Source organism: Salvelinus namaycush, chromosome 5 (assembly GCF_016432855.1).
Source record: "Salvelinus namaycush isolate Seneca chromosome 5, SaNama_1.0, whole genome shotgun sequence".
NCBI lineage: Eukaryota > Metazoa > Chordata > Actinopteri > Salmoniformes > Salmonidae > Salvelinus > Salvelinus namaycush.
In genome coordinates, this window is record NC_052311.1 from 46,035,215 (window position 1) to 46,179,393 (window position 144,179).

General features: G+C 44.6%; 3 protein-coding genes across 3 annotated transcripts in view; 1 reads left to right on the top strand and 2 right to left on the bottom strand.

Moving 5' to 3' along the window:
* Nucleotides 1-7,522: 7,522 nt before the first annotated feature.
* Nucleotides 7,523-66,015, bottom strand: slc9a1a (solute carrier family 9 member A1a). Its single transcript, XM_038992667.1, has 12 exons — nucleotides 65,703-66,015; nucleotides 25,344-25,807; nucleotides 23,172-23,422; nucleotides 16,880-17,097; nucleotides 15,984-16,186; nucleotides 14,060-14,149; nucleotides 12,265-12,335; nucleotides 11,163-11,339; nucleotides 10,840-10,963; nucleotides 10,183-10,284; nucleotides 9,022-9,103; nucleotides 7,523-7,836 (listed from the first exon to the last, which is right to left on the bottom strand). Exons 1-12 carry the CDS (start codon nucleotides 66,013-66,015, stop codon nucleotides 7,523-7,525), a joined length of 2,409 nt encoding a protein of 802 aa, XP_038848595.1.
* Nucleotides 66,016-103,251: 37,236 nt separating this feature from the next.
* On the top strand, nucleotides 103,252-119,836 carry LOC120047563 (protein FAM110B-like). Its single transcript, XM_038993093.1, has 2 exons — nucleotides 103,252-103,425; nucleotides 116,955-119,836. The coding sequence occupies exon 2, from the start codon at nucleotides 117,778-117,780 to the stop codon at nucleotides 119,170-119,172; it is 1,395 nt and encodes a 464-aa protein (XP_038849021.1). The 5' UTR covers nucleotides 103,252-103,425; nucleotides 116,955-117,777; the 3' UTR covers nucleotides 119,173-119,836.
* Nucleotides 119,837-142,983: 23,147 nt separating this feature from the next.
* Nucleotides 142,984-144,179, bottom strand: part of LOC120047131 (uncharacterized protein C1orf232) — a 2,584-nt gene continuing 1,388 nt past the window's right edge. The window contains exons 2-4 of the mRNA XM_038992668.1: nucleotides 143,990-144,067; nucleotides 143,539-143,645; nucleotides 142,984-143,353 (exon numbers count right to left, since the gene is read on the bottom strand). Coding sequence (XP_038848596.1) covers nucleotides 142,984-143,353; nucleotides 143,539-143,645; nucleotides 143,990-144,067 — 555 coding nt within the window. The remainder of the gene's footprint in view (nucleotides 143,354-143,538; nucleotides 143,646-143,989; nucleotides 144,068-144,179) is intronic.

Here is a 144,179-nt window from a genome sequence, read left to right on the forward strand (position 1 = left end):
GGCTCTGGCCCTTAATTCCCAGGTCTCTAAGCAGTCTGGTTGTAGATGTTGCCACAAAACCTCTGCAGCCCACCTCCACTGGTCGGACTTCTGTGTTCCAGCCATGATGCCGTGCTTCGGCAGCTAGATCGGCATAGCGCAGATGTTTTCGCTCATAAGCCTCATCTACTGAGTCCTCCCAGGGTACTGTGAGCTCAATGATGAAGACCTTCTTGAGCGAACGGGACCAGAGCACTATGTCAGGTCTTAGGGTGGTGGTTGCGATCTCCGGAGGAAACACAAGTTGCCGGCCAATGTCAGCTAGCATTTTCCAGTCGCGGGCCAAGCGCAGCTGGTCTCGCTCTAATGGTGTAGAGCCGCTCTTCGGTGGTTTAGCCCCTTCGCGGACAAAAGTCGTCCGTAAGGGGTGTGATGCTGCTGGGGGTGGTAGGGAGTTGGTGGCAGCTCGCTTGTCCTCCAGGGCGGAAGCAAGGTTTTTAAGGACTTGGTTGTGACGCCAAGTGTAGCGTCCTTGGGTGAGGCTTGTTTTACACCCTGTGAGAATGTGCCTGAGGTTGGCTGGCATGGAACAGAGGGCACAGTCCGGATCTTCACCATACCATTGGTGAAGATTAACTGGTGTTGGAAGGACGTCATATGTTGCTCTGATGGAAAAGCTCAACCGCCTCGCTTCCATGGCCCACAGATCCTTCCAGCTGATCTTCCTCTTCTCCACACTGTCCCATCGAGTCCACTGTCCTTGTTTGGCAAGAGAGACTGCCTTGGCCCACCTTGCAGCCTCCTCCTGATGGCGTACTTCCTGCACTACCATCTTCCGCCGCTCTGGTGCAGTGGCCTTACTCCAAGCAGCACGGCTAGTTAGCCCAAGGCCTCCTCTCCCTTGCTGAACATGACCCACAATGTCAGCATGTCTGAGGGCTGCTGTTGCCTCCTGGACTGCTTTTCCTGGCCTCCATTTGCGCCCAGTTGCCAAGGTCGGCGCGTTGTTGCTCACCACTGGGTCTCGAGATTCATTCAGTGTCATCTGGAGCCTGGTTTTTGCACACTTGAATTCCTCTGTTAGACTGGTGAGGGGCAGCTTGAGGACACCATCTCCATAGAGGCCTATGGTGGTAAGGCATCGTGGAACCCCGAGCCACTTCTTTAAGTAGCCTGTGACTCCTCTTTCCATCTTCTCCACTGTTGAGATTGGAACCTCATACACTGCTAGGGGCCACAACACCCGGGGTAGGAGACCAAACTGCAGACACCAGGCCTTTAACTTTCCAGGTAGCTGGGTGTTGTCGATGGACTGTAGGCTACTACTGATGTCTTTGCGCAGCTGTTGCACCTGGTCTTTGTCCTTCAGGCTTGCATCATACCACCTTCCAAGGCTTTTTACCGGCTGCTCAGACACTGTTGGGATTTGGTCATCTCCGATGAAGAATTTCAGGTCAGAGAGTACTCCCTTCACAATCGAGATGCTGCGTGACTTGGATGGTTTAATCTTCATACGGGCCCAGCTGATGTTCTCCTCGAGTTTTCTGAGCAGTCTCCTGGTGCATGGGACAGTGGTGGTCAATGTTGTAATGTCGTCCATGTAGGCTCTGAGTGGAGGGAGGCGGAAACCAGAGTCGACTCGCTGTCCACCAGCAACCCATTTTGAGGATCTGATGATAACCTCCATTGCCATTATGAATGCCAACGGAGAAATGGTACATCCCGCCATTATTCCTACATTCAGGCACTGCCATGAGGTCGTGAACTCTGAGGTGGTGAAGCAGAACTGCAGATCCTGGAAGTACGACTTCACCAGGGTTGTGATGGTGTCCGGTATGTGGAAAAATCTGAAGGCAGACCACAGGAGTTCATGGGGCACAGAGCCAAATGCATTGGCGAGGTCGAGGAAGACTACATGAAGGTCCCTTTTCTCCACCTTGGCCATTTGGATCTGGTGCCAGATCATGCTGGAGTGTTCCAAGCAGCCAGAGAACCCTGATATTCCTGCCTTCTGTACAGATGTATCGACGTACGCATTCCTTTGCAGGTACTCGGACATCCTCTGGGCAATGACCCTAAAGAAGATTTTACCCTCGACATTCAGTAAGGAGATTGGGCGGAATTGGCTGATGTTCACTGCATCCTTCTCCTTAGGGATCAGGACCCCGCCTGCCCTACGCCACACTTTGGGTATTATCTTCTTTTGCCAAGCTGTTCTCATAAGCCTCCAGAGGACCCTCAGGACGTCTGGTGCGTTCTTATACACTTTGTACGGGACTCCATTTGGCCCCGGGGCTGATGCTGTTCTTGCCCGTCGAACTGTGTTTTCCACCTCTTTCCATGTCGGAGGGCTGGTCTCAATATGATGTTCCGGGGGTTCAATGGGTGGGATATCTGATGGGATGGCCAGATGTTCATGTCGCTTTGAGTCAAAGTTTGTTGTTATCAGGTGCTCCTCTAGGTCTTTCTTTGTTGTTTTTAGAGCTCCACTTTTTTCCTTCGTGAAGAGACTTTTAAGGAACTTGAAGGGATCTTTATAGAATCGAGTTCTAGTTTGTTCTTTCTTCCTTCTGCGTTTCCGTAGGTTCTCTGCTCTACGGAGGGATGCCAACCGGGTTTTAATGTCAGCCTGAAGTGCCTCTATGCCCTCCTTTTCCACTTCCGAGGCCTTCTTCCACTGTTTCTTAAGCTGTCTCCTTTCTTGAACGAGGCGCTTGATTTCTTGTTGCCTCCTGGAAACTGGTGGGGTTGGAACCTTTCTCCCGCCTTTTGCCTCTTGCACTCCAAAGCTTTCTGCCCCGTACTCATAGATGATGTCCCCCATCCTCTCCAACTTCTTCTCCACTGTGCCTCGAAGTTTCTCGAGGGTCAAGGTAAGGTCAGTATTCACTGCTTCCCACAACTTCTTGTCACTGGCGCCAGGCCACTTCACATACGGTCTGTGCCCTGGTAGTCTCCTCTCGACTGCAGGTCTGGGAGGCTGGGTGAGTTCCACTCCTGTTGTTGGTTCCACCTCAGGTGTTACTTCGGTGCTTGAGTTTACGTCCTCCATGACAGTGGTACTGATGCACTGCAAACTATGGTTTGCGTCCAGTTGCTGTGCTTCATTCGACTGATTTGATCGCTTTCGCAGAAAGTGATCAATGCGGGGCCTCTGTCTCTCTTTACCCAAACACCCCTTCTTCCCCTGGTGGATCCTCAACCCATGGTGTGATGTAACTTTCCTCCAACCACAGACACATACCTGCATCTGTTTGTGGCCCGCTGTTGCAGCGGAACTTGTGACAGTTGCTGTGGTGTTCTCTTGTGCTGTGCTCTCATTACTCGTAGTCGTTTCCGGTCCAGTCGTTACCATGTTGTCAGCCGATGAGTCATCTTCCGCCCCCGCTCTCGCAGACTCTAGGGGTATTCTCGTATGTTGACTTTCTGTAGCTAAAAGCGGGTGTTTCCAACATACTGCGAAGCATGGGAAACTACAGAAATGGGAAGCTACCCCATGACTGTCCCAGTGGGGTCTATTCCCTCCTGTCAGCCGTCTCTCCGTGCCGCCACAAGGACTTTCCCCTGTTGTCAGCTGATCTTTCTCAGCAGTCACTGGACTAGTCCAGATATTCAGATTCCAAGAACACAGGATGAGATGTTACTATCCTTTGTGCAAGCACTTCCAAGAGTTCATGAACAGTGAGACTGGTGAAATTTGGGGAGCGCATCGTCAGTAGTGTACCTTTGGTTCCTAGGGTGTTTCGGCCTTTCACACTATACACCCTCCCCAAAGGCGGCCAGCGACAGGGTGATCAATCCTACGCTTGCGTCCCATTCCCAATTAGTCAAAGGAGTTGCCTTGTTGTTGATAGCCAACATCCCATGGGACTATGCATGGCAGGGGCGTCTTCCTCCCTGAGTCAAGCATTGTTGACCGCATACCTCCTGGCCCTCTCACTTCGGGGCCCAGCTGGGGTCTTTCCTCTTCATCCAGAGCCATTGACTGCTGCCTTCTGCCACCTCTGATACAGCTTTGATTGCCGAACGCTGGCTCTGGCCCTTAATTCCCAGGTCTCTAAGCAGTCTGGTTGTAGATGTTGCCACAAAACCTCTGCAGCCCACCTCCACTGGTCGGACTTCTGTGTTCCAGCCATGATGCCGTGCTTCGGCAGCTAGATCGGCATAGCGCAGATGTTTTCGCTCATAAGCCTCATCTACTGAGTCCTCCCAGGGTACTGTGAGCTCAATGATGAAGACCTTCTTGAGCGAACGGGACCAGAGCACTATGTCAGGTCTTAGGGTGGTGGTTGCGATCTCCGGAGGAAACACAAGTTGCCGGCCAATGTCAGCTAGCATTTTCCAGTCGCGGGCCAAGCGCAGCTGGTCTCGCTCTAATGGTGTAGAGCCGCTCTTCGGTGGTTTAGCCCCTTCGCGGACAAAAGTCGTCCGTAAGGGGTGTGATGCTGCTGGGGGTGGTAGGGAGTTGGTGGCAGCTCGCTTGTCCTCCAGGGCGGAAGCAAGGTTTTTAAGGACTTGGTTGTGACGCCAAGTGTAGCGTCCTTGGGTGAGGCTTGTTTTACACCCTGTGAGAATGTGCCTGAGGTTGGCTGGCATGGAACAGAGGGCACAGTCCGGATCTTCACCATACCATTGGTGAAGATTAACTGGTGTTGGAAGGACGTCATATGTTGCTCTGATGGAAAAGCTCAACCGCCTCGCTTCCATGGCCCACAGATCCTTCCAGCTGATCTTCCTCTTCTCCACACTGTCCCATCGAGTCCACTGTCCTTGTTTGGCAAGAGAGACTGCCTTGGCCCACCTTGCAGCCTCCTCCTGATGGCGTACTTCCTGCACTACCATACTGTATACATAATACAACCATATACTGTACCTGACAAGGTTTTCATAGTTTTATACAAACCCTAGATTAGCCTTACGCTGTTGTGCGAGCAGAATAGGTGTTGGCTCTTGCGTTCGGATGTGAATTTGCTTACAACTAGTTAGCCCACTGCCCGTGATGGTTATAGACCTCAGTGTTAGTAGAGGAGCGATGACCTCTTCGTTTGCATTGACAAGATTACATCATGGCATTTGCTTTAAAGGGCATCGTTCAATGAAATGGTTATAATCAATATATCGCTATACACATTTTACACCAATATACTGCATTGAATTGCTATTTTTGCCCATGCCTGTATCTCCAGGCCAGCATTATAAATAACATGCAAACCTCATCGGAAAATTGGTGCTCGCGCATGTGACCAAGCGTCTGCGTAGCCAAGCGCTAAAATAGAACTTGGCTCCATTTGTCGCACTGCAAGCCCCTCCTTATTGGATATCAGGAAGATACAAACCCACGCGAAAGCTTGAAAGACAAACGAGGAGAGATGAACTAAAGTTAACGAACTAAAAACTAACTAGGTTTCCTTTTTTACCTGTGGATTAATCGTCGGAGTAGAGAAGCACGATTTTGTATGACTCCAGGTCAAAATTCTACAAAGAACCAGCTAATAATAGGACCGTATGCATGTCAGGTAAAATAACAACCCAATGTCCATCTCCTAGGACAAACTAGCTAGCAAAAGCTAGCTGGCTAAATGTCTATGAATGTTTCATGTGTGTTTCGACATGTCCCAAATTAACATAGTTGGTTTTGATATTTTAACCTGCGTGTCATGATTGTGTCTGTTGTGGATTGACAAAATCAACATACATGTGATGGTGGACGCGTAAATATATATTCTGGGCCATTGAGGTGGTTAGACGATAAAGATCCGTTCAGTCCACCCACACCTCATATCCTTTACAGTGATGCCTAAAACTCCAAATGCCTATGGAACACTAGATTTTCAAAAGGGGAGTGCTAAAAACCAAATGGGGAACGTTAAACTGGCAACTAGGTCTTTTAAAAATGTCAAAATACTTGATGTGTATAAGGTGCAAGAGAGAAAAGAACAATAGATCAGACCCATAAGATGTAAGATGAATTGTAAGATGCGACTACCGACAAGAGAATATGGAGAAAACACCACAAAATGGTTCTGAAATGGCCCATACTAGAGCATTTTCTTAAAGGGAACTTGTAACATATCCTCCTGAGACCCAACAATTCATTTTTGTCCACTCTCTTTGACATGCCACTGTGTTAAGTCCTGTTGTAGAACATTCTGGGTTTTTCAATGATATCATGAGTGGGGGTGTGACCTGGATAACTTTCTCTTTCTGGATTTTCAAAATGGCTGCCAACACAATTAGCATATGTTGTGGTAAGAAGGTAAGTGTGTGTATTTGTGTAATTATAATTTTTGTGAGTTTGATATTCAAATTCCTTCTAGTAAATATCTTAGAAATAATGTGGAGGGTTTTCAGAGCAGTGTAATAATTTTTTCACATTAAATTAGAGCTTGTTTATAAATGCCCTCTGTAGTAGACATCAGGATGTGACAACTATGTTTACCTACTGTACCCATTTAATGTAATATACATGTTTCATATTTACTATCAACTGTTTCTTTAGGTCCACTACAGTGCACATACAAATGTGTCTTTGTAAATTATTTTAACTCAATAGTTTTTTTTGGCTGGGTGTGTCAGGAGGATAACAGTATTTGGTGTGATTTTAGGGATCGGCTTATATAGGGGAGTTAAGTCCATTCAAGATCAACAAATCTCTTGGTGCTGCATCACAATCCTTCTTTTATGTCAATTATCTTATACTGCGCAGCATACACGTCTCAGCGACGCTGCCGATGTATGTTCGATTCAAATAGAGAGGCGACGCTTGAAACGGCGACGCCGGGTTTGCATCTCAACATTTCCAAGTCTGCGCTTGACACATTCCTTAGCCTTAGGGTCTCCATAGGCGAGGTGGTGAAGAAAGAGGTCCATTGAGTTTAGCACAGTGAAAACATTACATTCAGCGTGAAGTACATCCAGTCTACAGCACCGAGTAGAACTCTGACCAACTGAATGACAAACGATGACAAAAGACAACCACATAAACAACAGTCTCATATCAACCCTGAAATTAATAACATGCAGTTAAGAGGTTAATTGTGTGATACAATGCACCTAGTGAAAAGGGGTTTACTCGAAGTGTTTGACAAAAAAAACGAGGCTAACTTTTCTTGAAAGTAGAAGAATGATCGTAAACGTTATGAAAACAAAAAATGTGGAACATTGTCTGTGACTAAACTAGTCCAAACCTTTGGTAACGCATAATTATGTTCCCCCGTCTCTCGGGCTAATTCCCACCAAGCCCAAGATCACCCAAGGTGGCGACTGTCTTCCTATCACTTAAAAAATGAAAAAAGAGCAATGACAACTATTGAAAAAAGATGGCTATTTAGTCTCCTTTTCTATTTTGGTTCATAAATCAAGTTATGTCCTAAGTCCTTTCTTAACAGTTTTGGCTTTATTGGTTCCTCAACCAATGGGATAGCAAACTCAAATGAGGTGGTGGTGGAGTGAGAGGAGGTGGACCTTTCCCCCGCTCAGGGGGAGGAGCTGCTGCAACCAGGCCCCTCCCTATTCCTCACAATGGGAGGAGCTAGTTGTTTTTTTAGGGAAGGAATGGTTCATCCTCCTCGTCCTCATTACTAGGGCCCGGGTCACTCAGACACCTCATCAGCCCTGGGTTCTTGCTGCCCCCCTCTTCCTCTCCCTTCTCCCCTTTCCCGGCCAGCTTCATCATCAGGCCTTGGTCCTCATCCCGGTCGGCCCCCTCCCTCTGACCCAGACCCTGGCCCGTGGCACCCTCCTTAGAGAACTCGTTCAGCATGTTGACAGAGTCCGGGGACTGGGGGGAGGCTAGGTCCACCTGGATGGTGGGGATGCCGTCTGAAGACGCCTTGATGTTGTAGAAGGCGTTGGGGTCTGCTTGGGGCAGGCAAGGAAAGGGTTAGCGCACGGTACATTACTCCAAACAGGGGAGGCCAACCCGAGGGCACGTTGAGTAGGTAAACGTTGTGTAATGTCGCAGATAAATGTCATGAATAGAGCTTACTTGATTCCTATTCTACACGTTAAGTGTGTGTTTGTTCCATATCATATCTTTATTTCTGAACGTTCATGGCATGGCTTGTTTAGTAGAAGCAGGTGTGCTAGTGCTGAGCTGGCCAAGAACAGCAGCTCACACCCTGTGCCTCTCTACGACTAGGGTTGGCCAACCCTGACTAGAACAAATACTTAAACTGTTCCCCGAACAAAAATAGACATACAATACACATTCACAAAAAGAGACTCACATTACATTTTTTTTTTTTTTAAATGCACAATCATGAACAGACAATTACACCACAACTGTGGCGCTGCATCATGCCGTAACCTGATCATGTCAATCACATGAAGAAAAAAATGTACGCTAGAATCATGCGTATTGCATTGACAAATGGAAGCGAGCAACGTTTACATGCATATACAGTAAGGTTGTAGCCGAGGCCATTGGTCGCCACAGCCCATCGCCTTCTACACTCACTAGAACTGTACTACATACCTGGAATGACTTTGGCCCCTCCCTTCTCAGCTCTGAAACCACTGCCTACAATGAAACCAAGCGCAATGCTGCTTTACATGCCAACTTACACATGCAAACATATTTCCAGTCGAAATACAATAAGGTGGAGTAGCCTACTGTATAACAGCGTAATATAATAGTGCATTCTGCAGATAGCGTCATTGACAGCCCTTAAAACAGTAGAAACCGTACAATCTTGCCAAACTAAGTATACTGCGTGTGAAGTAAACGGGTTCCTTTCGACTCAAAACTACATCCAAATGTATTTTTCAAGTGATAAAGTGCAAAGGTGCCCAAAAGGTCTGCGACGGAACAAGTTTGCTTCCATCATCTTTCCTGTTGCTTCAAAAGGAACCCTACAACAACTGTTGATTCACACTACTAAGCCAAGCTAGCCTGGTTACACATCCACCATAGTTGCTGGAACCATGCTGGAAAGGACCATTTGAAAAGAAATATCAGCGCCAGGCCAGGAACGGTAGAGGTTGGCACGATAGTGTAAGAGGGGAGCGTCAGAGTGCGATGTGGGTTTAGGATGGACTCACCTGAGGCCAGTCTGGCTCTGCACATGGTGGGGGAGTCAGGAATTGCGCCAGGGACTGTGAGGTAGTTACTCATCTCTGTCATCTGTTCACAGGCACACACAAGCAACCCTTTCAATATACAAGGGTTGTGGGTTCGATTCCCGCATCAGACACACGTAGTGAATACTGTATGTCGGCGACTGCCAGTCACTTTAGATTAAAGCATAGTGCCATAGTGCCATATTACTTACGATACTTTGTCCATTTTAATGGAAATTATTTTAGTGAGGTCAACTATACAGAAAGAAATGCATTACATCCAAACACTAGATAGGCCTACACCAAATCAATACAACACAATATGACTGCCAATATCATAAAGCCCAACCAAGACACATCTTGAAGACAAAAGTGCCATTAAAGTTTGACAGGTCAGTAAATTGTGTTTACCGGTCTGTCGCGATCAGCGTTTTCCTCAACTCTACAGTGCCCTTTTAAAAGTTCGATTCAATCAAAATGTTACTTCATTTCCAAAATAAACAATTCTGCTAGGATCTGCAGAGTCCTCAGTCTACCGTGTCCTTTTTAAAATCAAACAGTTCTATTTAATCAAGATGTTACTTCCATTTTCATTACATAATTAGAGACTGATTAAATGCAAGTTGGCCGTCGGGCAACAAGGCTGCATAAATGAATCAGGAACTGATTGTGTCAGGCAAATTAATTGAGTGGAGGGGGGGGACACTGACTAAATCCATCATAGTTGGCTAAATTAATGTGATTGTTTTAAAGAAAGTTTACTACTGTGAGTAGTGAGAGAACTTTGTGTCTGGTTGTCTGTTGAAATTCTCTCTATGTCTGGGGGAGTCTTAGCATGGCTACTACAAACTGATTTTGCTACATCGTTTCACCCAGAAGAACAGATGTTTTGACCAGATCGAAAGAGCAGCGTTTGGCCACGTGGGCTTCCATCCTTAATCCACCCTCTTTCAAAGAGCAGGTTGTTTGGACCGGTTACTTTTGGGAGGATTGCATGTATCCGTCTATTTATGTATCGTTTGCCCATGAGGGGATAAATATAGTTCTATTGAATTAGTAGAATTCCAGACTAAGTGAGCACAACAATAGTGACCGCACTGTTCAATCTGGTTTAACCAGGCTAGGAGAGTCTGCAGGTCTTACCTTCTTCTCTAGCTCGATCAACCTCTGCTTCTTCAGGACGAAGTCGTTCCATCCGTCCTCGAAGGGATCGGCCACCAGAGTATGTCTGTTGTAGGAGCGCAGCTGGAGGGGGAGACAACACACACTCAACTCACACTATGGGACAGGAAAGCTATTGAGCCAGGACAACATAATAATAATAATAGACTTTTTAGGCACCAGAGTGGATCTGTTGTAGGAGCGCAGCTGGGAGGAAGGAGACAAAACACATTCATTCAACTCCCACCACGGGACAGGGAGGTCTAGTCTAGGACCACACAGCAACAATGCACACTTGTGTTCATAACGATACAGGCTCACGACTACTTCAGTACTAGAATCTCAAGAGATTTTACGTTTGACAATACTAATGAGGACATGACAAACAAAGCAATGTATTTAAAATGTGTGCAAGCATGACTAAGTCGCTATGGATAAAAGGTTCTGCTAAATGGCATATATTATATCATGTCAAATTGTCTCCTCTTTACTAACAGAGTGAGCATCTGAATTCCTACATTACTAGCTGAGAGCAAACCCCCCCCAAAAAAATGGATCTGAGATCAGCTTTGCAGTTGCCCTCCTAATGTTACCCCTCAGATTAGCAGAGGGTAAATCTGATCCGGGATCAGCGCTCACCCTCTGGCGGGTCTTCTGCAGGTTACTCCTGAGGATCTTCCTGATCTCCTCCTCACGGCCCTTGGTGAACTGAGGCAGGGCCCGCTCTGCTACAGGAGGCGGCAGCTTCTTGGGCTGGATGTTCCTGGGAGAGAGGACGGAGAAAAACAAGAGACACTTCGACTGCGGCTCTACGGATAACCATGGTTCCTGAAGTAATTGATAGTTCAGCCTCTTGACTTTCAAACCTCTCTGGCGCTCGCAGACAATGTGGAAATGGCTATTAAGTGTAGCGCTGGTGAGCTTGAAAGGAGCTGGAGGAGGAACGAGGGCAGAGCACTCACTGCATGGAGACCTGCGAGGGCACGGCGGAGGGCAGCTTGACGCCCCCGCCGCTCTCCACCAGCTCGATGGCCTGCTTGAACTCCATCTTGTGGTAGAAGGCGATGAGCTGCGGCTCCTTGTAGCGCTCGCCCGCTATCAGGCACTTCTTTATGTACTTCTTGTTGAAGCGGTTTAGCCTGAAGGGGAGAGATAGGAGAGATGAGAAAACAAGTCAACCTTCGAGTCCTTTTATCCAATTGCCTCCATGTCTTGTTCCCTCCATATTACACAGCCATTACCAGCCTCATTAAAACCTTATAAAGGTTAATTGATGAAAAGCTCTTGAATAAGAGTAGAGCACACACACACACAACATTGGGAGACCGTGTTGTCACTGGCAGGAACACACTGTGAAAACGGACCGCTGTAGGATGAGCCCAGTGTTTTCATCATAATGCTCTAAAAGGAGGGACTCTACACCAGAGAGATCGATCCAGTTAGACGTCGTGTTGTCGTGACGCTCTAAAGTCTGTCCGGAACTGGATCTGAAGGTGAAATATAGGACAACTGCCGGGTGATAAAAACCGGGTGCTAAAAAATAAAATGTCTGAGCAAATCTTACACATGGTTCTCTTGAGAGAATAACTGCCACATAGAACACCCACGGGCTGCTCAAACGCCATACTGTTTGTGGGTAAATAGTGCATAGGGAAGGAAAACGGACAAAAAGATTCCGGTTCACTCGGTTAGGAATGGCGATGCTTTATGATCGCCATCACATTAATGGATTCGGTAAGGTTTCATTGAAGGAGAAACCCATCTGTTCTGAAAGACAATCCACTTAAGGTGCTAGCTGTTACTGCCAACACCCGAGGGATCGCAGCTTCACCGCCACGTTTACGGAGTTAGCCTTAGGATCTTTGTTGACGTTGTTAAAACTGAAAACACAAGTCAAACCGAAGGAAACAGACAACAGACTGAGATGACTGGACTGTGTGGTAGAAAGGTGTCACGTGAATGATCTTAACCTGAATAAGAGGTCATCAAATCTTTTTATACAGTGAAAATAAAATATACATTGCTTGTCACTGTGACCCTTTAAGTCCATCCTTTACTACCTACTTGTCTTTCCAGTGGTGATGGCCGTAGTGTCCACAGATGTCCTCAATGCCAGTCAGCAGATGGTCCAGGAACTAGTTGGAGAAAACAACGTTTACATCTAAATATTGTATCTACGCTAACCAATAAGGAGGGACAGATATTTGAAATGTTTAAAAAAAAAAGTTTTTAAATGGGAAGTAAAAAGTGGAACCAAGCCTAATCTGTTACTACTTATTCCTGTCTCTTTTACATAGTCCAGAGAGGTATATTTTCACATCATACAGGCCACCATTTTGTCATTTTTTTAAATTATCCCCTAAGTAGCCTTTTCTCCATGGAGATTCTCCCACTTGCAACAGGAATTGGCTACAATCTGGCCAATAGAGAGAGCATTAGGCCTAGATAATGTCCATCACATTCACAGATTGAAGCAGAGAAATAGGCACTGGCAGATGACGTTCAGTTGGTGGTCAATTTTGTTCCTGTATTTTGATTATGGCCACTGCTGTGACAGTTCTGCACAGGGACAGTTTGACATGCAGAGTTGCTATGGGAACAAGCAGTTTTGGTCTTGCCACTGAATTTAAAATTTGCATCGAAATCGACACGCATAGCAATATTCTTCGGGCAGCGAAGGGATTTTCTTGACAGTAGTTTCTGCATCAGTTCTATCTCTGGTCGAAGAAAACGTTCCCATTTCTCACAATAGTACTTTATACTGAAAGCCTCAGGCAAGGTGACACAGTACGTCAGGGTCAGCCCCAGGTGCCAATTAGTCAAGAGATTCTTGAATAAAACAACTGCAGCCTCAAATATCCATTAATCGAACAAACTACTGACCAATTTGTGAGACCACAAACCTAATGGTTCAGACACTAAAACCCTGAGGGACTCCTCCTGGCTCTAAGATGCCCTCATCCACTCCCGGTGCACTCCAGGAGTCCTAAAACAGCTCGGTTGACTTTACATCACTGCCATTTACAGTGGGGAAGAAGCTATAAGCTGGTAACCGGGGCGTCTAGCCTAGAGCGCCGGTGACTCATCGCTCCTCGGTGCACCAGAGAGCCAACAGAGCCCCGTAGAGAGACACTGTGTGCGTGTACAGTGCGTGCCGTGCCATTATTCTGTGGCTATTATTAGCAACAGTAGCTACCGAGAGACGGTGTGCCGTGCTGCTCAGTGGTCACTCGAGGGCAGAGAGAGAATGACCAGTAGCAGAGGAAGCCAGGCCTAAGCAGGGGATTTTACTTGCCAATCTGGCAAACAGGGTGGATGAGTCGGTGGAGACAGTGGAGAATGAGAGGATGGTCCATTGGGAGCCATGGAACAATGCAGGAAGTTTAATTAGTCCGAGTTAAGAGGAAGCAGGGGAATGCTGCTTTCCATTATTAAAACCCCAGCAAGGCAATGTCAGCAAGACAAAATACATTAGCAGAAGATAATTCCATTAAATGGCCAGTACGGGGGAAGCGCAGAGCAATATTTGGCACTCAACATGTAATGACAGTACTGTAGTCTGGACAGATACTGCATTTGAAAGTCAAAATGGACATCCCTCAGATTGAAATAACCAAATCGTTCATTTAACCACAGCCATTAATGCAACAGCCCGTTTTAAAAACGATCTAGGATCAGTTTTGCCATTTAAATCCTAAAATATCAGCACTCTTACCATGAGACGCTTTATGAATACGGGCCCAGAGCTCGTATTTCCCCAGGAGGAAATTAACTTGTCTGATGGGTGGTCCGGCTACAGAGGAGGGGTTAGAGAAGGAGAGGCCAGGATGTGAGGGGGTTGACGGGGGTTAAAGGTCACCTGGGTGTGGATCTCCTCATTGATGGAGCGTTTGGCCTCCTGCTTCTTCTTCACGGCCAACAGGTCCACCAGCGGTTTGATAGTCATGCCCTGAGAGGGGGAGGATGAGAAGAGCGAAAGAGAAGAAAAAGGTACAATTTGAGATCCTAAAGAACAAGTGATAAATGTCCATCTTTAAATACGTGACACCAGCGACCCGAGAGAAGCCTGTAAATGTCCATTTCAATACCTTTCATTCGTGTGCATGTTCGTGTCCTCAGTCACTGCACAGAGAAGCACTGGCTATGGGCAGATGCACACATTCACACTATGAGGCGATTGCGATCTAACGCATATTGATTAGGCCGTACCAAAAAACTAAAACATGCCGCACACACACACACACGTCAGGGTCGCACCGAGCCTTTTTTCTCTTATAGTGTGTCAGGAGTTGCTAAAAACCTTTCCTCTTTACTCGAAGCAGCAGCTCAGGTGGAAATAAAATGCTAAAATGCATCCAATGTCCTCTCAAACAATTTAGCAGTCAAGCGACATTTGCATTTAAATGAGATGTGCTGGGAAACGGTATTATCAGTGCCGGTTAATATACCATTTGGCATACTGGTTCAAGCAATCTCTTGTATCCCGTTCCAGTGTGTGTGTGTGTCTGTCCGTTCCAGTGTGTGTGTGTCTGTTCCAGTGTGTGTGTGTCTGTCCGTTCCAGTGTGTGTGTGTCTGTCCGTCCCAGTGTGTGTGTGTGTCTGTCCGTCCCAGTGTGTGTGTGTGTCTGTCCGTCCCAGTGTGTGCGTCTGTCCTGTCCGTGTGTGTGTGTCTGTCCTGTCCTTGTGTGTCTGTCCTGTCCTTGTGTGTGTCTGTCCGTGTGTGTGTTTGTCCGTGTGTGTGTGTGTGTTTGTGTCTGTCCGTGTGTGTGTTTGTGTCTGTCCGTGTGTGTGTGTGTGTAGGCTTTAGACTTAATCTCCTTATGAGAGAGAACGATACGTTATCTGGTTAACTATTAGACCCCGAGTGGATGACAACAGATTCTTGCCCTTAAATAACACCCCTGCCAGCACCATGCACGCACACACCCAATCCAAACACATGCATAGAAAAACTTATGGACGCTAGCTAGCTAGCTAGCACGCACACACACACTCCAAACACACACATGCATGCACTTACACAGTCTAACACCACTCACACACACCTTCCTACTGCAGCAATCTCACCACTGCAGGTGAAACCCCCACCTAGTCTACAGCTAAGAACATCCCAGACTGTCAGCACTGAGTAAAAAAAATGAATAAGTCATTTACTGAGGACATTTACTTCATAAAAGGCTTATAGAAGGCTTTATTTTAGTAGCTGCCATTTTGGGGATACTCTGCCAGATGACAAGCATCCTAGAACTTCAGCATGCATCAACAGCTTCACTGTAAGATGAGTTTTCTCAGCAGGACTGGGGAATATCTGACACATGGAGCTTCAAACGGACCGTGCGCGTGTGTGTGTGTGTGTGTGCGCTTCAAAGTAGTAGCTGCAGTGACATTTTGTCACACCAGCATAGCAATGGGTTCAAACAAACCATGAAAACCATTGGAACACTTTAGGCCTTAAAATATACTAGGGACAAGAGAGCAACAGCACAATTTAGTAGCAAAGCAACCTATTTTGACCCAAAAGCACTCTGTAATATAGTCAACTTCCTATATTTAGTGTTCACTCAGTGACACATTCGATTTGATAGTCTTTTTAACTTTCCATAATTTCAATCTGAAGATATAAGCAGAATTAGAGGGTTGCTAGCCAGGTACCAGCTCTTTTTGTGCCATCTTGCCAACTCCTATGGTGACTGGCGTGACAACTGTGGTGACTGGCGTGACAAGGTGCCTAGATAGCACGAATCAGATCTGGGACCAGGCTAATGGACTGGCCCATTACCCACCTGTACAAACACGGTGAAGAAGATTTCGGTGATGATGGCGGTGAGGAACATGGTCCTCATGGGGAAGAGGTCCTTGTCTAGAAGGTAGCCCAGGGAGAAGGCGATGGCCCCTCGCAGGCCACCGTAGGCCACAATGAACTGGTCCTTGGTGGTCAGCTTGACGATGCGGAACTTGTTGATGATAAAGGTAAGGCCCACCACGCCTGGGGGAAGGGAGAGAGAGAGAGAGCGCATAGAAGTGAGTCAACCTTCAAGGCCTTTTATCCGATTGACTCCATGTTTGCTCCCTCCTTACACACAGCCAATACCAGCCTCATTAGAACCGAAGAAAGGTTAAGGATCCACTTTCCAAATTGATCAAAAGCTTCTGAGAAAGAGGAGTAGAGGCCACACACTACATTGGAGACATTGGAACACACATTGTGAAACTAGCAGATTATAAGAACCAGAAACTATAGGATGTTTAGTGAGAATAGAGAAACTAGCAAGTCAAGTCAGATGGAGGTCTGCTTTGAATCTATCTAGAACTGCAGAAATGACATAATACTTGGAAGAAATATTAATGCTTCCTTTTATAGGGACGTGTATCTGACGAGTCTGTTGACATCTGGGCTTCCTCGATGTGAGGACCAAGTGGAAGTCACAAGGGGCACTTCCTCTAATAGTTGCCTCATTACTTAACTGAAATGTAGTGACTGGTATTCCAGTCTGGCTCCCTTGTCAACTTGAGAATGTAAAGAAAAATCTGTATCGCATCATCTACTGAAACAACTTGATCAAATTATGACAAACTATGAGAAAGGTAGGCAATGTCACGTCATTTCTCTCACTATCTTTCGGAATCTAATGTAGAGACTGGTGCAGTACTGTGAAGAAGGTATCCGTGTCCGACTCACCAATGACACGTGACACCAGACAGAGGATGACGGTGACGGAGACAAAGGTCCAGTTCCAGGCGTGCGGCCCGGCCACCGTGGCCACGCCCAGGAAGATGAAGATGAGGGTCTCGCTCACGCTGCTCCACATCTTCAGGAAGTACTTGACGGTGGTGTGGGACTTGTGGGATATGTTGGCCTCCACGTAGGGACGCATCACCGCGCCACACGCAATCAGCCTGGTGAGAGAGAGTGAGTGAGTGAGTGAGTGAGTGAGTGAGTGAGTGAGTGAGTGAGTGAGTGAGTGAGTGAGTGAGTGAGTGAGTGAGTGAGTGAGACAGATACATGGGATGATTATAAATGGAGTTCTCTAAGAAACCTATTCTTGTCTGACAACGTCCCATCATTTAATGTCTATTCTGAATTGTAGCATCTTAGAACGAAAACTCCAGACACAGAAGTACGTTTTAGCATTTAATTGGAACTTAATGATTAATTTCCTGGCTGCAACTGCCGTAAGCTACTAGAGGTTCCCTGAGCAAGGAAATATGGCAGACATTTAAAGGGATACGGATATAACGAAGCAAACTACACTGCTCAAAAAAATAAAGGGAACACTTAAACAACACAATGTAACTCCAAGTCAATCACACTTCTGTGAAATCAAACTGTCCACTTAGGAAGCAACACTGATTGACAATAAATTTCACATGCTGTTGTGCAAATGGAATAGACAACAGGTGGAAATTATAGGCAATTAGCAAGACACCCCCAATAAAGGAGTGGTTCTGCTGGTGGTGACCACAGACCACTTCTCAGTTCCTATGCTTCCTGGCTGATGTTTTGGTCACTTTTGAATGCTGGCGGTGCTTTCACTCTAGTGGTAGCATGAGACGGAGTCTACAACCCACACAAGTGGCTCAGGTAGTGCAGCTCATCCAGGATGGCACATCAATGCGAGCTGTGGCAAGAAGGTTTGCTGTGTCTGTCAGCGTAGTGTCCAGAGCATGGAGGCGCTACCAGGAGACAGGCCAGTACATCAGGAGACGTGGAGGAGGCCGTAGGAGAGCAACAACCCAGCAGCAGGACCGCTACCTCCGCCTTTGTGCAAGGAGGAGCAGGAGGAGCACTGCCAGAGCCCTGCAAAATGACCTCCAGCAGGCCACAAATGTGCATGTGTCTGCTCAAACGGTCAGAAACAGACTCCATGAGGGTGGTATGAGGGCCCGACGTCCACAGGTGGGGGTTGTGCTTACAGCCCAACACCGTGCAGGACGTTTGGCATTTGCCAGATAACACCAAGATTGGCAAATTCGCCACTGGCGCCCTGTGCTCTTCACAGATGAAAGCAGGTTCACACTGAGCACATGTGACAGACGTGACAGAGTCTGGACACGCCGTGGAGAACGTTCTGCTGCCTGCAACATCCTCCAGCATGACCGGTTTGGCGGTGGGTCAGTCATGGTGTGCATTTCTAGCATTTCTTTGGGGGGCCGCACAGCCCTCCATGTGCTCGCCAGAGGTAGCCTGACTGCCATTAGGTACCGAGATGAGATCCTCAGACCCCTTGTGAGAACATATGCTGGTGCGGTTGGCCCTGGGTTCCTCCTAATGCAAGACAATGCTAGACCTCATGTGGCTGGAGTGTGTCAGCAGTTCCTGCAAGAGGAAGGCATTGATGCCATGGACTGGCCCGCCCGTTCCCCAGACCTGAATCCAATTGAGCACATCTGGGACATCATGTCTCGCTCCATCCACCACAGACTGTCCAGGAGTTGGCGGATGCTTTAGTCCAGGTCTGGGAGGAGATCCCTCAGGAGACCATCCGCCACCTCATCAGGAGCATGCCCAGGCGTTGTAGGGAGGTCATACAGGCACGTGGAGGCCACACACACTACTGAGCCTCATTTTGACTTGTTTTAAGGACATTACATCAAAGTTGGATCAGCCTGTAGTGTGGTTTTCCACTTTAATTTTGAGTGTGACTCCAAATCCAGACCTCCATTGGTTGATAAATTTGATTTCCATTGATTATTTTTGTGTGATTTTGTTGTCAGCACATTCAACTTTGTAAAGAAAAAAGTATTTAATAAGAATATTTCATTCATTCAGATCTAGGATGTGTTATTTTAGTGTTCCCTTTATTTTTTTGAGCAGTGTATATTGTAACATAAGCATTTTGCTATACCCGCTCGCTATAAGACGTGCTAAAGTGTGTACGTGACCAATACATTTTGATTGGATTTGATATTGATGCAATATAGTGATTGGGGGGGGGGGGGGGGGGGGGTTGTTATAGTTACACATCGCAACATTATTTTTGGACGATATTATATCGATATTTGACTCCAAGTATCGATTTATGTTACTGTAGGTAGCATTAGATGGCGCTAGTCAATTGTACTTGCACCAAATGGTGCGCCAATGTTTGTAGAACTTATATTTCCCTGACTGTTCAAAACTAGTTCTCATGCCCTCTCTTTTTATTTATATTGTTTTATTTAACTAGGCTAGTCAGTTAAGAACAAAATCTTATTTACAATGACTGCCTACCAAAAGGCCTCGTACGGGGACAGGGGCCTGGGATTTCTTTTTAATTATACAAAATAAATATAGGACAAAACACATATCACAACAAGAGAGACAACACAACACTACATAAAGAGAGACCTAAGACAACCTAGCAAGACATGTACCATGTTTTGTGCTGCTACCATGCTGCTGTTATGTTGTATTGCTACCATGCTGTTGTCATCTGCTGCCTTGCTATGTTGTCTTAGGTCTCTCTTTATGTAGTGTTGTGTTGTCTCTCTTGTTGTGATATGTGTTTTGTCCTATATTTATGTCCTATATTTATAATCATCCAACATTATTGGGCACAGACAACAGCACAAAGGGCAAGAAGGTAGATACAGCAATACATCACACAAAGCAGCCACAACTGTCAGTAAGAGTGTCCATGATTGAGTCTTTGAAGGAAGAGATTGAGATAAAACTGTCCAGTTTGAGTGTTTGTTGCAGCTCGTTCCAGTCGCTAGCTGCAGCGAACTGAAAAGAGGAGCGACCCAGGGTTGCGTGTGCTTTGGGGACCTTTAACAGAATGTGACTGGCAGAACGGGTGTTGTATGTGGAGGATGAGGGCTGCAGTAGATATCTCAGATAGGGGAGGAGTGAGGCCTAAGAGGTTTTTTATAAATAAGCATCGACCAGTGGGTCTTGTGACGGGTATACAGAGATGACCAGTCTTGTCTCTCTGCAGCAGACATTTAGTAAGCAATATGTTTGGAACATCCAATTGCCGTATCGAAACGCAATACATATAGAATCGTGAGAATCGCAATACAAATCTTATCGGCACTTAAGTATCGTGATAATATCGTATCGTGAGGTCCCTGGCAATTCCCAGCCCTAATACAATCCTGCCATCTATTGCTAAACATAATACTTAACATAACTATACCAGGGACAACATTTATAAGCATGTTATTATTGATAAATCAGAGCGCTCGTGAATGAGCCCTACAACCCCACCTGGAAAGCGCCCTCCATTCACCTTTTATGGTAACAAAAACACCCTAATGTGCGGTATGATTTGGAAATGTTGGAACTGGGCCATGATAGTTTCTAAAAAGGAAGCGCAATGGCAAATGTGATCACATTTCTGTAGAGGTGTGGGCAGAATGTTTGAATCTTTTGCAGTGAGTGCCAAACCAGTGCCAAACACTGGCCACGCATTCTGCAAGATTGATTGTCCTTTCAAACTACTTAAAAGTAGCCTAAATGCTATAGTCCACACTTCTATGTACAAGACGACTTGATGTTCAATATTTTGTTTATTGATACGTGATTGTGTTTCTATCTCCTGTCTTGGTATAGGCTCAGATTATATAGGCTATGATGTCGCACTCCTATCGCACAGCACTGTAGCCTACACACTGTCAAATAGGCTACCGGTCGATTTACTTTCGAGCACGCTTGGCTATTGAATGAGCAACTGATAAACGGTAGTCTACTATTTGTTGTGTAGCAGGAATAAACCAGTCATGTCAGAAAAGGAGAGACATGTCCTGCCATAGGATAATGACTTAGGCCTATATAATAAAATAAATACGTTAAGACTACACGATGCTATGCGGTCGCCTTACCAACGGCAAATGTATCAGTTTCATCATTAGGCCTACGTTTTACGGTTTTCTACTAGCCTACTATTATTATTATAATTCCTGTGCATCAAACACTTCCTTTTCCTATACAATTAATCAACCACTAGAAGTTGAGCATAAGCATGGTCTGAGCTGTACGTGGAAAACACACACTTTCCCGCAAAGGGAAAACTCTGCGCACAAAAGATTAAGGGTCTTTTTTTGTGCACACACACACTTTTGATAAATGAGGCCCCATGTTACTACATGAATCCAACTACCTACAGTGTAAATATAGGCTACATTACATGCAGGTTAAAGCTAATGACAAAGTTAAAGCCTAGTACTTCATTGACATGGCATAGAAAGTAGTCACATCAATTAAACAGATAAAAAAACAATACAGTATATAAGAGAACAAGTATTTCACGTACAGTAGAGCCATTGCAACAAGGATACAGTTTGTTTTGGAAACTGTGGCGTAAGAGCTTATGAAACAAGGGCTCCATTTCCTCAGCTTGTTCCATGAGTGAACCAATGACTCACTGTGATTGGACGTATGGTTCCCGAGTGTCTAGCGTGAGTCAACCCTCCTCAGTGACTTTAAGGGCAGCCCATCTACCTCATTCCCTTACATAACAACACTGCTGTTTGTCCATCATTTCCGCCCAATTTCACTCCGGGGCGAGATCTCATATACAAGCAGTGGACAAAAAGCACTATATACTAATCCAACTCGTCTTTACGATGGAAGGCACGGACGGAATGCCAACAGGCCTGGGAACAGACTGTCCTACAGTCCTACCATTGCGCCTGTAAAAGCCGCCGACAGGAAACTCAATTCATCAGCAGCACCTATGTTTATGATCCATATTCCACAATTCACCACCTTTTAGAAAAAAGCAGGAGACGAAAGCGGAAAAGAGGAGAGGAAGGGCGATGGGCCAGAGGTGTGACAGGGGGCTGTAAATTGAGCGTTGTGTATCCCTGCTCTGGGCTGCACATCCTTCGGCCTGTCACGACATGTAGGTGAGTTACTGCCGTTTTGATAGAACTCGTAGAACTGTCCTTGGCTGAGACAGGCCCGGTTACATTGTATTTATTTGACCATTTAGGTCATGAACATTGCTAAGAAGCTAAGAATCAAATTCAGTGTACACTTATGTGAGAGATCTTTTTCCAAGGAAATGTAGAAGATAACGCACGAATAAGACATAGTCATACTTTTCCTTGAGCTAAACACAGAATCAATGGTGTTGCTGGACAGGTTCGAAAGGTCACGTATCACAGCCACTCTGTCAATGCATTATAAACACTAAACCTCCACTTAGCCTCAGCCTAACCATAACTCTCACGGAAACCTTTTTTTATTATCAACAATATCTATGATTCATGACAGAGAGAAACTCAAAAAACCTTGGCCGCTAGGAAGATTGTGTGTGTGTGTGTGTGTGTGTGTGTGTGTGTGTGTGTGTGTGTGTGGTGTGTGTCTGTGTGTGTGTGTGTGTGAGAGAGAGAGTGTGCGTCTGTCTGTCTGGCTTGTCTGTGTCTGTGAGTGCGTGCGTACCTGATATGATAGAAATTCATATGATTTATACGTTTAAGGTAATGGTAAGATAATGACTAAATGATTTATATGTTTAAGGTAATGTTAAGATAAGGACTAAAAATATTCCACCCTGAAACCATATAATTGTATGAAATTTATTAGAATCACAAAAAACTATAATCTGATGATGCGTGTAGTTTTAGTCAGAATTAGTATGTAAGCAGGGTGCAAGTGTGAAACAAATGATCAGAGGAGCTATCGACAGACAAGTTGTACTACTGTGTTCCTTACAGGACATCCCTGTTTCCACCCATGGAGGGGAGAAACTGTTAGGCTTGCAGAAAATGATGAAACATGTTGCAGATTAAACAATGCATCAGTGTAGTGGGAAAACACCGACTGTCTGAGCAAGGCGTAGCTTAAGATTTGAACTTGTTTGTGTGTGTTATAAAGACTGTGTTTGTATAATAATAATAATAACGTTTTGACTATTGTAAACTGGGAAATCTGTCTGTTTCATTTAAAACCAGAACCTTACAAACTCTGGGTTGCAGACTGAGTAGATTAATTGACGTTTATGAACATTGATAACGAAATTCTCATAACAGTACCCCTCACTTACGCCATAATTCCAGACAGGTGGAACATCTCAGCCGAGAGGTAAGCCATGTAGCTGTAAACGAACACGAAGAGGGGCTCGATGACGCGGGTGTGCGAGGTGAACCGGGAGGTGAAGGCCGCCAGGATACCGTAGATGGCGCCCACGGCGATGCCGCCCAGCGACACAATCAGGAAGCAGATGACCCCGAGGACCACGTCCATCGGCGTTACCTCACCTGCGCCAGAGTACTCCTCAAACAGGTGGTATAAGACCTAGAGAGGGGGGGGGGGGGGGGGAGAGAGAGAGACCTTCGAGACATGGCTCAAGTGTACAGAGAATAACAGAGCCCACACCCGAGTGCTCCTCAAACAGGTAGTATAAGATCTAGAGAGAATGGAGGGGGTTTGACACTTTAGAGCCTACAATCGAAAATAAACCTGTTTGGATTCCGTTGGTAAAAGCATGGTGCTAGCACCCCAGGATCATGGGTTTGATACCCGCTGGGGCCACAAAATGCATACACTCCCTGTACTGTGGATAAAAGTGTCTGCCGAGTGGCATATAAACCAGTGATATTATGTGGTCTAACGTTCTGGTATAGTCACTACAGGAAAGATAAAAGTTTGCGTAATCTCTCGTGGACAGACGCATGTAATAAATGGTATCATAGCGTGTCAGGCTGTGGGATGCGACAACTAACAGGGAACTTTTTTCCGGGGCCCTGATTTTTCGGCACTGATAATTTGGCCAAACTATTTTAAGTGAACTGGTGCCATCAACAAGACAGCCAGTGTGTGGGTATAAAACAAGACAGCCAGTGTGTGGGTATAAAACAAGACAGCCAGTGTGTGGGTATAAAACAAGACAGCCAGTGTGTGGGTATAAAACAAGACAGCCAGTGTGTGGGTATAAAACAAGACAGCCAGTGTGTGGGTATAAAACAAGACAGCCAGTGTGTGGGTATAAAACAAGACAGCCAGTGTGTGGGTATAAAACAAGACAGCCAGTGTGTGGGTATAAAACAAGACAGCCAGTGTGTGGGTATAAAACAAGACAGCCAGTGTGTGGGTATAAAACAAGACAGCCAGTGTGTGGGTATAAAACAAGACAGCCAGTGTGTGGGTATAAAACAAGACAGCCAGTGTGTGGGTATAAAACAAGACAGCCAGTGTGTGGGTATAAAACAAGACAGCCAGTGTGTGGGTATAAAACAAGACAGCCAGTGTGTGGGTATAAAACAAGACAGCCAGTGTGTGGGTATAAAACAAGACAGCCAGTGTGTGGGTATAAAACAAGACAGCCAGTGTGTGGGTATAAAACAAGACAGCCAGTGTGTGGGTATAAAACAAGACAGCCAGTGTGTGGGTATAAAACAAGACAGCCAGTGTGTGGGTATAATCAGCAGAGCATAAATATAGCAACAGGAACCGTTGTGCCTCATAATATATGCCACACAGCACATGACTTTATCCAAAGCAACTTACAGTAGTGTATTTTTAATAGGCCTATGTGATGCATGCACCATGCAAGGACGCAACCAGCAAAATAAAAAAAAACTCCAAAATGTTTTTTATACTTTATATTTTCAATGACCAACCCATAAGAGAGAGATGGTCCATCTCACAACTGTTTCAACAGAGGAAAGAGAAGGAAGCCGTGAGAGAAGATAATTGAAAATAGATTAGGGCACTGGGGGCCCACTAAACTGGGTCAGCTTTCGTACAAAGGTCACAAATCACCAAAACCTAACCAACCAATCCCTGGTGAGGCGCTAAATGTTAGCTAGAAGGTATGAAGTCAATATCCAGTGACAGAAGTATGGTGGGATTTTCCTAAAAGACTAGGCCTAATTCAAATCGGGCTAATTTGGTACTAGGCCATTCTGATTTCTTGTGCCAGTCCAAACCAATATCCTGTCCACAGAAATAAGAACACAATCACAGGGCAACTAACAACTGAGTCCTCTTCATATGGAGGATGAATGTAGCCTACTTCTGAAAATATAGTTTGGTTTTATTATATTGTACTGCATAGCATAGTGCTGTATAGTATTGTACTGCATGGCATTATCTTTTTTTGTGGGGGGGGGGTGACCCTGACGTGATTATACTGTAATTCATTCATTGATTGTCTAGAATTGCATTGTACTGTATTGCCCTGCATAACATACCACCCCATCCACCACTCACTCACCACAGTGACGGCATCATTGAGCAGCGACTCTCCGAACACCAGAATGTGCAGCAGCTCGTTGATGTGGATCTCCTCAAACACAGCCAGCACGGCCACCGGGTCCACGGCCGAGATGATGCTCCCGAACAGCAGGCAGGGCAGCAGCTCCACCTGGCTCAGGTACGTGCCCTCGATCTGGCACACGGCGTAGAGGAGACCCCCTACGAAGAAGGCGTTCCACAGGGTGCCGACCACGGCGAACATCAGGATGGTGCCGATGTTCTCCATGAAGGGCCGGATGGGCAGGAAGTAGCCCGCATCCAGGATGATCGGGGGGAGGAGGCACAGGAAGAAGAGGTTGGAGTCCAGCACGGGGGGTACCTCCTCGCCCGCCAGCTTGATAAGGCCGCCAACAAGGAGGCCCACCACAATGAGCAGACAGGACTCGGGCACGATGCTGGACAGCCGCGGGATCAGGTGGAATCCTGAGGGAGGGAGAGTGTGATTAGATGCATTGTTCTCGTTCATTGTTCTCGTGGTTTACACTTTCTAGGCGGCATCTCGAATGTACCAGTCACATGAAACTTCAAACTCATTGAAGATAAGAACCAGAAAACAATCCCCAGTGACTCACTGAACCTGTTTGAGTTAAAAGCCCCACCAAATGCATATTCCGTTTCTAAGTGAGCCACCCCATTCATAGTGCTTAATAAGGTCCAGATACTGTCAAATTCTAATGGATGAAATGTATCAACTAGTCGTATTAATTACCTCTGAAAAAAGAAATCAGTATTCAGAATAGGCTTAGTTTATAAGTGGAACAGAAGCTAATTTAATATGGCAGTACTTGATTTCACATATGCAATTTCAACAGTCCAGAATATGACTAGGCCTCGTAGATAATGGCTGGTGGGTGAGAATGCACAGGGGAAACAAACTTGATAGCTGTCCAGAATCTGCAAGTCAAAACAACCCTGGACATAAAACACAGGAAGTGACAACAAACAAAGGGCCAAAGAACCAGGAACAGAACACAAGAAGGGTCTGCTGCATCTTAGCAATGTCACATACCACACACCCACAGAAATTCACATGCATTTCCTCAAAAGTGGAAATGGAATGCAAAACAAATTCCTCACAATATTCATCTCGTGACTCCATTCAAAGAGAAACCATACACAGACAACAGGCCACACCCACAGTGATCATATGACATCACCAAGGAAAACTTGACTGAAAAAGGTTCACTTCAACTTGACATTAACTAGGCCTAAATGTAACAGAAAATTATACAGGATGTGCCAACAGTACTTTTTCTGATGGTTTATTTCCTAATCCCATTTCTTTGGGATTCATTTCAAGTAAACTATCGCAATTAGCTGCCATGGCTCAAGGCAACAGTTTGCTTGTCTCAACATAATGCATGCTCAGGTAGGCTAGCCTAGTCCCAGGGCCCAGTGTTTCAAAACTTTGTATCTTGATGAGAATGAAAAAAAAATCCTAAAACATAATTCAACTTTGGCATTATGGGGTATTGTGTGTAGGCCATTGACACAACCTCAATTGAATCCATTTTAAATTCAGGCTGTAACTCAGCAAAATGTGGAAAAAGTCAAGGAGGTGTGAATCATTTCTGAAGGCACTGTACACTGCAGTCAATTTAACATAATGAACCTTTGGTTTTCAGACGTAAGAATGCTTTCACCTTTCTAAATCCACAGTGAATCCAACCTTCCAGTGGGATCGAGATCATTCTGATGTTCGGCTTCAAAACTACACTCTTAGGGGGGGGAAAAAGTGATTTCTAGAACCTACAATGGTTCCTCGGCTGTCCCCATAAGAGAACCATTTGAAGAACCCATTTTGGTTCCAGATAGGAACCAGGTACGTGCCCTCTTCACGACTGTCGATATATGGTGCATCCCTAATTTCATTAGAAGAAGAATCCCTGATATTAAAGTGTGGGATGGCACGTTGGCAGCACCATCTGGTCAGGCTAGGACAGAGAAAGGAGATGAGAGGCAGGCATGAAGGCAGGTAAACCTCCCTTCAACACTCACGCCTCACACACTGAGCATAGTAAATTAGCATGTCATCATTAGCAAATCAGACAGTTACATAATGATCAGGGTCCTTATCGCTGTCAGAGGTTTTCAAGGATAAGTGGTCAGGAGAGGAATGTGTTAAAAAGAGCAAGCGTTTACGGTGGGAAACAGAAGAGTCTGTGAATGATAAAATAATGAACATTGGCAACGTCTGAGCAGATGATGCCTTCACTTAGCTTGAACGCGCTCAGCAAACTGCAATCTCCTGGGTTTAAAGGGCATCTGATGTTTTTCATCAACTCAGTCAGCTGGAAGGCAACATTTTAAGTTTTTGAACACACACACTTTCACGGGCTAAACAAGGCCATCTCTATGGAGTCCAGAACACTGCCACACAAAGCTGCTGCTTTTAAAGTACTACAGTGCTAGCTCCGAGGAATTCCAGTGACAAATGGCCCAGAGAGGCCTAATCTTCCCATAAAGAGATGCGTGGTGCTTGGGGCACTCTTCTCCTTTCAACTGGCTTCGTAAGGAAACTGGCACCCTTCCACAATTTAGAGGAAGCATCTTCACTATGTGGGCAAAACAAAGGAGTTAAGATAACACTGACTGCTTGTAGGATACTACAAAAGGCTCAGGCTAGATGAGCATCACTCTTTTGAGAGCTCGACGTGTACCATTCTCACTCCGAGACCTGTGTTTAAGCATGATCTTTTGGAGCCAACTAGTGCTCTCAAATCGTATCCTGATGCCAACAGCAGATGGGAGTTGTATTCATAACATTGCTAACTTAGCTAGCTAACATACATTTCAGGAAAAGTTATATTAAGTGACTAACTAGCTTGCTAGCTAGCTAGTGTTAGCAACATTTGGTGTTCAATGAGAGAGAGCTAGTTAACCAGCCGAGCTAATAAGCAATGTAACAAAAGTATAACTTTGGATTTGAAAAATCCTCCATCAACTGGCTCAGCATTTCAGGAATCACAGTAGAAAGTGCTCTTGATGCACCATTCAATTATTAAGCCATTTAAACTATTCATTTTTTAAAAGAAAACTCACTGGCTACCATGTGATTTAAGTGTGAGTTTGTCCGAAGGTGTTGGACTCCGACAGTTGCTATCCATCGGAGCACTGTGATTGGTTGCACAAAATTATGGGATGGGGCTTAGCAAAGGGTCAATTGTACTCCTCTGACAGGCTAATTATTCCACCCACTCAATAGAATAGATTACATAGAACAAGGTTGCCTAGGAGCCCCACAACAGTGATTTATGCCAAACTACTTCTGAGGAGCTGTCAGAATGCCTCAGTCACTTCCAGGCTATTATGGTAATTATTATTATTATTATTATTATGGTAATCAGGCTGTTGTGTCATCATCAAACTTGATGATTGAGTTGGAGACGTGCATGGCCACACAGTCATGGATGAACAGGGTATACAGGAGGGGACTGAGCACGCACCCCTTTGGGGCCGCCATGTTGAGAATAAGCGCAACAGAGGTTTTGTTGCCTGCCGTCAGGAAGTCTACGACCCAGTTACACAAGGAGGGGTTCAGACCCAAGGCCCTGAGCTTAGTGATGAGCTTGAAGGGTAATATTGTGTTAAAAACTCTCTGGAGGTAATGCAGTCGGCATTTGATGGCGAGGTATTCCAGATCGGGAGAACAAAAGGACTTGAGTTCCTGTAAGTTAGCCCAATCATACTCCTCCACCTCTGTGTTTCCCGGAGAGTTCTTTGTTCCTGACCGTGCGATGAAAGGAGAACCCCTCTGGTTGTATGGACAGGGACAATCTATTCAGAGAGAGCCACGATTCCGTAAAACAAAGTATGTTACAGTCCCTTATGTCTCGCTGGAAGGAGATCCTCACCCATGAGCTCATCTATTTGAACAGTGCCCCATGGTGGCAGTGGAGTTATGGTATGGGTAGGCATAAGCTAATGACAGGACAACAAAGACATCTATTGTCCAGGGACTGAACGTTAGCGAGTAATATACTCAGAAGCGGTGGGTGGCATGCCCACCTCCTGAGATTGACTAGGATCACACTTCTCTGGAGGTGACATTTAGGAGCATCACCCGGGATGAATGGGGCTGCCTCAGGCAGTTCAAACAAAGGATCCAGGTTGAATGTCTGGTGAATGACAGTAGGTAATAGTACTAGAAACGTTCTGAGCAAATACTGTAAGAAATAATACCAACAAAAATACCGCCAAGTTGGCTAGGAGCTAGAAACTGGGTGACCATGTCTGTCGGAGCCATCTTGTATCACACCCTTCAACACGTTGAGCAACAACAACCAGCGGGAAAAATCCGGCACTAGTAAATAAGAGCTTGTTGGACGTGTTGCCAGCTGAAAGAGAAGTACAAATAATATTGTAACTTTGGAGTTAGAGCTGACTGACAAGAAGATCTTTGCTATCAACCGAGGCATGCTGGTTACAAATTAGGCCTCTAGGGACTAATGCTCTAGATTTCTGAGGGGAGGAAGGAATAATGCACTTAAGCCTATCACAAACTGTTACGCCTGTTTTAGCATGCTGCCACTGACTGAAATAAACACCCTTTGTGTGTATAAAACACATTCAAACGTCGACATAGCCTAGGGGTCTTTTTGATAGGGGATCCCACAGTGGATGAACATAAATAAACACTATCATACACAGAATGTAGCAAATAGTGTTTAGATGAGCAACATATGTCTCCGGTTTATACAGATTTTTTTTTTTTTTTTGTAATTTCAGAACCAACACTGTCAATAGTCAACAATACTAATTTATGTAAGCAGAACTCAAACTCAAGTTACTTGGCCCCTTAAGAGCTAAACTCTTAGGACTAATATTTAATCCCAGTGCTCATGGCAAAGGTTATTAGTAGTAGATGCATAGCAGGGTTGGAGTCAATTCCACTTAAATTCAGAAAGTACACCAAATTCCTATACTAATTTTTCCTCAATGAAAAGCTAAATTGGAATTTCAGTGTTCTTCCTGATTTTAAATGGAATTGACCCCAACTCTGATACATAGCCTGCAAAACATAGTTGTGTGCCTTCTATTTCCTCTGAGAAGTGACTCTGATCCGGAGGAAAATTAGGTTCCCGGACTCCCAACGATACATAAATAACCTGGCAGCAGCAACAGGTCAAATTCCAGAGATTCAACAGGGAACCGGATACCAAGTTTGTATGTGTGTCAGTGACTATGCATGTGTTTGGAAAGGTCTGAGCTGTCAGCACTAGGTCTGCCGCATCTCCGCAATGCATTTTCGGTTGTCTAAGGTTGTCACTCCATGTTATGACATTTCTCAATGTGTTGGTCATTTCAGTCTCGTGTCAGTCAAAAGACTTCCCTTTCAGTCACTCAACTTCGGTACAACATACGATTTCAGTTTAAGGCTCTAGAATCACGGCTGACAAGGGCCAATTGAAATCTGCGCCTCACAGGAAGCCCCGCCTTCCACAGGTGATAAGCGTGAGGCTCGGATTCATTACTTGAATTATTCCTTCACCTCAGTTTGAACAGGAACGATTCACGCTACTAAAACAAACAATTGGAAAACGAGACTGTCTTACGTTGTGCCAAATAAACTGTTCGTTAGTGGCAGAGCGTGCTCACCCCCTGGACGTTGTGTGCTGAAGTTGGTATGGTTTCCTAATCAGGAAAAATGAGTTATTCCTCTAATTGCTTGGTCTGGCTATAGCAAGAAGTTCAATGGCTAACCCGACCGAAACGACGAAGGCTGACAAGCCGGATTCGTGTTTACGACCATACCCCAATGAATTAAACCCCTAGTCTATTGACGCACCGGTGCATCAATCCACACAAAACAAAAATATAAGTGTAAAATGCAATAACTTCAAAAGGTTTTTCTGAGTTACAGTTAATATAAGGAAATCATTTAATTGAAATAAATAAATTAGACCCTAATCTATTGATGTCTCATGACTGGGAATACAGATATGCCTCTGCTGGTCACATATACCTTTAAAAAAAAAAGTAGGGGCGTGGGAGAAGAAAAAAAACAGTCAGTATCTGGTGTGACCACCATTTGCCTCACGCAGTGCGACATTTTCTAAACAGAGCTGATCAGGCTGTTGATTGTGGCCTGTGGAATGTTGTCCCACTCCTCTTCAATGGCTGTGTGAAGTTGCTGGATATTGGCGGGAGCTGGAGCACGCTTTCGTACATGTCGATCCAGAGCATCCAAACATGCTCAATAGGTGACATGTTTGGTGAGTATACAGGCCATGGAACTGGGACATTTTCACCTTCCAGGGATTGTGTACAGATCCTTGCAACATGGGGCATTACATTATCATGCTGAAACATGAGGTGTTGGCGGCGGATGAATGGCACGACAATGGGCCTCAGGATGTCGTCATTGTATCTGTGCATTCAAATTGCCATCGATAAAACGCAATTGTCTTTGTTGTCCTGTCATTAGGTTATGCCTACCCATACCCTAACTCCACCGCCACCATGGGGCACTGTTCAAAAAGTTGACATCAGCAAACTGCTCACCCTTACGACACCATACACGCCGTCTACCATCTGCCCGGTACAGTTGAAAACAGGATTCATCCGTGAAGAGCCCACTTTTTCAGAGTACAAGTGGCCATCGAAGGTGAGCATTTGCCCACTGAAGACGGTTACAACGCCAAACTGCAGTCAGGTCAAGACCCTGGTAAGGACGACAAGCACACAGATGAGCTTCCCTGTGACGGTTTCTGACAGTTTGTGCAGCAATTCTTTGGTTGTTCAAACACAGTTTCATCAGCTGTCTCAGACGATCCCGCAGGCGAATTAACTAGATGTGGAGGTCCTGTGTTGGCATGGTTACATGTGGTCTGTGGTTACGACGCCGGGTGGACATACAGCCAAATCTCTAAAAAGGAAGTTGGAGGTGGCTTATGGTAGAGAAATGAACATTCAATTCTCTGGCAACAACTCAGGTGGATATTCCTGCAGAAAGCATGCCAAGTGCACGCCTCCTCAAAACACTAAACATTGCTGTGATGACAGTGCTTCTACATTTTGTTACGGCAAACGGGGTACTACATCAGCCATTGCCGTAACCCATAAAGGGGGCCGGGTTTCATGCAGGCTATTCAGTCTAACAGAAGCACAACATGTGTCAGAAGCTTGTCCCATGTTTAATGGCCCTCTGGTACTCTGCGTTCTATGATGTTCATGGGGTATATCACTCTGTCCACAAGGGGGCACCTCTCCCCATGAGTGGCTCATTACTGGGATACATTACTGATTCCTGCCTGTAGTTCACTAGTCCCTATGAGGTGTCTTGTGATACAGGTTATGGGCTCTGAAGGCGATTGGTGGTGGGTAAGAGAGATTAAAGTAGATGTCACGCGTCAAAATTTTGATTGATGACCCTATGTGAACCTATGTGACCGCTATGTGAACCCTATGTCCTGATGACGTGTGCATGTCCCAAGGGCTGCCGGTCAGGCCAGCCTGGTGGTTAGGTGGGGGCTGGGTGGGTGAGTAAGGGTCCAGTTGTCAGGTCAACCGGTAATGATTTATGACCCAAGCCTGATTTATGACCCTATGTAATGATTTATGACCCTATGTCATGTAGAAGGGTGCATGCCAATATTTGGGTTTCAGGTCAGGACATCGTGGTGGTTAGGGGGGTAGTGTTGGGGGGGGGTTGAGTAAGTGACCAGGTGTCAGGTCAACCTGTTTCTCACGGTTTGGGGTGGTTAATGCCCCTTATAAAGCCCCAGAACAATTCCTGTTTAAGAGTGCACAAGATCTTAAGAATAACCATGGATTTTGGGATCGGTGACAAAGAAGTGATGACTGTAACAACTGAAGCAGGCCCTCGGGTTGCCCATAGAGCAAGGGCAAAGTATCAACCCGCAATATATGATGCGCCAAAAAAACGTTTTTTAAATGTGTATAGAACCCAAATACCTCCAGCAAATGCTCTGACAGATCAAGTGTTGATGTCTAATGGTCAGCAGTGGGGGTATCGGTTTGATTACCTGGCCTGTAGAGTGACCCTCTATACGGTAGCTGAAGGAGAAGAATATACAGACCAGACTGTAGGCTTGGAATATGGTGTTGAAGACTGGTCGGTTTTTCGCAAGGTTGTGTGTCCTGAACTGAGCCTTATCACCAAGGGGTATAGTGTGTTCACGGGCCACGAGACCCGTTGGGAAGGTACCCCTGACTCCTCAGGACAAATATTTCACAGGGTGAAAATACAAAGACAGAATGGACGACCGTGCGGCTGCGTGGAGTTCTATATCGGCACCGAGGCAATCCGAAACCACAACATTAGGGGTGGTGGCCTGACTGGGGATACCCGACTGCGTCTGCTTATTCCTTTTAAAAGTTGGGATGTAATGGAATTGAAAATGTTGCAACCGTTGGATGCTCTCTTTGTACAGAGCCAACAGCGGCAGAGCCTTGTTCATTTAAAGAAGTGCATAATATATACGAATCGTAAAGATTACGATGCAAAAGAGCCTCAAGAAGATACAGCGTCAGAAGAAAACTAAGTAAGCGGATGCTTTAACCACGCCCCCCCCAGATACCCAATGGCCTTGTTCTACAATAAAAAGAAAAAAGCAGCCAGTTCTTCATTTCAGCATACACCATGGATCTCCAGACCATCTACGTGGACGCATCTACGTCATGGGGGCCCGACACTAAGGACTCTATGCCACGAAGCCCTACACTCTACGCACCCCTGGCAAGACCCGTGACACCCCCGACATTTACACAGCCTGAGGATGTGTTTGATGGGGTGGCCAGTACTATTTTTGTGGATACCATCAAGGCCTCTGTAGCTACACTTTTAGACGTGGTGATTGGCGAATATATACGAGAAAAATGCATCGGCTGTGAGATCAATCATCCCAGCCAGCGTCGTCATCCTTGCCTCTACGACCCGCCTAGATACTACTTTTTCAATCATTTTGAGGAGCTGGTGAAAAGACTGTGGTCCTGCCGTTTTATACCAGCGCTGGTCCTCGCCCTGGAGTCTATGGGTCTTGTGCCGTCTATCCCTAGAGTTTACGGGGTAACCGAAGCCTTCCTACATGAACTGAAGGAGGCCATCTTCATCCACGAGAAACTCAAAGAAATCCGACACACCCTGGTGGACGACAACAAATACCGGGAAGCTGTGGTGGCTGATGTGATGCTTTTCTGGCTCAATAAATCCCAAGAGACCGAGTGACATTTTGTTATTTAGAGCTATGGGTAACTATGTGTCTACGATGTTTGAGCGAATAAATACCTTTTTTCTTTTGAGAGACCTTACATATGTTATGCATCAGATTATTGAAAATAAAGTGAACAAGGGATCGTTCTACACGACACACAATACCTGGGCTAATGTAGAGCGTTTGCTGAAAATGGAGCAAATCATGAAACAGGTCCGACATACGGGCGAGAGTTTACAATGGACACATATGGTATCAAGGCTTGTTGAGGATTCTGAAGAACTAGAAATAACTTTGGCTAAGATTTTACATTATTTGTTTGAACCACCCTTTAATGTGAATGTGTATCATATTTGTTGTTTATATACTTATATATCAGACGTGTGTGTTTTAAAAATTCAGCGACACAAAACTGTAAATCTAAACCATATATACAGGGTGTTGCATGCTGTGATTGTTGAGAAAACTGGGACTTGTATCTTGCAACAAATCCTGAATTGTCTGTATACGTAATACTTGTTGCATTCTTAAAATAAAAATTCACAAACTGAAATGTTGTCGTTATATGAAAGTGGCTCATTAACGTTATTGTACCTCAGAGAGGCAAGAAGGATGGCTGAGCAGCTGTTGAAAAACATATATTATAATCCCGCTAACCCCGGGTCTTATGGGGGTAAAGAGCGTTTACAGAGAGCTATAGTCGAAGAAACAGGTAGTCTGTTAAGCGATGCTAAAGTGAATGAATGGTTATCCGAGCAAGATGCCTACACTCTACATAAACCTGTAAGAAAACAATTTCCAAGAAATAGAGTTTTTTCTACGCACCCCTTATCCCAATTTCAGGCGGATCTATGTGACATGCAGTCCCTTGCCGATAAAAATGATGGAAAGCGCTACATGCTAACGGTTATAGATATTTTCTCTAAATTAGCCTATGTAAGGGTGTTAAAAAATAAGAGCGGGGCAGAGGTGACCAGGGCCTTTGAATCGATCTTGAAGGCAGGAGGCGCACCCAAGAAAGTGCAGACGGATGGCGGAAAATAATTTTTTAATAAAACATTTCAGAAGCTAATGAATAAGTATAATATAGTACATTTTGCTACAGGCTCTGATTTGAAAGCTTCGGTTGTGGAACGCTTTAATAGGACTTTGAAAGAGCGGATGTGGCGATATTTTACAGCTCACAACACCCACAGATATACAGACATAGTTCAGGATTTAGTAAACGGGTACAACCACAGCTACCATAAGAGTATACGTATGAAGCCCTCTGAGGTCTCTTCGGAAAACTCTTTTCAAGTCTTTAAAAATATGTATGGTTTGTTCCCACTTCGCCGTAAGAAAAAAATGACTTTTAAATTCCTAGTGGGTGACTTGGTGCGTATATCAAAGTTGAGGGGTGTTTTCGACAAAAAATACGAACAAGGCTTTAGCTCGGAGTTGTTTACCGTTACAGAATGTCTGCCACGCATTCCCCCGGTCTACAAATTAAAAGATTATGACGGGGATCTTATAGAGGGATCTTTTTATGAGAAGGAATTACAGAAGGTCCAGTTGGGTAAAGACAAAGTCTTTCACGTGGAGGAGATTCTAGATCAGAAGAGAGAAAAGGGTAAAAAATGGTTGCTGGTCCGCTGGAAAAACTGGCCTCAAAAGTTCAACAGTTGGGTATTGGAGCATGATGTGGTGGAGGCAACGGGGATTAATTTAAACCCCTAGTCATGATAACTAGCGCATCAGTCGCGTGTACACAGTTGGGCATCATGGAACACAGCGGCTTCTACCTGACTCTCCCCAGTAATGCGTCGGCACAGATATATCGTAATAATCAGAGTTCGAATTATACAACCAATTTTCCAAAGCCTATAGAGTTATCAGAGGCTTGGGAAGTAGGTCTCAGCGAGATTACATACCCCCATAGTTGGTATAATATCAAAGCTAAGGACCGTGATTTTTATTGCAAAAGGTTATCGGAACCTGCAAAACTTATTAAGCTTAAAAAAGGTTTCTATAGAACCGTCGACAGGATCGTCTCAGAGTTGAATGAACACCTAACCCTGAACAAGATGGAAATATTCCTATTCTACAATCCAATCCATAAAAGGATACAAATCTCAGGGCCTGCTAACGGAGGTATAAAGACCAGCGGTAATTTAGCCTACATGTTGGGGATGGGTCCCAATAAATGGACGTATGTGAACGATAAATTATTCCCATTCCCTGCGGATATACATGCAGGATTTTACAACATATTTGTGTATACCGACATCATAACCTATCAAAGGGTCGGAGACACCTGTGTGCCCCTCCTGCGAACAGTTCATATAGACGGAAAGGATGGGGACATCGTCACTGTCAATTATGACAAGCCGCACTACGTACATGTCAGCAAGAACTATATTGAAAACATTCTGGTTGAGCTTAAAACGGATCAGAACGAAAACATTGAATTTACTTATGGTAAAACGATTGTAAAACTCCACTTTAGACCCACCAAAACCTCTCTACATATATAATATCTGTATTATATTTATAAACATAATACAAATAAAAGAGTTATGGAGCACCATCAGCTCGACCCTAACCGTTATGTTTCATACTATGTGGATCAAGTTGGTAATGGACTACCAGGATATCATGGAGCACCGACAATGTATGGTGCGGGGATAGGCGGTATATTCCGTAACCTCTTTAGGATGGTTTTACCGTTTATGAAGAGGGGCTTCAGCATAGCCAAACCACATTTAAAATCCGCGGCTAAAAATATAGTAAGTGAGGTTGTAGCCAATGCTATGACCCGAAGGGCGTCACCAGATGTGGAGCATCAAGAAGGCTCGGGGCTTATGATATTGTCTCGAAGACCAAAAAAGAGACCCCCAGGTTTAAGACGCAGGCCGGCACCTAAAAAGCGGCGGTTAACTGTTAAAAGAACCTCAGTAAGTCAAAGACGTGGTAAAGTGAGGAGGTCTGAACCAAAACAGGCTAAAAGAATACTAGGAAGTATTTTCTAAAAGAATAAGTGACATGGCTCTTTTACATCGAATGTCCTCTGAAGCTATAAAGACAGAACTCGATCTTTTCACGGCCCCGTTAACGCAGCATTCAATAGATAGATCCAGTTATGTGGAGATAGCCCCTCTCTCTGCTATTACCGATAACGGGCCTATCGAATTTTTCATACCAGGCCACGGTGACAACTATCTGGACCTCAACAACACCTTGGTGCATTTACGTCTAAAAGTGACCAAAAGAGATGGGTCTAATATTGCAGGCGATGCCAAAGTGAGTCTCATTAATTACCCCTTGGCCACCATTTTCTCCCAAGTTGATGTGACTTTGGGTGAACGCCTAATCAGTCAAAGCAGCGCCACATACCCTTATAGAGCCATCATGGAGTGTTTACTAAACTACTCCGAAGACACTCTCAAAACACAATTTAGCGCCGGGCTGTTTAGCAAGGATACTGCAGGAGCCTCTATGGAATCGACAGACCCTTCCACCGGTGCAAACAAAGGACTAGCGGCACGAGCTCGCTACTGCGCCGAATCTCGAGAGTTTCATTTGCTAGGCCCTATACACTCTGACATTTTCTTTCAAGAACGGTTACTCTTAAATTCGGTTGATTTAAGATTAAAATTAACCAGGGCCAAGGATGATTTTTGCCTGATGTCTCCCCAAGACGGGGATTTTAGTTTGAAAGTGTTGGGGGCCACCCTTTTTATTAAAAAAGTGTCTGTATCTCCGGCCGTACGCCTGGGTCACTCACATGCTTTGATGAAAGGAAATGCCCTTTACCCTCTCCAAAGAATTACCATGAAAACCTTTAGCATACCTGTGGGCAGTAGAATCTGCAGTCAAGAAAACCTATTTCTAGGCCCTTTACCTAGATATGTGGTTATAGGTCTGGTTGATCACGCCTCTAATACGGGGAGTTTAGATAAAAAAAACTTTAATTTTCAACACTTCAATGCAGAGTATGTAGCTCTCTGTCAGGACGGACGTCAGGTTCCGGCGAAGGCTTTCCAACCCCAATTTAATAACAACATATCTGTGCGAGAATTTTACAATCTATTCCTGGCTACAGGGCGACATCTAAAAGATCTCTCTTTACCTATTGACAGAAATGATTTTGCAGAGGGTTACACGTTGTATGCTTTCAATTTATCCCCTGATGATGACACCTCAGGAAATCTGTCTGTGGTGTCCCAAGGTAACCTCAGTCTGGAAATGCGTTTCCGTACACCTTTAGCCTGTACAGTTAGCATGATTGTTTACGCATGCTCTGATTCAATCTTGGAAGTGAATGCCCGAAGACAGGTCTTAGTGGATTATTATTAAGAACCTTTGAGCAAAGACATGAATACCCAAGAGTTGGACGGGCTCATGAGCCGCTTGATTGGAAAACAATTTTGTGGAGTGTTGGCTTGTGATGAATTACCTATTGAGATATGGCCTGAGAGGCCTGCAATGTTTATTGTCAATACCCATCCTAAACACATGCCTGGTGAACATTGGCTAGCTATGACATTAGAACAGGAAGGTGGACGAAAAATCTCAACTTTTTTTGATTCCTATGGCTTTCCCCCCGGTTTTTCACATTTCCCTAAATCTATTAAAGATTTTTTGACCCTAAACGGTACAAAGATCTACTACAGCATCAAACAAGTGCAAGATAACCTTTCCACTACATGCGGTCACCACTGTGTATTTTACCTGTGCCAAAGAGCCCGGGGAGTTTCTTTTGAAGATGTTATGTCTCTTTATAAGGATGATTTAAGAAGTAATGATAACCTTGTATCTTGTTTTGTTAGAAAATATCAAAAGTGTTCAAATGTGTGTCCTTTAAGAACGCGTAATCAAGGCGTATGCTCACGTCATATGTTTCAAGAATGCCACAAATGTTAACTTGCTTATTTTTCAAATAAAAAATTTATTGAATTTAATCATAGTCATTCAAAAGTCATTTTCAAAAGTCTAACCACCCCGAGAGATCGGGATTAGGAAAAGGTCCTGAGACGTTCATGGGAGTAAATGAGTTAGCATCATCGCTTTCATAGGGGGACGGTGTCGTTGGGGCATCTTTAGGGGTGCTGTATCTCGTTGAAGGCTTTTGTTTTAAAGCTTGAATCTGTTGACGAAGCTTATGGTTGGGTACACCGGAGAGGGGGATGTTGAGGATTGCCAGGGCCTTAAGAAACTGACGCCAGCCGGGAGGCCTTCGGTCATCAGCAACCTTGTGGGCAGCCGTGGTACTTTTAAGCAAGTCCAGCATATGTGACCCCCTGACCACAGAGCCCTGAAGGATAAACTCTCCAGAGTCGTTCCAAGCAGCTATCCCCTTTGAGTCTTTTATCTTGTTCATAATGTATTTAACATTCTTCCTGTTACGTAAAGGCACATGTGTCAGTAGGTCATGCATAACTTTATCTTCAAATGGCATTTGAGCTTCACCAGACATATTATCTCCACTAGGTAAGATCGCCGGTACAGGCCTTACAGGGGCATGGCTATCGTTAGGTTCGACATCTGTTAAAGGGTCCGGTAGGGAAAGGGTTAAATGGTTAGTCTCTCTCTCCCCTTGCTTTACCCGAGTCAAATACCTTTGCATTAGGTTTGTGTATTTTTGAATCTTATCATAGGGGTTCAATCCTTTTCGGTTCAAAACATCCTTCATGGCCGTATCCAAATCATTTTCCGCTGTTTGTCTGATATCTTCAGGACCCTGCATTTGTTTTTTAAGTCTATCCAACTCTTGTTGAGGCACCAAGTACATTTTAGTGGCCATCACACCACGTGTTCAACCCCCACGTCTGGCCGCAATAAGGCTGGTGATGAAGGGCACGGCTATACTGAGTAAAGGTAGAAGAAAACCCCCAGACTGTTGTATACTATGTCTTTTCTTTTGAAGACTGGCCCTTTTATTGGCAAAGAGTTTGATCGCTGTCTTTTGTCTCTTTAATTTTTTCAATTGGTTCAGGGTGAGTGGAATGCGTCCTTTGAGAAGATTCAAAGCAATCTCACATAGGGCTAATATGAGATCTGAAGAACAGCGACCCAAGATGGCCTTCCGTTCTTTAGCTGTAGACCCAACTAGCCTTCTCAAGAGGGGCAGGTTTCTTTTTAAACGCAGAGACATAGCGTTTACTTTTTAGGAAGGTATGCAGCAGGCCTCTCCCCCGGAAACAGCCCTGTACGTAGCCTAAGGTGTTCTGGAGTATTTGCTTTTAAATCCACGATTAAATAAGAAAATGGCTCTTTGGTAGCGTCCTCATAGCTCTCCATAAAGTATGATTTCCGTCCAGGGTACATCTGCTGAGCTAGAGTGCTAATTTGCAGTTTGTCTCTAGGATTTTTAAACAATACCATGTAGTTGGCATTCAAGCTAATGGTCCGACTATTTTTACCTTGGTGAAACACATTCTGGACCAAGTAAAGCACGGACAGGTTTCTATGATGAGTATATTGGGTAAAAGCTCGTGCAATTTCGGGGTGTTCGCTACCAGCAAATAGCATATCGTCCAAAACCAGCAGATTATATTTATGTGGGGGGAGAAGTTCATCATCAGACAGAGATTCGGGTATTCCTTCAACAAACTTGATTTTTATTGTCTTCAATAATTCATCATACAGAGGTTGGTAACATGAATAACACCATACAATATTGTCAGGCTTTTGAGATAACACATGTTCAGAATTCTCTAAAATACTTTTTACAAAAAAAGTTTTACCACTGTTTGAAGGGCCTGCAATTAATGCTGAAAAAGGCAATTGTAGACGGGGGTCAAAACCCTCGACAGCAGTCATAATATCTTAAGCTTTAAGACACACTGGGGGCTTGTAGCATAAGTCAGTAGCCAAAGGGCAATGTGGTACCGTCAGGCAATAGCTGTCTCTTGTCATAGACTACCCTGAATCTTTTAGTGAGTGGTGCGTTTCTTAGATGGAACCCCTTTTTATCCCTCACTATTTTGTTGTAGGAGCTCAAAATCTCCAAGTCACTATTCCTGTCCTTTACGAACCCCTCGACCAAGCGCGTGATTGATTCCAAGTTTACACGCGGGGCATTTTCGTAGTTTTGAGTCACGCCTTTGGCTTTCAACACCACGTGATTGGCTTTAGTCCTAAAAGCATAGCTTTTTGGACCACATGAGGACCATTCTGTAATATGGTCACCCTCTTCGAGTTCACTAGTTAAACCCCCAAGATAGTTGCTAAGTGGGGGGTTCCAATCCCCCGGTTTGCTTACATAGACCACAGAGTCTGTGTCGTGGTAAAGAACCCGCCTCTGAAGCTGTTCCATGAGGGTGTACAGTTCAAGTCGGCCATAGGCTGTGGTAAATGCTGCAAGAAACACATTTACATTACCAGGGGGTAGAACCCACTTTTGGTGGCGCCTCCATTGCACCAATGCAATGTCTTGACTCAAGAAGGAAAAATGTGAAATTTCGTATTGGTCCGAAAAAACAAATTCCAAAAATTCTTCGGGGTCTTTAATGATCGAAGTTGTTAGCATATTGCATCTCTGCGCTAATTTCCCCCAAAGGGAGTTCAAGTACAATTTCGACACATTTCTTTTGGTTTTGTTGACCTCTATTCTGTCAGGGTCAAGAAGTATGCCTTCTCTGTCATGGTAGTCTTGAATGTATTTGTCTTTACTTTCTTGATCTGTGACCGATGCAGGATAGCCTGAAGCCATCTGCTTGCATCTCAAGAAGGTCTTGATGTACTCTTTAAAAAGTGTGTCTGATTTCCTGGAAAAGTTCCACACTTCAAAGATTTTGGCCACACGATACCCCTTCTCTAAAGCCTTAGAGAATTCTACGGTGACCCATACACCGGTCAGGGCTCTTTGTTGATCTGTGTGATCACAGGGGTTTTCCTGGTTGTTGTTTTCACTGCATGTGCGACAAAGGGGGAAGAAAAGTTTTCCTTTAGGACCCTTGTACGGCAACACAGGTATAAACAGCCCCCTAGGAGGGTAGACAGTCGCTTTGATTAAACCAAAATAATTTTGGGGTTCGTCAAAGTCGCTGTGAATAATTTCAGGATGCCCTATAGGATAGAATGAGGAACTCATTACATGAGGATATAGGGATGTAAAATCTACATAGCCTATTGTCTCGTCGGGTTGAGCTACATAACGCAATGTCAAAGCATTGGTCCGGCCTCCAAACAAGGCCTGTCGCGGTTCCAGGGGCTCTGGAGGGTCATAATGGGTAAGGAAGGCCTTAACACTAGGATCCGCCTTTTTGAGGGCTGTCCATTCGTGCTCCCACAAAACCACAACTTTTAACCCGTAAGTAGCCTTTAAAGAATTCAGTTTGTCTTGAAACTCTTGGTACATTTCCCCAAAAGTCTTTTGGGTTAGGACACACATGGCCTGGGGGACAAAGCATAATTTACAACCGTGGAAGAAACAACCGTTGTACTCATACACTGTCTCAACCCCGTCAATCTGTGTGTATCCATCTACATGGTAAGGCCCAAACGCCTTCTCCCCCCGATTCAAAGCATGTTGGATAAAAATATCTTTATCCTGGGCCAAGTACTCCAACCATTGAATGGAACCACTAGAGTAGGCCTTGAATTGGCGTCGGTAGTTGTCTGGCGATGGGATAGCTATAGATGCAGGAGTTAGATAGTGTGTACGATAGGTTTTCATGCACGCTGATGCAATAGTTGTACAGCTCCAGGGGTCAATGCCCGCATCTTTGATTACCTCTTCTCTGAATCTGAGGCATCCTTCACGAAGTATAACAACGTCATTGTCACAGTATGATTCCATCTCTTTATGGAAATCAAAAGTGCCATGTCTTACGGTCTCGTACCATGTCATGAATCTCTCACGCTCTTTGGGAGACATTTGATCACACCCGTACATTTCGGGGGATGGATAAGATCCTATATAATGTAGATTCTCCTCAGCTGTGAAGAAATGAGGGAAATAGCCTTTGACAGAGTTTTCAAAACCCAAGGCCTCTGGCATTTGAGCCAATCTCATGGGTAAGAAGCTTAAGCTGTCAATGTATCTCTGTTTGAAGGCGGGGTCAACAAAGCATAATATTTTACTCCCTTGAGCTATGACACTGGGGGCCACGCCTTGCTGTATCAAAGGGTTCAGAAGCAGATAGGAGTCATAGGCTCTAGCATTGTGAGCTATAAACGTGAAGTTTCTGTACTGGGCTTTTCTAAAATGTTTTAGAAAGAGCTGTGCACAATTGGGTCCCTCGGCCGACCACTTTTCACCCTTGAAAGTCATGGTTGACACAAAAATAGGCAAATGAACCCCTGATTGCTGATTTGTCTCAAAATCATAAAACACATATTTCTCTGTATGTTCATCTTCAGCCAAGGGCTGAATGTAACACTCATGTGGTACTTCTTGAACCACTTCCGCGTCTCTGCTTTTCAAAGGCCCTTTACAGATTGGGCAGTGTAGAATTCCACAAACATGAGGTTTAGGGCTATCTATTTTAAGGTTGTAATTGCAATGACATTTTGGACATTTCTTGTTAATGTCACAACTGCTTACAGATTTACATGCCTTGGGGTGCCATGTTTCAGTTTTGTGTTTTTCGTAACAGTAGGCCGAACGACATGTGCGGTGACAATCCGCACAGGGGGTCAAGTTTAGCGGCTGCATAGGGCAATGTTTATCCAGACATACTGAACAGTTGTAACGGCACGAGTGCCCCCCCATGCGTGTGTAGCCGGTATGACAGGCTGGACAGACATATGGGGCGCTTAAAAAGGCTGTGATGTTAGTTACGGCATAGTAATGCTCATTTTGCACATAAAAATACATAGTCTTAGGGTGTGGTTCGTGTATATTTTGGAACTTTAAGAGAGCGTCATTAGCCCTACTGTGGTACAAAACCACAATCTTGATGTTCAGAAAGTTTTCAAATTTGACTATGTCTGAGAAAGCCACAGCATCCTGTATACCGAGACCCACAGCAGTTTGTAGCTCTCGAGCTTTTTGTAACGCGGCTAGATCTGTACATCCTGGGCTGAGTAAGTGGGCCAGCCCTAGGGCAAAGCATAGCTTATTACCAGGATTGGGAACGATTATGAGGTAGGCCCTTTTATTGCTTATGATTTCTGACTGCATTAGGCTATCGAGCTTCCTTCTCTGACCACCGCCCCCTTGTGGTTGACGTACTAATTGTACTACAAGTTCGAGGGTCCTATCTGCTAGCACGTTTAAATTTGACTGAACAAGGCGTTCTAGCAGTTTAACAAATTGTTCAAGATCTGCTTCACCATTCTGTAAAATAAGCGATACACGGCTCTGCAGACTGTCTCCACAAATTTCCAACTGTAAGAGATCCCTAGGTTCGCTATAATCTCTAACCCTATCTAACAGTTCATTCAAAGTGTCCATAAGCATTACGTAAAACACAGCATATTCCCGAATCTGACCCCCCCATGCGAAATTGAAAAACTGTCGAACCTCAATATTGTTGAATTTATTTCGGCGCAAAACATGTACACTTGGATCAAGACCTTCCCCCTCCAGATTTGCTAGACAATTGTCCAACTGTTCAAAAACATCGTATTGGGTTTCAGACTCTTCGGACAAGGGTGTTAAAGGATGGTTTATAGGTGTCTGGGGTGCCGAATTAAACCTAGGGCTCTCGTTCTGTACACTGCGCTCAAGACCTTCCCCCTCCAGATTTGCTAGACATTTGTCCAACTGTTCAAAAACATCGTATTGGGTTTCAGACTCTTCGGACAAGGGTGTTAAAGGCTGTCTTAGAGGTGTCTGTGGGGCCGAATTAAACCTAGGGTTCGCGTTCAGCTGGGTAATTAGAGATATGATTGTTTCGGGAATCTGTGATAACATGTTTTCATCGGAAGGCCCAGACTCATTCATACGGGTAATAAGGTCTATGAGTTCGGCGGGAATCTGTGATAATAGATTTTCATCTATAGTCATTATGTCAATTACCCCCGAATCATTCATATGGTTAATTATATCTTGGAGCTCTGTAGGGATCAGGGCTAAGAGGCTTTCAATTGTCTCGCTTAGGTCTATAGGGGGCGCCATTTGTCTAATTAAGGATGTGTGGGTGTTTACCTGTGTGTTTTTTAACGGCGGTATTTGCTTGTTTTAACCCTAATGTTTTTTAACATACGGGGTAGCTCGCTACGCCAGAATGACACATCCTGATTGTATTGATGCTCTAGTAGAATACACATGCGCCTCTGTAGTAGCGCCTTTCGTGATTTTAAACCCAGGGTAAAAGCTTTGAAAAAAAGGGCTTGGTCTATTTCAGAATCGGCTGTTGCCCCCACAGAATTGGCCGATTCAAGAAGGTTGGCAGCTTCACAGAACATCAAATCGTCTACCTCAGAAGTTTCATTTAAATCTTTGAAATCATCAGGTTTCCCTGTTTTCTTGACTGGTGTCTTTGGCGCCTCCTCGGGGTCTAGATGTGTAGCTTCTTGGATGTCTGTATACGCCGGGGAGGAGTCTGAAATAAAAATAATACATACAAAAAAATAGGTTATTAACCCTAAAATATGTTTGATAAAAATGTAAAATACATTTCAGATATAAGCCTATATATTAACAATACATTAATTAAATACCTCGGCTTTTTGGACGAGGGCTGTTCTGAAGAAGCTCTGAGAACTCGGGAACATGTCTTTGGTCAACCTGTATTACAGCATCTGCAGGTTCGGTAGATGGTGAGCCTGAAAAAAATAAAATAAAAAAAACAGCATTAGGCCTTGTTTTAACATATTCAGGCATAAAAATAAAAAATAAATATATATATATATATATATATATAAATAATAAAAATAATAATATATAATTGATTCATACCTTGTCCTTGGAACGCTGTCTCGTGAATACTGGCCAAGTAGAATTGTTCGGGTGAAGCGGAACTGTGGATCTGGGCACTGATTGTCCGTTGGTGTTTAGAAATATGGGGCGCACCGGGGTCCTGGCCCAGGGGAGTTGACCTGCCGTTTAAAGTCTCTGTTCGCGGCTTGTGTGTAAATACATCCTGGGAGTAGGGCAGAATTGTCTCGTAGTCATATGCTTCGCAGAAACCGTTCAGGCTCCATAGGGCCTCGTTTAACCTTCTAGGCTGTATGTCCGCTGTAAACACATAAAATAACTTTTAATATAAGATGCCGACACTTTTTGTTTTTAAGGTATAAATATTTTTACGGAATTCTTGGAGCTTACTTACGTTTACAATTCAGGGTCGGCGTTTGGATGTCTGCAATTTGTTCCGGAGACCCTATGGATGGTTCGAGCTCAGTTATACCTCGAAGTATCTGCGTGAATGCTTCAGAATCTATAAAACATTCGACAATATTAAAGCTATAATCACTTTAGCTAATATTGCCTTGTTATACGGTAAGCATACTGGTCCTAATGATTGTTTAATATTTCTATAACATACCACGCTTTTCAAACAATTCCCCACAACAACCAAATCTAATATAAATATATATTTATTTCAAGAACTCACCTTCCGATAGATCCATTAGACCAGGGGTGTCAAACTCATTCCACGGAGGGCCTAGTGTCTGCAGGTTTTTGGTTTTTCCTTTCAATAAAGCCCTAGACAACCAGGTGTGGGGAGTTCCTAACTAATTAGTGATGTTAATTCATCAATCAAGTACAAGGGAGGAGCGAAAACCCGCAGACACTCGGCCCCCCGTGGAATGAGTTTGACACCTGTGCATTAGACTGTTTTCCCAGATTATCTTTTTAACGCTTCAGTCCGTTAACTATTCCTGGGGGATGCTGTAGGGTAAATTTGTAGCGGCGCTAAAACGGGTCTAACAGGGGACCTGTTTTGCCTAGCTTTTGTACCCCACGACCTAGAGAAAGCATTGAATGCTTTTTACAGAGCATTTGGGGTTTGTCGTTTTTTCGGGCTATACCCCTCCCAAGATATATTTGACACATTTCAAACACATGGTATTGGGGGGGGGGGGGGGTGTCTAAACATTAGGATCCTTTTGGATATTCTAAAATCTCCGGGGTGCTAGCACCTAGATGCAGGGGTGGGGTGGTCTCGACATCGCTGGGATGAATGATTTTTTAGCCCACCTAAAAAATAGTTTTTGAAAGGACTTTGTGTTTAGGAGGCTTAAGACACAATATTATTGTTGAGGGGGTAGGCATCTGTTTTGCAGGATAGTGTAAACCTTGGTTTCAAACGACCCACCAGGCATAGAGAGAGAGAGAGAGAGAGAGAGCCTTGAGCGCAGATGCAAGGGTATTTTTTTAACAAACACCCCGCCCCCTTTTTCTGTTTTTGAAACACACACACACACAGCCACTACAGAAAACTCCCTCACGCACATACGCGCGCACATGGCTTTTTTCCGCAAGTTTTTTTCTCAGGGACAGACTGCGCTAAGAGTGAACAAACTAACGAGTTCATGACATGGTGAGATTCTGCTTTTAAAACCATTTATTTCATTCAAAATATTTAGTACATACATTTTATAGCCTTACATTATTAAGGTCTTTTACGCGGCCTTTCTTACAGATCCAGGGATCTGATGCAACCATCCCCCATTATCAGTGTCCAGTTGGCCATCAAAATGCCGGGATCTCTTGCAAGGTTCATCAACACTTGGTAAGTTTTCACTCCAGGGGTAGATCCGACGTCGGGCCTTTTGGTCTTGACTCTGTCTCAAGGAAAGCCTCGCCCAGCGCTGTAACTGTTCGCGATTTTTGAAGAGAATGTCCAGCTTATTCATAAGTGTTATGAAAATTGGATAATCCACCCATTTAAAACTAAACACAGGAATAAAAAAGTTTACATCTTTGCATGCTCTGGAAGCTACAGGAGAATTGACAGACTTTGTAGCATTAGCACCATCATAAACTTCACAGGCTAAAATTGTCACTTTGTTATTAGGGGCATAGTCCATTGAAGCGATTCTTAGAGCTTTCAGATCACTGCGTCCGCAGACCTGTTCTTCCAACGCATAGCCCGGCACCTGTGTACCACTCAGAGCCTGTTCAATTTTGCAGAGCGCCAGCCTGATCTTTAGCCATTCTCTCATCCCCAGAGCAGGAGAAAAAATCCCAGGTTTTGCATGATAAAGGGGTTTGGGTCCACTGTCTGTGAATATCTTTACCGTAGAATCCTCCGGGTGGAATATGTAAGAAATATGGCCCTCACTCGTACCCAAAAATCCTTTAAAACATTCTGGAGCTTCACACAGAACTTTTTCAAGGCTTTGGTCACTGGGTTCATGACAAGCCGAGCATAACATCCCTAAAATTGGCATAGGTGTCATTTTTGTTTAATATTCAGGGGGGTTATCATGTACAGTCTTAAACAGGAATTGTTCAGGCGCTTTATAAGGGGCATTAACCAACCCAAACCGTGAGAAACAGGTTGACCTGACACCTGGTCACTTACTCAACCCCCCAACACTACCCCCCTAACCACCACGATGTCCTGACCTGAAACCCAAATATTGGCATGCACCCTTCTACAGGACATAGGGTCATAAATCATTACATAGGGTCATAAATCAGGCTTGGGTCATAAATCATTACCGGTTGACCTGACAACTGGACCCTTACTCACCCAACCAGCCCCCACCTAACCACCAGGCTGGCCTGACCGGCAGCCCTTGGGACATGCACACGTCATCAGGACATAGGGTTCACATAGCGGTCACATAGGTTCACATAGGGTCATCAATCAAAATTTTGACGCGTGACATCTACTTTAATCTCTCTTGGGTAGCGTAGTCGAGGGAACAAGCAAGGTTGGACACGACCATGCTATTATCCAACACACAGTTTGTGTGAATATATATATAATAAATATGAATAAATATGAATTTCTCCAACTCAGCACTTTTCATTCCTGAGAATTAGATTCAATTACGAATCACCCGTCTTACCACAAAAGGGGTCTGTTTTTCAGAGCTGTCTGTCCCATTCCCAGCTAGGTTACAAGGTGCTTTGTCGCCAGTAACCATGACTGGTCGGTAGGGTAACGTCCATGATAAAACATTTTCCCTGGGTCTATTTTTTTTTATTGCATGCGGCCAGCCCTGGGTGACAGGCGGTTCCTGGAACGCATCTTACTGCCTAAACCGAGTGAGGCTTGTTGTGACAATAGTACCCCCAGGTGGCACTGCCAATCAGTGTGCGTCACTGATCGCCGGAGCCCTTGTACCCAGAGTGGGCCGGTCTTTAGGCAAACCTTGACATAACACAGTTTTTCTTCAACCCTAAGTGTTTACGGGTGTCCCTCATGGGAGTTCGATGAAAAGTGTCCCTTCCCCACATTCAGACACACGGTTCTCAAGACTGGTGGAAATGGAAGAAGAACCAAATCTCTCAAAGTCCCCAACGTGGCGTCCCGCCCCTTTCATATGTTACTTTACGGAAGGCTTGATGTCTGCTCCGACCAATGGTGTGCATGCGTAGTGTCACCCTGGATCATGCAAACAGTGACATCAGGGCACAAGCTACAGTTTGTTGTGCGTCCCCCCATGCTTCTGCAGCATCATCACGTCGACTGTTCCCGAGGCCTCAGCTCAAGTTGAGGGAGGAGATATCCTCCAGTCTCCAGAAGCAGGCAATCCGAGTGGTTCCTATGCCGAAGACCCAGGACGGCTAATTTCCTAGTTCCGGAAAGGGATGGGACTTTGTCCCATTCTAGACCTACGTGCCCTCAGCAAGCACCTTAGTCTACAAACTCCGAATGCTCACGAGCCGCCGGCTAATACAGCTGATTGACTGGTGGCAAGCAGCATTACACACATCCATGCTACTGTCCCATATTCCGTCTCTAGGCTTCATAAGAAACCAGAAAAAGAGCTGTCTGACACAATCTTAACGCATTCCGTTTAAGACTTACTTGCGTAATTGCATTTTTCTATCCACCATGGAGGGTATCCGGGTTCCGGCTCTGCTCAGACAAATTTTGGATGGGTCACAATGCGTTTCGCTAGTACCTACGCCTATTGGGGATGATGGCTTCTGTGATGGAAGTCGTTCCCTTGGGCTATTGTTGATGCGGCCCTTCCATCGCTGAGTGCTAGCAGCCTATGCCGGTCACTTCTGGTGTCCGTCAGGCCTACGGCCCATGACCTAATGGTGGGACCCTCTGCTATTGTCAGGGGGCTCCCGTGGGACGAGTTGTATCCCGCAAGGTGATCACGACAGATCCGAGCGTGAAAAACCCAGAAACGTTGCAGTTCTTGACATACTCAAACCAGCGCGCATGGCACCTACTACCATACAAAGGCAATTAAATCTAGTCTTGACCATTCACCCTCAATGGCAAACACAATCCAAGTCTCAAGGCTTAAAAATCCTCACCTTCATCTACACACTGATTAAAGTGGATTCAACAGGTCACATCAAGAAGGGATCATAGCTTTCACCTGGTCAGTCCATGACAGGTTAGGGCTGGACGATATGGGCAAAAACAAATCTAATAGCGATTTTTTTTAAATTGTGATTTGATTTGAGATATGGGTCAAACACTTGTAATCATAGAAATAGAGTGATTTACATTAAGAAGAAAAGTGAAAAGCAGCATCATTCTTTTTTGGAACAATCCTGTTAACTGCATTTGACAGAATAGAACAGCATACAAACATATAGTGAATATAACAGGGAGGAGGAGGAACTGCATTGCTTGGGTGACAGTAGCCTCAAGAGGACGGGGAAAGAGGTGAACACACTAAACTATAAAAACGGATGTTTCAAAATGGTGCATGCAATATGCATCACTTGCGATATGGATATTGCACAAGTCAGTATTGTGACTTATGTGAATTGGATGAATTGTGCGGCCCTAAAACAGGTATATACACATTACTATAAAAATTAGCAGGTTCCTGTTTCCAGGCTATTACAACCTGTTGCAATGACTTAGTAAAGCATCTACACTACCATTCAAAAGTGTGGGGTCACTTAAATGTCCTTGTTTTTGAAAGAAAAGCACATTTTTGGGCAATTAAAATATCATCAAATTGATCAGAAATACAGTGTAGACATTGTTAATGTTGGAAATGACTATTGTAGCTGGAAACGGCTGATTTTTAATGGAATATCTACATAGCTAATCCAAGTTTATAATTTTAAAAGGCTAACACAATGTGCCATTGGAACACAGGAGTGATGGTTGATGATAATAGGCCTCTGTACACCTATGTAGATATTCCATGAAATAAAAAAATAATAATATATATTTTTTTTTAAATCAGCCGTTTCCAGCTACAATAGTCATTTACAACATTAACGTCTACACTGTATTTCTGTTCAATTTGATGTTATTTTCATTTTCAAAAACAAGGACATTGCTAAATGACCCTAAACTTTTGAACATAGTGTATCTCAAGGAAAAACTCCAGTCTTCAGAGCAACTTCATTACAGATCATTTTGAGTAAATAAGACGAGGCCTGCAGGAAAAAGGGCAGACCGGTCATATTTGGATGGACTGAAGTGATTACGACTGCAACCGCTAACAGCCAGAGACCAAACCGTCAATTCAGGACTGGAATGCTAAATTACCCCAGTTTGTGTGAAGACTGGCACTCCAGGAAGTGAATGACTCATCGCCCCTGGACAAGGAGCTCTTTCACCTCCAATGGTCTGTGTTAGGCCTCCTAGCTAGGTCACACACAAAGGCTTAAGACAATACAAACAAGAGAGGACAGGTAGCAAGCAGCGCTGAAAGAAATGTAGTTATAAAAAGGCCCTTTCACTTGGCTCCTGTCCGTCGGGACATACTGTATTACACTCTATGGTTGAGCTCCTTTCAGAAAATGATCATTTATTTTGCATTTCCGCCAACGGTTAGGCCTAGAATTAGGAGGCACTGTTGATGTGCCTGAAGCTCCTAACCAACTTGCAGACAGCTGACACATTCTCTAGCACAGTGGTGTCAAACATACAGCCCTCTGTGGTTTGAGTAAATAAAACAAAATACTTTTTATTTTTACAAATCACAGAAATGAAAGCTAGATAGTCAGGGAGCACCGAAAATTCCAAAAATGACTTAAGACTATTTTACAGCGCGGCCCTCTGGAACTCGTTGAAGACCGAATGCGGCCCCCGGGGCAAAATGAGTTTGACACCCCTGCAATAGCAGAATACTCCAATCATGGCCTCCAGTATTCACACTCCTCAGTGGCAAGTACATATCACAGCTGGAGATAAGGTGGTACATGGGGGAACATTGGGATCAGGTATCCCCCCGCTGACACCGATAACACAGGCTCGCCATATGGATGGATGGTTATGGATAAGCGCACTTCAGTGAGAAGCATGGTACTGATAAGCCATGGTGGGGTCAATGGAATGTCCATTCTAAACCTTATTTCCTTTCTGGTGCTTATCATATTTTCTCTGTATCATTACTGTGCCTCAAACTGACACCATGTTGGGATAAAAAAAAAAACGTTTTAACAGGCCATGGCTGCGAATACAGAGTTTTCGCCCCTGCCTCTCTGGAAATATTTCTCAAAGCTACGGATCTGGGATCACGTTCTGCTCAGGTGTTATTTAACGCACATATATTTTTTCTACGTAGCTGCCACTCACACTCCACCTCCCTTCATGTTTCTCTCTTTACTCAGCATTTCTTTTTTTACCATTTGATGTAGCCCGTCTCTGCCTCATATTTCTGAACTGAAATCCAAAATCTGCAGCGATTTGATATGCTGCCGAGATAGCTGCATGCAACTACCCACTTGAGTTTGAGACAGACTAAATTGAAGCGCAGGCTATCCAGCACTATATTCACTGCACTAATTGTAGGTCTGAATCCCTAAGACGACGATCCTATTCAATTAGGATGTTACTTTATATGGACAATCAACCTATGTGAATACCCTGGTAACCCATAGGCTAGTCAAGTTTTTTGACTATGTCGATGGGATGAAAAAAGTAAAAGAGCCATAAAAGCAAATAAATGGGAAAACCTTGCAAGTCGTAACACTTCGGGCAGGAAGTTAATGATATAGGCCTACTTGCTAGCTCTCCCAGACTTCCACACAGTCATTAAATATTAGGTCTGAAGGCCACTGACAAATAAAAAGGCAACGGTTGCATCTTCTGATTTCACTGTCACATTACTCAGCTGTGTGCTAAAGGCAACCTAATGCGCAAGCTTTTACTCTTCGTGCACTGGAGTCGTGTCCTGTAATCAAGTTTGAAAATACTCACGCTAGAAGCAGTGCTTAGATAAACGGATTGCGTAGGAGATTTCTCATTATATCCTACTCATTTGTAAGGCATATATCTCCTTGTGTTTACGCAGAAAACCAACCTTGAGCAAACTGAGATAAAATTACAAACCTGAGATTTGAGCCCACTGGAGCCATTTATCCTAACATACTTTTAGGCCACTCCCTGTTCCTGACAACTCAAGGTGATTGTAACAAGGTGACTGGGTTTGATGTTGTAACATTATTAGGTCTAATCTAACTATGGTTTCCATAGGCAGGCCACGATTCCAGTAGTAATAAATTATATTGATTTGTGACGTACAATATTTCCATTGTGCACTGATACAGTATGCAGAGCAGGGCACCCACTGACAGTTGTGCTGTCCGCCTCTCAGGTTGTTTACTGTAGATAACGGCCTCTTAAACCTTCTGAAAGAGTGCCTTGATCTTTTAGTGGACCATTTGTGGTAGAAACAAAATCTAAAAACCGGAGACTCACAGGACTCCAAATATAAACTCTTGAAAAGAAACAAACAGCGCTGGACTTACAGGGCTGCCCGCTGACCCGGGGAGGTTCTGGAAATCCTTCATGCCAGTCAACCTACCTCAGTAGGCCAGTGAAAAAAAAAAAATATATATATATATAGTGCTAGGTCAAGGGGTCTGAATCATTTCCAAATGCACTGTATGTACACACAAACACAGTACCAGTCAAAAGTTTGGACACACCTACTCATTGAAGGGTTTTTCTTCATTTTTTACTATTTTCTACATTGTAGAATAGTAAAGACACAAAAACTATGAAATAACACACATAGAATCATGTAGTAACCAAAAAATGTGAAGAATCTCAAACATAAAATATATTTGGATTTAGGGGCCTCCCGGGTGGCGCAGTGGTCTAGGGCACTGCATCGCAGCACTAGCTGCGCCACCAGAGACTCTGGGTTCGCGCACAGGCTCTGTCGCAGCCGGCCGCGACCGGGAGGTCCGTGGGGCGACGGACAATTGGCCTAGCGTCGTCCGGGTTAGGGAGGGTTTGGCCGGTAGGGATATCCTTGTCTCATCGAGCACCAGCGACTCCTGTGGCGGGCCAGGCGCAGTGCGCGCTAACCAAGGGAGCCGGGTGCACGGTGTTTCCTCCGACACATTGGTGCGGCTGGCTTCCGGGTTGGAGGCGCGCTGTGTTAAGAAGCAGTGCGGCTTGGTTGGGTTGTGTTTCGGAGGACGCATGGCTTTCGACCTTCGTCTCTCCCGAGCCCGTACGGGAGTTGTAGCGATGAGACAAGATAGTAATTACTAGCAATTGGATACCACGAAAATTGGGAGGAAAGGGGGTAAAATTTTAATATACACTGCTCAAAAAAATAAAGGGAACACTTAAACAACACAATGTAACTCCAAGTCAATCACACTTCTGTGAAATCAAACTGTCCACTTAGGAAGCAACACTGATTGACAATAAATTTAACATGCTGTTGTGCAAATGGAATAGACAAAAGGTGGAAATTATAGGCAATTAGTAAGACACCCCCAAAAAAGGAATGGTTCTGCAGGTGGTGACCACAGACCACTTCTCAGTTCCTATGCTTCCTGGCTGATGTTTTGGTCACTTTTGAATGCTGGCGGTGCTTTCACTCTAGTGGTAGCATGAGACGGAGTCTACAACCCACACAAGTGGCTCAGGTAGTGCAGTTCATCCAGGATGGCACATCAATGCGAGCTGTGGCATAAAGGTTTGCTGTGTCTGTCAGCGTAGTGTCCAGAGCATGGAGGCGCTACCAGGAGACAGGCCAGTACATCAGGAGACGTGGAGGAGGCCGTAGGAGGGCAACAACCCAGCAGCAGGACCGCTACCTCCGCCTTTGTGCAAGGAGGTGCACTGCCAGAGCCCTGCAAAATGACCTCCAGCAGGCCACAAATGTGCATGTGTCTGCTCAAACGGTCAGAAACAGACTCCATGAGGGTGGTATGAGGGCCCGACGTCCACAGGTGGGGGTTGTCTTTACAGCCCAACACCGTGCAGGACGTTTGGCATTTGCCAGAGAACACCAAGATTGGCAAATTCGCCACTGGCGCCCTGTGCTCTTCACAGATGAAAGCAGGTTCACACTGAGCACATGAGCACGTGACAGACGTGACAGAGTCTGGAGACGCCGTGGAGAACGTTCTGCTGCCTGCAACATGGATTTGTTGAACAAAGTAGCCACCCTTGCACACTCAACCAGCTTCATGAGGTAGTCACCTGGAATGCATTTCAATTAACAGGTGTGCCTTGTTAAAAGTTAATTTGCGGAATCTCTTTCCTTCTTAATGAGTTTGAGCCAATCAGTTGTGTTGTGACAAGGTAGGGGTGGTATACAGAAGATAGCCCTGTTTGATAAAATACCAAGTCCATATTAGGGCAAGAACAGCTCAAAAAAGCAAAGAGAAATGACAGTCCATCAATACTTGAAGACAAAGTTCAGTCAATGGAACATGTAAAGAACTTCTTTAAGTGAAGTCGCAATTTATCCTCTGCTGCAGAGGATAAATTCATTAGAGTTACCAGACTCGGATTGCAGCCAAAATAAATGCTTCAGAGTTCAAGTAACAGACATCTCAACATCAACTGTTCAGAGGAGACTGCGTGAATCTGGCCTTCATGGTCGAATTGCTTCAAAGAAACCACTACTAAAAAGGACACTAAGAAGAGACTTGCTTGGGCCAAGAAACACGAGCAATGGACAGTAGTCCTTTGGTTTGATGAGTCCAAATTTGAGATTTTTGGTTCAAACCGCCGTGTCTTTGTGATACGCAGTGCAGGTGAATGGATGATCTCCGCATGTTTGGTTCCCACCGTGAAGCACAGAGGAGGAAGTGTGATGGTATGGGGGTCCTTTGATAGTGACACTGTTGGTGATTTATTTAGAATTTAAGGCACACTTAACCAGCATGGCTACCACAGCATTCTGCAGCGATACACCATCCTATCTTGTTTGCACTGTTTTTCAACAGGACAACGACCCAACACACCTCCAGGCTGTGTAAGGGCTATTTGACCAATGAAGGAGAGTGATTGAGTGCTGCATCAGATGACCTGGCCTCCACAATCCCCCAACCATAACCCAATTGAGACGGTGGGATGAGTCTGACCGCAGAGTGAAGGAAAAGCAGCCAACAAGTGCTCAGCATATGTGGGAACTCCTTCAAGACGGTTGGAAAAGCATTCCTCATGAAGCTAGTTGAGAGAATCTCAAGAGTGTGCAAAGCTGTCATCAAGGCAAAGGGTGGCTACTTTGAAGAATCTATAATATATTTTGATTTGTTTAACACTTTTTTGGTTACTACATGATTCCATGTGTTATTTCATAGTTCACTATTATGCTACAATGTAGAAAATAGTAATAAAAAAAAATAAGAAAAACCTTTGAATGAGTAGGTGTGTCCAAACTTTTGACTCGTACATTAAAAGTATTTAGAACCTTAGCTATGAGACTCGAAATTGAGCTAAAGGCCATCCTGTTTCCTTTGATCATCCTTGAGATATTTCTACAACTTGATTGGAGTCCACCTGTGGTAAAATCAGTTGACTGGACATGATTTGGAAAGGAACACACCTGTTTATATAAGGTCCCACAGTTGACAGTGCATCGCAGAGAAGAAATCAAGCCATGAGGTTGAACGAATTGTCCGTAGAGCTCCGAGACAGGATTGTGTCGAGGCACAGATCTGTGGACGGGTACCAAGAAATAGAATACGTTTGGAACCACTAAGACTCTTCCTAGAGCTGGCCCCACGGCCAAACTGAGCAATCGGGGGAGAAGGGCCTTGGTCAGGGAGGTGACCAAGAACCCGATCGTCACTGACAGAGCTCCTCTGTGGAGATGGGAGAACCTTCCAGAAGGACTACCATCTCCGCAGCATTCCACCAATCAGGCCTTTATGGTAGTGGTCAGACAGAAGCCACGCCTCAGTAAATGACACAATAGCCTGCTTGGAGTTTGCCAAGAGGCACCTAAAGGACTCTCAGACATGAGAAACAAGATTATATGGTCTGATGAAACCAATATTGAACTCTTTGGCCTAAATGCCAACGTCACGTCTGGAGGAAACCTGGCACCATCCCTACGGTGAAGCATGGTGGCGGCAGCATCGTGCTGTGGGGATGTTTTTCAGCAGCATGGATTGGGAGACTAGTCACGGTTGACCTGCTCCAGAGTGCTCAGGACCTCAGACTTGAGATCCCAGGTGATTGTTCACACCCTCTTAAACCTTAGCCCCACCCATCTCTTTAAGGGTTGATCTGCGTATTCTGTACTAACTTGTCAGCTACTTCCAGACATCTAAGAGAGAGAGAACAGCTCACTGAACATTACTCGCCCTAGCAGAGCTGGTTAGGCTGTTACTGTATGTTATCCAGAGTGTTGGTGACTGCAACTGTGCCGTCAGATTCTCAGTTCGTAAATTCAGAGCGTTTCGCGTTCAGAGTGCACACTGGACAGTCTCTGGCTAATAAGAAGGTTGTTCCAAAAGCTCTGACCTCACAATGACCCAAGCAAACTGGCTAACATTGGCTAGCTACTTCGATACATAATGACAGAACACCCCACAATGACATTTTTACTCTCCCTAGCAGAGCTGGTTAGGCAGTTTGTTATCCAGAGCGTTGGTGACTGTAACAGTGCGTAATTCAGTTGTTGCCAGCAGCTTTGTGGCTGACGTTGGCACACTAAGAGGACAGTCTTTGGTTAAGAAATGTAGCTAGATAGTTAGCTAGGTAAACAATGAATCCCGACACATGACGTAACGTTAGTTAGCGAGCCAGCCAGCTAACGTTAGCTAGCCAGCCAGCTAACGTTAGCTAGCAAGCTAACAGTACACTAACTTGAAATGAAAATACTTCCAAATTAGAGTGGAGTCTTTTGTTAAGACAACAATTGACAATAATCACAACTCTTGACGTTACTACCCTGCATTAATCTGCAGGTAGCTAAACAACCAGGTTCTATGGCTATAACTAGTCAAGCAAATGTGTCTGAGATACAAAGAATAAGATCATACACATAACGATAGCTAGCTAACAGTACACTTGAACTTGACATTAGGTTTATGCAGTTTTACTACACAATACATTTTAAAAAAGCAGCGTTTGACCTAGAAATACTGACCAGCTCCAATAGACAGACACGTGCTATACGGCAGACCAATCCAAACTCATCTCTCGGCATGTCCAGCCCACTCATTATCTCAGCCAATCATCATGGCTAGCGGGAAGGTTGCTCTCATTTTCTGTGGCTAAACCAACTAGGCTCATAATTTAACAATTGTATTTGTATTTACAGATGGCATACAAGGTTGATATTAAAAGGCACATGAAAGTTCACATGTTTGAGAAGGCATTTCTGCCAAAAACACGTATTTAGATTTTTTTTTGTTTTATGTTAACGTTCAAACAGCTCTCCTGTGAAGTTGTGACTTGCGACATTTGCCTAGATTCCTGAATCAGGTGACAAATAGCTTTCCAGCGACGCTCCCCATCCAACCTGATAGAGCTTGAGAGGATCTGCAGAAAATAATGGTATTAACTCCCCAAATACAAGAAGACTAGATGCTGTAATCGCTGCCAAAAGGTGCTTCAACAAAGTACTGAGTAAAGGGTCTGAATACTTATGTAAATATGATATTTCAGATTTTATTTTTTCTACATTTGCAAAAATGTCCAAACCTGTTTTTGCTTTGTCATTATGGGGTATTGTGTGTAGATTGAAGATGGTAAAGACATTTTTTATCCATTTTAGAATAAAGTCGTAACGTAACAAAATGTGGAAAAAGTCAACAACTTTCCAAATGCACTGTATATCTATATCCAGTCAGTACGGATTGAAGAGGGAATCAGTTTTGTTTTTTCAATCAAGACAAATTCCAGAAGCTGTTAGTTTATGTAGATTATTTACCACACACACGCAAAACACAAATAGCCTAGTTTGAGCAAAATATAATCTGTCTGGCAGAAACAACGTGCACCTCTCAAACAACTGGTTCTTGCATGGAGTAGCCAACAGTGCCTTCAGAAAGTATTCACATTCATTTTCCAAATTTTGTTGTGTTATAGCCTGAATTTAAAATGGATTCAAATAACATTTCCACTGCATTTCAGCCCTGCCACAAAAGGACCAGCTGACATGTCAGTGATTCTCTCGTTAACACAGGTGAGTATTGACGAGGACAAGGCTGGAGATCACTCTGTCATGCTGATTGAGTTCGAATAACAGACTGGGAGCTTCAAAAGTAGGGTGGTGCTTGGAATCATTGTTCTTCCTCTGTCAATCATGGTTACCTGCAAGGAAACACGTGCCGTCATCATTGCTTTGCACAAAAAGGGCTTCACAGGCAAGGATACTGCTGCCAGTAAGATTGCACCTAAATCAACCATTTATCGGCTCATCAAGAACTTCAAGGAGAGCGGTTCAATTGTTGTGAAGAAGGCTTCAGGGCGACCAAGAAAGTCCAGCAAGCGCCAGGACCGTCTCCTAAAGTTGATTCAGCTGCGGGATCAGGCACCACCAGTACAGCTTGCTCAGGAATGGCAGCAGGCAGGTGTGAGCGCATCTGCACGCACAGTGAGGCGAAGACTTTTGGAGGATGGCCTGGTGTCAAGAAAGGCAGCAAAGAAGCCACTTCTCTCCAGGAAAAACATCAGGGACAGACTGATATTCTGCAAAAGGTACAGGGATTGGACTGCTGAGGACTGGGGTAAAGTCATTTTCTCTGATGAATCCCCTTACTGTTGTTTGGGGCATCCGGAAAAAAGATTGTCCGGGGAAGACATGGTGAGCGCTACCATCAGTCCTGTGTCATGCCAACAGTAAAGCATCCTGAGACCATTCATGTGTGGGGTTGCCTCTCAGCCAAGGGAGTGGGCTCACTCACAATTTTGCCTAAGAACACAGCCATGAACAAAGAATGGTACAAACACATCCTCCAAGAGCAACTTCTCCCAACCATCCAGGAACAGTTTGGTGACGAACAATGCCTTTTCCCGCATGATGGAGCACCTTGCTATAAGGCATAATAACTAAATGGCTCGGGAAACAAAACATCGATATTTTGGGTCTATGGCAAGGAAACTCCCCAGATCTTAATCCCATTGAGAACTTGTGGTCAATCCTCAAGAGGCGGGTGGACAAACGAAAACCTACAAATTCTGACAAACTCCAAGCATTGATTATGCAAGAATGGGCTGCCATCAGTCAGGATGTGGCCCAGAAGTTAATTGACAGCATGCCAGGGCAGATTGCAGAGGTCTTGAAAAAGAAGGGTCAACACTGCAAATAGACTCTTTGCATCAACTTCATGTAATTGTCAATAAAAACCTTTGACACTTATGAAATGCTTGTAATTATACTTCAGTATTCCAAGGTAACATCTGACAAAAATATATATAGACACTGAGGCAGCAGACTTTGAAAATTAATATTTGTGTCATTCTCAAAACTTTTGGCCACGACTGTACAGTCAATAATACAGTAGAAAAAATAAGTCTATATACAGTGAGTGCAAATGAGTAAGATAAGGGAGGTAAGGCAATAAATAGGCCATGGTGGCGAAGTAATTACAATATAGCAATTAAACACTGGAATGGTAGATGTGCAGAAGACGAATGTGCAAGTAGAGATACTTGGGTGCAAAGGAGCAAGATAAATAAATACAGTATGGGGATGAGGTAGTTGGATGGGCTGTTTACAGGTGGGCTATGTACAGGTGCAGTGATCTGCTCTGACAGCTGGTGCTTAAAGCTAGTGAGGGAGATATGAGTCTCCAGCTTCAGTGATTTTTGCAGTTCGTTCCAGTCAGTCATTGGCAGCAGAGAACTGGAAGGAAAGGCAGCCAAAGGAGGAATTGGCTTTGGGGGTGACCAGTGAGATATACCTGCTGGAGCACGTGCTACAGGTGGGTGCTGCCATGGTGACCAGTGAGCTGAGATAAGGCGGGGCTTTACCTAGCAGAGACTTGTAGATGACCTGGAGCCAGTGGGTTTGGCGATGAGTATGAAGCGAGGGCCAGCCAACGAGAGCGTACAGGTCGCAGTGGTGGGTAGTATATGCGGCTTTGGTGACAAAACGGATGGCACTGTGATAGACTGCATCTAATTTGTTGAGTAAAGTGTTGGAGGCTATTTTATAAATGACATCGCCAAAGTCGAGGATTGGTAGGATGGTCAGTTTTACGATGGTGTTTGGCAGCATGAGTGAAGGGTGCTTTGTTGCGAAATAGGAAGCCGGTTCTAGATTTAATTTTGGATTGGAGATGCTTAATGGGAGTCTGGAAGGAGAGTTTAGAGTCTAGCCAGACACCTAGGTATTTGTACTCAGTTGACTTAAAAATCAGCTTGAAAATCCATAGCAAGACTTGAAAATGGCTGTTTAGCTATGATCAACAACCAACTAGACAGAGCTTGAATTATTTTTTAAAGAATAAAATGTGCAAATATTGTACAATCCAGGTGTGCAAAGCTCTTTCTTAGAGACTTACCGAGGAAGATCCAAAGCTGTAATCGCTGCCAAAGGCGATTCTAACGTGTATTGACTCAGGGGTGTGAATACTTGTATAAAGGAGATATATTTCTGTATTTTATTTTCAATAAAATTAGCAGATTTCAAAAAACATGTTTTCACTTCGCCATGATGGGGTATTGTGTGTAGACAAGGGGTATAAATATTTTCGGAAGGCACAGATTAGCTAGATAGATTTTTTTGGAAAGACCTTGAAAGTGGTCACCTGACATAGTTGAAGCATTGTTGTGGACTTACAACGTCCAATAATATCCTTGGGAAACTCCCCCTCTATGTACGTGCCCTCAATGTGAGCTTAGTACGGCCTGTGTATCAATAATGAATACAGCCTGAAACAGTCCTCTGCTACTCTTGCTGCAGTTGTTCCTCTGTTTGACAGTCGCTGCTGAGCCACAATAGAAGCTGAACAATGTATAATAGGACAATACTAAAATAGAAAACTGTGCCATGACTTGCATGAGATGGGGAAAGGAGAGATATTTCGGGGCGTTTATCAATGGAACATTTGACTAGGGCCTATTATTTTCCCAAATTAATTGTCTAAATCAACAACGGTGTACTTGGCCTTACTTATTGCAGTACAATTGTCTATGCAAATGTATTTACACAGTAGCATCAGCATGTCATTGTGTGATGTGAATGGATATATTAAGTCAAAGGTGCATTTAAGGGCCAACTATGCAATCTTGTGCATTGTGAGTGAGTGTTGTAAGAATGAGCAGAGTGGAAAAGAGCTTAGCACAGACTCTCTCCATCTATTTTCCTTCCATTTCCATTCAAGCTCCTCTGTTCCAGGTGGCAGTTGGTTCACCCCAGACAAATATTGGCCACAGATTAGACCAACGGCCCACAATGCGGGTGAGTAGGACTTGGGCTCTCAGGAGAACAGGACAGGGCACTGCCACATTCCAATTTAGTTTGAATTGCCATGTTTGCATTACAAATGGGAGGTGTGACAAACTTGAGTCGCCAGGCATATATCAGAGGTAATTGTACCTGCCTGGTCACCTGTTGCCTAAAAATACTGTAGGAGTAGATCTAATAGAGCGGCAAAGCAATGTAGGCCTACCAATGTAGTCTAGTCTTCAGCCTAACTCTTTAGATATAGGCCTAATCATATCAACACTACTGTATGTAAAATGTTAACAACCTACATTCCTGGCTTTGATTAGCCGATCCTCTCTTTATTAGTGTTGTATACTACTACCACCATGACCCTTTGGAGAAGCAGGGATCTACCTAGCATATCAATCATCTAGTAGTTGAACTGAACGCCAAACTACATGTGCTTTGATGCATTACACATTCAAATGTGAAAAAGGGTCATTTATGTGTGTTGTTAATAGCTTGTTAACACACATTCCCTCTGTTAATGGTTAGACAGCGTTTACGAGAGACCCGAGATCTAGGTCAAGTCCAATACATGTCTTCCAATGTACAGTACAGAGTGCTGAGGTAAAAGCATAGGCTAGTCCTGAATGTGGGCCACAACGCATGTGAACAATGTATTGAGGACTTGAATGTTAAGTGTAGCTTGGCCAATACATTGTTATCAGTCAATATGGCCTGTACTCTTTAGGCCTAAATCAGTGTTGGCACACTTGCTACAACATTTAATAACCAGAGGATGTCTCTCACTTACCACACTCTCTGCTACAAGAATCACATTTATCCCAAGGTTATATTGACATATAGGAAGAGCTATTGCTTAGGGGAATAAGGGATATTGATTTTAGGGCCTTCTTAAATGAAGGAAGTCTAGTATTGGACAAAATGAACAGAGCAAGCAAAGCCAGTCTGAAAGGGCAGCAAAATAACATTAAAAATAGATCATGGATGCAGCTTTAAGCTTAAAAAAAAGAATGAGAACTGAGCAGAACACATGCAGGACGCTGGGGCTGAGCAGCGCAGCTGTCAAGCCAGATTATAAACACAGGGGTTTTAGCATAATCAGAAGCTGAAGGTCACTGCTGTTCCTGTTTGTTTCACGCTCACTCACTCTTTCACATTTGCCCCTCTCCTCCTTTCCTTGCTCTCCTGCATTCTCTCTTCTACCTATTTCCCATGGTCTTTCTTTCTCCCACACACCACCCTCCCTATTTCCCCCCTTTTCCTCTCCATCTTCTTTCTCCTTCTCAACCTTCACCTTGTCTCATCCTCACTCCCTCCAAACCACTGCACCCAGCTGCCGGGCGCTCTCCCCATCTTCCCCCAGGACAGTGGGCCTCCCCCTCGGTAAGTGAGACAGTCCCTCTCTGGCCTGGCCATAGGCTGACACACCCAGACTCATTATTATGTTGCGGAGAAATAGCAGGCTGCTGGCTCTTAGCAAATGGCAGTAGGGGACGCAGCAGGGAACACTGCAGGGGCATGAGGAGAGCACACCGCACACAGGAAGAGGAGAAGAAGAGAGAGGGAGGGAGTGGGAGATGAGGGTGTGAGAGAGGAGAGAGAAGAAAAGAGAAGTGTCATGATAAGAATGAGGGAGAGGAGATGGGACGAGCACTGCAAGAAGAGCAATAAACATGTAAAGGAGGTGAGAAGTAGCAGTGCGAGATGAAATGATTGCAGTAAGGAGAAAGACAGAGAGCGGCGAGGGGACCACAACCAGTGACAAGGAAAAGGGAAGAGGATAGAAGTTAGGCTACAATTGTGTGTGCGTGTCTCTCGTGTTTCCATTGCCAAACATCATGTGTCAACAAAACAGCTTTTAATAGGAACCGTGTGGTCAAAGATGTCCCCTTGATGAGAACTTGCAACGATTTCAGTCTAGCCTATGCCCAAAAGTGCAGCAAAAACAATGTGCTTAGTCACGCATCACATCATTGTGTCAAGGAGCACTGATTGCACCTTCCACTTCAAAACATTACCTAAGTGTATGCTCATCATTCCCAGGAAGATCACTTACTATGCAGAATACAGGACAACAAGTCCAACCAATACAAGAGCCACCTAAGCCTGTAACAATGAGTGTCCCCTAGCTTGTTGAGTCAGTTTATCTGTGACATCTTTATACAGAGTACAAGGGAATGTCACATTATGGACTACCACTCCATAATCACCTATTGACTTTACTCTGACCAGTCAATGTGTAGTACTTTCCCATCTCACATGGCATAATCCCTGCTAAGGAACAAACCGTGTTTTTTTTAGAACTTTAACATTTGATTGGGGTTCAAAGGGTATGAACTCTGAGTATCAGGAAAGACATCATTACTCTTGATAATGCTGAATTTAAATTGCAATCAATGGCATTCTTCAAACACCTAGATTGCCTGCTCACCTCAATGAACTGGTAAGAGAAACATGGGTCCTTTACTTTTTCTCTGTATTGGCTATGAGAATAAAACTCAAGCTGAACCTCAAACCAAATAAACCAGACTAACAGTGCAACTCACCTAATTTCATTAAAGAGGCCAGCAGCACCCATAAAGAGATCTCGAAAGGCACCTGTATGTGATGGTAATCTAGAGACAGGACAGGGAAGGCCTTTTTTATGTATGTGTAGTTAGTATGGTCGTGGCTGCCTGCTATCCCTCTGTGGTCGTGTCCTCCTCCAGTGTTATCCTGAGCGCCGATGTCCGGTGAGCTCGCAGCTCCAAGCGTCAGTACGGTGCCCTCCAGAAAGATCAACATCACCAGAAGTAGGAGTCCCCGCTCCAGAAAACTTCTGGAGCCACTGGGTGAGTGTAAAGCTAGGCGAACAGACATGTTGAAATTCGTTTTTATAACTTAAAAGAATTTAGGGGGGAAAAAGTGAGCTGGAAGTCGTGTAAAGTGTGCGTGTAATGAACACACGTTCCTCACTAGCAACTGGATTTCCAAAGGACCCACAAAATATCCATGTTCGACAATTGGCTGGCTAGCTAGGCAACTTTAGTTAGCTATTTGAGATGGATGCAGCAGTTCCAGGTACTGTAGCAAGCTGGCTAACACCATTCGTGAAAGCAGGAATCGTCGAAGGTACACGAGCTAGCTATCCTACCAGACATGGAGAGCTCAAGACACGGCTACAGTGCTATGTTAGTTAGCTAGTTACATATCCTCTCCTAAATAGCAAATTTTTTAATTGAAAACTTGGTCCGAATTGTTGTTTTAGATACTGAGAGCGTAGGTTAACCTCTTCGGTGAAAGATGTCATTGCTCACCGCCGACCGGTAAAAAGATGCTGCTCATTCAATTCCGGTCCACAAGAAGATAAATATCCTCAATAATGTTACAGCTGATCGAAGTCCAATATTGACCTTGAATTAAACGTTTAGAACTGTCACGTTGCATTTACGGGGGATGCGAGATATATGAACTCCATTCCATGCATCGGGTGTATGCACCGTACCCTGTCCCGACAGAACAAGACCTTCTTTGAACTCAGTCAGTATGAGGATGCGTGGCTCCAACAGTGACTTCTGATGTTATCACTCCGCCAATGTACTCCTGTAATGTGACGTTAGCGCGATAAATACAACCTTCAAAACGCACACCCTTTCGCGGAGGGAGGAGAATGAGGAGGGGGCCCTTTTTATTTTCGATCACAGTGACATCTATTGGAGAGGAGGTGCGCGAGAGGACGTGGGAAATGTATCTTAAATGTTCATATATGGAAAAACCATACATTTATTTGTTCCTTTTTGCTAAGTTCCTGTTCAATAGTCTGTCTAGGCCCAGTGGGTAGTCGCGCGCTTCACGTTCTGTCTCAGGAGACTTGAGGGCGTGCACTGCTATGGCTGATCTACCTGGATTGCAGGGCAGAACAACGCTACAGTATGGCTAGCCTAGTATCTGGTATCTGTTGGAATTGATTGCACCATAAACGTCATGTCCATAAGTCTTCATTGTAGGCTAATTCAAAATGTACCTCTAGGGTGAGAATATATTGTTGTAAATGCATTGATTGAAAAAATATCCAACTGGAATATTCTCTTTAAAATGATCTTCAATTCAATATCAAAATTGTGTTCTGGAAATGGGTGTGTTTTTGTCAGTCCAGCCAAAAACATTTCACCATCCCTTCAATATCAACTGTGTGTTATGGAAATGGGTGTGTTTTTCTGCGAGTACAGCCAAAACATTTTGTCATCAATTTCGTAATTACAATTTCGTAATGCCTTGAGTGGTGACAGCATGTCACGAATAGCATACTGTACACAACCTATTTTTGCTCGTTTACTTTGACCTTTAGGCAAGTCTGCCGTTGTGTTTAGTGTCTCCCAGTAACGCTTTAACCCCCACAGCTTGCCAAATACATTAGTACCATACCACTGAAGGTGTCTGGCTTGTAATTACTGTGGTGGGAAATGGTATGGTCATTGAGAGCTGTTTGCTTCAACAACAAAAAATGAAATGCTCATAACAATTAGTGTAATAACACATATGAGAATGAGTAGATCGGGTGCTGCTGATGATTATCATGTTGGGTGTCATAAAATATTTAAAGGAGGTGAAGGTTGTTGAAAAAGTGCTCTTTATATGAAGCATTTTGAAGCACACAATGACCATTCATGCAATGTTAACGTTCTTATTAATTTACAGTATTGTATATTGTACTGTAAAAGTTGTAATTAATCAAAGGGGATTAGGTAGTTTAGCCTCTGTCTGACCTGCCAGCACCTGTATGCAATTTACCACAGAGATAATAGCTGCATGAATAAGTTATGATGAATACCAATCAAATGTCTGTGTGGCTGCACTTCATGCCCCTGGGGCTTGGGCACACACATTGGCATGGGGAACCAAGTGTCCCTGTATGCAACCTTGCACTCATGGGGAACCAAGTGTCCCTGCATGCACCCTTGCACTCGGTTCCTGCAATGCCATAAAAGATTGAAGTGCAGCACGATAGTGAGACACACACACATATACACACACACAGAGGTTTGCTGTGCCTATTTTTAAAATACTTAAAGGGATATTGCATAATAGATTTTTCTAATTTGCTTGAGATAAAGCGTATGATAAATACACACATGTTAAGGCCAGGACAAAGTTAATTGAAAATGATTTCCCCATCCAAAATCTATTTGTCTGGATATGAACAGTTGTATAAATGGCCCAGCTTACTTTTATGGGTTGTTCCATTCGATTTCAATCACTGTTCGACTACACCCCTTTTGATTTGAACAAAACGTCCTATACATTTTTTCCAATGGTAGAAGTGTTCAGAAAGTAACCTTTTGGACCTGAATGTCAAAACATTTAGGAGATAGAGGTCCTCAAAATTGACCCATTTTGCATACCCCATCCTACTGTGAGACATCCGTGTCTTCATCTCTGGAAAGGTAAACGATTGAGTTTGATAGTATATTTCAAAGTTTACGAATAGAGTTGTCAAACTATTTTATCATTTCTTGAAGAATGTTTTAAAATATATTTTCTTTCGATTGTTTATCATTTGCGTTTTTAGATATTTTACATTAAATGTAAAGAAAGAAATGATAAAATAGTTTGACAGTCCTGTTTGTAAGCTTGATATTAAACTCAGCCATTTATATTTCCCAGTGATGAAGACATGGATGTCTCATGGTAGGGTGGGGTACAGTATGTAACATGGGTAAACTTTGAGCACCTCCATCTCCTAAATGTTTTAGCATTCAGGTCCAAAATGTAACTTTCTGACCACTTCATCATGGGCAAATATGTATGGAAAGTTTCATTAAAATCAAAAGGGGTGCGGTCAAAAAGTGATTGAAATCAAATGGAACGACCCTTATGCAACGCGCTTCAGTCATGGCATGATGCTCTCACTTGTATAGTTTGGAAAGTTCATTAAGTTTGCCCTCATTTCAATCATGGAGAGCGAAGCCAACATTTTGGCAAGTCTTGTCTATATTTGGACACATAAATGTGTACATTTATTCTTTCCTCTCTATTGTGGCTAAGGTCATGATGCCAGTGTTTGCTTCAAGGACTCAAATTGCTACAACATGACTCCAAACTAGATCAAACACTTTCAGGAAATAAAAACAGACATGTCGTTGTGGTCCGTGGAAATGAACCAAATTACCCAGAACGCTTAAGTTAAATACATGTTTGGTTTATCTTGTGTTTTTTGTCAGCTTGGTTAGTGCAGATATGTACATCATGTGTTTCAAAGGGCACATAAACCCAAAGGTCTCAGGACTCAATTCTGAAATCTAATGTGCATTGGAACCAAGATAGGATTGTTTGATGTCTGTTCGGAAGAAATGTTGTTCCTTTGAGCCTTGTTTTACATCCCTAACCCAATAAACAACATTTTGTCACAAACATCACATGATTCATTTAGAAACCCAGTGACTCCAAAATTGCAAAACAAACTTAACCAAAAGAAAGCATTCCCTTCCCTTTTCAGGTGACCAAAACCATAGAACTCATGGCTTTGTATTAAAGAGGTGCCATCATACTTGAACCCAATTTATAATAGAATGGAATAAAAATTAAGGAGTCATAGTTTTTGTGTTGTCACTTTAGCCAGTTTAGCAGAACCCTTTTTGGGGTCACATGATAGCTTTGAAGTGTCTATTTTCTGCCTGTCTCTTCATAGAGTAAACAGGTCACCATATCTTCTCCTCCAACCACATAATGTGGAATAAAACAAGCCAATTACACCCAGGCAGCACTTCAACCTCCAGATGGGGACTAACCACAAGATCCCTGGCAAACTGCTAGCCTGGTAAAACCAGACTGAACGCTGTGCTCAAGTTAAACAATGGTGAGCGTAGTATTCAAACTGGTTTAACCAGGCTAGCAGACTGGTACCGTCTCATCCTATCCACAACGTGCAGCCTAGTAATCATGACCCCTCTGACTGTGTTCAATTTGAAAACAAATGCTGTCATGTCATGCCACGTGGTCATTGTCTCCTGATGTAAGCACTGTGCTCACTGACAAGCCCTGACACCATGTCTAATAGAATGTCAGTCACAATAATATTGTGACAGCATGAAACTAAAATAAGCTGTGGAGATAACAATGTTGGTTTGTAGAGATGCTCAAACAACAGTGCATTTCAGAGTAATGTATCTTAAGTTCCACTTAAGTTGTATGTTCACTTAGTCTCCCATTGACATCAATGCCTACTAACGGAACATTTTGGAAGTTCGAATTGTCTCTTAAGAGTAGGGTTGCACATTTTGGGGAATATTCAGAGGTGGAAACTTTCTGTGGGAATTAACAAGACTATATGGGAATTAACGGGAATATATGAGAATTAACGGCAATATATGGAAATTAATATTAATACCATTAAAATGTAGATGTTTTTTGCATTGGATATATTTACCATATCATATGAAGACAGAAACATAAACCTTTTATAATTGCAAATGATTAAATCCTTCCAATAGAAATGTAAAAAACAATTTAGTTACAAATTGAACTTTAATTAAATGAGTTGACTCTTCACATGGGATGATTTCACTGAACAACAATAGAAAGGGAATATTGAATGATCCCCAATGATCCATCGCATCTCCCAAAAACGTTTTCAACATATATCTGTAAAATTATAGTCTAGAAACAAAAGCTTTGGTTGTCTTCCTCTCAGGCTTCCAAGTCTTCTCCCTGGACCTCCTCAATGTCCACCTCTTGAACATCAGACTCTGAGGCCTCATCTTCACTCTCACTTTCCAACCTTGTTGAGGATGGCTCGTTGTCAGGCTCAAAAGCTTCAAATTTGCCCTGGATGGCCACCAAATTTTCAACCCTTGTATTGGTCAGCCTGTTGTGTGCTTTGGTGTGTATGTGCCCAAACAAGGACCAGTTGCACTCTGAGGCGGCTGATGTTGGTGGGATTTGGAGGATGATGGAAGCAACAGGGGAAAGAGCCTCAGATCCACAAAGTCCCATCCACCAGGTGGTTGATGAGATATGTTGGCACAACTGCCATATTGCATCTCCATCACAAAGCCCTTGCTTGGAAGTGTACTTCGCCAGACTGCCAAGAACCTTGCCCTCATCCAGACCAAGGTGGCGAGACACGGTAGTGATGACACCATAGGCCTTGTTGATCTCTGCACCAGACAGGTAGCTCTTGCCAGCATACTTGGGGTCCAACATGTACGCTGCGGCATGTATGGGCTTCAGGCAGAAGTCTTCATGTTTTTTGATGTATTTCAGAACTGCAGTTTCCTCTGCTTGGAGCAACAGTGAAGTGGGCAGGGCAGTATGGATTTTTCTCTTACATCTACAAGCAGAGTCTGAACATCAGGAGTTTCAGGCTGCTTACCACTCTCTCCCAAAATACATAATCCAGGAGGATCCTCTTGATAGGGCTGTCCAAATCGGCAGACTGTGATATGGCAATTTCTTGGAGAGACTCCTTTCCCTCCAGGAGACTGTCAAACATGATGACAACACCACCCCAATGGGTGTTGCTGGGCAGCTTCAATGTGGTGCTCTTATTCTTCTCACTTTGCTTGGTGAGGTAGATTGCTGCTATAACTTGATGACCCCTCACATACCTAACCATTTCCTTGGTTCTATTGTAGAGTGTATCCTTTTTTTTTAGTGCCATAATATCCTTGAGGAGCAGATTCTATGCATGAGCATTACAGCCAATGGCTGTGATGTGAGGGTAGGACTCCTCCACTTTAGACCAAGCAGCCTTCATGTTTGTAGCATTGTCTGTCACCAGTGCAAATACCTTCTGTGGTCCAAGCTCATTGATGACTGCCTTCAGCTCATCTGCAATGTAGAGACCAGTGTGTTTGTTGTCCTTTGTGTCTGTGATCTTGTAGAATACTGGTTGAGGGGTGGAGATGATGTAGTTAATTATTCCTTGCCCACAAACATTCGACCACCCATCAGAGATGATTGCAATACAGTCTGCTTTCTCTATGATTTGCTTGACCTTCACTTGAACTCTGTTGAACTCTGCATCCAGCAAATTAGTAGATAAAGCATGTCTAGTTGGAGAGGTGTATGCTGGGCGAAGAACATTCAGAAATATCTTCCAATACACATTGCCTGTGAGCATCAGAGGTGAACAAGTTGCATACACAGCTCGAGCAAGACATTCATCAGCATTTCTCTGACTACATTCCTCCATTGAGTCAAAAAAAACGTCTGATTCCAGGAAGACCATGAGCTGTTGCTATTGATAAGATGTCTGATTCATTATTTTCCCCTCGAATAGAAGTAGAAGGACTTTTGTCAGAGGTTGCTGTTGTGAGCGCTGAGGGAACTTTATGCACTTGGCCAGATGATTCTGCATCTTTGTTGCATTCTTCACATATGATTTGGCACAGTATTTGCAAATGTACACAGCTTTTCTATATTAGCTGCAGTGAAATGTCTCCACACATCAGATAGTGCCCGTGGCATTTTCCTGTTAAGATTAGAAAAAAATATGTAAAAAAACGAACAAATACAACTCCATGTACAGATAAATAGTTAAGCAATTAGATTAAACAACTCCTTTGTAAGATACATGTTTTAAAATGTAACATGTTTGGAAACAAGTGAATTAACACTCCTCAGTTAGCAGGCTCAAGCAAGCTAAAACCCACATGGTAGCAAAAACTAACTAGCAAAAGTTGTTAACAAGTTAGAAATGATTTAAACACACTTTGCTGTAGGCTACTATTTACTAGTTAACATAAAATCATATATGTCATATAAAATATATTCACCCCACACTGTATTGTAATCAAAACTTACCAGAAAGCATGTAGTCCTTGGCTCAGACAATGTAGTTGTCACGACTCCGACCGAAGGTGACTCCCCTTCCCGTTCGGGTGGCGCCTACTAGCTGCCACTGACTCTTTTTCCTCCCCCTCCTTATGTGTTTATTTGTTACACCTGTGTGGAGGTGATTATCATTAGTTGGGCTTTATTAGTCAGCCAGCCCGTACGTTTCTTTGTGCGGGATTGATTCAGTTGTTCATTGGGATTCGGGAGTAGACGAACGTATTTTGTTTGTTGCGTTCATTAGAGTTATTTGGACTTGGTTTTTGTCCCCCGTGTATGGGACATTTGTTTTGTTACACTCAGTGTTTTCGTGGGGACATTGTTTCCCGTGTGCTCATTAAAAGCACTATATTGAACTATCTGTTGTTTCCTGCGCCTGACTTCACACCCCCGACACCCAGAGCGTTACAGTAGTAGTGTGGGCTCAATAGCATCTCATTAGTGTGCAAGATCTTGAGAATCAACTGTACATGTGATGGAAGAGTGCACTGCACATGTGTGCACTGTGCATGCAGAGGGTTGCAATCCCATTGAATTAGGGATAGTTTAAGCAAAATATGCCACAAGACCTAGAATTGCCTTATGTGTATCCCACAAAAAAAGGTTCCCTGTTATAAGCTAACTTTTTTTGATGAATTTAAGCAAAAATCCCAAAATTCCCAGGCTTAGCTTCCCATGTAACATTTCCCGGAAATTTCCCAGAAAGTTTCCGACCCTTTGCAACCCTACTTAATAGTCAGAGTTGTTCTTCCAATATAGAATACATTTCCTCATTAGCCTATTATATCTGTTATGTTATATAACTATTAGCATACCAATCAATATAATTTCCCATTAAGGTTCACAGAGATTGTTCTTAGAGAGTAATAGAGGCCTCCTGGTATTTGTCCCATGACCACAGAGCCTAGTTAATGTATACTCAACAGACATATAAACACAACATGTAAAGTGTTGGTTTCATGAGAATAAATCAAATATCCCAGAAATATTCCTTTGCCAAGATAATCCATCCACCTGACAGGTGTGGCATATCAAGAAGCATGATCATTACACAGGTGCACCTTGTGCTGGGGACAATAAAAGGCCACTATAAAAGGAACAGTTTTGCCACACAACACAATGCCGCAGATATCACAATGCCACAGATAAGTTTTGAGGGAGCATGCAATTGGCATGCTGACTGCAGGAATGTCCACCAGAGGTGTTGCCAGAGAATTGAATGTTCATTTACCATCAGCCACCTTCAATGTCGTTTTAGAGAATTTGGCAGTATGTCCAACCAGCCTCGCAACCACAAACCACGTGTAACCACGCCAGCCAAGGACCTCCACATCCGGCTTCTTCACCTGCGGGATCATCTGAGACCAGCCACCCGGACAGCTGATGAAACTGAGGTGTATTTCTGTCTGTAATAAAGCCCTTTTGTGGTGAAAAACTCATTCTGATTGGCTGGCACTGGTTCCCCAGTGAGTGGGCCTGGCTCCCAAGTGAGTGGACCTATGCCCTCCCAGGCCCAGCCACGGTTGCGCCCCTGCCCAGTCATATGAAATCCATAGATTAGGGCCTAATGATTTTATTTCAATTGACTGATTTCCTTATGTGAACTGTAACTCAGTAAAATCGTTGAAATTGTTGCATGTTGTGTTTATATTTTTGTTCAGTATACATATACAGTATGGCTTATATTATGGCTCTGTGCCAGCAGCTAAGCTACTGTATTATAACAAGAGTTGCGTGATACTATGTTAGCCTCAGGTTAGCATTAGCGCTAAGGTGTACGAGGAGTGAACATTGTCTGTCAACAGATCACAAATTGGGACAGCTTGGGGAAATTTCTGTATGTTTTGCCCACCTTTTTCCTTTCACGGAAACCAAGAATGTCAACTATGTCTCAATACTGCACTGTACTGACTGGGTAACTGGAAATGCAGGTTATACAAGACAATTGCAACAGATAGAAAGAACATTTAATTTGCATAAGCCCCTAACTGAATGAGACAGATTATGATGCATTCTGACATTAATTTGTTTGCCGAATGAGAGGTGTGTCTCACGCCCACTTGCTCTGCTCTCCACTGCAGCATGTAATACAGCTATTAGACTCTATTCAACACCCCATTTCTAATCTCATACACTCATACATCTATTCACTCTCTCTATCTCACAGACACGCACACATATACACAAACATTTATTCACGACCGCACATCATGCCCCACAATTAAGCAAGAAGTACTGTGGTGTGGTTTCTCAAATAAGGCCCAAAAAGGTCATTTTCTAATCTAATACAGTTCAAATGCCAATGGTTGTTACTGGTTTGTTAACACTGCCTCCCTAATCCAATAAATGTCCATGTGAATAGGTGCACTGGCATATTTCTACCTGAAGATGGCACTACCTGCCCAAGCAGGCTATATTTCTCAGCTGTGACTTCAGAGCTGCCTTTTTACTACCGGTTACATCTCTTCACATCTCTGCATGAACTCAAAGAATAACAAAGACTGAAAGCTTTCTAGTTAAGTTATATTGTGAGCTATTTGGTGTGTAGTGATATTACATGATCATCATATCTGTCCCTTGCAAGAGATCAAATTAAGTATTTACAGCTCATTCTCAAAGACTCTAACTGAGGACCTGACAGTGGGGGACTCAGGTTGCTGAGGAAGACCATAAAAGCGTTTGGTCTGAGAACTGATGGGAGTTTGGTCTGACAATTGAGGAAGTTCCTAATTTGGAGACCATAAAGCAGAGGTTTCCAAGGTGTTCCTCTGTTCAGTTTATGCTACCGGGCAGACCTCTGGCTGCTGGGTTGACCCATAACTCTTTCCTCAGTACCGTGAGAGGTGTGCTCAGCGATTCTGCTATAATGCCACATCTGGTATCCCTACAGAGATGAGGGAGAGAGCTTAGGCTTTGAAGTTTAAAGCGGGAGGTAGGTTAAGAAGTGCTGAGAGCTATTGTAGCCCTATATGCCTCACATTCTATTCCATGTAATTTGGCACTTGAAAGTATTGGACTCTCACTCTAAATCTTGGGATATATGGGTGTGTATTTTTTCTGCCCCCAAGGATTTGGAGAATAAAATAGAGATTATTTCTGTCAGTGATCTCTATGCGCGAAGTTTTCCAGCCAACTTGATGTTGAGACGTTGAATTATACTAATATCCACTAGAGGGCCTCGTTGACCCCCTTGTTGTCACGATGGGCTCGCTGAGGAACGTCTGCTGGAGTTATGACTTCATCCTCAAGGCCAAGGATGAGGGGGAGACAGCTTACCTCAGTCGCGCCTGCTCCAAGGTCAGTTTTGATATGAGCTGTATATCACCATTCCTCTGGATATTTATTTTCAGAAAACATGAGCTTCTGATATCACCAATTAAAAAGTCTATCGCAGTCTCAAGAACACACACAGACACACATACCCTGAGTGTACAACACATTAGGAACACCTTCCTTATATTGAGTTGCACCCCCTTTCGCCCTCAGAACAGCCTCAATTCATCGGGGCATGGACTCTACAAGGTGTTGAAATCGTTCCACAGGGATGCTGGGCCATGTTGACTCCAATGCTTCCCACAGTTGTGTCAAGTTGGCTGGATGTCCTTTTGGTGGTGGACCATTCTTGATACACGTGGGAAACTGTTGAGTGTGAAAAACCTAGAGGGCTGCAGTTCTTGACACACTCAAACTGGTTGCGCCTGGCACCTACTACCATACCCCGTTCAAAGGCACTTAAATATTTTGTCTTGCCTATTCACTGTCTGAATGGCACACATACACAATCCATGTATCAATTGTCTCTCAAGATGTAAAAATCTTTCTTTAACCTGTCTCCGCCCCTTCATCTACACTTATTGAAGTGTCTTTAACAAGTGACATGAATAAGGGATCATAGCTTTCACCTGGATTCACCTGGTCAGCCTGTCATGGAAAGAGCAGGTATTCCTTATGTTTTGTACACTCAGTGTATATTTGTACACTCCACACACATATCCATATGTCAGAACTTACAAACACACGTGTGCGTGGATATTCACAGTTCTTTCCAAAGCGCCCCGAGCAGAGTTGAGAATGTGTGAGTCAATATGGATGGATATGAGAGCGGACAGGTTTACGACAGCCAGCAGGGCACTGCAGCATCAGACCAAGGCAACATTTGAATATTGCATTAGAACATCCAGGACCCTGCAGGCTCTGCAGCAGAGCTCCTGCCCTGCCCAACCCAACCCCTCTCTCTCTCACTGGGGGGAGACACCGTGTGGTGCAGCCTGAGCCTGGAATCTGTGGAGCTCAGGGAGTGAATTTACACCATCTGGGTTATGACTAGCCTCAATTTCCAGTCTTTCACATAGTTGTAGGTATAGGTACTATTTCAGAAACAATTGTTTGACTTGTTGAGACTGGGTTATGGCCATTCTCTTGTTGCCCTCGTCTCCAGCCTACCAAAACCAGAAGGTTTATTTTGAAACAATGTCACCACAAAATCATGTTCTGTAAAATGTGTTAGGTAAAACGATATACCGATATTAAAAATGTGTAACATGTAACGTAATAATAATAATAATACGCGGGACTTTTCAAGGACCCAAAGTCGCTTTACAATTGTATAAATGAAACATAAAACAGGAATCAAAACAAAACAACATCAGACTAAACAAAAACTTGAACAAAGAGAGGGGTAGGCTCAAGGAAGGGAAAGAGTGTGATGTATCAGTGTATGGGGAGGGGAGGGTTGGGGTTTGGATACGAACCCGGTTTAGGGTAAGGGTGGGATTGGGGTTTGGATACGAACCCGGTTTAGGGTAAGGGTGGGATTGGGGTTTGGATACGAACCCGGTTTAGGGTAAGGGTGGGATTGGGGTTTGGATACGAACCCGGTTTAGGGTAAGGGTGGGATTGGGGTTTGTGTTAGGTGGTGCTCAGTATAGTGGAGAGGAGTGTCTTTGTAGTGTTCACAAAAAAGGGTTCCAAATGGGTTCTGCGGCTGTCCCCATAGGAGAACCCTTTGAAGAACCCCTTTTGGTTTCAGGTAGAGCTCTTTTGGGTTCCATGTAGAACCTTCTAATGGGGACACCCGAATAACCCTTTTTGGTTCTAGTGAGCACCTTTTTTTCTAAGAGTTTATTGCTTTATTGCCAATGGAGTACTCGGAGGACTGAGGTAATGTGCTGCCAGGGTTTAGTGTGGGTGAGTCAGGCTGCAGAGCTTTGAACCATTTGGAGCTAGTGGAGGGAGCTTGAGTTGATGCCGGAGAGTAGTGATAATGATTCTAACAATTCTAACACGCCGTTTATTATTCTAACGATCAAATGATTCATCTTTTCCCATGACTAAGGGCTGCTAACCACAGGCAGTGTGTGTCGGTGTGAACTTGATGACAGGATTAACTAGCTGCTACCGCAGGGTTGAGGAAACTGGACTCCTGCTGTTCTATGGCTGACTGAGGTGAGCCTGACCACAAACACTCATTCCGGACCCAAAACCACAGGGCCGGTGTAGGGATGTTGGGGCAAGCACAAGCAGGAGATAAATACAGACTACCAAAGGAGTTGGGGGAAATGGAATTAGCACCAAGGAGAAAGTGGGAGTTTAGAAGGATTGTCCAAGAAGAAAATAAACTGAGCCTTTAAAAAAGTCAATTTGAAATGTAAACTGTATTACAGAGGGAAAGGGAAAATGCACGGGCCAAAAGAGAGATAGTAGGACAATGATTTTAGAAAGTGCATAATGAGCCATTGAGAAAGTACAGTAGAAATGCATGTCAATGTGTGACAGAGAAAAAGGACCAGAGAGAGAGAGTTAGTCATAACATGTGGTGTTGTGCAGGCCTGACCGACTCTGAAAAGGTAAACGAGAAGTGAACTGAAATGAACACATAAGGCACATCTGGCTTCCTGGTTGAGTTGCGGCCGCACTTTATCTGACTGGACACAAAGGGCATGAGTCACTAGCCCTGTTTCCACCAGAGCAGAGCTCTAACTAGACTACAGTGAACTGTCTTAGAACAACAGTGGGCTGAGTAAGAGACCTGACTACACACCCATACAGACAGGCTAAGCAGGACTCATGTGAAACAATACCAAGCTGTGTACTCATTGGACACGTACAGTAGATTGGCCCTCACCGATAATACACTGACCCCAGTCTGTTATTTGGTAGCTAAACCAAGACACATTCTGTTTAACTACCAAAGGAACGATGCAAGAAGGGATTGGTTCACCACTATCAGCCTCTCCAGTGCAAAACATGCAAATCTCTGTGGTAGACTGCATTCGTCATAGAATCTATAGATAACAATGTTTGAAATAGGCTGTTTCAAGATTACTATTGATTTCTACTATAAGAGAGACTATTGAGTGAATTATGATGAGGTTATGGTATGGCTGGATATAGAAGTGGACCCAAAGGGTAATTTAGGGTGAAGCTCCGCACCAGACTGACTCTCTGTTGGGAGTGCACACAGCATGGACCATTCCTCCTCTATGGGTGGTTGTGGACATTGGCATTTGTAACAGACGTCTTCCAAGAGAATGCGCTCATAAGGCCTCATCTCAATAAGCCTTTGCCTGAATCTGAACAATAAAAAAACATCACCAGGAAAGATGAGCGAAACAAATAACAATTGTACTAGTTTTTTAGGATGGAAGCAAGAAGTGGGCGATTGTGAGGTTTCTCCACGTCAGCGATCATAAGGGGAGGACTGGGATGGGAAGAAACAAAGACACTAGTGATGATGCTTGTTTTTAGGAGAGCGGGTTGGACCGCCTCATCTCTGAGAGAGGTGTGTGTGTGTGTGTGTGTGTGTGTGTGTGTGTGTGTGTGTGTGTGTGTGTGTGTGTGTGTGTGTGTGTGTGTGTGTGTGTGTGTGTGTGTGTGTGTGTGTAGCTCTAAATACACAGTATCCCTTTGAAGCTCCATAACAATTCCAGTTTCTAATTCATCTCAATTTGCATTATGTATCTACTTGGACAGTGATATCAATGTTTAGACAACTAAAGCAATCCTAATACAGTGTGTTTCTTCTAATGATTGTATTCCATTACCTTTCTACCCATTGTGTTAATGTAGGAATCTGGTAGTCTCAGCGCAGTGGCTAGGTGCTCAGGACCTCTGTGCACCAGTTTGTCTGAAGTAATCAGAAAGAGAGTGAAGGTGGAGGTAGAGATAGAGAGTGAGAGAGAGAGATAGATCCAATCCACAAAAGTGAAGACAAATTTGACCCCAATAACTACCGTGGGATATGCGTCAACAACAACCTTGGGAAAATCCTCTGCATTATCATTAACAGTGACTCGTACATTTCCTCAGTGAAAACAATGTACAGAGCAAATGTCAAATTGGCTTTTTACCAAATTATCGTACGACAGACAACGTATTCACCCCTTCACACCCTAATTGACAAACAAACAAAACAAAGGCAAAGTCTTCTCATGCTTTGTTGATTTAAAAGAAGCCTTTGACTCAATTTGGCATGAGGGTCTGCTATACAAATTGATAGAAAGTGGTGTTGGGGGAAAAACATACGACATGCGGTTAAAATAGGCAAAAAACACACACATGTCTTCCCACAGGGCCGTGGGGTGAGACAGGGATAGAGCTTAAGCCCCACCCTCTTCAACATATATATCAACAAATTGTCAAGGGCACTAGAAAAGTCTGCAGCACCCGGCCTCACCCTACTAGAATCTGAAGTTAAATGTCTACTGTTTGCTGATGATCTGGTGCTTCTGTCACCAACCAAGGAGGGCCTACAGCAGCACCTAGATCTTCTGCACAGATTCTGCCAGACCTGGGCCCTGACAGTAAATCTCAGTAAGACCAAAATAATGGTATTCCAAAAAAGGTCCAGTCGCCAGGACCACAAATAAAAATTCCATCTAGACACTGTTGCCCTAGAGCACACAAAAAACTATACATACCCTGGCCTAAACATCAGCGCCACAGGTAACTTCCACAAAGCTGTGAACGATCTGAGAGACATGGCAAGAAGAGGATTCTATGCCATCAAAAGGAACATACAATTCTACATAACAATTAGGATCTGGCTAAAAATACTTGAATCAGTTATAGAACCGTTTGCCCTTTATGGTTGTGAGGTCTGGGGTCCGCTCACCAACCAATAATTCACAAAATGGGACAAACACCAAATTGAGACTCTGCATGCAGAATTCTGCAAAGATATCCTCAGTGTACAACGTAGAACACCAAATAATGCATGCAGAGCAGAATTAGGCTGATATCTGCTAATTATCAAAATCCAGAAAAGAGCCGTTAAATTCTACAACCACCTAAAAGGAAGCGATTCCCAAATCTTCCATAACAAAGCCATCACCTACAGAGAGATGAACCTGGTGAAGAGTCCCCTAAGACAGCAACACAATTAGACCCAACCAAATCATGAAACTTGACACATTGGAAAGAATTAACAAAAAAACAGAGCAAACTAGAATGCTATTTGGCCCTAAACAGAGAGTACACAGTGGCAGAATACCTGACCACTGTGACTGACCCAAGCTTAAGGAAAGCTTTGACTATGTACAGATTCAGTGAGCATAGCCTTGCTATTGAGAAAGGCCGCCATGGGCAGACCTGGCTCTCCAGAGAAGACAGGCTATGTGCACACTGCCCACAAAATGAGGTGGAAACTGAGCTGTACTTCCTAACCTCCTGCCCAATGTATGACCATACTAGAGACACATATTTCCCTCAGATTACACAGATCCACAAATAATTAAAAAACAAACCCGATTTTGAGAAACTCCCATATCTACTGGGTGAAATACCACAGTGTGCTGTTACAGCAGCAAGATTTGTGACCTGTTGCCACAAGAAAAGGTCAACCAGTGAAGAACAAACACCATTGTAAATACAAACCATATTTATGCTTATTTATTTTCCCTTTTGTACTTTAACGATTTGTACATCGTTAGAACACTGTATATATACATAATATGACATTTGTAATGTCTTTATTATTTTGGAACTTCTGTGAGTGTAATGGTCACTGTTCATTTTTATTGTTTATTTCACTTTTGTATATTATCTACTCCACTTGCTTTGGCAATGTTAACATATGTTTCCCATGCCAATAAAGCCCCTTGAATTGAATTGAATTGAGAGAGAGGGAGAAAGAGTGTGTACCAGTTTGTGTGACCTAATCAGAAGAGAGAGAGGAGAGAGAGAGACGGGGAAGAGAGAGAGAAGAAGAGAGAGAGAGAAAGCTTAGCCAGCAGACTACATCATGGGAATGTTGCATGTTAGTGTGGAGTCAAGGCCAGCCAAGAATAGAGCTCTCTCTTCATGATGATTTATTTAAATGAACCACATTTAGGGTCCTTTGGCAACCAGAAGTCTGTATATACTCGGACAGTAGCCTACACTACAGAATACGTTAAAAGCTGGCAAGGTTGTAGAGTAGCTGAATATCACATGTACAGGACCATTCATGTACAATATAGTATAAAATATATGGTAGAACGTCTTGCTGTGCTCTAGTCTGTATCTGTGTAGTATTCTACATGTCCTTGGCATAAGGCAAACATAGTTTTATTTTATTTCACCTTCATCTAACTAGGCAAGTAAGTTAAGAACAAATTCTTATTTACAATGACGGCCTACCATACCATAGATAGTTGTTATCATGCTATCAACTATCATGACTCGTTGTATATTTTTATGCATATTGTTACTAATAATAACCATCATTTATGTAATGTGAGGCTAACACAGTCTACTGTGCTAAACAGTAACTTTCCTAGCCTGTTCCCAGATTTGTTTGTGCTATATAGCCAACTACTATGATCATTGTCGTGCATGACGACCATTGGAGTTGGCAATACAACACACACAGATTTGGGACCAGGCTATAAAGTGTTAGATAAAGTTCTGGGTAGTTTCCATTGTGACAGGTGTCGTCAGTCCAACGGTGATGGGGACACTCACTCTGGTGGATGTACAGTACAGTGAAATCAGAATCGGATCTCAACCAGTCAGACAGATCAAAATGATTGATGAGCCTGTCTACACGTAGAAATGTTAAATAACTTGTCTTCGTGCCAGCTCTGTCTCTTATTAGTGACTGATGTAATTCCAACCTCCCATTCGATATGAACTTATTCCTTCACCATGGCTTTTGAAATATTCAGTGCAGTTTAATCTAGAGTGTGGGTAATACTTTTACTTTGACATGAATTAAGTATTTCATGATTTTGGGGATTAGACTCCACACCAGACTGTGGATTACTGTTGACCTGGTGTGACGCTGCCACAAGTGTGAGTTGATAGGCACATACAAACATACTTATGACAGGTTTAAATTATAATGATAATGTTATTAAACTTCTATAGTGCTTTTCATATAATCTCAAAGCGTTTCAAGAGAAAAAAACAAACAAGCAATATATCATGACAGTTCTGACTGCATTATTTGCACTGCAATTCGAAGATGGCTGCCAAAGCCATTTCTGGTGCTCATCCCTTTAAGACAGACCCTTTAAGAGCTACATCCATTTTGGGACTTATAAATGAATAATGTGTACCCGTTGATTCTTGAAGAATATAAAGTGCCTTCAGAAAGTATGCATAACCCTTGACTTAGTCCACATTTTGTTATGTTACAGCCTGAATTCAAAATTTATAAAATGTGTTTTTACCCATCTACACACAATACCCCATAATGGCAAAGTTAAAACATGTTTTTAGAGATTTTAGCAAATTTATTAAAAATGAAATACAGAAATATCTAATTTACTTAAGTATTCACACCATACAATACTTTGTAGATGCACCATTGGCAGTGATTAGAGCTGTGAGTCTTTCTTGGTATGTTTCTAAAGCCTTGATTGGCAGTTTGAATTGACCCCAAGTCACATTTTTTTTGCATATCCGATTCAAATCTGTTCCTTTTCCTGCAGTCTGAACAGTCAAAAAGCACATGGAATCGGATATTTCAAGCCACATGTTAAACCACCTTCGTAAGTGGTTTGAAGTAAGATACAAATCTGATTCCTGGCCATGCGACTTATTTTCCCTCAAGTGGTTTTTAGACTGTTATTTGGAATATCTTCTTGCTTGCTAGCTACTCTGTCGATAGTTTGACAAGAACATGTGGTAGCTAACTAGCTTGTTAATTGTTTACAAACAAATACGTGGACATGCTATAGCTAAACAGCTAGCTAGTTGATTGCTGTGGCTAGCCAAAATGTACTTGTTTTGAAAGTTGGATCATCTTATCCTTTGAGGCTATAAAAGTGTTCTTCCACTATGATTTTGAATATTCAAATCAACTGGGAAACGTCCATGGCAATTCATCTCCCAGTATCTGGTGGAAAGCAGACTGAACCAGGTTTTCCTCTATGATTTTACCTGTGCTTAGCTCGATGGGATGATTTATCCTGAAAAACTCCCCAGTCCTTAATGATTACAAGCATACCCATAATATGATGCAGCCACCACCATGCTTGCCATAACAAAGGGGTGGAATACTTATTGACTCGGCTTTTCATTTGAATGAATTTGTAAACATTTCGAAAAACAAAGTTCCACTTTCACATTATGGGGTATTGTGTGTAGGCCAGTGACAAAACATCTCAATTTAATCCATTTTAAATTCAGGCTGTAACACAACAAAATGTGAAAAAAGTCAAGGAGTGTAAATACTTTCTGAAGACACCGTAACTTATAAATGCCTCATAATCTCAGTTCAACTGTTGTACCCCATTAGAACCCAAAATATAAGCTTGTTTTACTCCGATATTTGTAAACGAAGTAAACTATATATTACACTAAATATTACACTATATATTACACTACTATTACACTAACTACACTATATTCACTAAAAACATGGTTAACACTATCATTTTTACTTCATGGATGGTCATGGTCAGTCCTTGCATCCATAGCACTGTCTATGAAATTGAGAGTGGTTACATTTCTCCATTCCCATCCCTCAGCTTTTATCCGAAATGGGCAGGGAAAATGCTTTTGTATTGTTTCAACTGCTGAATGCTGCTTTAAGAAAAGGTAGCATTTTGGGGAAATGTTTGGTCTTTACCTGGGGCTGAGGTTTTAATGTAATGAAAAGCCTTTAGCAGCCTAGACATAGCCATTAAAGTAAATATATATTGCTCATTATTGTGGACTTTACTCACCCTTCAACGAGTAGAGTTTTTGTTTGTTTTGAGGATTCCATGAACATTGAGCCATGTGAGGAAATCTCTACACATAGTGGGTTACTGTTGACCTGGTGTGATGCTGCCACAAGTGGGAGTTGATAGGCACGTACAAACATACTTATGACTGGTTTAAATGATCATAATTATAAGTTATTAAACTTCTATAGCACTTTTAATAGAACCTCAAAGCACTTCAATAGCAAAAAACAAACAAGCAATATATCACAACAGGTTAACCAATAGAAGATGGAGAGGATCAGTTCATGGCTTGAGCAGAGGGAGCAGGTCAGAGGATGGTAGATGATGGTGATGGAGTCAGCTGATGATCCACTAGACTTCTCCTCTTCCACTCTCTGTAGCACCCACTTGGGTGATGCCTCAGCAGCTCTGGGCACCAAAAAAATGTGCGTTCGATTTGAGCGGTGCACGACTCCCTCACCGGCTTCGCCCAGTCACATGACATGCCATTACCCCGGGTCAACCTGGGACAGCTTAATCGAATCGCCTCATTGGTTACAATATGTTACAATATGTACCTATTTTGCTCACATAATATCACTTTGCCAGTCTTGCTTTTAAATTGTAACTTATTTTGAGATCTAAGCTGATTGTTACACTGGCTACTGCTGTAGTGTTCTTCTGAGGTGTAAGTCAGGTAAACAAATAGGAACACACACACACACACACACACACACACACACACACACACACACACACACACACACACACACACACACACACACACACACACACACACACACACACACACACACACACACACACACACACATATTCATGCCAGCTCAGGTCCAGCTTTAGAGTGAGGTTGTGAGCTGTCTTGGTTTCATGTGCCAGACTTGCTGACTTTTTATAATCATTAAAGATAGACTATCTATCCGGCTATATTTCACCTTGACTCCATGCCAAAGCTTCTCCTCCTCCCATAGTGTAAACTAACCCCACTGGTGTGCCTGTGCCAGTCATTCACTGTGGAGGAGTTTGGGGAGTGACGCACGTGACCTAAGTCCGATGCTGAAGGGCATCAGACTTAGGTCACGCAGGCCAAACACCTGGCCAGACAGACATCAGCCTGGTCCCCGATCTGTATGTGCTACCTTGCCTGTTCCTATAGTCATTGTCATGTGACCAGTGTACACAGAGGCATGTACTGTAGAGTGGAGTTTGGAATAAATGCTAACATGGATAGAAGTGGATTATTACTGTGACGACACAGAGGGGAGGAATTGCAATGAACTTGTCCTGAATAGGACAGTATTCTTATCTCAATGATACCTGTATATCCATGCATATGATATGGGGTATACACAAGCACTTCCTCTAAATGCCCTGGTTCATTGTAGTCATCACCATTGCTGAATGCTAGGATCAAGTCAGTGAGACAGAGAGAGCACAGAAAGAGGCTCAGACAGCTATAAAGCCTATCTGAAGCGGTGAGCCCGGCTTCCTTCAACCCACAGCTCTTAGAAGCTTACATGCCTCTCTTTTCCTGCTCACATCATAGGCCATCGGAGCACACTCCATCAGTCATCCTTCACATCAACACACACACATCTATGATCACACACCAGTAGCGTAGCCAGAAATTCATTGGTGGTTGGGCCCATAGAAATAGAAGGAATAGAATGGGCTTGGAACCTCTAACCCTGGCAATTTGATACACTACAAAATACACTACATGACCAAAAGTATGTGGACACCTGCTCATCTGACATCCCATTCCAAAATCATAAACGATAATATGGAGTTGGTCCCCCCTTTGCTGGTGTAACAGCCTCCACTCTTCTGGGAAGGCTTTCCACTAGTTGTCGGAACATTGCTGCGGGGACTTGCTTCGATTCGGCCACAAAACCATTAGTGAGGTAGGGTGCTGATGTTGGGTGATTAGGCCTGGCTCACAGTCGGCGTTCCAATTCATCGCAAAGGTGTTCGATGGGGTTGAGGTCAGGGCTCTGTGCAGGCCAGTCAATTTCTTCCACACCGATCTTGACATTTCATTTCTGTACGGACTTCCCTTTGTGCACGGGGGCATTGTCATGCTGAAACACATGCTGAAGCACAGAATCATTTTTTTTTTTTTTGCCTGAAACCCTCACCCCATTTCTCTACACATTTCCCCCAATGTTACTCTTACCATTCTAATTTCACTCCCAAGAACACTCTAGTAAATAAAAAAGGTCCTTCTCTGTAAAATTATCTAACTTCCACTGAAGATGGATGCAATTTCGCTGAAGAAGGATGCAAATCAGGGGGAAAAGGGGTACTGCCCCTTTAAAAAATATATTTTATGATGTGAGCAGTCATGGTATGCTGTAGCATTAAGATTTCCCTTCACTGGAACTAAGGGACCTAGCCCGAAACATGAAAAACAGCCCCAGACCATTATTCCTCCTCCACCAAACTTTACAGTTGGCACTATGCATTCGGGCAGGTAGCATTCTCCTGGCATCCGCCAAACCCAGATTCATTCATCCCTCCAGAGAACGTGTTTCCACTGCTCCAGAGTCAAATGGCAGTGAGCTTTACACCACTCCATCCGACGCTTGGCGTTGTTCATGGTGATCTTAGGCTTATGTGTGGCTGCTTGGCCATGGAAACCCATTTCATGAAGCTCCCTACGAACAGTTCTTGTGCTGACGTTGCTTTCAGAGGCAGTTTGGAACTCAGTAGTGAGTGTTGCAACCGAGGACACTATGCGCTTCAGCACTCGGTGGTCCTGTTCTGTGAGCTTGTGTGGCCTACCACTTCGCAGCTGAGCCGTTGTTGCTCCTAGACTTTTCAACTTCACAATAGCAGCACTTACAGTTGACCGGGGAAGCTCTAGCAGGGCAGAAATTTATCGAACTGACTTGTTGGAAAGATGGCATCCTATGATGGTGCCACGTTGAAAGTTACTGAGCTCTTTGTAAGGCTATTCTACTGCCAATTTTTGTCTATGGAGATTGGATTGCTGTTTGGTTGATTTCATACACATGTCAGCAACGGGTGTGGCTGAAATAGCTGAATTCACTAATTTGAAGGGGTGTCCACATACTTTTGTATATATAGTGTATTTTTTTGTAACGTCAGTTGAGTTGAATCAACAAACCACAGCACAAATTGATGGGTACACTTCCTGCTTTGCTCCTATGGGTACACTTGAAAAAGGCCGCTAGTCCACCCATTATGCCATCATTTACTTCAATGGGGACGCCCGTTCTATTCATTCTATTTCTATGGGTGGGCCTGCAGAAATTTTAGTGGCCAAAAAATAAATATATGTAGGAAGCATTTTTTAGGTGGGGCAGTTAACTTCCTGCAATGCTACACTTTTTACCATAGGTCAAAGATAGTTTTATTGCTAATCTCATGCTATTCTACACATTTTTCCATGAGGCTGAGAGAAAATGTTGCTGTTTTAAAGCTAATTATCGCTAACATATAGGTGTGTTGACGGTGAAGAAGGCACTGGATTATGAGCTGTCTTATTTGCTAAATGAACAAATTAAGTAGGCAGTGGCATGGTGCATATAGCCATGGAAGCACAGTGATATATGCCTCAATGCAGTCATATTTGTGGCTTATTGGGCGTGTGGCTTTCAGTTAGTTATTTTGGACCACCCATCCCTTGAGAGTGAATGTCATTCCAGAACATCTGAATGCCATTCCAGTAAACTGCTTGCTATGAATTCTATCTGATAGTGTTTGCATGTTTAGGTCAAAAGACAAATAATGTCCTGTTTGGAACACTGACAAGTAGAGAGAATTCAAAGAAAATCTCTCTATTTTTTTGTTGTTGCTCAATATGGTTGGGTGGGTCTGGCTCCCACTGGGTGGGCCCCATGGGTGGGCCCCACCCCCAAACTTAACAATTCGAGATGAATGCCTAAACTTAGCCTTCAAATTGGACTTTTATGAGAGCTTGTTGGGTGCACACGCACACACACACACACACACACACACACACACAGGAGCACATGCAGGTACAGCCACACACACTTCAAAATGGCAAAGACACACAAAAAATAACATGCACACACATATATGTATACACACACACATACACACGGAAACGCAGTCTCACACACACAAACACATACTTCAAAACTGGCCTATAAAGCCCCAGGGGACCAGGGTGTGGACGGTGGTGTGATAGGGGGAGGAAGAGAAGAGGCAGTCCAACACAAACACGACCCCCTCGTGAACCTGGCATTTCCTCTTCCCTCCTCCTTATCTCTTTTCATGCCGCTCTCATTTTCTCCTAGATTTTTTCACCTCGCTAGCTGACACAACTGCAAGTCTGTGAGACTCGGCCCGCTCTCTGACAAACTTCAAACTTTATCTGTCCGTGGGTTTGTGTGCCAGAGATTGGTGAGGAAGAGGAATGCAACATTCTTGCACATAGTGAACAACTGAACACCGATACTCAATGACTCATTTCCACGTCGACGGAAACTGCACTTTCAATATGCCAGTACAAACAGTCTGTATCAATGGAGGCAAAATGCATCAGTGAGGTCAAATTAACTTCCACCAACACTACTGTAGGAGTTACAGTGGAACTCCATCATATCCTTCCTCAGAATGTTGTGGGAATGTTGTCTAGTGATTCACGTGCTTTGTTCACTTGTCGGAACTCACATTCATTCAGTGAATTTGCCGTTATTGTTTGGCAACTCACTCTGCTGATACCAGATTCAGGGAATTGAATGAAAGTGTTAGTCCCAGTAACTGACAAATTGGTAATGGCAGGGAGGAAGTGAGCTCACCAAGGTTGGGGTCTGTCTGTATTAGTGTTGTTTTCCTCCATTCATGAATCAATGGACTGAATTTCCACATGGTCTGTTTTCAAGGCCAGTTTTAGCATCAGAATCAGAACTGTTTTCCTATCAAATATTCAGCATTAAACAAATACCATCTTCTAGAGTGTCCCACTCCCAACTCCTTACACAGTGAAGAATGAGCAATACAGGTAAATAAATCCTGATACTAAATAAACAATGATACTGGAGACTAAAGAGGGACCTGAGCTAGCTGTGTGTGTGTGTGTGTGTGTGTGTGTGTGTGTGTGTGTGTGTGTGTGTGTGTGTGTGTGTGTGTGTGTGTGTGTGTGTGTGTGTGTGTGTGTGTGTGTGTGTGTGTGTGTGTGTGTGTGTGTGTGTGTGTGTGTGTGTGTGTGTGTGTGTGTGTGTGTGCTTGCACAAGCGTGCCTGTTCTGTTTTGTGTCACTCATTGATAAGGGATTGTTTCTTCCTGGGAGAAATGAGGGGAAACTGTAGAAGGTCTCTTCTTCCTGTTTATAGCATCCGTCTTGTTAACACTTCACCCCCCAAAAAACACAGAAAGCATGGAGAGATAAGGATAGAAAGGGGTTGAGGATGAATAGACAGGCCGAGGTAAACAGAATTTAGGCTTGGGTGGCATAATTAGACAAGAGGTAATCTGTTACTAGTGGTATCAGAACACTAGGCCTGTTCTGATATCTAAAGACATGGGGATACTTGTAAACCAGGTGTCTCTGATTGCCTATTTTAGGTGAGTTTTGGGTAATTGCTTATCTGGATCTCCCACAGTGATACAACAAAATGTTAAGATAAATAAAATGGTGACCACCTGTTGCCATTGGTATGCATTGGTATACATTGGTATACATTGCCACTGGATTTCTGAGCTCTGTTGGTTATATCAAAGTATTTCCAAAAGTTTATTGCAATGACAAAAAATACAAACAGTATGGGGTAAAATGTTAAGATTTTCTATACGCAACATCGGACAATTCATCTTGATAACATCACTGGTCATTTGGAATGTATCTGAAAAGGAAGTAGATGGGCTAACGGAGGAAAACAATACCTACAGGCTGCCAAACTCAATGGCTGACATGGGTGAAGCCTGACCAACTATCTCCCATAAAATGACAGCAGACGCTGACCATAGCATTAGCGTGGCGGCACCTCTTCCCTGGACAACAACATGTTACTGGGAGATCCGGTCAAGACAGGGTCAAGCCTATTTGACATTGTTTTAAGGTCATAAAGAGACCAACAGTTCTTTACCAATGCCTAACTTAAACCTGGCTCTAAAAATCCATGCTCAGGGCTAGGTAGATGATCAATCCAGGCTGTTCAGAAATGGAAGGGTTACGAGGAAAAGTCCACATAAAATGGTGGCATGGTCTGGTACCATTAACCCCAGTGGTCAGACTGTGGTCAGACCAAAGTGGACCAGGGAGGTTTGTACATTTTAGCACTTTAAAGGGTCTCTTTATGTCAACAGCTCTATTCTGGCTAACGGTGCCTGTAATGGTCACATAAAAGGTGTCAGTGTTTTGGACTGCGCCATCGAAAGCAAGATGGAAGGAGGTTCCTTCTTTTAATGACCATGTGACATTATACTTTAGAGTAGCCTGGGGTTATACAAGAGTGGAGCCAGCGAGACTGTGTGTCTGGCTGCCTATGTGGCCCCTATTTACCTCAGCCTATACCTCCCCCTCTGTGTTCCACGATATGGGTCATTTCGCACCACGCACCCCTCAAGGAAGCTCTGGACCGGTCCACATACTGCTGCTTACGGGGGATTAAAGTTTCCAACGGGAGCACAATCAGATCAAAGAGCATGGCGGTATATGGGCAACTCAATCTAAAAAGAGCCTGACTAAACAACTTTTCATTCAGGGTAAAGCCACCAGGTACCGCCGTGGGCGAGGACTACAAACAATGTGATTTTTAATTTAGGTTGGGCAGTCAGGGACCAGGGAGAGTTTGTGCACTTCTGAAACTACACAAGGCTCTAAACTAAGGCCACCTCTGTGACTGACAGGCTAGCCGGGGAACAAGGTTACTTTTGAACAGCTACCCATACGTGCAGCATTTGCTCAAGCACAGAATAAAAAAGACTCATTGCCCTTTCTCCCTCTCCACACATTTGGGCCTTAGGAAGCACATGGCATTTTCAGGGTGGGGACACTTCTCGCAAGCATCCTTGAATTAGTTTCCCCACATCAGCAACCTCATTAGAAACGATCAAGCACTTCTCGATTAAATTCCGATAAGGTAGTACAGTAAATGCAGTGTTGTGAATTAAAAGGCTGCGTGTATCAAACATGGCCTAATAGAATAACATAGTTGAATGAATCCAGAAGCCAACATCCTTTCCCCTGGCATTATGCCATGTCTTCTCTCCTTTGTGATTTCATGGTCGTTTAAACACTGGTCAGGTTGTAACTGGTGTTTTGGCACTGATGTTGGTTCCCACTCTGGTGTTTTGAGTGCTGTTGTAAAAAGACAGGGAGTGATTTGGCACCTGGCTGTCATCTGTGATCGACCTCTGGCCTAACAGTTCTCTGCTATTCCCCTCATTAATAAAGGCTAAAGATAACGTTTCCCCTGCACATGTTAACTATGCGCCTACAGACCTCCACTGAGAGATCTACAGTAAATGTTTGCTCTGAGCCTAAGGAGGTATGCCAGAATTATAATAGTTGCGTAATGTTAAAGATTATTGCTAAAGATTACAAACGTTGGCCTCTGCACTAAATTAATAACTGCAAATCTTTTAAAGCATACCTCAATTCTTAAATCTGTACTTTTTACCATCTCAACACGCAATGGTTCCACAAAACTACCCGTGTTAGAATGAAAGAAAGGTTGAGTCGAGCTGCGAACACATATCTCCACATCTCCTGTCCCTACAAGCCATGTCCACTTAGTTCCATGTTGTGGGACAAGGTAAGTGCTTACAAGGCCTCTGTGTAGCCACATCCGACCATCCCACTGTCCAAGAAATAACAACAGAGCAAACCGCCACAGAAAGGAAGCGTAGACCCAAGCATGTTACTGCAGGTAGGGAGTGGTGGAGGGTAATGGAGAGTTAGAGGCCCATGTCTCCAGGTGAAGGACTCAGACAAATGTTAGCCAGACTGCCCAGGCCGCGTGAGGACAATAGAGCCTGTCAGAGAGCCACTCACTGTCCTCAACACCTCTGTCGCGGGACAGGTGGTAAGTGACGCGCCGTCGCACTTTTGCCTTCCGGCGTCTTCCTCTAGGAGATGAGGATGAGGGTGGGGCTGGGTTGGAGGGGAACTGGTGCACCACGGACAGACAGGCAGTGTCCTCTCTTTGTCGACTTCATTGTAGGTACTGTAGAGAGTGAATTCAAACCGGAAAAGCTAGGAGGAGCATCGATGCATGTCTTTGAGTCTCTTAAAGCAAGGTGGTTGTTGCTTTGTTTGTGTTGTCAGATAGTGTGGGCTCGGTCAGCAAGGCATCTTACCCAAATGACCTCAATGCTTGGTGAAGTCATTACCATAGAGATATAGTGAATAGAACTGCACGGAAATGATGTTCGTGCTTCCATTGGGCAGAAGTCAGCGTGTTGTTGTGATTCTGGATGGCCAGATTGCTAGCAAGAATGACAAGAAACTGCCATGTGGGGAATAGTAAGTGGCTCGTTTCATCTTGTTATTGATACCATGTCTTGTTTTGAGGTGTTTTGACTGATTTAATTTCAATGCTAATATGGCTAAAGTTCGCTAGCTAGTTAACCAACAACTGTAACAATGTATTTGAGAGACAATAAGTGCTCATTGTGCAAATATATGTTTTCAATAAACAGTGGAGACGAAATATAGCTTACATTTTTATCAACAATCCAAGCCAACCCAGTCTGTTTTGACCCATAGTTGCGCATGCCTCAGTTTTGTTGCTAAGCAACCAACCCGTCTTGCTCATGCAATGGAATGTAATTTTGTAATGTCAGTTGAGTTGAATCAACAAATCACAGCACATATTGATGGGAACACTTCCTGCTTTTACTTCCTGCTTTGCTCTTATGGGTATACTCGCAATGTCCGCCAGTCCACGAAAACCTCCACCATATGGACTAATAGATGGTGAAAATTAGAAGAACCAAGGTGAAATGGGAGAATTTTATGGACCTGTGAATGGAGAGCAGTAGACTTAATATAGGCCTAGATGAGGCTTCCCTCCCATGTGTGAGTGAATTTGCCTGCATCTTTCTCCACATCTGTCCAGAGCCAGGTATTTGACAGATCCCTCCTCGTGTCCATGGGCAGTATTCTTGTCTGCCTTCCCCTTTGTGATCAAGACACTTTGATGTCTGCTGCCTCCCACAAGCTCCGTCCAGTTTCATCCTCCATTGTAGAGCACCCCAGACCCTCTGTTGGCAAAGGTAGCTAAAGCAGGAAGAAAAACACACCCACGGGCCTTCAAGATTCCTTCCACGAGTCTATAAATACAGCCGGAACAAAGTGCAGATATGGAAAGTGATGTTATTTCCAAAAAGAGTTTATTGAATTGAACACTCTTCAGTGAATACACTGAATAACCTAATCCAGGGTACTAAGTCGAAGTTTGGGGTTATTGTGTGCCCACTGAGGGAGAAGTCGGTCACATTGGACTGTATAACCCACAGGTACTAACCTCCGACCAAAAGTCAACATAGCTTCCCTTGACAGAGAAAGGCATCTTTTACAAAAGCTACGTAAGAGAAATGATATCATAACCATGGAAAAGGAGAATATTTGCAGTAGGTAGCAGCTGGCTATGTTGGTTACAAAAAAACATGAGGGTTAAATCCACTTTCATTATGATCATGTAAACTACGGAGGGAGGGGCCGTCAAAGCAAACGCACATGGACCTCCTTTTCATGTCTGTTCCAACAAACACTCCCACTTTGACGGTTCTCAATATTATTGAAGTCGGCCGTATTGACACCTAGCTTTGACTTGCTGTTCAGCTATCACGTTGACCTACATACGGACACTTATCCGGAGGTTTCCACTGTTTGTTTTCGCAGAACGCCTGAATGTGTTGCTTCCAATGGTTTGTGTATTGAGGTGTAGGCCGAATGACATCTGCTGCTTGGCTCTTAACACACTTTTCATTACGATGGCATGTCCTCTGGCTTAGCCCAGCATATCTGTCATTGTTTTAAGGGGACAAAGACATTTAGTTGTTCACCCAGAGGCTACACTTCCCCGAGCCAACTGGAAACGCGTAGGCCTCCAGAGAATGTTATCCTCCATCCTCTGCCATGCTTTGACTCCTTTTTTCTTCACTTCTTCCAATAATATTGTTTTTTAATAAGATAAAATATGACACATGGCACATTCATGTCTTTCTCATCGCACGCTTCGGATTCCCAGCACCTTGTGACTGTTTTCCTCAGCGAGCAATGGGGCTGAAACAGTGAGCTGTCTAGAGATGAGTCAGTGAGAGGATAGCTCTGACCCACAACACAGAGCTTAGCATCTCGATAGGCCTCGGCCATAGCCCCAACCATCAATCAGATCTCCACCCCCAGTCGCTATCCAGGTGAGCCAAAACAACCTTGCCACTAGTGTCGACAATTCCCGACATCTTTAGGGCTCTGGGAACTCTCACCCTCTTCTCCCTCCTTTTTTGTCTCTTTTTCTCTCCCTCGCTCTTTTTCTTGGTGCGATTACGTGTGTTTAACAAAACAACGTGGAGGCACGGTGTTCCTCGGCAGATGTAAACAAACAAAAAAGGTGTTGTGACTGGGAGGAGAGGGCAGGGGAAGGGAGTAAAGGTCAGAGTAGATGTACAGAGTGGAAGTATCTGAGGCATGCTAGGGTCGCACAGAATGCCACCAGGTCTGGGCTCATGCCGTGAGCTGTGAGAGGAATTAATAGGCAGGTCACGCTGATGGAACCAAACGATTCAAAGTTCTGGAAAATAGAGGGCACAGAGGGAATGGTGGTTGTGATCATTAGGCCTAGATGTATACAGTGGGAAAAGTTCCCATACATAAAACAACGGGTTGGATACAATGTATACTCTCTGCTTAGTGTTATGGGTTTGCAGAGCAGAGTTGTGTTTCAAGAGGGAGGATATACTGTACGGTAGGGTGGAGATTTTCAGTTGGAGACAGACCATGACAGACGCATATCAGGAAAGCCCTGATGCCAAGCCGTATATCCTTTCACATCTTATCTGTGTCAGTGAAAGGGAAGGGAAGGGGTCTGCATCCAGAAAATGCCCAGAAGGTGAAGTCGACTTTGTTTCTCCTTAATTCGCCCATATTCCCCATCACCAACAACTCAATGAAAATGTACAGCAGCCTTCATTTGGTTTGCTGGTTAGATTGATTGATTCTGGACAACAACTGGACAACAACTGGACAAGAACTGCCACAAAAGACAGACCCATGGGCCATGGCGCCTCTTTTCTGTTGATTAGTGCTCAATCTCACTTCTTATGAAAGACAACCCAACCAACTAAACATCAATAGGCCTCATGCCATTACATGATTACCTTTGTGCCTCCATATGTCTAACAAGCGGTGGGGGATGATGGCTGTAAATGGTCGGAGAATCTGAGAGAGCCCAGGCCAAGAGGCTGGAGGTGAAGGTGTTATTCATTTTAAAAGTGTGTGTGTGTGGGGTGGGGGTAAAAACAATTTCTGGTAGGTTTAAAATAAAAATGCTGACAACCCGACATATAGTATAGGTCATTGTTCTTTGCTTCTTTCCTGTGTATCCGGTGTCTTAGTGAAATAAAACCTATGCAAAGAGAAAGTCATAGCTATTTTTAATAGGCACTTCTTAAAGACACTATAGACTCTATACTGACTATACACTAGGTTCCTTTTAGGAACACTCAGAATCAAGAGCCAACACTGACGGCTGAGAAAGTGCATAGACATGTAGTATTCTTTACTCTCCCAAACTGGGTCACAGTAACAGCTCAGGCAGCCAGCCTGTTAATTGCCAATGTGTCATATATCCTTCCACAGGCACGGATTGGGGATGTAACACTGGGTGAGCCCTGCGCTTAGGTTGGTAAAGGTAGGGCAGACAACTCTGAGTTGGGGCACTCACATCCTGTCTGTGTGAGCCAATCACTGTCAGATAGTGGCCTCCGCAGACCAGATCCAGGCCGGATGACTTTACATTTGGGTGTCTTTGGTGGCAGCAGTGGGATCTGGAACAACTTTGTTGGACTCCCATGGCGACCCTGTTGTCTCCCCGGCGCCCCCGCCCCTCGATACGTGATTGTTCATTGCTTTCCAGGGATTATCACCATACGTTAATAGGAGCTCAAACAGATGACTGGCTCCAGGAATTGTGCTAGGATTTAGCCACCTGCTATGATGGCGTCTCACATCTGAGGTGGCGAGCATAGTGAGGAACAAAGAGGGGTGATTTGCATTTCGCAGGATATGCACTCGCTCCCTCGTGGGGGAAAGATGGCATCAAACAAGGTTGGGGTCTTTTGCTACCTCACACTCAGTGCCCACAGCAGGAAGTGGGGCTTCCTTGAGCCAGGGTTTGGGGCCATAGGTCAGCCAATGGGATCAGCAGATCATGTTACAGCACACAGATGTGAGAGAGGAGCAGTGGCACCGGTCCGGAGGTAGCCAAAATGCAGTGTGACTGACAGGTTGACCTCTGATTAGAGAAAACCGGAAAGGGAATCTCTTTTACTGAATTAGTTTCTTCACACACTGGAGAAGTAAAATAAAGGTTAAATAAAAGTTAAATCTAAAATAAATAAATTAAAGAAGAACGAGTGAAGATAAGTGTTTCTGTTTTCTGTATGTGAGTGCATGTGTGTATCTTTGAGTGTGTTTATACTCTCTGCAGAGCAGGGACGTTATGCAGCCCCAAAATCTGAGGGGGCACAATGTATGTGAGGATGGCTGGGGGGGGTCTGGAGGGGGGCTAGGGCCCCCGTCCTTAAAATGGAAAATGTAGCATTTTTCAAACACCTTAGACACCTTTTTCCTGCAATCTAGAACCATAATCATTATGCTTCATTCTATGTCTAAAGTACGTTTATTTTTCAGCATATCTAAGCATAACTCTTGAGCTGTCTGTATCCTCCTGACTGGAGGCATGCCAGCTAAAATTGTTAGATTAGCTAGCTACTCTAAATTAATTGATAGCCTGAAATGGCTTCTTGGTAGCTGGTTATGAGGTTGGGAAGTCAACTTCATAAAATTGCTAGGTGGCTAGTAGTATTACAGAGAAACAACAACAACAAAATGTACACATATATATATACAGTACCAGTCAAAAGTTTGGACACACCTACTCATTCAAGGGTTTTTCTTTATTTTTACTATTTTCTACATTGTAGAATAATAGTGAAGACATCAAAAACTATGAAATAACATGTATGGAATCATGTAGTAACCAAAAAAGTGTTAAACAAATCAAAATATATTTTATACTTGAGATTCTTCAAAGTAGCCACCCTTTGCCTTGATGACAGCTTTGCACACTCTTGGCATTCTCTCAACCAGCTTCATGAGGAATGCTTTTCCAACAGTCTTGAAGGAGTTCCCACATATGCTGAGCACTTGTTTGCTGCTTTTCCTTTACTTTGCGGTACAACTCATCCCAAACTGTCTCAATTGGTTGAGGTTGGGTGATTGTGGAGGCTAGGTCATCTGACGCAGCACTCCATCACTCTCCTTCTTGGTCAAATAGCCCTTATACAGCCCGGATGTGTGTTGGGTCATTGTCCTGTTGAAAAACAAATGATAGTCCCACTAAGCGAAAACCGGCACTAAGACCGCTCTCAACCAACTCCATAAGGCCATAAGCAAAGAAGAAAATGCTCACTCAGAAGCGGCGCTCCTAGTGGCCGGGGACTTTAATGCTGACAAACTTTTAAAAGTTTCACAAAATTTTTACCAGCATGTCACATGCGCAACCAGGGGAACAAAAAATCCTAGACCACCTTTACTCCACACACAGATATGCATACAAGGCTCTCCCCTGCCCTCCATTTGGCAAATCTGACAATAATTCTATCCTCCTGATTCCTGCTTACAAGCAAAAACTAAAGCAGTAAGTACCAGTGAATTGCTCAATACGGAAGTGGTCAGATGACGCGGATGCTACACTACAGGCCTGTTTTGCTAGCACAGACTGGAATATGTTCCGGGATTCATCCAATGGCATTGAGGAATACACCGCCTCAGTCATCGGCTTCATCAATAAGTGCATCGATGACGTCGTCCCCACAGTGACAGTACGTACATATCCCAACCAGAAGCCATGGATTACAGGCAACATCCGCATCGAGCTAAAGGCTAGAGCTGCTTTCAATGAGCGGGAGACTAATCCGGACGCTTATAAGAAATCCCGCTATGCCCTAAGATGAACCATCAAACAAGCACAGCGTCAATACAGGATTAAGATTGAATCCTACTACACCGGCTCTGATGCTCGTTGGATGTGGCAGGGCTTGAAAATTATTACGGACTACAAAGGGAAACCCAGACCCGAGCTGCCCAGTGACGCGAGCCTACCAGATGAGCTAAATGCCTTTTATGCTCGCTTCGAGGCAAGCAACAATGAAGCATGCACGAGAGCACCAGCTGTTCTGGAGGACTGTGTGATAACACTCTCGGTAGTCGATGTGAACAAAACCTTTAAACAGGTCAACATTCACAAAGCCGCTGGGCCAGACGGATTACCAGGACGTGTACTCAAAGCATGCGCGGACCAACTGTCAAGTGTCTTCACTGACATTTTCAACCTCTCCCTGACCAAGTCTGTAATACCTACATGTTTCAAGCAGACCACCATAGTCCCTGTGCCCAAGGAAGCAAAGGTAACATGCCTAAATGATTACCGCCCCGTGACACTCACGTCGGTAGCCATGAAGTGCTTTGAAAGGCTGGTCATGGCTCACATCAACAGCATCCTCCCGGACACCGTAGACCCACTCCAATTCGCATACCGCCCCAACAGATCCACAGATGACGCAATCTCAATCGCACTCCACACTGCCCTTTCTCACCTGGACAAAAGGAACACCTATGTGAGAATGCTGTTCATTGACTACAGCTCAGCGTTCAACACAATAGTGCCCATGACGCTCATCACTAAGCTAAGGACTCTGGGACTAAACACCTCCCTTTGCAACTGGATCCTGGACTTCCTGACAGGCCACCCCCAGGTGGTAAGGGTCGGCAACAACACATCTGCCACGCTGATCATTAACACTGGGGCCCCACAGGGGTATGTACTTAGTCCCCTCCTGTATTCCCTGTTCACCCATGACTACGTGGCCAAACACAACTCCAACACCATCATTAAGTTTGCTGACGACACAACAGTGGTAGGCCTGATCACAGACAATGATGAGACGGCCTATAGGGTGGAGGTCAGAGAACTGGCAGTGTGGTGCCGGGAAAACAACCTCTCCCTTAATGTGAGCAAGACAAAGGAGCTGATCATGGACTACAGGAAATGGCAGGCCGAACAGGCCCCCATTAACATTGACAGGGCTGTAGTGGAGCGGGTCGAGAGTTTCAAGTTCCTTGGTGTCCTCATGACCAACGAACTATCATGGTCCAAACATACCAAGACAGTCGTGAAGAGGGCACGACAAAACCTATTCCCCTTCAGGAGACTGAAAAGATTTGGCATGGGTCCCAGATCCTCAAAAGGTTCTACAGCTGCACCATCGAAAGCATCCTGACCGGTTGCATCACCGCCTGGTATGGCAACTGCTCGGCAACTGACTGTAAGGTGCTACAGAGGGTAGTGCGAACGGCCCAGTACATCACTGGGGCCAGGCTTACTGCCATCCAGGACCTACAGTATATAATAGGCGGTGTCAGAGGAAAGCCCATAAAATTGTCAGAGACTCCAGTCACCCAAGTTATAGACTGTTTTCTCTGCTACTGCATGGCAAGCGGTACCGGAGTACCAAGTCTAGGACCAAAAGGCTCCTCAACAGCTATCTATCCCCAAGCCATTAGACTGCTGAACAATTCATAAAAATCGCCACCGGACAACTTACATTGACCCCCCCCCCCCCTTGTACACTGCTGCTACTCGGTGTTTGTTTGTTACCTATGCATAGTCACTTCGCCCCCACACCTACATGTACAGATTACCTCAACTAACCTGTACCTCAACTAGCCTGTACAACTCGGTACTGGTGCCCCCTGTTTTTAGCCTCGTTATTGTTATTCTTTTTGTGTGACTTTTTATTATTACTTTTTATTTTAGCCCACTTGGTAAATATTTTCTTCTTCTTGAACTGCACTGTTGGTTAAGGGCTTGTAAGTAAGCATTACAGCAAGTCTACACTTGTTGTATTCGGCGCATGTGGCAAATACAGTTTGATTTGATTTGAACTATGGATCTTCCTTTCCTGTGGCGGTCCTCATGAGAGCCAGTTTCATCATAACGCTTGATGGTTTTTGCGACTGCACTTGAAGAAACGTTCAAAGTAAGTTCTTGAAATTTTCCGCAGTGACTGACCTTTATGTCTTAAAGTAATTATGGACTGTCATTTCTCTTTGCTTATTTGAGCTGTTCTTGCCATACTATGAATTTGGTCCTTTACCAAATAGGGCTGTCTTCTGTATACCACCCCTACCTTGTTACAACACAACTGAATTGGATCAAACACATTAAGAAGGAAAGAAATTCCACAAAAAAACTTTTAACAAGGCACACCTGTTAATTGAAATGCATTCCAGGTGACTACCTCATGAAGCTGGTTGAGAGAATGCCAATAGTGTGCAAAGCTGGCAAAGGGTAGCTACTTAGAAGAATCTCAAATATAAAATATATATTTAGATTTGTTTAACACGTTTTTGTTTACTACATGATTCCATAGGTGTTATTTCATAGTTCTGATGTCTTCATTATTTTTCTACAATGTAGAAAATAGTAAAAAATAAAGAAAAACCCTGGAATGAGTAGGTGTGTCCAAACTTTTGACTGGTACTCTATATATATGTTTTTATTAAAACAGGACAAATCTGAGGGGGCATGTGCCCCTGTGCCCCCTATGGGCATGACACCTCTGCGTGCAGAGTATTTCCAGTTACAGTGTTCTGTGCTACCTCACTCGCCCTGTCAAGAGTGATGAGAGCACGGGAATGAAAAACAGGTGTGTGTGTGAAATGTGTGGATCCCTTCTTTATCTCTTTCCTTTCCTCCCCCGGTCACCCAACCTTTTGGAGTCTGGCACTTTTGGCTGTTTTTTATGGGAGGAAGGGAGGAAGGGGGACAGGCACAGACGGAGGGAGCACTAGCACAGAAGGAGAAAAAACAACAACAATGATGATTGCAGATTGTGGCAAACTTCACCTCTTATCCCACACCCTGGATTAACTCTTAACTGTCCCCTACAGTCACATCTGAGTGTCCAGAACAACAGTGCAGTGTTAAGTCCCAACAAGCCTTTTGTTATACAACAATTAATCACATTATAAGCCAATCATCATCAGATATAGACAAAACACAAGAAATAGTAGCAAGTATAGGGATGATGTGTAAAGAGAATTGAGACAAATCATGTCTCATGAGGATTATAGATATAAGGCTATGCCCCACCAATCCCCACTCACCCCCATAATCCACCACAGGGGTCCTTTGAGGAGACTTCCCTCAAACCCCAAATGAATTAACAATAGTGAGGCAAGAGATTCAGGACATCCCTTAATATCTTTATTGTTTGTTTGCTGAGTAAATGTCCCAGTCCCAAGTGACTTTTGTTCATTTAATATAATCTTCTGTAGCCATCTAGACAGTCTGCTACCGCCCTAAATTGTATGACTTCAATTATCTATGAATTTGGTTTCCCCAGCCAACGCAAACCCAAGGATGTGGCTTTAATCAAAAATCTATTGAGTGAAACATGTAAAGTACCAAATTGTGAATCATGTAGCTTTCTTAAAAATATAATACTAAATGTATAATGAGTAGCCCATCCATACACAAATCTATTTTTTGCCATACAAATCTAAAAATGTCTAATAGCAAGTTCTGTTTTGTCTTCAATATTGTTCTGAAGTACATTAGGTAAGGCATGGCCTATCATCGTCCTCCTATCCATAATCGGTGATTATGTCTGTACAATATGTACAATACTTGAACTAAACTTTAACTCTTGATTCTGATTAAAACTTACCTGGCCCTGAAAAATAAAAACAAGGTCAATCACCCACCCCGACATAAAGGCTGAACAGGAGTCAGTTTGCACAACGCCCTACCTGCCCACTCCCCATTGTGGCACGGAGTCGCACCGCTGCTACAACGTAAACTACCCAGTGTTCTGGCAGTCTGCGCAGGAAGCGGACGCAGCACTGCAGACAAGAAGCGTGGAGCACTAGCGGTCTGTCAGTCCGACTATCTGCCGAATAAACTAGGCTACACAAGAAGCTGAGCAGATAACCACTCGGACAGATCAATGTCCCGTCCCAGTGGTTGAAAGAACAGATAGAAACGAGAGGACACCTGCATGAAGAGCAACACAACACAAGGTGAGCATGAAATGTCTTTTTAAATTGATTGAGTAGCACAAAGTTATAATGCCCGTTTTATTAGCCTACTGTAGCTCTTATTACTAGGTAAATTACAAGCAAAATAGGCTCCATCGTTTTGAGGAGTGTTTTCCTTCAGCGTCGAAATTCAATCGTGAATTAATAGCCTTCAGCATTGAGCATTGACAATAATTACTTCCATATTATTTACGGTTTAATAATTGACAATAATTACTTCCATATTATTTACGGTTTAATCAACTATGATCTGAGCTGTACATAATAAGTAAATTATGCCTGATCATATGTGGATAAATGGGAGAATAGATTCGAACTTAGCTTGTTTATAACTCTGTTGTAGGCTATTATATTAAGTTACTGAATATTAAGGGTAATTGTCGAGAGGAGGTTTACTGAATGGTGCCGGAGCGCACGCTGGACACGTGTCCCTAGGCAATGTAACAAGGTGAATTCAGTGAGTCTTGGCTGTGCGTTATTCGGATGAGAGGTTATTTTGCTAACGGGTCAGAAATGCCTCACTGAGAGGAACATTTTATTTATGCCTGTTTTATCATGTTGGAAACGGAAGTATGCAAAATTATGCACGCATGCTAGAGTTGTCCTCACCATAACTAAACGCAAAGTAGGCTACTTTCAAGCCGGGTGCACTGACTTGGTATTCTTGGATAAGCATAATTGTGCATCTATTTTAGGCAGTGTGCCAGTCAGTTTGTCATTCCAGATGGATAGGCTATACCCTCACATGTAACATGCCTTATAAAAACTGAAAGCACAAGTAATGTATTTTTGTGCATAAAGTGGATTGTGTAGTGCTACATGGCATTTTAAAGGTTAACTGTCAGCCTTGGAGGCCAGCGCTGTTGGAGAAGTTGACATGTACTATAATTCATCACATGACATGAAGGCCCCTCGTCTGACTCACCGTGAACTATTCTAGTCGTTAAGACTGCGGTTTCACGACTGCTTGTGACTACGGTCGAGATAAAAGTGAGATCAGGTGAAATGACTTCCTGATAAGATTGAACATCCGCGCGCTGATTGGAAAAGAGCCATACTACCTTGGACCATAATGTTTTCATCTGGATAAAAACTAGGGCACGAGAAGAAATGATGGATGGGCTTCAAACCATCTGATCTCGTTCTAATGCCCTGTCATTTTCCATGAGTGAGTGCACTGTTTCATTGAGTTTTACTGAGTTACAGTTCCTATGAGGAAATCATTCATTTTAAATAGGCCCTAATCTATGGATTTCACATACAGATATGCATCTGTTAGTCACAGATACCTTTATAAAAATGGGCCTCGGGATCTCGTCACAGTGTTTTTGTGCATTCAAATTACTATTAATAAAATGCAATTGTGTTTGTTGTCGGGTAGCTTATGCATGCCTATACCATAACCCCACTGCCACCATGGGGAACTCTGTTCACAGCGTTGACATCAGCAAACCGCTCGCCCACACGACGCTATACACATGGTCTGCGGTTGTGAGTCCAGTTGGACGTTCTCTAAAACGACATGGTAAATAAATTAACATTAAATTCTCTGGCAACAGTTCTGGTGGACATTCCTGCAGTCAGTATGCCAATTGCATGCTCCCTCAAAACTTGAGACATCTGTGGCATTGTGTTCTGCGACAAAACTGCACATTTTAGAGTGGCCTTTTATTGTCCCCAGCACAAGGTGCACCTGTGTAATGATCATGTTGTTTAATTAGCTTCGTGATATGCCACACCTGTCAGGTGGATGGATTATCTTGGCAAAGGAGAAATGCTCACTAACAGGGATGTAAACAAATTTGTGCACAAAATTTGAGCGATAATTTTTTGGGGGGTGTGTATTTGGAACATTTCTGGGATCTTTTGTTTCAGTTCATGAAACATGGGACCAACACTTTACATGTTACATTAATATTTTTGTTGCCTTGTAGCCATTGTGTGGCATCTGTTTACCTGCAATGGCAACATTTTATGTTGCCTCATGCAGAGTGTAGTCTAACCTGGATTAGACATTAGGCCAATGGCAATGGACCTATAGGGAAGATATTAGGCACTGATGACCCAAATAAGTCCCCTAAAAAGCGAGACATGGGTGGGAGACAGCGCTACCTGAGATCTCACAATATGGCATAGCCAGCAGGTAGAGGAGCTCAAATCAGTGGTTCTTCAACAAGGTTCTTATGCAATTTTACCACCCAATAGGTTTTGACTTGTCTTTCGTATCTCACAGTCAGTATTGGGTGTTCCTCAAGTTCCCTTAGACTAGGGTTGGGCCAGAGCATTGTGTGGCCTATGTTCTATTCATCCCCCACCAACTCTTTCTGATAGTTGGAGATAGTAGATCCAGACTTGCAGAGTGGGGATTATTAGTGTGGAGTCATATACCACTGAAGGCCAGTCTAAATAACCTGGACTACTAGACCAAACAAAGGGCACTCCTTTGTCTTGCAACCACAAACAAACTTGCTGTGGTGTATGTGTGTGTCCATAGAGCAGTCTGTTTCCCCCTTCGATTATATAGGAGAGCAACAGTGGTATTTTTTAATCATGCACCGTGGTAACTTTGTGGTGTCGTTCCATTTTGACAGGCTGTTGCATGTTTTAAGATGCGGACATGGACAGCTGTGCTAGTATAACATGCAGTAGTGATGATGCTGATTTACTTTTACTTCCTAGCCAGGGACCCGACATGATCTCCCCCCCACCACAATGCAGTTAGTTCGATTTTGTATGACATTACTGAGAGATGTGATTCCTCAGCAATTGTATACACAGTCATGGCAGTAGTCTCTCACGTTCAGTGGCATTTTCTAGTCCCGGTCGCTCTTTGGAGATGAGAAGAGGTGATCTTTGGCTGTGCGGACAGGAGCCTGACAGATTTAGGACATTCACCAGTGTTTTGTGGGAAGGTTATAACCCATAAACAACCTTGCCCCATCGTACAGATAATTGTGTACCTCCTTGATGTATTTAGCCTTTAAAGTTCATCCTTAGGAAATGAGCTTTGAGATCTGTCATATATGAGAGCACAAGTATGTGTCATCTCTTCCTATGCTCATGGCTCCCAGTCTGCGGGAACCAGCAGTGATCTGACTTACACTACCTGCAAATGAACAGTCTGGCATCATGGAGTAGTTGTTAACATCTGTAGTGTATTTTTCACCTATGGCAGTGGGTTCACACACTGCTAATTTAGCTGCTGTAATAAAGGCTGTTGTCTTTCTTTGAAGTTGATGCCACCAGAGCAGCCAGGCAGGACGATGTCCTCTGCTACGGCAGACCCAGCGGCACAAACAGAGCAGAGAGCAGGCAAAGCCAACCTCCAACAGCAGTCCGGTCTGGAGCGATGACAGGAGCCCTGGCATCATTAGGATGACTAACATTAAATGTAACATGGGCCGGGCCTCCGCGGTGTTGGTGGCAGTGGTGGGATCCGGGTCTCTGACTGACCAAGCGAGGACTCACAGCGGCGGTCGAGTCAGGGCCAAAAATGTCACATTGCCCACAGTGACGTTTTCTGGAGGTTTGTGTGTGGGAATGCATAGCCACGTGTTCATCCAGCAACAAACGTTGTATAGACATACACACATCGCATACTAGACTGACAAATAGCAGTTTACATTTACCAGTGGTATGCCATTGACCCATGTGTGCCCTGGTGTAGGACCGGGCTGAGCCACCTATGGTACACATCTTATTATTTCTGCGTTCTTTCAGACTCATTCTTCATTTCTCTCTGTCATTTATGTTTGCACTCTCTTTTTTTGAGACTCTCCACATGTATAATCTCATTGGTGTTGACCCACATCAATCTGAACTGCTGAAATATAGTGGAAGCCACAGGGCCTTTCATGGTTTTAGTTCACAATAGGCCCCTCGTGTGTTTCTTATCACTTAAAGTTCATGAAACCCACAGTCACTTTCCACTGAACTCTTATGTTTTCTCTGACAGACCAGTCTTGTAATCAGTCATTTCCCCAAATGAAAATCATTGGTTTGTGTGTGTCACATTGTATTCTCCAAAATGAAAATCAAACATTTGTTTTGCTTAATCCCTTTCCTGTTGCATGGTTGCCGTGTACAGCCCCCTAGTTACAGAAGGTGAAGCCCCCTAGTTACGGAGGGAAGCTCAGGTTCCTAATTAGAGGGTGAAGGGTCCTGTAAGTGACATCACCTTTCCCCCTGGCGCTATGAGTGTGTGGGTGCCTGTGTGGGTGCCTGTGTGTGTGTCTGTGTGTGCGTATGTGTGTGTGTGAGAAAGAAAGAGAGAGAGAGAGAGAGAGAGAGAGAGAGAGAGAGAGAGAGAGAGTGTATGAGAGAATTAGAGGCAGCTGGTGTGAGACATTTGACAATCACTGCTGTGTGAAACTTCAAACACCCTCATTCTTCCCACAAACTGTCAGAACCGGAGCTTATAATTTTACTTTATTGTTCCTGTTGCCTGGTTTGGCCGATTGTTACCACCGTCTGTGGGAACTTCCTCGCCAGTGGTTCAGAGGAACAAATTATTCAAAAAGAGGAACTTGTCAAGAGACGGCCTTTATATGTGTTGTGTTTGAGAAGGTGCTTTTGAGATACCTAGCCTCATCCATATAATATTTCACAATATCGTAATATTATGTTTCTGCTAGTTGGCTGTACCTGCACCAACAGGTATTATACCTTCATAACTTGTTCTCCATCTTCTTTTTAAATAGTGAGCAATTTGTTTTCAGCTATTTTATTTCCATGACTGATCAAAACTTTTTCCTCATGGCTCTCTCTTGTCCTTCTACAGCAGACATATGATGAGCAATATGTTTGGATCATCGAATCGCAATAAAATCGCAGTATCAAATTGCAATACATATAGAATCCTGAGAATTGCAGTAAATATCCTTTCGGCACCTAAGTATCGTATTGTGAAGTCCCTGGCAATTCCCAGTCCTACACTCTTAAAAATAAAGGTGCTATCTAGAACCTAAAACAGTTCTTCGGCTGTCCCCATAGGAAAACTCTTTGAAGAGCCCTTTTTGTTTCCAGACAGAACCCTTTTGGTTCCAAGTAGAACCCTTTTGGGGTCCATGTAAAACCCTTTCCACAGAGGGTTCTACATGGAAACCAACAGAGTTCTACCTGGAACCAAAAAGGGTTCTCCTATAGGGACAGCCGAAGAACCCTTTTGGAACCCTTGTTTCTAAGAGTGCATGAGCTAAAAGTGCCCCTCCAGAATCTTCATCGGCAGCACAACAAATCAGATCATCATTCCTATTAATCTAGTCATTTTCACGATTCGCAACCGTCCTCCCACTGTAGCATCCATAGACCCATCTCTATCAGCCCCTAACCCAATAAATAATTCATCATCGATAACTAAATCATGAAAGGTGGTCCGCCCCTCCATCTTCTACTGGTCCCCCGTGTCGTGGTGACAGCTGTGGGAGCTCCTCTCCCTCTCACTCTCACATCCCTGTAATTGTTCACAGCCCTGCTGGGTACCTCGGTGGCTCTGCCACATCCAATCAGAATCACCCATAGAGCCGTAATATCCACTCGGTCGCTGACGCATGACAGTCTGGACCCTTCAATTAAGAGGACACGGCAGTGCTGGGCACGGCAGTGCTGGGCCCGGCAGCCTCCAAGACTGCCGTCCATTCCATCCGACCTCTCCATCCGACTCACTATGGTGAGTCTTGGTGACTCTGACAGGGCAAGGAGGAGGAATGGGGGGTCTATTTCTGTGGCACTTGGGGCCTGTTTGTGGAGACGTGGGCCGACGACTGGGTAATGAGTGAAGGCAGCTGGCAGGTTCAGTGGAGGTGACACACTAGTACATATGGCAGGAAGGAAAACACTGGGCCTTGTTCTGGGTCTGTGTTTGAGAGGTTTTACCCTCATCTAGTTTTCCCCATGGTTGACTCCTTTATTAGTTTCGGAAATATCCCCCAAAAAAGAAAAAAGTAGGGCAAGTCATAAGTGGTCGGTGCTTGGTGGGCCTCTGTAAATGTGGCATGTTTTCGCAGGGAAATATGAAAAACACATTAGCTGACATTCTCTCTTTTCCTCAGGGTAAGTTGAAAGGTAAGCTAATCGAGTCGTATTGGTTTTTCCGTTCAGCTGATAGCTGTGTCTGTCACATTGGTGGTGGGTTGGTGATAAGTGACTGGTAGCCTACATTGTAGGTCGGTACATTGTATTCAGGCCATGGTTCATCCATAGTGGGACAGATAGCTAATCAATGGAAAGTGTCAGACTGTGAGTGGTGGTAGTGGGTGTCCTCTGGCACAGGGATTGGCTAGGATGTATCAGTGTGTTGAGAGATGACATGCTGTTTGGTCAGAGGACACTAGGGAGGCACAGCTGGAGGAGCCTCACCCCACCACCCATGACTAAATGATAACCCTTTACTGCCCCTCCAACACTTGGATGATGCCATAACAGACCAAATATCTGGTTGGAACATCCCAGCGACGTTGTAAGACTTCTGTGAAAAGGTTTTGTGGTCCCCGTTATTTTCTATTTAGAGTGCTAAGAGGTTGTAAATGCAGACACCCTCATGTCTAGACAGATCTTACACACAAGTTACCCAGCTGTGCTAAACTTGTAGCATCTAAATAGTTCGCCTTTTATTAAGTAGATACATGGTTACATGAAAAACTGCAGCACTGACTAAATGTATTTTGTGTACTAACACAAAGTGGAAAGAGAAAAGACATGAACCCTTGTTGGACGTTCCATTACAGGCGCTGGAAATTGTCCGCGTGCCTCAAACTCTCTTTTAACACTATGACACCACTAGAAACCGGCATATGCTGTTTCAGAGAGGGCGAATTCTTCCGACTTATTGAAATCAAACATCTGGCCCGGCTCCAGCAAGAGCTCTAGTTAGAGCTCTCACACCAGCTGAGAGCTTAATGAGGGCTCACTCTGGGAGAACAGCCTTCATAATTTAACACTCCAGGGGCTTTCGGGATGTGCCCAGATTTATGTGTGTGTACAGTACTATGTATACAACCCCAGGATGGTGTATTTGGGAGGTTCGGGGGGGGATCTCTGGTACCCAACAGGGTTCTTTCTCACACACACAGCATTCAGCAGTATATTTGACAGAGGGTACGTTTTGTTTAGTCACATAAAGACATGGTGGCATTTATAGGTGTAACGGTGGTGGTCATTGTTTAGAATATGTACACAAAGCTATCCAGACCTGGGTTGGAGGCACCACATACCTGCAGAGAAGCCTACCTCCCCCCAAGAAGGCATGCACACACACACACACACACACACACACACACACACACACACACACACACACACACACACACACACACACACACACACACACACACACACACACACACACACACACACACACACACACAGCTGCATTCCCCAAAATCCTGACCAGAAGGACTATAGGTCTTTATATAGGCTTTATATAATACATTTTACCAACATTTTCTTGATAGGTTCCCCTTCCAAGTGTACGTTAGTTCACTCGTCGACAGTGAGGCATCATAGTAGAGGCTTAACATTCCCCCACTGAGCTGTAGACAGAGAGTGGATCAGGTGTCACTATATTGTGGCACGGGTTACCAGGGAGTCAGGGGCTGGGACTGGTCCAGAGTGGAACAAGGGTTGCATCCATGGCAGTAACTTCCACAAGGGCCGGGGGCGGGGGGGGGGTCAAAAGTTACGCGTAGTGTAACAAGTCAAAGTTACGCGTAGTGCTCCATTGGAAAGATACGAATATAAAACTGTAACACACAAACAGTCAGTATTGAGTCATTGGGTTACATACTGTAGGTCAACTGTGCTGTGGTTATCAGCTCAACCAGGAGGGTGCCTGCTCCTGCTGTCGGAAAAAAAGGGAGTCGGTTTGATCTGTTGATAAAAGTTAGAATAGTCTAGGAAGTCTGGCCGTCTTATCTCAACCGTTTCAACCTTTATTAGCTCTGCACGGGTGTGAGAGCTGATAAGAGGTTGACCAGGGCCTGCGGTCTTGCACCTCCAATCAGGTAGTCCATGTGTCCTTTGAGTAGCTAATCAAGGGTGCTTTTTTTAAGTGACGTTCTGCACTTCAGGTTTTTGTGATTGGCCTCGGACTTGAAGGACTTTCCCAACTTTGAATAGACTTGGACTAGGCTAATATAAACATTTGACTTATAGACTGAAAAGTGGTAATGATACAGAGCAGAACAGATTGCGTTCATCTCCACGTCTGTACAGGCTGTCTCTATTTCGCACTCATAGGCTTCGACGCTCCACTCACTGTCTTCCAGTGATTAGCTTTGAATGACAAAAGAGCCACATTCAGTGAGTTAAGTGGGCATCTCGTCTATTTTATGGTTGGAGGAGGTCTAGTGAGGTGGCGGTCCCTTAAGTCCCCCCCCTTCTGACCTGATGCCCCCCTGCATGACAGTGGAGGGGTCTGAGGTACCCCCCCTGTCCCCACCCCACCCTGCAACATCCCCGCCTCCTGCCCCCCCAACCATACATCATTTAGCTAATGGCCTGATGGCACTCGAAGCCTCACAATTGTGATGGGATTTACGGTGTGCCACTGGCTTTGTCTGTTGGGCCAGTGGAGGGGTGTTTGTCCCCCTGGCCCCGTCTCTGTTATTTTTTTATTGTCATGTTGTTGTTTTTTGTCCTCCCCCAGCTAATGAGATGGAGTAGTCCAGGTCTTTCCCTTCTTATCTACTAGACCCAGAGAGAGCCATTGTTTAGAGCCGTTAATAATGTAATGTCTGTGGCCCTAGTGGAGCCAATTCTCTGTCCATCCTTAGAATACACCCTCTAGAGATGTTTCCGTAGTGCTGGTTAACGACCGAACAGGATTGAACCGTTAATTTGGACCGTTAATGGTCATAGTCTTTATGTTCACACATGGCGCTGTCGACCTGGGCGTGTTGTGCATCCATAGAATCTACAAATGCCGCAAGAGAATCCTGAATAGGTTCTGGTTAAAATGAGTCCTGTTTCATCCTACAGAGAGGAGCCAGATGTTTCAAAAGACAGGAAGAAAAGGGGAATACAGGAGAAAGAGAAAGGAGAAAATATAGGGGTGAAGATTGAGAGATAGTTCACAGCAGATGCCCCTCGTTTATTTGACAGGTAAAAAAGAGGGTCAACACATTTTAAAGTGCTTCAAAGGTGGTCTCTCCGAGAATTGATGTACCTCTTATCTTGTGTTTATCACTCTGAATGCATATTTCAAAGTGGAACTTGTTTTAACCTTCTAAACTGAGGACAGACGGTTTCCTTTGGATATGCTATGTTAGCTCTGGACTCTAGCTGGTTCATTGGTGGGTAGATGATGAAGTCCTCATGAACCAAACAAACACTTCCTGGGTTTGAGCCCTCTCTTCCCCACCAGAGTAATCAACAGATATCTACTGGCCCTCTTTAACCCTTCCTAGTCAAATGTCTTTGCTTACTCATATAGCTTACCTCTAGCACCATTTCTATTTGAAACAGGAGCAAAGTTAACAATACATTGAATCAGTTGTTTTTTAATTAGGCCTGTCCTCTGAGCTGTGCAGTGGGAAACATATAGGTATGACCTTTGCTTTTGGTTTATCAAACCTGGGTCGTACTCATTAACCAAGTCGGCCAAATAATACCATTGATTAAAAGCAAAATTGAGTGAGCCGAATCCATTTGTTGTGCACACAACCGCAATGCGACCCTGGTGACCACGGAACGTCGGACCCTTTTCGCGCTCGCTACTCTCTCGGCCCCAGTTGTCTGTCCGGCCCAGAGGTACTGACGCAGCGTGACACAAAACATCTGCTTCCTCTTATGGGCTACATGGGGACGCCTGGTTAAGCCTTCCCTGCAGGCGGACTAGCAGCTTCACAGACAGAGAGGGAGACAGAGGGGACAGACAGAGGGGGGGAACGACAGGGTGGGCGGGAAAAACAGAGAGAAAGAAAGCAGGAGAGAGACGGGGGGGGTGGGAGAGAGAGACAAATCCAGCGAGAGAGAGAGAGAACGCGAGAGGAGGTAGAAAAAGAGGAGAGATGGATAGTGACGTATGAAAGCCAGGGAGATGAGAGGGGTACAGAAGAGGTTTTAATAACTACCCATTGTGAGAGGGGGAGGTAGTCAGGGCGGGAGCAGGGGCGATGCAGGGTAATAGGAGAAATGTTCTGCTGTGGCCGTCACACGGTTTTCAAAAGAGAGAGGATCACAGTAAAGGATGCTGGGTACTAATTAGTCTCATTAGAGTCAATGGAGTTAATGGAGGCTGTTGTCTGTGTGTAAATGCAGGTTGGGTCACCCCTCGCTCTCACTGTTTGTGTGTGCGCACGTACGTACGCGTCAACCTGGTCTACTGACCTCACCCTGTGTTTTCAGATCCAACCTGTTTTCTTACTTTGTGGCTTGTCTATTTCTTAACCTGTCTATTTCTAAATCTTCTCTCAGTTATCAATCACCATGTGTGTCCAGAAGAAATATGAACAAACTTAAATTTGGGCCACTCTCTGTTTTGTAAGTAATAAATAGTATCCCAAACAACCGATGGCTAGCATTGTGATTCACACTGATCTATGCATTGTTCTCAGTGATAGTACTTACAGTGCTCAGAGCAAGAGATAACCTCTAATCAGAGACTGGCTGGCTCTCTTCAAACGGCTGTTGTCACATCCAATGAATACAATGCCTTCAGAAGACATTTACATTTCAAACACCAAAAGGCATTCTTATGAACACAGTCAATCTCAGAGGGGAACACGGTTTTTGAACTTGGTCTTAGTGAAAAAGGCAGTGGTTTTCAAAAGAGGTCTATGGAGTTATACTTTCATATTCTCAACAGTCTCCTTTGTTTTGTCGTATAACGTGTTTCTATTCATATTTGCTCTTGACTCCAACATCCCGCGGTCCCCCTTTTTTGTCTTCCATTGGTCAGTACTAAAACCAGGATCTACTCCATGCCACAAACTCTGTAGAACTCCTATTCAGATTGGATTGAACAGCTCACACTTCCATGTAGGGTTATAGGCTGCCTGTCATCAGTACCCCATATTTGAGTTCATAGGCAGGCACTAATCTTGCTTTACGCTCCACTGGCATAATCCTGCCACTTGAAACGGCAATCCTCCTGTCTGATGGAGCACATATCCTCCGGAAGAACGGTGTGTGGTAAATATGATGCCCCACCACCTCCACCACCGCTACCCTTAGTTCTGCTACATTTTTCATTCCCAGTTTCTTTCTGTAGTCACACGTTACTGGATAGTCTGGATAGTCCATCTGTAGATACAGATGGTCATGCTATCAACAAACTAGGCAACTGCTTGCCACGGTTAGGGCTAGGTTTAGAATATGGTTTAGGGTAAGGGTTACATTTAGAGTTAGGATCAGGGTTCAGGTTAGGGTTAAGGGTTAGTAGATACAGTAGTTGGTTGAAGTGTTACTGATAGTCTGTAGATCTAGAGCATCTACAGATGGACCATCCAAATAAAGTGTTACCCTTTCTGTTTTTATCCCTGTTTTTATCCCTGTCTAGGCTCTTTCCTCTGGCACCTGTTGAGTTTTGTTCCGGAACTTATTCCAAACAATGGGTACCTTTCCCGGCCTCGCCTGCTTGACATCTGGAAAGTGTAGTCGTCCCCCCTCCTCTCTAGACTGAATTTATAGTAGTAGGCCTTCTAGGCCTTTTGACAGCAGGGCAGAGGGGGGTTGATGCGAGAGAGGTGTGGAGGTTGAACGGTAGAGAGCCAACCTAAACGCAGGAGGTAGGGAGGTAAGCCCCCTTTTTATGTCATGGTGCCAGTAATGAGCTTTTTCACAAATTCATAGGACTTTGTGTAAAGTCTTGGGGGTTTGTTGCGTGATCATTAGGGCAAGGATCCTTATGGAAAGTACTTGCTATTTGCAAAGTGCCTCTGTTTCTTTGCTATTGAACCGTACCAACATACTAACCTCATACTGTTATGTAATGTGTACACAAAACCCTTTAAAAACACCACAGACATAGACCCTTTTCCTGCCAGAAGTAAGCCAAAATAGACTTATTTGTATCACACCTCAGGCCACTCTGAGAACAATACCACTCTGACTCTCCAGCAGTCACACAGCAGAAGGAGCACATTTGGTTTTCTGGGCCAGTTTCTAAATACTTTTTGAAGGAAAGTAAATGAAAAACAGCCACCACCTGTGCTCTCAGGTTTTTGTAGCAGTTTGGGGTTTACAGACAAGGTCTTTCTACTGCTATACCACAGATGGCAGCCTATGTAGGCTCTCGAGTGGCGCAGCGATCTAAGGCATGCATCTCAGTGCTGGAGGTGTCACTACAGACTCTGGTCTCGATCCCGGGCTGTATCACAACCGGTCGTAATTGGGAGTCCCATAGGGCGGCACACAATTGGCCCAGCGTTGTCCGGCTTAGGGGAGGGTTTGGCCGGGGTAGGCCGTCATTGTGAATTAAGAATTTGTTCTTAACTGACTTGCCTAGTTAAATAAAGGTAAAACAAAAATGAATGTGGGCTCTCAAAAAGGCCTGATAATCTGCAAACCAACTCTGTAGACAAGCAATTTCATTTACTGGGCAGGGCCTTATTGCCACATGCTGACACACACATACATACATACACACATGCATGCAAGTGCACACACATACACACACGATAATCATGTTGGGATGCTCCCTAGCTATAAATACTTTCTCTGCGCCTTGGTTTAGGCTCCCTATCCCGTTATAGACACAACCTCGTCCCCTCCCTTCCTTACTCCCAAGTCAGCGCAATGCGTGACCCTAAAAATAACAGTCTTCTCTTTCTATGCAACATGTCATTGAGATATGTACCATTTTCAAACAACTCCAGTTCCTTTTGGTTTGAAGTTGAATTTATCATTGGGGCTTGCTAATTTGGAGAACAAGCTGTCTCGCTGCAACTGTGAGAGAGTTATTGCGTTGGAAGTGTGTTGGTTTACTTAGCAGGGTTTTTATGCAGGGTTTTTAAATATTGATGGTCTTGTGTTAGTGAAGTATTCTGTGCAGCTGTTTAGGACTGCAAATGTGGTGTGCAGAAACTTTGTTCAACTCATCACGGCTGATTATGCAATTTTATATTAGGAGCGATGCCTCTTTTTCTGTCAACCTCGCATGTTGAGGAGAAATCATTTAGGGAGATGTGTTGAGCTCCTTTCCCCTTCTGCACGTAGACACACAGACACATTCCCTCACAGCTACAGGGTGTTACGAATATCAGTGCAGAAGTATGATTGCTAAAATGAATGTAGCCTCCAAGATATTCAATTCCTCGTAAAAACTTGGATTGGCATGTTTTGTGTATTCCCAAAAGCAGTCAGCTCAGTGCATGCGTGGGAGCTTGGCCCAGCTCTTCCCTGACAGACACAGGACTCATTCCAGCTCTAAAGAGTGCGACATGAGCTCAGTGTGAGCTTTAGGGACTACTGTCACTCTCTGCCATATGGTCTCTCTCTGTTTCTCTGTCTCTGCTTCCCTGGAGAAAAGCAGACTGTGCTAACCTCTCTTTTTTAAAATCTTTTTCTCCCAGGGGCTGTGAGTGCAGCTGAGGTGAGGACAAGGACAAGTCCTTCATCCGTCCGTCAACGTCCGAGTGTCCCGGTGCCGCCCACTCTCAGGTCACCTCAACCGCGACGGCGGCCGAACAAATAGGAGTCTCTCGAACCCAGCGTCCCTCGGACTGCCTGCCTTCGCAAAGCAAATATTTGAGGCCATTATATCTCATTTCCCAGGGCTAACCTTCAGTGAAAAGATCAACGGAAAAGGAGTGATCGCTCAGAGAGAGACGGACAAAGAGAGAAAGAAAGAAAGAAAGAAAGAAAGAAAGAAAGAAAGAAAGAAAGAAAGAAAGAAAGAAAGAAAGGGGAGGGTGAAAAATAGTAACCCTTTCAAAGTGAACTCTGCCTGCTATTTCTGCTGCGCTGTGGGCAGGAGAACATCCCATTTGGGAGTGCTGTTGGCCAGTGGCAACAGGATTTCCCTGCACCCTGCCCATTTATCCAAATGCCTGTGTAAATACTAGATAGAGATATCAATTTGTCTGGGCTCCAGCAGTGCCCAAAAAGAGACTATAAGCTATCTATAGCAAGCTCCACATCAAACGTGGCCTCTGTGGTCACAGAATTGCTACCTATTTATTTCCTCAGTAGAGAGATTCAGGAACTGTGAGTGAGAATGGGAGCTGCTATGTCTTTAGTTCTGAAGCAGAAAGCTTACTGAAAAGCTCACACCAGACTAGAACTTGAAAGGTACAACAATATATCCAGGGGGACACCTTTCGCCACTAGCTGCAGGAGAAGGCAGCCATTTTCGGGCTGCTGTTTTGATGTCTTTACCCAAAAGGGTGGAGCACCATGAAACCGCTAACACCCATAGGATCCCCCTCACCTCTGAGGCTCCTCAACAAGGGCCCGGACTACCTGCGTAGGCAGATGGAGGGTGGGGGCCAGGGCCGATCTATCAGCGCTGTAGAGAGACTAGAGGCAGACAAGGCCAAGTACGTTAAGAGCCAGCAGGTCATTAACACCAAACAGGAGCCCGTCCTGGTGCCCTGCACACCACCTCCTCCACACCGTCGTCCCCTCACCGTGCCTGGGAGTCTCACCCCACGGCTGCCACCCCGCCGATCCTCTGCCCCTTTCACCACCCTGACTGGCCCCCTCAACGTACGAGACGAGAACGAGAATGATGACTCGAGGAAGGAGAATTGGAGGACATCGGTGGATGTGGAAGCACGGAACAGGAGTAACGCCAACAAGGTGACCCCACCCAGCCCCAGGACCCCCAGGACTCCACCCTCCGTACCCCTGGTAGCCCCTCACAGTGCCCCCATCCTGAGGAGGAGCACCGGTAAGCGCATGCTGCGGCCTGACTCCCTGGTCATCTACCGGCAAAAGAAAGAGTGTAAAAGCCTGCCTAGTGGTGGCGTCATACTGGGGAACTCCAACATGGAGATAAAGGGGTACAACTTTGTCCGCCGCCTCTTCCAGGGCTCCATGCGGGAGAAGAGTGGCGGGGGCGAGAGGGACACCCAGAAGATGGTGATCAGCGAGGAGAAAGCTCTGTCGCGGGATGGTGACTCACGCATGTCCTGGACCAATGACAAGGACACCGTGGACGGGGGACAGGGAGGGCCGGGTAGCCGGAGATCCAGTAAGACGGACCACGAGCGCTCACCGCTGCCCAGCCCTGGCCTCAGCCCTGGCTTCAGCTGTACACTGGAGCGGACTAAGAATGGTGTTAGCTGTGTTAGCAATGGCACCACCAATGGTACCAGAAATGGCAATGGCATCACCAAGGGCAACAACGTGAGTGACCACACTGACAACGAGGCGGACGTCTGGAAGCGGGTGCCGCCGCCACCACCGCGGTGGCGTTCAGGACTACAACGCTCCAAGTCAGATCTGCTTCTGCGATGCTCAGTGGCGTTGTCTGACCAGGAGCATTTCTTTGACTACTGCGGGCTGGACCTGGACATGGTGGACCGGCTGGGGCCTGAGAACTTCCTGGGCGGGGCCAGCGACGTAGACACGCTCTCATTGGTGCTGAGGAGCATAGGGGGAGGGGGCGGTGGCTCGGAGCCCAGCGAGTTCTCCCGCCACTCAGGAGAGGCGGGGCTTTTCCAGGAGGAGGTGGCCGAGAAGCTGACCACGGGGGTGTCAATCATCGAGAGGAACGCCCGTGTCATCAAATGGCTCTACAGCTGCAAGAACGCAGCACAGGAGGGGCCCAAAGAGTCCACTGTTTAGACACCACTTCTCTAAAAGAAGACATGTTCCCCTATGACTGAAGGACAGAGACTTTGTTATTGTATTGTAATCCTTAGTCTTCTCCCAGGTTGATATGCTGTATTTACATGTCCTATGGAAAGTGTGAGGGGTGTGGATGGGCTACACCTTATTTTTGAGTGGAATCATTTACCCCTGAAGATGTTACTGTCAGTGAGTGTGTGGTTGTGTTGGATATGGCTGTCCCGCCCACTCCCTATCCTAACCAATAGGTATTGTCAGATCTATAGTGACTGACAGCCTCCCCTAAGCTCCGCTCTGACTCTACAACCAACAATAAGGCGCATCAGTGAGAAAACAACAGGCACAGATGAGGCTGTATTTAGCGTCGTGGACGCACAACAACACAACCCTACACTCTTCCCTCGAACAAATTCATAATTTAGAACGTAAAACCACAGAGTTATTTTTTTCTAAACTGGAGTGTACCTCATTCCGAACTGTGACAGTTCAGTTTGTGTGTTGCTTTTTTCCCCCTTTCTTCTTAAACGCAGGCGTTGGAACAAACACGCGAGGGACCCCTGTGGGGTCGTTAATGCACTGAACTGGACGAAAAGTGAGAGAGAGAGGAAACGAGTGAGAGAGAGAGAGGAAACGAGTGAGAGAGAGAGAGAGGAAACGAGTGAGAGAGAGAGGAAACGAGTGAGAGAGAGAGAGAGGAAACGAGTGAGAGAGAGAGAAAGGAAACGAGTGAGAGAGAGAGAGAGGAAACGAGTGAGAGAGAGAGAGAGGAAACGAGTGAGAGAGAGAGAGAGGAAACGAGTGAGAGAGAGAGGAAACGAGTGAGAGAGAGAGAGAGAGGAAACGAGTGAGAGAGAGAGAAAGGAAACGAGTGAGAGAGAGAGAGAGGAAACGAGTGAGAGAGAGAGAGAGGAAACGAGTGAGAGAGAGAGGAAACGAGTGAGAGAAAGAGAAACAGCTTTATAGGAGACTCCTCTCCAATTAAACACTGAGCATAATACTCTAGAGGCAGTACTACCACGACAGTAGTAGTAGACAAGGAGGGACGCAGGGTCGGTTATCTTGATCCTACAGCACCTCTGAACCTTACCCCAGAGAGAGCTAACTCTTACACAGCAACTACTGACCACTGATACGTTCGTTGTGATACAATTGTGATTGATGTTGACAGCTACAGCTATGTAACTGGCTGGCTGTGAACTCTTTATATCTGTTGCTACTGTGTAAGCTACCTTGTTGCCATTGCAGGATAGAAATTAAAGTGTGATATGTTATTTTACTGGATAACTGGTCAATTCCTTGTGGGAAAAAAGTGACTTTTTACTTCGCTACCACAAAATATTCACTTAAAAGGGCATTTTAAATTCCTCACCAAACATAGATTATTTTGTTGCTGTTTTTCATGTAACATATTTCACCATAGTAGGTGTTCAAAGTGTAAGGGACCATGAGCTATCAGGTTGCCAAATATTTGAGGGTGTCACCTTCACAGAGCTGACGTTTACAGAGTCCCCCAGACTCCCTCTGGTTTGGGGGTTGGGGTCCCTCTCCCCCCTGGGGCCAATGGTCATCTGGTTCTCCCCCACAGGAGACCCTAGGCCTGGGGGAGGACGGTAAGGGGGTGGGAACTCCCTCTCTCCCCCCTCTACCTTTAATAGCTGTAGATCCTACCTCACTTCATCAATCTGTCAGTGATGCCCCTTTTATCTAAATGAAAATGTCACCTCGATCAGAGTTCTCCCAGGGATACCTCTGAAAAATTCACTGAAGGTCCACGGGTGGTATGTACGGGTTAGAATGTGACCCGGAGAGACAGAGAGAGTCATTGGGTGGAGTAATATTGGGCCTGAGGAAGGTCACATGATAGGCTATGTAATAAATCAACAACCGATCCCCTTTCAGAGCCATGGTGTTTTCTCTCTGTAAGTAGCATGACGCCCAAAACAACTGGACCCCCCTTTAAACTGGATTTGTGTAAACTCCTCGGGGAAAACTGTTCTCTTGCATGTTTACAAAATGGCTCTGTACATTTTTCGATCTGTTTTATTTTCCATATATGAGAGGTTTAGTTTTTATTCCAAAGAGAAATGTGTATGATGTTGTACACAGACAATTTTAAGAATAAAGTCATATTTGTGCGAGAAGAAAATGTAATTGTTTTATTGTTTTTGGCTCCAGCGCCAATAGACATAAACAAGTATACAAAAACCATTAAGCAGCGCACATTTCTTTATACCACATCAACACCATAGTGAAGCATGACAAACTTTGTCTGACAGAAACAGTACGTGATGACTTCATCCACTCTTTAACATTGCAATCATCATTTTAGTCTTAAGTCTTACAAACTTAGGTAACCATTTTGTGGGTACAGGCAACCCGTTGTTTACAGTAGGCTAATAACAGTAGGCTAATACAGTAGGCTAATTGTTTACAGTAGGCTAATACAGTAGGCTAATAGTTTACAGTAGGCTAATACAGTAGGCTAATAACAGTAGGCTAATAACAGTAGGCTAATTGTTTACAGTAGGCTAATAACAGTAGGCTAATACAGTAGGCTAATTGTTTACAGTAGGCTAATACAGTAGGCTAATAGTTTACAGTAGGCTAATACAGTAGGCTAATAACAGTAGGCTAATACAGTAGGCTAATAACAGTAGGCTAATTGTTTACAGTAGGCTAATAACAGTAGGCTAATAGCAGTAGGCTAATTGTTTACAGTAGGCTAATAACAGTAGGCTAATTGTTTACAGTAGTCTAATAACTACTTTTGAGAAGAAAAAACCTACCTAAGCGTAAATTGTTTTAGGAATGTCTGATGGAAAAGAGTGAGTGAGTCAGTGTTTTGATGTTGTCTGGCCCTTTGAATCTTTGTTGTCTGTTTCTACCACCTCACATCTCATTTTTCACATTAGCTCAAGAGGCTGCCTGTGGTAATCCCTTTAGCATTCTGAGCATATAGAACCCCTGAGTGAGTTGCAACAGGTCCTGTTTACAGACAACAAAGGAGACTGTGGCCTGATGCTATGTCTAGGTGGTCAGGTTGAGACGTCTGTGGACAACTGCTACCTTTTCTCCGTTTCTGTCTCTCTTTCTTTCTCTCTCTCTCTCTCTCTCTCTCTCTCTCTCTCTCTCTCTCTCTCTCTCTCTCTCTCTCTCTCAACCTTTCTTCCCCCTCTCTCTGTCTTTCTGTCTTTGTCTGGCGCTCTCCTCCAAACTGTCTCTTTCCTCCAAATCCTTCTCCCATCCAACTCTCTCTTTTTCTCTCTCTCAAACCTTTCTTCCACCTCTCTCTGCCTTTCTCTCTGTCTTTCTATCTTTGTCTGGTTCCTGGTTCTCTCCTCCAAATGGTCTCTTTCCTCCAAACCCTTCTCCCATCCAACACATACCCTCTCTCTCTCTCTCTGAGGAGGAGAACAATAGGTATCCTGTCTATCTGTGGGTGTCAGTCAGGGTTGACTACAGAGCCTGCTGTTACATCCTGTTATTGGTTCGTAGGACCAGGTTTTTAACACATGTTCACGTCTTCTGGGATAAACAGACCAAACACCTAGTTGCAGCAGTCCGTTTGAATTTGATGATATCAAGTTACATTGAAGGAAAGACATTGCCACCAAATGTTGCTTTTCCAAATGTACAATACTACAAATAAAAGGTTTTTACCTGTTAGACATCAAAGGGTTTCTAATGTGGCTGGCCTGTGGAAAGTAGGTGATAACCTGGCAGGGATCTACCATCCACGGCTTTGATGCGGATGTGGGTTTTTCCTAACGTTAAACTTCAGGGGGCCTTGCAGAGAACCAGACCAGACCTCCAACACCATGTGTTTACCCAGCACCACCAAATACTTTCTGTTAGCTGCCCTCATTTTTTATTTGAGGACTGGTTCAGAGGTAGCCTGGTCCCAGATCTGTTTGTGCTGTCTTGCCAGCTTCTTTGGTCATTGTCATGCCAATGACCATAGGAATTGGGAAGATGGCACAAGCGGATCTGGAACTAGGCAAGATCACTGAGATTAAGAAACACTGAACTCTTGAACCCGCCCCCAAAAATGTGCTAACAGGCAGTCTCCAGACATACCTTATGAATGTGAAAGCCTTATGCACATCTAGTCTCCAGCACCCGTCTCTATCTATCTGAGCCTGAGGCTGTCCTAATATGGACACCGTATCAATCAGTCAAATGTATTTATTTAGCCCTTATTACATCAGCTGATGTCACAAAGTGCTATACAGAAACCCAGCCTAAAACCCCAAACAGCAAGCAATGCAGGTGTAGAAGCACGGTGGCTAAGAAAAACTCCCTAGAAAGGCAGGAACCTAGGAATGAACCTAGAGGAACCAGGCTATAAGGGGTGGCCAGTCCTCTTCTGAGATTATAACAGAACATGTCCAAGATGTTCAAACGTTCATAGATGACCAGCAGGGTCAAATAATAATAATCCCAGTGGTTGTAGAGGGTGCAACAGGTCAGCACCTCAGGAGTAAATGTCAGTTGGCTTTTCATAGGCGAGCATTCAGAGTTCGAGACAGCAGGTCCGGTAGAGAGAGAGAGTCAAAAACAGCAGGTCCGGGACAAGGTAGCACGTCCGTTGAACAGGTCAAGGTTCCATAGCCACAGGTAGAACAGTTGAAACTGGAGTAGCAGAAAAACCAGGTGGACTGGGGACAGCAAGGAGTCAGGACAGGTAGTACTGAGGCATGGTCCTAGGGCTCAGGTCCTCCGATAGGGGAGGGAGGGAGAGATAATTAGAGGAAGCATACTTAAAGTCACACAGGACACCGGATAAGACAGGAGAATTACACCAGACATAACATACTGACCCTAGCCCCCCAACACATAAACTATTGCAGCATAGATACTGGAGGCTGAGGACAGGAGGGGTCGGGAGACACTGTGGCCCCGTCCAAGGATACCTCCGGACAGGGCCAACCAGGCAGGATATAACCCCACTCACTTTGCCAAAGCACAGCCCCCACACCACTAGAGGGATATCTTCAAACCACCAACTTACTATCCTAAGACAAGGCTGAGTGTAGCCCACAAAGATCTCCCCCACGGCATGAACCCGAGGGCGCGCCAAGGCATTGTCACATGTTACTCGGACAGGTTTACATCATACAGTATTCCCCCTCAGAAAGACATACTGTATGTTACTGCTGGGGATGTTATTAGCGTGCGTTCTTGCACTGTTGGATAGTGATTCGGGCTCTGTGTTTTTCCTCCTTGCACTCTGAATAGCAATGTGTGTCAGGTTTAGCAGGGGTTCTGAAGTGTGTCAAATCTGGCCTAGTTCTTCTGGGCCAGCAGCTCCAGCGTGCTGCAACCGTCCACGCTTGAGAGAAGTCCGATTCATGACTCACAGAGAGATATAGAGAGAGAGGGATGAACACACACATGCATGCGCACACACACACACACACACACACACACACACACACACACACACACACACACACACACACACACACACACACACACACACACACACACACACATCGGGGCACAAGATCACTATGATAGAACTAGCACATGGCACAGAAACGAGAGGCATTCCTGAGGCACGTTTTCCTAAGGGATGTCTTAGTCAGTGACAACAACAAACTAATGGGGGAAGTTAGTTGGAGGCCTCAAATGGTTATGGGTGTGTGCGTGTCTGTGTGTCCTTGCAGTCAGAGAGCTTGGGAACAGAAGGGTCGACACATGACCACACAGTCTGGTATAGCTCAGGCCCAAGTCCCCAGTGACACAAACCTGTAGACAAACCTCCGACCGGCTGAAAACTACAACTCCATAACAGGGGGGAGAAACGACTCAAACATATGATTTATCTGTGATTTATGCTGGCACGTGCACATGTAAGGATCTACCCGTGCCCAGCACCTGCACCTTTGGGGGTGCCCTTTCGGGGTGGTGGTATATTAAAGAAAAAATGGGTATACAGTTTTTGTTGTTGTTGTTCTGAACCCACTACCCCCAAGTCGTTGTGACGTCGTCAAGTTCACCACCCCCCACCCCTACCCCGTCCGTTTGTGTCCGTTTGACTGCCCTGTACGGAGCTCACGTGTGCCCGGTTGTGCCTTTTTCTCAGTCTGCCCTGTATGGAGAATCTGCATGCCCGGTATCCAAACATGCATGGCTTGTGATGCCAATAATTTAGCCACAGAGGATTGAAAGCTTTTTTTTGTTTGTTGCCTAGCTGTGGATTGTGAGTAACCCAATAACAAGGCACAGCCTGCAGTCGGGAACGCACAGCAAATCTGTCAGTGAACAGCATGGAGACAAAACAGACCTTTCGCAATATTTCAAATAAAATTGAGGGAAAACACAGTGTAACGAACGTCGTCGGGAGAAGGAGAAGAGGACCAAGGTGCAGCGTGGTAAGTGTTCATTTTAATCAATAAACTGAACACTGAACAAAACAACAAAAGACGACAAACGAACAGTTCTGTAAGGTGACGACACACTAAACAGAAAACAACTACCCACAAACACAGGTGGGAACAGGCTACCTAAGTACGGTTCTCAATCAGAGACAACGATAGACAGCTGCCTCTGATTGGGAACCATACCAGGCCAAACACATAGAAATACAAAACAAGGACAACATAGAACACCAGACATAGAATGCCCACCCCAACTCACGCCCTGACCAACCAAAATAGAGACATAAAAAGGATCTCTAAGGTCAGGGCGTGACACACAGGTTGGAAAGCAAATGGATCCTGCTGAGAAGAAAGGACTCTAATCTGTCTGCTGTATAAAAAAAAAAATATATATTTTATAAACTTCCAAATAGGCGTATTGAGCGAACATTATTTACAAGAGAGAGATAGCCTCGTGGGCAAACACTGGTTGAATCAACGTAGTTTCCATGTCATTTCAACGAAATGACGTTAAGCCAACGTGGAGTAGACGTTGAATTGACGTCTGTGCCAAGTGGGAGGCTTTTGGCACGAGTGCATTGGCCAAGCCAGCAAGTGAAAAGATCTGTGCACGGCCATTGATTTATGTGATTGATAAGTCATGCTGTGATGTAGGCTACGGTATATTCCAAGGGTTATATATTGGAGTTAAGTAATGTAGTTCCCAAAACCTGATCAGATTGATTCCAACTCCCCAAACTACTTACATTGTATACCTACAGAGAAAGTAAGGAACACACCTACCTCTTCCACCCACCCACCCACACACACATTCCCCATACCCAACCCTGTCGCTATGGAGATTTGAAACCTTATACCCTAAACCTGTAGATGGGGTGTGAGTGGGGATGGGTGGTGGTTCAGCTTCAGTGTGCCCCCTCCCCTAACAAAAAACATGGGATGCTGGAGCACAGGAGGATCCAATGGCTCCACCGGGCCATAAATCAGAAGACAGCCCTTTTCACTCCCCTCTCTCATGTGACCTTCGCTCCCTGGGGTCAGGGAGAGGAGGTATAGTGCGTCCCTGTGGGAAACCTGACCAGGAGACACCAGCGCACACAGCTAGCTCCTCTCCACAAGACGGATTGACGTCAGCAAAGACAACAACGATGGGGGATGGAAGGGGTTTGGGTTGGCTCGCGTGGAAACTTCCAGGAAGAGCAGACAAGAGCAGAGTTTTGTGTGTTTTATTTTCTGTATGTGGTGGTGAGGTCAATGGAGCCCATTGTGGGGCAAGGGTTGGCTTGTTGAACCGAAACCGAAACCAAAGGTTATTGAGATGCTGGCGGGTTGGCTTGGTTGCGGTCAGGAGTTTTGGAACTTTAGTAGGCTATCGACTTCCTTAGTCAAAATGTCCCACTCAGACTCAGTAACACCCCCTCACACTCGCTGCTTTGCATCAGCTGTGAAAATGTGATAATGCCATTAGTGACAGCTGCAAAGCCTCAGGAGTCAAAGTTGCAAATTACAACACAAACTGTTTTACTAAGTAATCCAAAACATGTCATATAAAAGCGGCCTGATATTGACTAATTTCATCTAATTCCATGTTGTTTGAGTGATGTTTTTACAGTGACTGAGAAGACCAAGGATCATGGGAGATTAAAGCGTAGGTGGTGACCAGCTAATGCCTTATTACTGTATAATACCCTTAGCCACATCATAATACGCTAGCTAGCTACCACAATACGCTAATGGCATTACCAGATACAGTACCAGTGGATAGAGTCCCAAAGGAGAGAGGTGAGAAAGTAATGAGCAACACTGTGCCGGTGAATCCTTGTGTTTTGTCTGGGTGGTGCAGAGAGGAGAGAGAGACAGTGTGGTCAGGAGTTGAGTGGTTCAGGCTGCTTTGATGACAGGGCAGGGAGAAAGTCAGGGGAAACACAATGCTGGAACCAACGGTGGAACTAACCTGGGGTAGCCTGGGTGTGTTGGGTTTATCGGCTCTGTGAATGTGCAGTGAACTCAAAAGGGATCTGTTAAGACGTGAACCTTATATAACACCTATGAAACACGAACAACTGAATTTTCTGAAGAAAAAATAAATAATGATGTATTAATTCTTGCTATGTTTGGCTTACATCACTTCTAAATTGTCAGTAATAATATACATTTTATTTATAAGACATTATAAGACATTATAAGACATTATTTATATAGCATATTGCTAAAATATAGAGCAGCATTCACCTAATAGTTCGTTAAAGAGGATCTGTGGTGAGGAGAGTTAGCTAATCATATGTTCTGATCTATTCCTAGTCATGTGGGAACTAACGTGGAGCAAACATCAGGCAGACAGCTGCTGTAGATGGGTTAGTAGAAACATTCAACCAGACGTTTCATGCTTTGACATTCGACTCCTAGGGAGTTTAAAGGTCATACTAAAACCCTCACACTACAATCTTCCTTATTGCCCATTTTATTGTATTCCCGTTGTTTTCGTTTACTCTATTTCACTTTCAGTTCTTGATGTTTTCTCAGAGCCGGGTTAAACTGTCTCTTATCCCCAAGTGTTCACAATATGGGCCAGCTATAACTAGTGAGTGACTTGCTCCTTTTCTTGGTTTGAGCTTTGATGTGTTACCCAAGCCGTTCAATTTGTTTGTGAAATGTACAAAGATGAAAAACATCTGACTGATAAACTGTAATATAATGTCTCCTTATACATAAAAGGGGTGAAAACAACAATATTTCTGCTCATAAGAGGAGAATCCGTCTAGGCTTACATGGATACTTTGGGATTTTGGCAAATTAACTCGTGGATACCATTTGTATGTCTCTGCGTCCAGTATGAAGGAAGTTAGAGGTAGTTTTGTTATGCATGCTAGGTGATACCATAGACTTCCAGTCATTGCGCTAATGCTAGTTAGCACTACTGCTGGTAAACAACTTCCTTCAAACTGCACGCAGAGACATAAAAATGGTATCCACGAGTTCCTCTGAGTCTGGGGACGTAGATAAAGGGACTCATTGCCAAAATCCCGAAGTATCCCTTTAAGACTGTGACCTTGGGGCAGTGTGTGAGAGAGAAAGGAGGCCAACCACTCTGAAATGTCCTGATTAGAAAGCAGCCAGACTCAGAGGACTGGCCGGCAGGGAGGATTTGGTAGTAATTTACTGTTTTCTGTCTCTCTCCCTCTAATTGCCGACTGTTTATCTGCATGGGACGAGTTGACACATATTCCCACGGATCAGGAAGCTAGACCAAGTTAGGGCCCAGGATAGGAGGTAGAGAGTCGGACTTAAAACACACAACTCCCAGGCTTTTTACAGGGAAGTAGGTCTGTTGTCCACTGTCCAATTTAAGTGAATTACTCAGCTTCTGGAGCAAACGAACGTGAGGAAGCCTCGGGATCTAAACCACGTGTTAAAGGGCATGCTAGTAGATACCATAGACTTCCAGCCATTGCGCTAACACTAGTTAGCCTTGGCTCGCCAAACGACCTCTAACTTCCTTCATACTGAACACAGATGCATAAAAATGGTCTCCATGAGTTCATCCGACTCTGGGGAAGTAGATGAAGGGCTTTGTTGTCAAAATACTGAAGTATCCCTTTAATAAGATGTCTAAGCTCAACTTAGAGACAGGTAGTGGAGGTGGCTCTGTGTATGATCCCCATGGGTAAGAGAGTGAGCGTATAGACGGAGAGCAGAGTGTAGTGTCACTCCTCCCAATGGGGTTTCTCCTTGCCTGCTGTGCTCCAGACCCGAATGACCAACATCAAAACAGACCAGACCAGACCAGACCCGACCAGTGTTTGTGTGTGTGTGTGACCTCGCCCACAGTCGCCCACTGCTCTGGGGTTTCGCCGTTCCTTATTTAACGCCCGTCTGGTTGGCATGGAGCGGAACGGCCCTCCACCACGGCGCCATGCTGCTCAGGACCTCCCCTGAGATAGCAGCCAAATATGGCGACCATAATATTAGAGGATATCTGCTCACCACATTGTCCACTGTTGAAACTAGCTAGAGTTAGTGTATGGCGTCCATAGTAGGAAGTCGTCAGTTCTCAGGCAAAACTCCAATTGTCCATCATAAGTCGTCGACGACCAAGAGATATGTGTAAATGAGTGATATATAGGGATGCACAATCTGAACATCTGTGGGGACTGACAGGGAGGAGTAGGACCCTGATATAGAGCTGAGTCAAATCTCTCTAATTACTGTATATCAGTGATTATAAGTCAACATGTTTTACTTTTTTAATTTCCTGGATGGCCAGTGAAGACTTTTTTTCTACAGTGTCCTATAGAGGGTAGCTCTATATGTATCAAGTTTTTCAGGGTAACCACAAAATGTGATTTTTATTTCCACGTTTGTATACAGTGCTTACACAACGATCAGCGGGAGAACATGTACTCTAGGAGAACTGTACACACCGAATCTCCAGTTAATGAGAAGAAACCAGCACAGAGAGAGGAGAAAAAGAAGAGGTGCATAATGCTTTGCAGGGAAGTCTATTTACATGCAACCCTCTGAGCAATTCTGTTTGCTTGGCTGAGAAATATCCTTCATTAACTTGGAAATGACAACAAACATTCCTCTTGCAGGAGATTCGCTAATTTGAACTGGAGAATGACTGTCTATTCAATCGAAAGTAATGTATTGCCTGTGATATTCGTGCATCAAGGCAAACCCAAATGAGCAAACAACAACTGTGCAAAGTGGACCAAAGATAATTATTCCCTCTAAAATGAATACAGTACATTTAATTCTTCAAATTACAGACAGGAGATGGCTTTGTCTATGCCTTTCTGCAAATGACCCTCAGGCACAGTACGGAAGGGCTGGGCTCTGTGTGGTCCTGTGGTGTCCTCAAATGACAGGGAGGGCTGGGCTAGAGACCGCCCTGAGGGGCCAGAGCTTAACCCAGGTGTCTAATTGGTTAATTAACCTGTCACTCAGACAGGTGTAAAGTTCTTGAGTGACTCAATTAGGCCTTCCTCAAAACAAGTCACCTGCATGATGTCACCTAAGTATGTTGACTGAAGGGATTTGCACAGCACTAATCCAGGCCTTTTGACTCTGAGAGCAGTCGTTCTATCCAACGTTTGGCCCAGTCAATCTGGGCTTACAGTCTGGTTTAGAACAATATACACTGAGAATACCAAAAAATTAGGAGCACCTTCCTAACATTGAGTTGCACCCCCTCATTTGCCCTCAGAACAGCCTCAAGTCAGTCGGGGCATGAACTCTACAAGATGTCTCTACAGGATGCTGGCCCATGTTGACTCCAATGCTTCCCACAGTTGTGTCAAGTTGGCTGAATGTCCTTTGGCTGGTTGACCATGCTTGATACACACAGGAAACTGTTAAGGGTGAAAAATTCAGCAGCATTGCAGTTCTTGACACAAACCGGTGCGCCTGGTACCTACTACCATACCCCGTTCAAAGGCACTTACATTTTTTGTCTTGCCCATTCACCCTCTGAATGGCACACACACACACAATCCATGTCTCAATGCCTTCTTTAACCTGTCTCCTCCCCTTAATCTACACGGATTGAAGTGGATTTAACAAGTGACATCAATAAGGGATCATAGCTTTCACCTGGATTCACCTGGTCAGTCTAGGTCATGGAAAGAGCAGTGCGTAGATCTAAGTAACATAATACAAACATCCCCATCAAAATCCGTCAGTTTAAACTAGAGATATTTTTTTCTTTTTTGCATTGGAGGCATCTCAATCCACCACATCCGCAATTCCACTCTATGAAAAGGGGAGACTCTCGCGAGCATGATGGCGGTATCCGTTCTGCTCTGCGACCCCCCCCCCCACAAGTATCACGGGACTCGTCTGAAGGTAGCCGGTACCTGTTTTTCAAAAAATGAATGTGAGGATGAAGGACAAACACTTCAAAACCTTGTTCCGTTTTGATTTCTTTTTTGACTGTCTTTTTTTGACATTTCTGAATATGTTATTCAACGTGTTTCTCTAAAGGCCTGAATCAATATTTTATCCCAGCACTTTTATTATTTACCTAAAGGGGTCGTAGAATTCTAGAGTTCTAGAGTTCTTAATGTTTTGTATGCTCAGTGTATGATGGAAAGGGGTACCTAGTCAGTTGTACAACTGAATGCGTTCAACTGAAATGTGTCTTCTGCATTTAACCCAACCCCTCTGAATCAGAGAGGTGCAGGGGGCTGCCAAAATCGACATCCACGTCTTTGGCGCCCGGGGAACAGTGTGTTAACTGCCTTGTTCAGGGGCAGAACGACTGATTTTTACCTTGTCAGCTCGGGGATTCAATCCAGCAACCTTTCGGTTACTGGCCGAACACTCTAACCACTAGGCAACCTGCCGCCCATGGGGTCTATCTCATATACTAATAAACCACAAATATGATTCAATAGCTCTTGTGCCTCCCTACAAACGGGATAATACACAATACAAAGGGATAACTCAGATATGACAATCCTCTTTGGATGTCGCATCTTACATTTTCAGTTTTATGGCCAACTGAGTCCATACAGGTCAAGGTTATAGCCCAATCCCCACTTCCCTACCCCCCAATCCTCACTATCCCACAATAGCTCTGCCTCCTGACAACCTCTATCAACTCCCCATCAACCCCCCCCCCCTCAGTACCCAGCGACACACCAGGTTCCCAGGTCAGTCCGACATAGACACGGAGGAGCTAGGTGGCATGAGGAGGAATTCCTGTCAGGGCCCATGGAGGAACGAATAGCAGACACGCAGACCAGGGCTTTTAATGACAACTTGATGACAGGCGGGACGGACGGGGATATACATGGCTACCGCAGGAGCAAGGGGGAGTGTGAGGAGGAGAAGGGGTGGAAGACGAGCCCATGGGTCCAGAATGGATATATAGGCCTATCTGCCCCCGCCATCCATAGGCTGTTCTAAGGCACTGATCTCAGACAAGATATGAAGTATTGAAGTATGGATATTATCATCTGGTTCTACCATTCGGAAGACTAACACGACATTTCCTCCTTGGCTTGCTAAGTTGAGGATGATGACTTTGTTGTTTGATTCTGCCGTATCTTTATGCTAGGACTGAGCATATTTCGATTAGCTGTGGTGGTTCCTTCCCCCTGTGGGGTTTAGGAAGGGGAGAGGGCTGGGTTTGAAAGGGAGTGGGCGGGGGGGGGGGGGGGGGGGTCTAGCTGCAACACGGGAGCAGAGCAAAGAACAACATCCCAAACAGCTGTAGAAACAGAAATGTGACACAGACAGGGATTTTGTGAGGGGTTTCTGAACTCATCCTGCATTCTAGAGCCACCATGTTCCAAATACACAAAGCAAAGACAGAATTCATAACACCACTTTATGAGGGTCACTTTGTATGTCCAACAACAACCATGACACTGTTTTGGTTGTAATTGCATGATTGAATTGAATTAAAATGAATCGTCCTTATTGATTGTCAGAGAAAGATGTCAGTTGCCGTTCAAAGCTGGTTTCACTGTGGATTAAATAAAGTTTGCAATAATCCGTACATTCTTTTACTTAACGGATAGCAGTTCTCTGCTCTAACTCTTTATGCAAAACATCGTGGCCGAGGGACAGTCAATATCTCCATGTTAAGCAGGCAGCAGGCTTCAAGACGGCAGAGATGAACATGTACATAATTGACTGAGAATTGATTGACTCCCTGGACATTTAACAGTCAGTCCGTCAACCCTTGTTACAGACCAATAATAGTCACCACAGACAAATCAATCGGTTTTGTCACGTTCCTGACCTGTTTTCTGTTGTTTTGTATGTGTTTAGTTGGTCAGGACGTGAGCTGGGTGGGAATTCTATGTTGTGTGTCTAGTTTGTCTGTTTCTATGTCCAGCCTAATATGGTTCTCAATCAGAGGCAGATGGTAATCGTTGTCCCTGATTGAGAATCATATATAGGAGGCTTGTTTTGTGTTGGGATTTTGTGGGTGTTTGTTTCCTGTCTCTGTGATTGTCTGCACCAGATAGGTCTGTGTCGGTTTTTGCACATTTGTTATTTTGTATTGTTGTTTGTAGTGTTTCACTTGTTATTTATTAAACATGTTTAACACTAGCCGCGCTGCACTTTGGTCCTCTCCTTCACCCCTGGAAGAAAACCGTTACAGGTTTACAGAGCACTGAGGCAACGGTCCCAAGTTTGGGAGGTGGGATAAAATGTCCTGCAGTGAAAGAGCGGAGGAGGAAAGAGAGAGACAGAGAGGTGGGTGATGGGGGTTGGGGTGGTCGGAAGGGTGGAGAGGCTGGGGGGGCTTCTAAAGGCTTGTGTGTGTTGTGGGAGTTTTGGGGGAGGTTGAGGGGTATGAGATGATGGGGGAAGGGAACTTAATGGCGAGATTACCCCTCTGATGGAGATAGTGGGGTAGATAGAGAAAAGGGGAGGGGTGTAGGGGGTGTCCCAAATCCACCCCTAAAGACCCAGGGGATTACAGAGGCTGAGATTGAGTTGGCAGATTACGAACTGAGAGCTGAAAACTCGGCCACTCCAGTTCCTGTGAGAATCCCAAGGCAACGCGAATGGGTTAGAAGGAACAGAAGAGGGTGTGTGTGAATAATTAAACTCCTTTCCACCTTCTTTTTCTCTTCCGGGAAAAAACCTTGGAAACTTCTTCACACTCAGCCAGGCCACAGATTTCAGATCAGCTCTCTGGGTTTAAAAGGAAGACAGGAAAAGCAATAGCTGTCAACTCTATGTTTTTTCATATGACTGCACTGTGAGCATGTCCAATTATTTAACATACACACACACACACACACACACACACACACACACACACACACACACACACACACACACACACACACACACACACACACACACACACACACACACACACACACACACACACACACAATCACTTCTGGATTCTGGGTGTGTGACAGAGTTCCTCTGAGTGAGACAGAGGCCAGAACTCAAAACGAAAAGGGAAAGTCAAGGAAATCCTCTCTCGTATCTCGGCAGAACACTTTGATTGGGAGTATGAGTGTTCTGGCTCACACTACTTTGGCTATCTGCTGTTATTCTTTGATAAGAGCGTTAAGGAGCTGATTCTGCCCATCTGGCAGGTCATCTGCCCCATAACTGAAATAACTATGACATCAATAATATTTTAGAACTATAAACTGTCAAATAGGAAAACCTGTGAATCCAATGATTGGCTTGTGCATTCTGACACTTCTGTCTGTTTTTCCATTGGAGATGGATATGTTTCATGAAAGTTCAATTAAAAAGAAAAAGCAAAGCTATTCAAAGGTGACCTCTTGTGAACTGAAGTGCTTTGTCCTCTCCAAGCTGTGAAGAGATTATTCCCCTGATTGGCCCTGAGAGTGAACAGCAGGCCAGGTAGATATCCACAGGGGAAACCCAGGTGAACAGGTCAATAACATACCCTGTCCTCCTCACATCTGTTTTCCCTAAGTGCTTTGTGTGTGTGTGCGTGCGTGCGTGCGTGTGTGTGCACGTGTGTGTGTGTGTGCGTGCGTGCGTGTGTGTGTGTGTGTGCACATGTGTGTGCACGTGTGTGTGTGCGCCAGCCAGTGTGTTGTTTCACACACCTTGTTCACACAGGTAGGTTTCCAGATGGGACTGTTGCCTGTGTGTGTGAGTCATCAGGTCTACAGAGACGCCCACCTCTAGTCTGACTGTCACCCGTGGGTGCTTCTAGGGATGTCTGTCTGGTGAAGGGAGAAAAGCTCCTTGTGGAAGAAGTGTGTGAGTAAAACACTGGCTTTATTGTTTGTTTTTACTACGCTTGTAAAAGGAGAGACATTAGAGCCAAATTCAAAATGTGGCGTAAGTGTGAGCAATATAATTTCAATATTTTTTCCATGTGAGACGAAGACATGAAAGCTTTGGTCATTTTCTAGGTCTGTTTCATACTTAGGGTAGCCTAGTTGGAACTTGTCGGTGTTAAAACAGACATCCCAGTTGGCTATGTTTGAGGTGTGACTCAAACTGACCATGAAGACTTAGACTGGACAGGATGAAAATGCAACGTCAACTTACAGCTATAATCGCATAGCAATTTGATTCAAACCAATCATTTTGAAATATGTTCTAAAAATGACCACAGACTGAATAGTCTCCTGCTGAGCTCATCCTGTTTGTATGATGGATTTAAATAGCTGACCAGTAAAGGGTTTATGGGTAATATCCTCTTCACTTGTCTGCCATTGTGTTTGAGTGGATCAGTTTGAGCAAGGTGAGGCACAGTATTACTAATCTTCATCACATAATGAGCAGTTATTTGGGATGCAAGGGGATTTGTGGACCAGGGATTATGCACAGTCTGACTGCAATTTTGTTAATCTCAAACATGAATTATGTCTACTGCATTGGTCTATGTGCCAGTAGCATTACAAACTGTACTTAGTTAAATGCTCCTAAGGTTAGTAGCATTAGATTCATAATTACATTCGCGTTTTTTATCATTAGATTAATGCTGTGTGTAATTTTACACATCACGATAATAACAAAGGTATCCTCACCACAACTGGGCATTTTGGGTGAGAAAGAATCCCTTACAAACTCAGCTCATTAAACTTCAAAACTACCTGCACCCTTCTTCTCCTGATCCAGGAAAGAGTGGTGAAATAGTGTGGGCTAAGTGCAACAATTAACACATGCTCACACAGCGTTTGTGGCCTGCTTTTGTTGGCTGTTCTGACTTTATGGAAGAACTCAGGCAGTGTTGTGGACAGGAGTGTTACTGTTTAGTCGTCATTGTTCAGTCATTCAGCGGTTAAAAACGAAAAAAAAAGACCCAGCCTCTGCTGATCTGTGATCAGGTCTTGGAATGTAGTAGGGAGGGAGGTAGCGGTAGAGACACACCTGCAGGCATGGGAGGCCCAGAGGGAACAGAGCAGGAAACACAAGGGGACAGAACATACATGGGCCATATGGCACAGGACGCAGGGTTGGTAGGGTCATGTTCCAGAGAGAAAGAGCGAGACGGACAGAGCGACAGAGAGAGAAAGAGAGTGAAGAGAGATAAAGAGGGTTTTCAAGTGTCTCCATACACCCCTATGAAAAGGCATTGTGGTTTGGGTTACATATTTAAACGGGGATGTACAGCTCTCAACAGGGTAGGGCGCCAGACAAGACAACCTGTATGCCTGGGCATCTGTGAGTCATGTAATGTCAAGATAAGATTGAGTACTTCAACCTAAACATCCTAATCTAGGGGTTGGGCTTGTTGTGGCTCACTCTGTTACAACCTTCAAAACCCTTCTGATTCTGCTTGCTCTTTTTTTTTATCTGTCTCTTTCTGTCACTTTCTCTGTCTCTTTCTCTCAGTCTATCTCAGTCGCTGTTGCTGTTGCTCTCTCTCTCTTTCTCTCTCTCTCTTTACAATTTCTCAAATAAGTAAATGAATAACCCTCCACTTGAACATATACACACATACACTGCTCAAAAAAATAAAGGGAACACTTAAACAACACAATGTAACTCCAAGTCAATCACACTTCTGTGAAATCAAACTGTCCAATTAGGAAGCAACACTGATTGACAATAAATTTCACATGCTGTTGTGCAAATGGAATAGACAAAAGGTGGAAATTATAGGCAATTAGCAAGACACCCCCAAAAAAGGAGTGATTCTGCAGGTGGTGACCACAGACAACTTCTCAGTTCCTATGCTTCCTGGCTGATGTTTTGGTCACTTTTGAATGCTGGCGGTGCTCTCACTCTAGTGGTAGCATGAGACGGAGTCTACAACCCACACAAGTGGCTCAGGTAGTGCAGTTCATCCAGGATGGCACATCAATGCGAGCTGTGGCAAAAAGGTTTGCTGTGTCTGTCAGCGTAGTGTCCAGAGCATGGAGGCGCTACCAGGAGACAGGCCAGTACATCAGGAGACGTGGAGGAGGCCGTAGGAGGGCAACGACCCAGCAGCAGGACCGCTACCTCCGCCTTTGTGCCAGGAGGTGCACTGCCAGAGCCCTGCAAAATGACCTCCAGCAGGCCACAAATGTGCATGTGTCTGCTCAAACGGTCAGAAACAGACTCCATGAGGGTGGTATGAGGGCCCGACGTCCACAGGTGGGGGTTGTGCTTACAGCCCAGCACCGTGCAGGACGTTTGGCATTTGCCAGAGAACACCAAGATTGGCAAATTCGCCACTGGCGCCCTGTGCTCTTCACAGATGAAAGCAGGTTCACACTGAGCACATGAGCACATGTGACAGACGTGACAGAGTCTGGAGACGCCGTGGAGAACGTTCTGCTGCCTGCAACATCCTCCAGCATGACCGGTTTGGCGGTGGGTCAGTCATGGTGTGGGGTGGCATTTCTTTGTGGGGCCGCACAGCCCTCCATGTGCTCGCCAGAGGTAGCCTGACTGCCATTAGGTACCGAGATGAGATCCTCAGACCCCTTGTGAAACCATATGCTGACACATGCACATTTGTGGCCTGCTGGAGGTCATTTTGCAGGGCTCTGGCAGTGCACCTCCTTGCACAAAGGCGGAGGTAGCGGTCCTGCTGCTGGGTTGTTGCCCTCCTACGGCCTCCTCCACGTCTCCTGATGTACTGGCCTGTCTCCTGGTAGCGCCTCCATGCTCTGGACACTACGCTGACAGACACAGCAAACCTTTTTGCCACAGCTCGCATTGATGTGCCATCCTGGATGAACTGCACTACCTGAGCCACTTGTGTGGGTTGTAGACTCCGTCTCATGCTACCACTAGAGTGAGAGCACCGCCAGCATTCAAAAGTGACCAAAACATCAGCCAGGAAGCATAGGAACTGAGAAGTTGTCTGTGGTCACCACCTGCAGAATCACTCCTTTTTTGGGGGTGTCTTGCTAATTGCCTATAATTTCCACCTTTTGTCTATTCCATTTGCACAACAGCATGTGAAATTTATTGTCAATCAGTGTTGCTTCCTAAGTGGACAGTTTGATTTCATAGAAGTGTGATTGACTTGGAGTTACATTGTGTTGTTTAAGTGTTCCCTTTATTTTTTTGAGCAGTGTATATACACGACAAAACCTATTCCCTCTCAGGAGACTGAAAAGATTTGGCATGGGTCCTCAGATCCTCAAAAGGTTCTACAGCTGCACCATCGAGAGCATCCTGACTGGTTGCATCACTGCTTGGTATGGCAACTGCTCGGCCTCCGACCACAAGGCACTACAGAGGGTAGTGCGTACGGCCCAGTACATCACCGGGGCCAAGCTTCCTGCCATCCAGGACCTCTATACCAGGCGGTGTTAGAGGAAGGCCCTAAAAAATTGTCAAAGACTCCAGCCACCCTAGTCAGACTATTCTCTCTGCTACCGCACTGCAAGCGGTACCGGAGAGCCAATTCTAGGTCCAAGAGGCTTCTAAATAGCTTCTACCCACAAGCCATAAGACTCCTGAACATCTAATGAAATGGCTTCCCAGACTATTTGCATCACCCCCACCCTTTTACACCGCTGCTACTCTCTGTTGTTATCATCTATGCATAGTCACTTTAATAGCTCTACCTACATGTACATATTACCTCAATTACCTCGACTAATTGGTGCCCCCGAACATTGACTCTGTACTGATACCCCCCTGTATATAGTCTCACTGTTGTTATTTTACTGCTGCTCTTTAATTACTTGTTACTTTTATTTCTTATTCTATTTCAAAAAAATGTTTTAACTGCATTGTTGGCTCGTAGGTAAGCGTTTCACTGTAAGGGTAACACCTGTTGTATTTGGCGCATGTGACTAATACGATTTGATTTGATTTGATTCGGGGCCCACTATTCTTGTGTACGTCGTGTGTTGCATGAAGTCACTGTTGACTCGTCTTTGACGCACGTTACACATTAGCTCAACCAAACACATTTGCTTATCCCTTTGAGGGACTCAACATGCTTATGTGACCCAATGCCCACTGACACATATTTGAAGCCTAGACATCCAGTAAACTTCAGCACACCGGAGATCTGGCCTCAACCTCATTGTGTCTCTGTGTGCCCTCATCTCCCCTCACTGACGAGTACTCTCAGTTCAAACTGTGAACACAGTCTGTCAATGTGCACTTTGTGATTCCCTCATGCTCTACAAACTCCATGCCCACAGAATGGCTGCGTCCTCCGGTGTTTACGTGTCAGAGAGTGCAAGCACGTTACTAGGTTGTGTTTTCATTTGTTTTAACATCAGATAGGCCTATGGTTTGAATCTGGAATAGTCATTTGAGGGGAGGGAAGGGGACATGAGGGGTGGGAAGGGGGCATGAGGGGTGGGAAGGGGGCATGAGGGGTGGGAAGGGGACATGGGGGGAGGGAAGGGGGCATGAGGGGTGGGAAGGGTTACATGAGGGGTGGGAAGGGGACATGAGGGGTGGGAAGGGGGCATGAGGGGTGGGAAGGGGACATGAGGGGTGGGAAGGGGACATGAGGGGTGGGAAGGGGGCATGAGGGGTGGGAAGGGGACATGAGGGGTGGGAAGGGGACATGAGGGGAGGGAAGGGGGCGTGAGGGGTGGGAAGGGGACATGAGGGGTGGGAAGGGGACATGAGGGTTGGGAAGGGGACATGAGGGGTGGGAAGGGGGCATGAGGGGTGGGAAGGGGACATGAGGGCTGGGAAGGGGACATGAGGGGTGGGAAGGGGGCATGAGGGGTGGGAAGGGGACATGAGGGGTGGGAAGGGGACATGAGGGGTGGGAAGGGGACATGAGGGGTGGGAAGGGGACATGAGGGGTGGGAAGGGGACATGAGGGGTGGGAAGGGGGCATGAGGGGTGGGAAGGGGACATGAGGGGTGGGAAGGGGACATGAGGGGTGGGAAGGGGGCATGAGGGGTGGGAAGGGGGCATGAGGGGTGGGAAGGGGACATGAGGGGTGGGAAGGGGACATGAGGGGTGGGAAGGGGACATGCCTTGTTGTGATTTTAACATAGGCTGACAGCTGTGGCATCACCCTTTCTCTGTCAGCTGTCACACTGCCGCACGCTACAGAGGGATTGTCGTATAGCCCAGTGACGAAAGGTGATCAATATAAATGGATTCTCTTTTCACTGTCGAGAAATAGAGTAAGTCCATAGGGGAAATAAATAGGGGTTGATTGAGGATGTGGCAGTCACTATATAGTGTACTACTTTTGACCAGGGCCCATCACACTGGGCACAGACGTCAATTCAACAACTATTCCACGTTGGTTCAACCAGTGTGTGCTCAGTGGGATAGGTCTCCGGTCAAAAAGAATGCACAATATAGGGAAAAGGGTAGCATTTGGGACACAACTCAACCAACTCACTGATGGTTCAAAATAAATTCTCCAATTGGAAGTTACCGTTCTACTTTGCCAGTGGATTGAAATGTTTTCAACATCATTTACTAACATTTTGAGACAGGAAGTGGGTCGGTTAGACAGGAAATGGGATTGAGAGCAGACAGAGGGGATATGGAGGAAACAGAATGCTGAGATAGGAAATAGAAGAGGGGAAAGGAAAAGACAGAGAGAGGAAGGGAGGGGTACTGTAGTCTGTCTCTGTCTGTAAATGACAATAAAGCTGTCCATCTGGGAGGAAGTCACCGATAGGAAATATGGGCAGGCCTGTATGTATTTTGGATAGATTATAAATATTAGGGGTTAGGGTTAGGTTTTCGGGTTAAGGTTAGGGTTAAGATTAGGTTTAGGGGTTAGGGAAAATAGGATTTTGAATGGGACTGAATTGTGTGTCCCACAAGGTTAGTTACAGAAGACTGTGTGCGCATATATGTGTGATAGAGGGAGAGAACTTATCTGACGTTAAATAAAGAGTAATTGAGAGATATACTGTTGTATAACAGATGACTACAAGTGAGAACCATCCAGAGTACTTTCCAGTAGTACTGTACTCACTGTGAAGTTCACCCATGACTTGGCAAAGATCGCCCCCTGCTGTTGACTGCAGAAGACTCCCCTCTAAAGCACAACCTTGCAAACTCTTCAAACTAACCCCTGCCTTCCTCTCATATCTCCACTTATCTTCTGTCCAACAACAAGAAAGGTTGTGACTTCACTGACCCTGAGGGTGAGCAGTATGAGACAACGGTTGGACCCGTGCCATAGTAACCAGGCCATGATCACAGACAGACAGACGCACAGCATGACCAGGCTCACACAGACGGCTCACACAGACATGCACACACGACAACAACGCTCAAGGTGTGTCTTAGATCTGCCCACACTAGTCCCATAGACCTCATGTGGTCTTAGCACGTATAAGAGTTCACATGTAAGTGAATGACTCTCCCAGCTGCAAACGCCCTCCTACTGTCGCAGGTGCGACTGGGAGAAAGGTCTGGCTGTCATTTGTCTACATCCTCTGTCATGTTCTCACGTGTGTATTGGCTATGATGCGGTTTGGGCTCACATGCAAGCGTGTATCTTACAGGGTCAATATTAAACAAGAGGCGATATTGTCCCATGTCCCACCCCAATGTTGAAGTCAGACCTACTCATTTGCATGTGCTTGCCTCACTGACCTGTCATTCTTTACGGTGAATTATTATCAGTGTTTATTAGAGCACAAGAGGTAGGAACACATCAGAACAAAACTTTTGAAAAGCTTATTGAAAACAGAAAAGACAGGCAGAAAATAACAATATGGACAGTTTTACAGACAAGTGTCACAAAAGGACTGCAGTAGGGTCACACTGCAATTGTGTTTTGTAGAGGCAATAGAATAAGTTACCAGTCTCATGCCCAAATACGTTAAACCCAAGACACTCAAACCATGAACTCCACGCACCAGTCAGCCATAACAGTTAGACAAATATTATGTCCTGAAAGGCCATGTAGTCCCAATCATTCAAATGTTGCACATCCTATTTCCCCCATTCTTAATTAACTTCACAAGAAAACAGTGAAAGCAGTGAAAGCAAATTTGTATCAGCTATGAAATCCCTTTCCAAATTGGTGCCATAATCCAACACCTAATCCCACTATCCCTCTCTGTGTGTAATCTGTATTCTCTTAATCTGGTTTTGTTGGTTAATTGATCTAATCCAGCCTGTTTGTTGGCGTCATTTTCAGGTATGAGTCCTATGACATTAACTAAATGCCATCTACTGTAAGGGTGCCAGTGCTTGTTCAAATGCTGTACAGTTCAACACTATGGAGAAGGTATGGAAAGGGAGGTGAGTGCTAAATTCCAAATCGACCCCTAGTCCCTATTCCCTATACATTCCCTTAGATCTGAAAAGTCAATTGCTACTGGTGTTGGTGTGGTGGGTACAATCTAGACCTGAGCAAGTAGAATAAAGATAATAACGGGTTAGGAGTAGCCTGGTCCCAGATCTGTTCACGCTGCTTTGCCAACTCCTATGGTCACTGTCATGCAATGTTTGCAAGACAGCATCAACTGATCTGGGACCAGGCTAGGGTAGGAGGGCATTCGGCCCCATGTACCCTCTCATTCCCCAGACCCCATCCCACCCCCTTACAGCTGGCTTGTTAGTCTTGCTGGCCAGACATGCTCTTGGTCTTCAACTCAGCCAGCTTGCCTGTGACAAAGTTCCACTTGAAGGGCGTGTTCTCGCTCCCTCCTCCCAGCATGGCGTATTTGGAGAAGCTGGTGTTGCTCCCTCCTCCTTCATCTTGACTCTGCTCTCCCTCCGTGTTCTCCCCCTGGTAACTCTCCCCCCCTCCCTCACCACCTCCCTCGCCTACCGCCTCCTGACCCTCCTCCATCGTGCCTGTCTCGTTTGCTGCGGCTTCAGCCTGTTTCGAGGCGGCCATTTGTTTCCAGTTGGTGGCGAAGCTACCCCAGAATCCTGAGGGTCTGGCCGGTCTCTGCGGCTCCTCAGGCATCACTGCTAGTGGACTGGGGATACAAGGGAGGGAGGGGGACCGTCATTTTGTGTATCATTATATGTTTAACTCAATTAATATAATTACTTTATTTATTTATTGAATTAAGCATTAGTTCATCAGACATGGCTAATATTCCCATGTTCAGGAAGAGGAGGAGGAAGGGGGGAATAGAGAGCTGTGTAGAGTCCCACTGACTGGTCTGGGACAGGCGGACTCTCAGTCTCCTCCAATAGCTGGTGCTCATCCTCTTTGTTGAAGAGTGTTGACATCCTGTTCCAGCCTTTAGCCCCAGCACCCTGCATCTGAACACACACACACACACACACACACACACACACACACACACACACACACACACACACACACACACACACACACACACACACACACAGTGTCAAAAATGTGTGTGTGCGTGCGCTGGAGTGCCAATCCTTCGGAATGTGATTAATGTAAAATGAACGTGTAACGTCTGCATTAAGTTCCATGCCGCGTGTGTGTGTGTGTGTGTGTGTGTGTGTGTGTGTGTGTGTGTGTGTGTGTGTGTGTGTGTGTGTGTGTGTGTGTGTGTGTGTGTGTGTGTGTGTGTGTGTGTGTGTGTGTGTGTGTGTGTGTGTGTGTGTGTGTGTGTGTGTGTGTGTGTGCTTACTCTCTTGGCCAGCTGAGACACTGCATTGGGCCCCTCATCCTCCTGGACAGGGCTCATGTCAATCTCTGCATTATTTACCTGGGAACACAAGCCCAGCAATGATCATCACACATTTATATTGTCAGCCTCAGCATAGCAGTGTTGGTAGTGAAGTACTGAGCTCTGAGTAAAAACACATGCTGTACTCGGC

Coding starts and splice junctions, on each gene's coding strand:
- LOC120047563 (XM_038993093.1), top strand. CDS start 117,778: ATGAAACCGCTAACACCCATAGGATCCCCCTCACCTCTGAGGCTCCTC.
- slc9a1a (XM_038992667.1), bottom strand. CDS start 66,015: ATGTCTGTTCGCCTAGCTTTACACTCACCCAGTGGCTCCAGAAGTTTT. Junction 17,098..23,171: donor CACCTGTCTGGAATTATGGC/GTAAGTGAGGGG, acceptor CTCTCTCACCAG/GCTGATTGCGTGTGGCGCGG. Junction 12,336..14,059: donor ATGAGGAGATCCACACCCAG/GTGACCTTTAAC, acceptor TTCTCCAACTAG/TTCCTGGACCATCTGCTGAC.